The sequence below is a fragment of the Hylobates moloch genome, unplaced genomic scaffold (genome assembly GCF_009828535.3).
Source record: "Hylobates moloch isolate HMO894 unplaced genomic scaffold, HMol_V3 SCAFFOLD_17, whole genome shotgun sequence".
Classification (NCBI taxonomy): domain Eukaryota; kingdom Metazoa; phylum Chordata; class Mammalia; order Primates; family Hylobatidae; genus Hylobates; species Hylobates moloch.
This window is the reverse complement of record NW_026652292.1, coordinates 14992144-15136322: the sequence shown is the minus strand read 5'-3', so window position 1 is coordinate 15136322 and position 144179 is coordinate 14992144. Positions and strand designations below refer to the sequence as shown.

Below are 144179 nucleotides of genomic sequence, written 5' to 3'. Positions count from 1 at the left end.
CCTTTAGTGAAAAGGGAAGGATTCCTTGGGCAGCTATGGTATATGATGGTATCTCGTGGTACACAAAGAAAAGCTCACCTATGGGGTTTGTGATGTGCAGGGACTTTGGTGGCTGTTGGGGCCTTTGTAATGGAATTGGAAGGCCTCCCCTCTAGAGTGCTGCCATTTACTTGCCACTGTTACTGATAACTCCTAATTCTGTCATCTCAGTTCAAAGTTGAAACTCCAAAGGGGGAAAATCTGATTGGCCCATTTGTGTTCCTTGTTCAGGACCGAGGGCATCCATGGCAGAGATGATGCTGTTGGAGCCTCATCCTCATTTGACAGTTGCAGTTTCCAGAGAAGAAGGAATCACAGTGCTTTTGGAGCTCCTGTTAAATTAGGTATTAGGTATCTAATATGTTTTATTGCTTGGTTGTCCAGCCCCCATGCACCCTCTTCCAGTAGACACAATGTCAATGCATCCCCCCTATGTGAGACCAGGCATTCCAGGATCTCCCGTCTTAGGCTGAAATTGCAAATCTAACCATGACCAGTATTCCCTATATGCAACCACTGGGGAAGAGGGGAAAAGAGAAAGAGAACTTCTGTTTTCAAATGGAGAAGGAAATAAAAAGAGAGACTTACAATTACACATGTAGAATTGATTACATATGTACCATTCTGACCTTTCCCAAACCCCATTAAGATGACAACTGTAGAGATTTGAAAAGCCAAAATCCCATAGGAGAAAGAGCATAAGAGTGAAGAGGAGAACAGTAACACAATTAGCAATGAATTAGCAATGCAGAGGAAATGGAAATATAAGCTGAGGAGGGGAAGCCAAGCCAAGTTACATCACAGAAAGTCCTGAAATGGAAGTTTATTTTATTTTATTTTTATTTTTAATTTTTTTATTTCCATAGGTTATTGGGGAATAGATGGTGTTTGATTACGAATAAGTTCTTTAGTGGTGATTTGTGAGATTTCGGTGCACCCAACACCCCCGAAATAGAAGTTTCTGAAAATGGAAAGTATCATACACCTCTGAAAATGGGGTGTAGGGCTAGACACAGAAAGGTTGAAAGTTTTTATGAGAAGCAACTACCCCAGACACCTCCCTCATTCCATTTTAATCTGGATTACAGGCTGAATCCAGACTGGATTCTCTTTCTTTGGCAGAAGACTAGAGGCTTATGCTATGAAGAATCTGAAGCAGAAGAAATCCAGGCTTGAGAATTCCTGGCTGAGAAACTGGGTACCGAAAACAAGGGCATTAAATGAAACACTACGCAAACTTTATGGAAACAATGAGACCTCCTAACTCCCTTTCCATACCTAGCTCTAGAATTCCTACAGATAGGTTTATTCCCCTAAGAAAAAGAAAAGCAGTTCCTGGCAGCTGAGAGCTGGCCTGGCCACATCAGTGGGTTGTCAGTGTGGCCAAGAGCCAGGGCCAGCTGGGTGGTGTGTGACTAGGATGGTCACATAGGACCCCATGCACAGAAAGGCCCCTCGCTAGGGGTTTAGAGCTATGCAATTGCCATCTTGAAATTCTTTATTCTTAATTAATGTGAATTTGTGTTTTGCAAGTGGAGCCAATGGGACAATGCGGCATGCACTGTAGGCTTGGAGCCTCCACTCAGGTGTGGACGCAGGCTCAGTACAGGTTCTCTTAGCCTCTGTGCCCCATTCAGCCTCCCCACCGTGTCTATACCCCACACCTGCTGCTGCCCTCACTAGGGACTGAGTTGCATGGCGTCAGCTGGGATAGGCCACCCTCTAGCTGGAGCAGGGACCTGGGTGCAGGTGTTAGGGTCAGGCAGGGTAGGAGGCCTGTGCTGACAGTGCTGTGTCATGTTGAAGGGGGTGGCGACTCTGCAGAACCTGTCATCTAAACAATCCTTCAGGTACCAGTACAGAAATTGTCATCTCTCAGTCTCCTGTCTACTGTAGGTTGCGCCTTATTTCCTTATTTTATTAGATTATTATTTTTTTTCATTTGTATATATTTATGGGGTACAAGTGCAATTTTCTCATGTGCGTAGATTGTATAACGGTCAAGTCAGGGCTTCAGAGTATCCATCCCTCAATAATATAAATATTTATTATTCTTCACCCTCCTACCCCTTCACACTTCCTAGTCTCCACTGTCTAGGGACTCCATTCTCCACATCCATGTGTATGCATTTTTTAGCGCCCATGGATGAGTGAGAACATGTGACATTTGCTTTTCTGTGTCTGCTTCTTTCACTTAAGATAATGACTTCTAGTTCCATACATGTTGCTGCAAAATACATGATTCATTCTTTTTATGACCCAGTAGTATTCCATTGTGTACATACGCCACATCTTTTAATCTAATCATTTTTTAACCTAATCATTTGTTGATGGACATTTAGCTTAATTCTATATTTTGGCTATTGTGAATAGTGCTGTGATAAATATATGAGTCAATTATCTTTTTGGTATATTGATTTCTTTTTCTTTGGGTAGATACCCAGTAGTGGGATTGCTAGACGGAATGGTAGTTGTATTTTTAGTTATTTGAGAAAAAACTCCATATTGTTTATTTTTGACTATGATTTTCTTATTTTCCTTTGGGAATTGTAAAAATGTTTTAAATCCCAGATAAAGGTGGGTTTCTCTGGGCAAATTTAGTTGTGTTTTCTCATGGGCCTAGGAGTGCGGCCCATTTATGTCAAATAAGTGTTTCTCAAGCAGTATGATTTTAGCATTTTGGATGGGACATTTCTTTATTATGGAAGTTTCCCATCTCTGTTTGCCATCTGCAAAATGTTTGTAGTACACTCAGTAACTGTGAGAACCCCCAAACATCCCAAAATATTTCCAAACACCTCGTGTGTCAGGTGGTATCCTCATTGGATGAAAACCCTCTTCTAAATTAAATTTGTGGCTTGAGGCATTCTGGACCTTATGAGCAGTTTGAATTAGGGCTTTATATACAGGAACCAACTGGTGGGCTCCAAATTCTCCAGGGCATTTTTCCTATGCAATCTGCCCAGAGTCAAGGGTTGAGACAGTTGATCTTCCCTGCAGTAGCGTGAGTCTGAGGGTGGAGTATTTATTTATTGTTTTTCCCTATCCTGTATTAGGTTGTAACCTTTTGGGATCCCATCTTCATCTGAACCATCGCCTGTGACATCAAACCTGGGGCTGACCCTGGGGCGTTCTGTTTCCCATATCCCTTGAGGCTGTGAAAATTAAAACTCAAGTACACCTGGCTTAGCAACAGACCCCATTGCAAAGATGGATCTAGTGCTCTTCTGACCTCTGCTCCTGGCTTGAGAGTTGATGTCTTGTTTTTTGTATTTTATCCAAGATTTCTAGTAATTTTCAAAAGCTGGAGCAAGACAGCAATCTAACTCTATACAAATCTTTTAAAGGAATCAGTAGTCACAAATTTTCTAGCATGATTAGAAAAAAAATGGTTATAAAATATGTCATAGTAGCTTTATAATAAAGGGAAGGAGAAAACATAGAACTTGAGAATAATGCTAATAGCATAATATGTTAGTCTGTTCTTATGCTGGTGATAAAGACATAACTGAGACCGGGTATTTTATAAGGGAAAAGGTTTAATTGACTCACAGGTCCACATGGCTGAGGAGGCCTCACAATCATGGTAGAAGGTGAATGAGGAGCAAAGTCATGTCTTACATGGTGGCACCAGGCAAGAGAGCTTGCATAGGGGAATGCCCACTTATAAAACCACCAGATCTCATGAGACTTATTCACTACCACGAGAACAGTATAGGAAAATCCGCCCCCATAATTCAATTATCTCCACCTGGCCCCACCCTTGACACATGGGGGTTGTTATAATTCAAGGTGAGATTTGGGTGGGGAAAAGGCCGAACCATATCACATGGTATAGTGTAAATGTATTGGGCTATTCTTGCATTGCTATGATGAAATACCTTAGACTGAATAATTTATAAGAAAAGAGGTTTAATTGCCTCATGGTTCTGCAGGCTGTACAGGAAACAGCAGCATCTGCTTCCGGGGAGGCCTCAGGAAGCCTTTTTTTTTTTTTTTTAACTCATGGCAGAAGGTGAAGGGGGAATAGGCACATCACATGGCAAGCAAGCAGCAAGAGAGAGAGATCGAGAGACAGGGAATGAGGTGCCACACTTTTAAATGACCAGATCTCAGGAGAACTCACTCACTGTCATGAAGACAGCTCCAAGCTGACGGTACTACACCATTCATGAGAAATCCACCCCCATGATCCAATTGTCTCCTACCAGGCCATACCTCCAATACTGGGGATTGCAATTCAACATGAGATTTGGGCAGGGACACAGATCCAAACTATGTCAGTAAATATGAGAGTGTGGGAGCCAGACACATTTGTGTTTGAATCCCCACTGTACCACTTAACATCTCTGTGACCTTGGGGAAGTTACAGGATATCTTTAAACCTCAGTTTCTTTCTCTATAAAATGGAGCAAAAATAACACTTGTCAAGGTGGATAAGAGAATTAAAGAGACAGCATATGTTAGTTATCTCCCTTTCCTTTCTGCTTCGGTTTTCAGGGCTCCCAAAATCCATTTATCTGTTTTTTCTTTCTTTTATCTTTTTTTCATTAAAAAAAAATTGTCTTTCTTTTGTTTTTGCAGGGGGTCTGTCAATAAGAACTAGGCACACCTGGGTGCAGATGGAGTTTTAATTAAATTTAGAAGTTCAGAACTCCAGAACTCCAGAACCAAAATCAGACTTGTGGTGGTTAGAAATGGAGAACTGTTGTAATGGGATGAGTTGATAGAAATGCTCTCGGTTTCAGCTGTGTTTGTGATAAGCTATTGAGAACAATAAAGAAAAGTTCCAGTGTAGTCACAGAACATGCACATTTGACTCCTGTGAATTATCCAGTTTGGGGCAGCGAGTGGAGAGGAGAGAGAAAGAGAGGGGGAATACTGTGGTGACTCTACATGCTCTTCCACCAAAGACCATGTACTCCTAAGTGAGAATGAAATGGGAGGGGAATTTGTTGTCAACTCCAGTGATCCTGTGTGTCTTTGGTTGTGTGAACATCTCAGGCTACTGAAAATGTCTTGCTTTATAGATATATGCTATTCATATCAAGTAGCCCTTAAATGCAAGCCAGCAACTTCATTTGGCATCAGACTAACAAAACAGCAATCTGTGATAACATGAGAAGAAATTTGACTGTGTTGCACTTGGGAGAGAAGGAAGATCTGCTTTTGTTTGGGTGATTGTCAAGGATTATTTTTTTCACACATGGTTTTTGCCAAAAAGGCTGACTTTAGAACCCAATTGGGGTACAATACAACTTTATTGTGATTGAAATTTATAGTCTTCATACGAACTCAGTATCTCACTTTGATTAGTAAAAGCAAACATGTTTTCACATCTACTAGACCCTATAAAAGACTAGACATAAATTAGATGAAATTATCCAACAGCTGAAGCCATCTGCCCTCAAAATCATATGAAAACACTTTTTGTTTCCCAAATCTCAATCTAGGGCTTTCATCAAATATTGAGATGATGAAGTTATAGCTACTATGAAATAAATGTTAATGCATCTAATTGTAGCAGTTCATGGATAATGTCTTAAAAGATATGTGAAATCTCAGGAAAAATTCAGAATCAGAATTTTTCAGGGCTAAGTAAACAGTATCCAGGATGTACAGCAAGGAAATTTTTTACTTTCTATCACCCAACAGATAAATAATGCATAGGCTTACTGAGCAAACAACTGTAGCAAAGAGTTGAATCACTCTGTAAGCTGTTTTATACAAGTTGTGGTAGACTGGACACTCTGGCTATGAAAAATTATCCTCCTAGGAGGCCCTGATAGAAGATAGCAGGTAACTTGTACAAAATCCTAACAGAAAAAATGCAAACTATTAAGTATGGACTAGATGCCAAAAGGCTCTGCAGCAATTTGCTGTTTGAAAGGATGTATCCCATATAATTACAAAAGTCACAACTAACCATCTGTTTCAATATCATGGCATTATGTTGTTGGTCAGCATTGTAAAAATGAACATTTTGTTATTTTTGATGAACACCATTTAGGTTTATCTGAACATATGAAACACAAATGGTGATATAATTCAACATTTATTATATGTCTAGAATGTGAACAGCATGGTAGTAGACAGTGGGAGATAGATTTTTTAAAAAAGAATTCTTATTCTCAAAGTGTTTTCAGGCCAGCATAGGAGGCAAAGAATGCATGCAAATTGCTCTTATAGAAGGTTCAAGGGGATTATTTATTTAAGACATTTATTGAACAACTACTATATGCCTGGCACTATGCTACAATATAGCTGCAATTACAGACAGAAAAGGTGCAATCCCTGCTCTCAAGGAGTTTGTGCACAGGTGGGCCTACAGAGAGCAACAATACACTTTTCTAAGTTCTGCAATAGAGAAAAACCACAGGGAATGCCGAGTGATAAGGGGGAGGTGCCTTACTCTATCATCCGTTGGGAGTATCAGGGAAAGCTACGCCAAGACTTGATGATTGAGCTGAGGTTTTTTGTTTTTGTTTTTGAGATGGAGTCTCGGTCTGTTGCCCAGGCTGGAGTGCAGTGGCTTGATCTTGGCTCTCTGCAACCTCTGCCTCCCGAGTTTGAGTGATTCTCCTGACTCAGCCTCCTGAGTAGCTGGGACTACAGGTGTGCACCACCACGCCCAGCTAATTTTTTGTATTTTTAGTAGAGATGGGGTTTCACCATGTTAGCCAGGATGGTCTCGATCTCCTGAACTTGTGATCTGCCTGCCTTGGCCTCCCAAAGTGCTGGGATTACAGGCATGAGCCACCACGCCCTGCCTGAGCTGAGTGTTTTAAGATTGAGCACAATTAGCCAACTAAGAAAAGAATTGGAAGGAAGAAAGATATGCCAGAAAGAAGAAAAAGAAAATAATAGAGCAAAATATTTCATGGTCTAATTGTAGGTGTGAGAGAGTATAATGTGCTCAAGGATCTGCCAATGTATTTAGTGTGGCCATTGTGTAGGGGGTGATATAGCCAGAAATGGGACGAAAAATGTGGGCATGAGGCTCTGGCTGCCAACTCATGGAACTTGGACTTTGTTCTCCAGTGGGACTTAGTCTTGATCAAATGTGTATATTAGGAAGGTGAATTTGGCAGCAGAGTGGATAAAGCCCAGGAGGGAGGGCTGAATTGGAGATGGCAGTGGGTTAGAAGGCTGCTGCCAGGGACAGAGGAGAAATGCTGAGGGCCTGAGCTAAGGCAGAGCCAGTGTTGAAGGGCATGAACCAAATAACTGGAGGCTGAGTCCATAGACTTGCTGGCTCTTTTGGGATGGTTCCGTGGGGATGGTGCCTTCCTCCAAGATAGAGACCATAGGAGAGATTTACTTAAACATGCAGAGGATGAGTCCGGTCCTGCACCCAGAGCGTTTGCTGTGTCTGACCGCCAATACCCAGGCGGCAGTGGAATCTGTGGTTCAGAGCTCTCCAGAGTGGTTGGGACTGAGAAGCATTGAGTCGGGAGGTACCTGTGGTGACTGAAGCTGTGGGAGTTTTTGAGATCACTTTTCTCCCCAAGGAGAGAAACAGGAACTAGGGAGAAGAGAATCTTAATATTTATGTGCAGAGGGAGAGAAGAACCCCCAAAAGAGACCGAAGAGGAACTAGCTGCAGGGGAAAGGTATCTTGGGAAGCCACAGGAGTTGCAAGCAGGAGTACGCAAGCAACTGTGTCGATTGTAACAGAGGGAAGCGAAATGGAAACTGAAAATTGTCTGCTAGTTAGCAATTGTGATGTGTGTGGTCACCTTCACCAGCGATGCTTTAGTAGAATGCATGTAAGATGGGATGAGGCAGAGAGCTGTGTTTAGCGATGAGAAAGGAGGAGATTACAACATTATGTTAGAGAATAAATGAGGGAATCAAAAAGTGGGCCAGGCACAGTGATTCACACCTTTAATCCCAGCACTTTGGGAGGCTGAGGTGGGCGGATCACCTGAGGTCAGGAGTGTGAGACCAGCCTGGCCAACATGGTGAAACCTCATCTCTACAAAAAATACAAAAATTAGCTAGATGTGGTGGCACTTGCCTGTAATCCCAGCTACTTGGGAGGCTGAGGCAGGAGAATCACTTGAACTCAGGAGGCAGAGGTTGCAGTGAGCTGAGATCACGCCACTGCACCCCAGCCTGGGTGACAGAGTGAGACTTGATCTCAAAAAAAAAAAAAAAAAAAAAGTGGAGACAGTGTTTGGAGATAACCCTTTCAAGAAAGTGGACTCTGAAAACAAGGAGAGTGAGTAGAGCTAGTGAGAAAAAAACAAAACAGAACAGTTATTTTTTTCTTTACTCTCACACAGTCATTCAACATACAGAACACTTCTGTGTGCAGACGTTTAGGGGTTTTCTTTCACACGCCAAGCAATTCTCCAGCAGACATCAACTGAGTGTCCTATAATTTAAATCAATTCTGATACTGTCTACCTGGAGATAGCATCAGACGCACCATGGGTTGAGGATTCAGTCCCACGAGACTTCCTCCAACTTCAGATGCGAGTCCCAAGTAGTACGTCGTCACCTACACTTCTGCCCAATTGGCTATTATTTAGCTCTGGCCAGGCACAGTGGCTGATGCCTGTAATCCCAGCATTTTGGAAGGCCTGGGTGGGCAAATAGCTTGAGGCCAGGAGTTTGAGACCAGTCTGGACAACATGGTGAAACCCCAGCTCTACAAAAAAAACAAAAATTAGTTGGGTGTGGTAGCACGCACCTGTAGTCCCAGCTACTTGGGAGGCTGAGGTGGGATGCTTGCTTGAGCCTGGGAGGCAGAGGTTGAAGTGAGATTGTGCCACTACACTCCAGCCTGGGTGACAGAGAGTCCATCTTAAAAACAACAACAACAACAACAACAACAACAACAACAACAGCAACAAGGTTTCCCACAACCCCTTCCTTGAGTTGGATTAATTTGCTAAAGTGGCCCACATATCTCAGGGAAACACTTTGCTTATGTTTGCTGGCTTCTTAATAAAGAACACACTAAAGGATACAGATGAACAGTCATATGGAAGAGAAGCATAGGGCAAGGGATGTGGAAATGGGCACAGAACTCCCATGCCTTTTCCAGGCACCATGCCCCCCAGGAACTTAGTGCCATGTGTCCCAGCTGCTTCAGCCATGATTAAAAGGGGTCAAGGTACAGCTCAGGCTGTGCTTCAGAGGGTGCAAGCCCCACGCCTTGGCAGCTTCCATGTGGTGTTGAGCCTGTGGTTGCATAGAAGTCAAGAATTGAGGTTTGGGAATCTCTGCCTAGATTTCAGAAGATGTATGGAAATGCCTGGATACCCAGGCAGAAGTTTGCTGCTGGGGCAGGGCCCTCATGGAGAACCTCTCCTAGGGCAGTACAGAAGGGAAACGTGGGGTCAGAGCCGCCACAGAGTCCCTACTGGGGCACCACCTATGGACCTGTGAGAAGAGGGTCGCCATCCTCCAGACCCCAGAATGCTAATCCACCAATATCTTGCATTGTGCTCCTGGAAAAGCTGCAGACATTCAACACCAGCTGGTGAAAACAACCAGGAGAGAGGCTGTACAATGCAAAGCCACAGGGGTGGAGCTGCTCAAGACTATGGGAACCCACCTCTTGCATCAGCATAACCTGGATGTGAGACATGAAGTCAATGAAGATCATTTTGGAGCTTTAAGATTTGACTGCCTTGCTGGATTCTGGACTTTCATGGGGCCTGTAGACCCTATGTTTTGGCCAATTTCTCCCATTTGGAATGGCTGTATTTACCTAATGTCTGTGCACACATTGTATGTAGGAAGCAACTAACTTGCTTTTGATTTCACAGACTCATAGGCAGAAGGGACTTGCCTTGTCTCAGATGAGACTGGATTGTGGACTTTCGAGTTAATACTGAAATGAGTTAAGACTTTGAGGGGCTGTTGGAAGGCATGATTGCTTTTGAAATATGAGGTCATGAGATTTGGAAGGGGCCAGGGGCAGAATGATATGGTTTGGCTCTGTGTCCCCACCCAAATCTCATCTTGGAGCTCCCATAATTCTCACATGTTGTGGGAGGCACCTGGTGGGAGAGAACTGAATCATGTGGGCAGATCTTTCCCATGCTGTTCTTGTGATAGTAAGTCTCAAGAGATCTGATGGTTTTAAAAATGGGAGTTTCCCTGCACTAGCTCTCTCTTTGCCTATTGCCATCCATGTAAGATGTGACTTGCTCCTCCTTGACTTCCACCATGATTGTGAGGCACCCCCAGCCATATGGAACTGTAAGTCCAATAAGCCTCTTTTTTTTGTAAATTGCTGAGTCTTGCTCCTCCTTGACTTCCACCATGATTGTGAGGCACCCCCAGCCATATGGAACTGTAAGTCCAATAAACCTCTTTTTTTGTAAATTGCTGAGTCTCATATACATCTTTATCAGTAGCACGAAAATGGACTAATACAGAGTGGTTTTCAATTGAAGAAGGAACATCTTATTCAATGCAAATGGAGTTAAGAAAGTAAGGCAGGGTTGCTTGCATCATGGGTGTGGATGAATATATCTGTGAATTGGGTAGTCAATGCTCATGGGCTCTATTTTATCTATAAAGTAGGAGGAAACACCAGATTCTGAATAAGGATGATAACATGTCAAATTAGGAGTTGGGGAGAGGGGAGAAAAAAAGTGAAATGTCAAAGAAGGGATAAAAGTTATTTTGACTAATGCATCCAAGGTTTGTGGAGGAGGTGGTATTGGATTTAGTGCTAATGTAGGCAGAATTCAGAAAAATAAAGAGAAAAGAATAAGTTTCAGGAGGAAGATTATCATAAGCAGAAGCAAAAAACAGAAAAGCGAGATCATGTTAAGGTCAGTAACTCACAAAAATGAGAAATGTTGATTAGATCACAGAGTACATAAAGAAAACTTCAAAGATATAATGATTTTTAAAATGTCATATTTAGCTATGTGTATCTAGGATCCAACATGGTTCTTGGCACAAAGATGAGTCCTCAGCAAATATTGGTTAAATGAATGAGAAGATGAATGCATTTATAAAGTCATTTGCTCTATGGCAAGTTACAAAAATTAAAATAAGCATCAAAGGGTAAGCAAAAATACTATTTTTTGTAGAAAAAAATTATTAAAATATCATTAGTTCACTGTTCATCTGAATAGGTGCCCCAGTTCTTATTGTTATATAATGAATCATCCCAAAACTTAATGGGGTTAAACAGCCACCTTTTAAATATAAAATTCCACAGATTCTGTTGGTGAGGAATTTAGGCAGGGCTCAGCCGGGAAATTCTTCTGCTTTTGGTGGCATTGATTGATATTGCCCCATGATATTCAGCTGGCAAATGTGCTGGTCTGGAGGATCCAACGTGGCTCCACTCATGAATCTTGCACCTTGGAGACAGTGGCTGGAAGGCTGGGCTCCAGCTGGGACTTCTGATGGAGCACCTATGTGTGAATCTCCAGCATGGTAGTCTTGAGTACTCAGGATCCTTAAATGTTGGTTGGCTTCCTGTGGAGTGGTGGTTCTCAACAAGGAGTTATTTTGCCCACCCAGGAGACAACAACTGCAATACCTAAAGGTAGTTTTGGTTGTTACAACCCAGGGGGAGAGTACTACTCTCAATGAATGGGTGGAGGCCTGGGACGCTGCTAGACATCCTACGATGTGCAGGACAAGCCCAGTTTAACTGCCAACAAAAAATGTTAATGAGGAACTCTGCGGTAGATCAAGTGGTCCAAAAGAAACAAGCAGCAGCTGCAAGGCCTTCTCAAAGTCATGTGGAGTCACTTCCACCAAATTGTATTGGTTACAAGAGATTCATAATTGTATTGGTTACAAGGGATTCACAAAGCTGGTCTACAGTCACCAGGAAGGGAATTGTAATTCACCTCCTGATGGGTGACTGGCAAGGTCACATTGTACTAGAGGATATGGATGGCATATTTTTGGAAAACATCAGTTACCACAACAGGGATGGAAGCATAAAATAAATGTCTTGGAGAAAGAAGGGGAAAACATTTAATGGCAGAATGGCCAGAATCGTGAATATATGTAACATGCAGATGGGAAAAAGAGACGGGTCCAGTCCACATGCATCATAGAAAAATCCTCCTTCTTATAGGAAAACTGAGAGGGAAAACTGCCTCTCTCATATCTCTGGTCCAATTGACAAGCAACAGATCAGTGACGGGTGGACCCATTGGGAAAAGTTAGACTTCTCCTCTTGCTGGTCACTTGAGACACCAAGGCCTGTGGTCTTCAATGATGCTGAGAACACTGAGCTGAGGTCACTGGCATCTTCACCAGAGATACTCCCTGAGCTCAGGGTGCCCATGGAGAACAGTTCGTATTCAATCTTTTATTGTCTTCCTCCCAGGACCCGGACTCAGGTGTGAGAACTTGCCCACTGGGCTGAGAACAACCTGAGTGATGACCTCAGTGTTCAAAATCACCCCCTCCCTGCTCTTCCACCTGGTCCTGCCATCCTTTCATCAAACCTCTGAGCTCCACTCTGCCTTCCATTAGCAGGAATGTTTTCCCAAGAGAACCCTTGGTGCCTTATATTGCTTTTTAAAAAAGAGTTGGTATTGATAGGGAATCTTTAAAAAAATATTTAAACAGGTCATAATATCTAAAAATTAGGAAATTTTACATAAAATGAAAAAACTTTCTTTCATCTCTGAACACATTGGAAGTTCTGGAAACACTGGACCTACAGTTGTGATGGCAATAAGTGCTTGGAGTTGGGTTGTCTGCCTTGAGAGATACATTATATTCAACAACTTTTGAAATACTACATAGGAGATTCCCTTATAGGGATGCCTGTAATACATTGGCATACTAAACTCCCTAAGAACCCCTGAATAATAATAATAATAATAATAATAATAAAGAAAATGATAATAACAATGTTTAGATTTGTTTAACAAACCACTTTCCAATTAGCAAGCAAACGTTTCCTTTTAAAAAAAAAAAATGTACTTTGAGACACGTGGAAGCAAAATGTCAGCAGGCTCCACGGTAGTCAGAGTTCCCGACCTGCACACAAATGCTGGAATCTGAGATCCTTGGCACAGGACACATGGCATATTTTTGGCAAAAGTGGCTACAAAAAATACTCTCCTTGTGTCTGTTTTCTCAGTCATCTTCCACAGTGACTTTGACCTTGGCCTAATGATTTGCCTTGGCTAATAGGGCAATAACAACTAGGACACAAGCACAGAATTAAAATTCCTCAAGCCTCAGGGCTTGTCTTCAGTTGCTGCACTTAAAATTCTGAGACTGCCATCTGAGTAAGCCTGAGCTAGCTTGCTAGAAAGGCCACAGGGAGGAGAACAGAGGTGTCCTAGTCTACAACGCAAGCCAAGAGGTAGACAGGTGAATGGGGTTCTCTGAGACCAGCCAGCCTACACACAACTGTCCAACGGACTGTAAATGTAATCAAAAGAACATGTTGTATACCTCAAAGATATGTAATAAATTTTTTAATGGAGTGGAAAATTTTAAACTACACAAAAGTAGAGAGGTTAATTTCATAAATGCCTCTGAAAATTGATTTCTCACTTTAATAATTATAAATTCATGGTCAATATTGTTCCATCTATTCTGAGAGAAACTATTTCCAAAATATGTGAACATGGCCACTTTATTAGATCCACGGTATGTGTATCTGTTTTTAAAATGTAATTGATTCTTACTCTATGAGAGAGAGAAATGATTTAAAGCCTTCTTAATTTTTTCTGAGATACAATATTACAAATAAGGCAGCCACTCTCACTCATAAAATTCCAATCATTTTAAGATATTGGCATATTATTTTAAAGACTGCCATAGATTAACTGCATATTATTAACTCAGTCCAGTCTTAATGAAGATAAAACTCCCACTTGAATGAAAAAAATGCAATTACCTTTAACTGGTGTAAAAAAAAAAAGAGTGAAAGAAAATACATAATTAAAACCAAGATCATTTCCGTATGTGCCATCAACAACACAGGTGAAATTACTTTGGAACAAAGAGCAAAGGCCTGACATTTTGTGAGGAAGCCAAAGAAGGTACCAGATGTAGGTTGTGGCTCTCCATCCATACGTGTGGACATGTGAGCCTACATGGTCTTGACTGGACAGGTTTTTTTTTTGAGATGGAGTCTTGCTCTGTCACGCAGGCTGCACCAGAGTCGTGCCATCTCCACTCACTGAAACCTCTGCCTTCCAGGTTCAAACAGTTGTCTGCCTCAGCCTACTGAGTAGCTGGGATTACAGGCGCCCACGACCACACCTGGCTAATTTTTCTATTTTTAGTAGAGACGGGGTTTCACCATCTTGGCTAGGCTGATCTTGAACACCTGACCTCAAGTGAGCTGCCTGCCTTGGCTTCCCAAAGTGCTGGGATTACAGGTGTGAGCCACCATGCCCAGCCTGGAAAGGTTTTTTTTGTTTTTTAATGTAATCAAGTTCTGAATCAAGTTTAATTTTAAAAGCCCAACATTCCCTTGCTCTTCAAAACTATATTTTACTGTTTAATGAATGTACTATCAAGATGACTCTGCAGACAATTTTACTTCCATTATTTTTTTAAACAGCCTTCATTCAGTTTATAAAATTGCTTGGGAATCTTAAGATCAAAACCTGTGCAAAAGTCACATTATTTCTGCCTCAATTTTCACCATTAAAATGTATAAGCAAAACAGTTGAAACAACACCTGTATATAAAAAATGAGCAAATGTATTGATGTAACCTCATTGAAACTTGTACATATGGTCAAATATCAAATGCTACAAAAAGGTAGATAGTAAAAAATGGCTCCATATTCCACCCTTGCCCACCTGTCCTCCAGTACTTTTTTGAGAAGTCCACAATGTTAGTTGCTTCGTATATCCTTTTAGAGATACTCAATGCACACACAAGCATTTACACAGGTGCCTCCTTTTTATTTCTTTCACTCAGGTGATAGCATGATATAAACACTACCCAAAACTTGTGGTGGTCTTTTCCCTTTCCCTCCCTCCCTCCCTCCTTTCCTTCCTTCCTTCCCTCCTTCTTCCCTTTCTCTCTCTCTCTTTCTCTCTCTCTCCCCCTTCTTTCTTCCTCCCTCCCTCCCTTCTTCTCTCTCTCTTTCTCTTTTTCTCTCTTTCTTTTCTTTTTTTCCTTCCTTCCCTCCCTTCCTTCCTTCCTTCCTTCCTTCCTTCCTTCCTTCCTTCCTTCCTTCCCTTCCTTCTTTCTTTCTTTCTGAGTCTCTGTCGCCCAGGCTGGAGTGCAGTGGCACGATCTCAGCTTACTGAAACCTCCACCTCCTGGGTTCAAGTAATTCTCCTGCCTCACTCTCCCGAGTAGCTGGAATTACAGGCGTGTACCACCACGCCTGGCTACTTTTTATATTTTTAGTAGAGACGGGGTTTCACCACGTTGGCCAGGCTGGTTTTGAACTCCTGACCTCAAGTGATCTCCCCACCTTGGCCTCGCAAAGTGCTGAGATTACACGTGTGAGCGGCCACGCCTGGCCTCTTTTCCCATTCTTTCTAATATAACTTGGCAATCACTCTACATGAGAACAACTAGAGTTATCTCATCTTGAGTGTTGTGTAGTATGTTGTATGAGGTACTAATTTATTTTATCATTCCCCTACTGATAGATATTTAGGCTGTTTTTAATCTTTTGCTATTATAGAAAGTGCTAGAATTAATAGTCTGGTACATTGTCTTTAAGGGTACATGTAAGGATATTTATAGGATGAAAGTTCTCAACTGGAACTGCTGAGGCAAATGGTATATGCATTTTACATTTTAATAGATAGTGACAACCCTGATAGAGGTTGTGTAAAAACTGCACCGCCAATAGCAATGTGTGATGTCCCATTTCTCCAAACTCTTGTCCTCCCAGTGTGTTACACAATTTTGACAATAAGATAGGTAAAGATTAGTATCTTATTATAGTATCAGTTTGCAATTCTCTTATTTTGAGGTTAATTTTTTTCATAATAGATATACCTTATATATATCGATGTATAGATGTAGATATATTTTAAATATATTAATATATGTTATATGTTTATATATATAATATCTATCCATGTTTCTTTAGGCCTTTATTCCAAAGGTTCCCATGCCATGTAAAACTTATATTAAATACATTTGTGTGTTTTTCTCGTTAACCTGTCTTTTGTTATAGGGATCTTGGCCATAAACTTAGTTATGAGTGAGAAAGAAACCCTATTTTCCCCTACAAGACCCTGTATCAACTTGTCTATCTTCTAGAAAATTATTATTATTATTATTTGTAAATGTAGCTGGCACGTAAGGCAAAAAAATGCCTGCAGAGTTCTAGGTATGGATTGTGATGAACATATTCATGTTTCACTTCCCCTGAACACTAGGGCAGGGCTGGTGAGTTGTTTCCACCCTGGATGAAGACATGGACAGGCCTCACAGTTTCTCTGCTTGTTTTCAGGTAATTGCCCTACTGTCATTTTTATTTGCACAGTCTTAGTTCAGGAAAATTCAAATGAGTATATAGAATTTAAATGAATATATAGTATACAGAATTCAAATTCAAATGAGTATATACAAAATTCAAACCCATTTAACCCAAGCTGTACTCTACCCTCTTGAGTGGGTACACTGCCAGAAGGAAGTTTGCATGTGGAAGGGGAGGTGGGGTCCTCTGCATTCAGCTCTCTCCCTACTCCCCTCTTCACCCATGACCCAGCTCTCTCATGACCCAGACGGTTCCCTGGGTCAAAGTGGGAGAGAAGAGAGAAGAGGTGAGGATAGACAGCAGCTCCCACTTGCTGAATGGGTTTGTCCTTCTAGGCCTGATGTGTGCTTAGAGCTGGGGGTACCCCAGTGTGACTCATCTAAGCTGACTCCTTCCTACTTTTCTGAGTTCTCTGGAGGTTCTGTGCTTGGCTGATTGCTCCCTTGAATTTTAGGTTGGACAGTTCCTAATGATTCTCTTCTTAGCCTGTGGCCACTGGGCAGTCCATGTCCACATTTTTTTTATTTTTTTTTGAGACAGAGTCTCGCTCTGTCACCCAGGCTGGAGTGCAGTGGTATGATCTCAGCTCACTGCAACCTCCAACTCCTGGGTTCAAGTGATTCTCCTGCCTCAGCCTCCTGAGTAGCTGGGACTACAGGCGTGCGTCACGACGCCAGCTAATTTTTGTATTTTTTTTTTTTTTTTTAGTAGAGACAGGGTTTCACCATGTTGGCCAGGCTAGTCTTGAACGCCTGTCCTCAAGTGATCCACCCACCTCAGCCTCCCAAAGTGCTGGGATTACAGGCGTGAGCTACCACGCCCCGCCCATGTCTACATTCTTACTGTTGGAGTTTACTTGCTCCAACAAAGGACCCAGCTGGGCAGCAGCCAAGATGACACCCTGCTCACTCACTCACCTGCGTGGCTCATGTTTGAGTGATGATCAATAGTAAGGATCCTTTGATGTGCAAACCGAAAGGGGAGGCAGATACGAGACGGCAGCAGGCTCTTGCCTCTAGCACCAATGCCTGTGGCCCTCAGGATTTCCTGGGCAGGAGTAGACCCAGTTCACCCTCTACCTCACATCTGTCAAGTGTCAGTCAGTCACCAACTAGCCCTTTGTGTGTCCAAATTGCCAAGAGGCTCCCTGAATGGAGGGGGTCCCCACAAAGCTCCACTGGTAAGGTTTGGGGCGAGAAAAGCAGCTTTCCTCCAAAGCAGGGAGTAGAACAGACGCACATCCATGATTCCCTCCACACACATTTATTCAGCATCTGCTGTGTCTAGACGCTCCCGGTTGCAGGTGCTGGGAATACAAACCCCTGCCTCTCGATGGCTTCGTTTCTAGTGCCAACATCTCTGTATAAAGAAACCTTTCCTTCAATCCTGCCTTTCTAATATAGGAGAGTGAATTCCAGGGTTGCAGCATCAAGTCTAGGTGTGCTATTTGGTAAATTCTGCATATGGGAGTGGTCATTGGCTTCACACACACTCCAGAATCCAGGCGATCATATTGGCACTCAGGTGGAAAATGAGGGAGGGTGAGCCCCACTGTAACACTTTCAACCTAAAAAATGGCTTTAGTGCTGGAAACGTAGTTCTCATGGAAGGCAAACACAAAGGAGCTTCAGGAGGTGCCTAGGAACCTAGACTCTAGGTGCTTCTCATATGCCAGTCACTCACGCAGGGAGGGCCTGGATATAGCATTACAGAAATATACCCCAGGATTTAAAAAGAAACTTTTTTATTGTGGTAAAATATACATAACACGAAAATGACCATTGTAACTATTTTAAGTGTACAACTTAGTGGCATTACATACATTCACAACGTTGTGCAACCACTAAGATTTTTTTGTAAACCGGCGAAGCTACATTGACGTTCTCAACCCCTTTTAGCAGCAGTGAGTCGCATAAGTTTCTTTTTTTGGTCTTCTATGAATAATATAACACTGGAGGTATATGACAGAGTGGATAGGGCACGGGCTTGGGAGCCAGCCTGCCAGAGTGTGCAGGCAGCCTCTGTCATTTACCGGCTGCCTGCCTGGGCACAGCACATTGTCTGGGCCTCACCGTCCTCTTTGGTATAGGGAACATAATAGTGCCTGCTTCACAGCACTGTGGTGAGGATTAAATTCACATGTGTGAAATGCTTGGCACAGTGCCTGACCTAGTAAATGATCAATCAATTTTAGTTTTCATTGGTGAGTGCAAAGGAAGTGTTCGTGTAGTAGGAAGCTCATTCATTTTTAATATAAATCTTTAAAAGTGTTACAATCACTTCATTTTCCTTTGTCCATTATATAAACCCTTTTTGAATACCCATTATGTGCCAAGGCATTTGAACTAAGCGCTGGGGACAAACTATAAATGTTACATGAATATAAATGACTTGCCCTCAAGTGACTTACGGTCGGCTGGAGGAGGGTGGTGAGGGTGCATGCTCACAGGGGCACTGCAAGGCCTAACAGGTGCACCCACCAAAGCTTGGAGGTGGAAGGAGGGGAGTACGGTATGAGAAAACTTTTTAATCTGGTTATTTTACATGGTAAAAATCTGCAATTAACCATACTGAAAGGGAATCTTCTGAACAAGCCTCTCATCATCCTTTACTGTTTAATCAACAAGGTCTAAACTTTTCTTGGAGACACAAATGCATGATGAATATCAGGATACAAAGCAAAATAACATCTCCAGTGGCTACTCAGCTGTGTATAGAGCTGCTTGTTCTTAAATGAATGCTTCCTGTTGAGGTTTTAAAACTATTGGACTGCTTTCTTTGGGGCAAGGGCAGGAATATTAGCTGTTATTTCATAATGCTGCTACTCTGCTTAATTTCCAGATTTGTTATTTGCAATTTGCTGTGGACAGGAAAATTAAGTGAGCGTATTTATTAGGATTATATTTAAAGTCAGACATAGCATATCTAGTGGTCTCACTGGAGAGGAAAGTGGAAGCATTAGTAACTAGATTTTTATGTGATTGTGTGGGGTGGGCTGTGATGGTCTTTTAGAGGCCGATTTGCTTATTTCTTGATACTTCGGTGGCTCTAGGTTGCATTTGATGGAATAGTGACTTCTTGGTAATTATATGGACGAAATTCTTCCTGCAGTGATGCTTTTCCAGCAAAAGGTGCTTGTCGTCTATTATTTCAATATGTGGTAGGTTTCTCCTACTTATCACTTATACTTTTATGTCACTTCTTTTTTTTTTTTTTGAGACAGGGTCTCGCTCTGTCACTCAGGCTGGAGTGCAGTGGTGCAATCACAGCTCACTGAACACTCAACCTCCTGGACTCAAGTCATCCTCCCACCTCAGCATCCCTAAGTAGCTGGGACCACAGGGGTGTGTCACCACACGTGGATAATTTTTGTAGTTTTTGTAGAGATGGGGTCACTTTAACAACTACAGCAGTTTCTCTGTCTCTTTGATTTTGTTAGTTGCTGATATGAAGCACACCTGACATACTCCTATTTAGCCTTCAAATCCCAGCCCAAATGACCCACTCTGAGGAACTTTCTTATAATAAATCATCTTTCTTCTGCAGAACTCTTATATCTCTGTACTTGTATAACACTTTTAATCCTCCAACTAGAACTCAAGCTATGTGACATGTTTATGTCTATGTCTCTGTCTTCTTAGTTGTGCCATGAGTTTTCTGAGGTCAGGTACAACCATGTATCACTCCAAGTGTATTATTAAACATTTGTCACTTTCTAGTTGTTAATTGTACAAATGAATGGTAGTTTTGTTTTTGGATTGTCTTTCTTGATGACACCTATCATTAGTGGGATTTCCCCCATCCACCCGCCCACTCACACACATATACACCAGCACATTGGGCTCATGTCCAAAATATCAAATATTGTTTTTCTTTAATTGTATTAACTTGTGCCCACTTATTCAAAACTTCCTGTATTTAAGAAGTCTTGTCTGTGGCTTCAGTTTATAACTCTTGGTTTTGCATTTCAGTAAATATTCACTATCTTTTGGGGCGCAGTTTCATGTTGTTAGCTTAGCTAGGGGTGGGGTGGCACGTTTAGGAGTTCAGCTGGACAAGAAGAAGGTGATGACAAATATGGTCAATTGTGGAGGCTAGAGGTCAAATTCCAAGATGTGGGGATACTTGTGTCTCTTTTTATCTGTCAAGCAGTCATTCCCCTGGAAATAGAATTTCTCTTCCTTCAAGGAATTACTATTTACTCATATCAGCTATGTCATTTTTTTGAAGGGATTTTCAGTGACTGCTCAGCAGCTCATGGTCCAGGCTGGAGCAATCATGATCCTTTTCTGGGATGTTTTAAAGTCTGGAAAAAGGGTGCGTTGGGAGTGGTGTGTGAGGCTGGTGGTTTGCTGTAAACTCCTCTTCTTATCTGAAGGAAGATTCTTCTAAGGTCAGGGGCCCAAGAAAGAGGCAGGGACCCTATAGCAGCCACGATTCAGGCCAGCACCCCAACACTTTCCATAGAAAGATTTGTTTCAGTCTAACAAGTTCTCTGTCTAGAAAAGGAATCCTCTGCTCTCCACCCAAACTTCCTGGAAACATAGTGACCTTTAAGTTGTTATTTGTATAGAACTCATTGATAACTTTAAAAAGGTAAGTAATCGTTCTTTTGAATTTTCTCATTTAATCCACATTTACTGAGTTCTCGCTGATGTCAACCATCATGTTAACTAAATGCTTTAGAGAAAAGGGTCATTGAAACAGACAGACTCAAACCAAGTGACTTACTATCTAGCACAAGGGGATAAACCCAGATCTGTGCATGCCCTAACACCACAATGCAAGGCATAACGTAACAAATATCATAAAAATCATGTTTAATTTGTGAGTTTGGTAGTCGGATGATTTTCAGCTGAGGAAGATCAGGGCTGGCTGTATTTGAGATTCTTCTACAGTGTGGGTGGCTCCATCAGGTCAGGTTGATTCACCTGCATTCCAGATGTCAGGCAGGTGTAGGATATCCTGTGCACACAGCTATTCAACATGTTTTAATGCCTTCACATCGCTTATGTTGAAAGCACTTGTTTCCAAGGTTCAAGTCAGAGACGACCAAGGGAAGAAAACAATGCTTGGTCATTACTTTAAAAAAATGCAATATGATCCTCTACAAATCAAACATGTTCTTAATATACTATTTTATTATTTTGAAGGTCTTAAAACATTTTGGGGGAGGTTGAAATAAGTATTTTTGGTAGGACTTAGTGAGTGTTGAATGCTGTTTGTACCTAGAATTTAGGTATTAGTGAACTTTCAGAGAAGATACTAGGTTCTTAGAGAAAAGCCAGGTTAATATAAGTTGGTGAGGACCAAGGCACCCAGTAAGGGAAGTGAGAGACTGGCCGGCTGACTTAGATTTGGAAGCCCATATGAGTGGAAGAACCAGCAGGTACAGAAAACAATGAAAGAATCAGGAGGCAAAGCTAGAAAGATTGGCAGAAAGAATGGTACCAAACTTAAGGGTAGAAGTGACAAATGCTGGAATTTCTAACATGTCTTTGGTGAACGTGAAATCAAGGTGATCCAAGATGCTGACCTCACTTATACAGGGCAACAAATGACTAATTAACACCATTAGGCAAGCAAAATACACACAATATATCCATATATAATGTCGAGTAGTAAGGTGAGATGAAAAAGAGTAAAACTGGGAAAATGAGAGTGGAAAATTCTATATCAGATGGAAAATTTATGGAAGTTCTTTTTTTTTTTTTGAAATGGAGTCTTGCTCTTGTCACCCAGGCTGGAGAGCAATGGTGCAATCTGGGCTCACTGCAACCTCTATCTCCTGGATTCAAGTGATTCTCCCGCCTCAGCCTCCCTAGTAGCTGGGATTACAGGTGCCCACCACCACGCCCGGCTAATTTTTTGTATTTTTAGTAGAGATGGGGTTTCACAATGTTGGCCCATGTTGGCCAGGATGGTCTGGAACTCCTCAGGTGATCCACCCGCCTTGGCCTCCCAATGTGCTGGGATTACAGGCGTGAGCCACCGCACCTGGCTGGAAGGTGTTTTTTACGAAATGCAGACATCTGCGTGAAGTGACGGAGTCAGCCATAATAATTGAAGATGGGTAGAGGGGGTGTACTTGGGATATAGCAAGGATGCCAGTGTAGCAGAAATGAGTAGCAGGGAGGGTAGGGTAGGCTGGTGGGGAGGGTACGGAGGGGTCTTTAGAGAGGCAGCCAGACGCCACACTGGGGACTTGCAGGTGATGCTAAAATTTTTGGTATTGCACTAAGTGTGATGAGAAGCCACTGGCGGGTACTAAGTAGAGGGATGACATGACTAGACTTAACACCTGAATCGGATCATCCTGGCTGGTGTAGGGTGTAAGCTCAAGAATGAGAAGCAGGGAGACAGGAAGTTGGTTTTGACAGTTTCATGCATTATAATGGTGGTTTGAATTGGGATGGTGGGGACAAAGGTGAAAAGGTGTAGTGAAATTTGGTGAATATTTTGAAAGTACATTTGAAAGAAATTTTTGTATACTGAATGTATGATGTAAAGTCAAGGATGACACCTAGGATTTTGGCTTAAACAACTAAATGAATGAACAACTGGTTTACTGGCATCATGAAGATTTGATCATCCTTTCAATATTTGCTCAAATTTGATAAACCTGCATTTCCCCTCATTCATTTTCAGTTGGCAGATGCACCTTGTTACTGATGGCTGTCAGTGGCCACCGGCGCACTGCTCTATCTGATATCTGTGTCTCCATCTCTCTTCCACTTGGATGCCAGCAGCTGAGAGGAATTCATCCTTTCTGCGTTCCATTATTTTATAATTTTATGACAGAGGATGTAGCCAAAGTGAGAAAGAAGGTGTTTTTCCTGGACCCATTGAAAATGCATTGGGTTAACTGAAGATCATGAGCAAGTTTCCCTTCTTCAGGGACTGGTCAGCTTTGGAGGTCATTGAAACTGGGAAGGAATCTTATGTGGCTACCCAATTTAGCAAGCAAACTTATTTTTTTTTATTTTTCAGAAACAATTAACTGAGAGGACACATCTAGCCTTGTGGCCCTTTTCTCCTTTATCCATGCCGCTTTGCTGTCTGAATTATTCTACACCATTTATACAAAACCCATAGCTTTTATGCTGTCCTTCGAGTACCGATGCACTTTATCATACCTGGTAGAAATTTACTAGTTATAAATGGAATTATTTAAGGGATTCTGTACAAATCTAGACACCCTTTAACTCGAGAACTTATGAAGGTTTATGATGATCATAAGGCTTATGATTATCTTGACTGTGGCAATACACAAACTTGTGTTGTCATCCTGACAGGTGAAGACCACAAATGAAAGCATATCTACAACCACATTTCTTCAACGTGATAAGTTCCTGGAGATTATTGTTTTAAAAATGTGCTTGCTGCCTGCCACTCTGCTACCAAAAATAGCCAGTCTGAAGGGGCTAAGTGTTAGAGGACATTCCTGGAAACTAGTTCATCAGAGACCATTTGTGACAAAACATTCTTGAATTATTTTTCACTACCTTCTCTCTCTGACAAATGAAACTAATTCTGTCAAAAGAGGTAGGTCTTCTATAAGAATCAAATATACTTCTTACTGCCAAAACGTGAAATGGAAAAATGAACTTAAGCTAGTAGTTTATCTCAGCCATTACAGAGTATCTAACTATTAATGGGAGTCAATGGCGCCAAACACACAATGTACTACAATACTATTTTAGGAGGCAGAAGAAAGGATTGGAAGAAAAAATTATTGGCATTTGAACCAGAAAATCTGGAGTCAGGGAACACAGAAGTTCTTTGTTAATAGTTCTATAACCTTGAACAAGTTATTTTGTCTTTCTGATCCTGGGTCTTCAGCTATGAAACGCTGCCAAAAATGACTGCTCTGTGTCTTTGTGTCAAAGACTGAAAGCGTCACATCAGTGAAAATTCGGATAGACACACTGCCGCATATAAATCCGGTGCTTTATGATCTCACACTGCACGGATTTGGAAACTACTGCATGTGCACGATTCTCAGCCTAGTTCCCTGCAGGTGAGGGATTTTTTTTTTTTTTTTCCGGAAAGAAAACTGTAGCTCTGCCCTGAAGATGAGTCCCACAGAGGTTTTGCACGGTGGAGTTATCGAGAAATTGACTTCGGGGTGAGTAAAACTAAGATCCGGGGAAGGCTGCAGCCACTTTTCCAGGGTAAGGGGCGGCGTCATTTGCTTCCTCATACGGCGAGGACGAAAGTGATTATAAGCCACAGAACGTGGCGCCAGGGTTCACTAGTATAAACCATTTCAGGAGACGAAGCTCCGACCTCCCAGGCACCAAGATCTTTACCAACAACCCGGGATGCTCACTGCAGGAGGGAGCGGGTGAGGAGGACACAGGGATTCGAGGGCGGGACAGACCGGGAGAGGACACAGGTTCCAGAGACTTCTGTTTTAAGGCTCTCGGGGATCCCTGAGAGTGCCCTTGAGGGCTCCGAGCGCGGGGAGCGAGCGCCGGGAAGTGGCGGTTACAGTCCCGGGTCCAGCGCCCTTTCCTGCTCCACTGCTCAGCCGGTTCGGGCGCGCCCAGGGCACCCGCCTCGCGCGCCCCTAAGCCCACGCGGGTCTCGGCTCAGACTGTCGCGCCCCACCCGGCCCGCGCCACATCCCACCGGCCCATCCAGTAACGGTTACTGGACCCGCAGCCTCTCCCCTACCCCCTCCTTCCCCGCTCACGAGAGCCGCAGTGCTGCGCCGTTTGGAGAGGGGTCATCCGCCCCGGAACCGACGTGAGCGCGGGGCCGGCCCGTGGAGGCGGCTGAGGGATCCCCCACTTCCAGCCCGCCCGCTCGGAGCCGAACCCCGAGCTCCGTCCCGCTGATTCGCGCCCCCAACCCACCCCGCGCCCGGTCACCCCCGCCGCGCCGCTCCTCCCTCCCGCCCCCTCGCTTCCCCGGCCCCCCTTCCGCGGCGCGGCTCTCACGCGCAGCCGAATTCGGCGCCGCCTCCATCAGAGCCGAGCCGGCGGCTCCACCGAACGGCCGCGCCTGCCGCCGCCGCCGCCGCCGCCGCCGCCGCCGAACCTTCCGCATCCCCTCCCCGTCCCGCCCCCCAGCCCCAGGCGCCCAGGCCCCCTCCCTCCTTTTCCCCTCTCCCTCCCACCCGTTCCGCGCTTTCTCGCCCTGCAGCCAGAGCCTGGCCCGCCAGCCGGGCCGGCAGGAGGGCAGCGGCGGCACAACCATGAGCTTTGAGGGCGGCCACGGCGGCAGTCGGTGTCGCGGGGCGGAGAGCGGGGACGCCGAGCCTCCCCCGCAACCTCCTCCGCCGCCGCCGCCGCCGGGAGAGCCGGCCCCGGTCCCCGCGGCCCCGTGCTACCTGCCGCCGCTGCCCGCGTCCCCCGCGACCCCCGCGCGCGCCGCGGGGCCAAGCGAGCCGCTAGGGGAGGTGGCCCCGCGGCGCAGGGGCGCAGACGAGCTGCCGCCCCCGCCGCTGCCCCTGCAGCCAGCCGGCCAGGAAGTGGCGGCGGCCGGCGACTCCGGGGAAGGTCCGAGGCGCCTCCCGGAGGCGGCGGCAGCGAAAGGCGGCCCCGGGGAGTCTGAGGCCGGCGCGGGCGGCGAGGGCGAGCGGCGGGGCGCCGGAGACCAGTCCGAGACGCGCTCGGTGTGCAGCAGCCGCAGCAGCAGCAGTGGCGGCGGCGACCAGCGCGCTGGGCACCAGCACCAGCACCACCAGCCCATCTGCAAGATCTGCTTCCAGGGCGCGGAGCAGGTAAGGCCCGGCGGGACCCCGAGGCAGCCGGCGGCGGCTCCAGCTCGCGCCGGTTAAGCTTTCAGCACCACGGACAGCGCACGCTGGAGTTTGCCTCCAGTGAGGTTCGGCTTGTTCTGCCCTGTGAGCACTGGCTCCAATATGCCTTCCCCTTTCCTTCCTGTGAAGGCAAATAAAAATGTCCCAGTGGCGAATTCTGGGTTTCATTTCACCTACACTTTCTTTTTCCTTCCTGGCTTAGCAGCTACGTGTTCCTCAGGTGCTTTAGTGATAATGCCAAAAGTAGCTTTTGTGAATTATTCGATGGATTTTGGTTTATGCTCAGAAGCAAACCTGTCAGATATAAGGTGAAGTCCGTTTTCTACAGATGTATCTTGAGACGGATGTCATATCACAGCCAGAAAGGGCAGAGTCTTTCCTTATTGCAAATTTGGGTGACTTAATCTCACGGATGTGAAAAGCATGTGGTAGTTTTTACAAGAGAAATAGGAATGGACTTTGAAAGAAAGGCTATTATGCCAACAATGTACTTTATATTTTGTCAGCAACACAATTCTAAAATTATAAACACCGTTATAGGTGCATGCACACTTATATGAGAGTAATCATGCAGAGGAAAGGATAGCATATGTCCCTTACAAATGTGTGGTCTGAGAAAAGATTAGGTGTAATGTTTTTAAAAGTAAGGAAATTGCATAAGAATATACAGGCTTTCAGGAATATAGTGCCCTAAGTCAATATTTATGATGCTACATTTAGAAAAAAAAAGCATAATGCCGCTTTCTGGGATACCATGTGTTTTTTCTTTAGCAATGATTAAGAATAACTGCAGAGGAAATGCATCTGACCATCCACTTAAAAGTTATTAAAGAGATTTAATAGTACAGCTTCCCCCCACGGGTATTGGGAGCTATATCTTGCAGACATTTTGTATGTTGGTAGAACATTTATGTCATAATTCTAAGCAATATCTTTGAAATAGTTTTAAGACTTTAGTTTCATTCCCATCAGAGGTATAAAATTTTAATTTCATTTCCTAGGATAGAGCCTGATGGTGTGTATCCTGAGTAAATGGCTTTGAAAGAAAAGAAAGGAAGCGTTGGGTTTTCAAAATAGAGACACAGACACAAATATTCACACTGAGCTGTTTCCTTTTTAGGGTGAGCTGTTGAACCCCTGCCGATGTGATGGGTCAGTTCGGTATACACATCAGCTGTGCCTGCTAAAGTGGATCAGTGAGAGAGGTTCCTGGACCTGTGAACTCTGCTGTTATAGATACCATGTTATAGCCATTAAAATGAAACAACCTTGCCAGGTAAGCAGTTTCAACATTTATTTTTCCTGAAATAATTTTGTTAACGTGAATGCACTAAGCTTGGTTATTACTAAGGGTATTTACTTATGCTACTTAAAAACATTTTGTGAAAATTACAGTAAAATCAAGATTTAGAATTTGTAAACGTGTGTTTTGAGAAAGCCGTGACATTTTATCTGAGAAACTCAAGACATTTTAATCGAATGGTTTCCTTTATTAATTTTTTACTTATTGATAAAATGAGACCAGTCTTTTTTCTAAAAAGGCAAGTTGGTAAAATGACTTATACCACACTTAAATCAATTTTATTCATTAGAAATGTTACACAACTGATTTTATTAATATTTTGTTAACTTAAGCATTTAAGCTCTAATGGGCTCCATTTATGGAGAACAGATACAAGTAAAGCAAAACTTCACTGGTATGAAAACTTTGGTTGAACCTATTAGTTCTAATCTGAATGTTATTTCCACTTAACCAGGCTTTGTTTTTCATATGATGTTCTTTCGCAGTTAAATTTTGGCTGATTTTCTTCTTTGCTGTGTTCAACTACATAGTGGATGCAGAAGTATTCCCCCAACAGTTACTCTCAGTAATACTAATGAAATACTATTCTTACATATTCTTAAACTTTTTGTGTATAATCACATAGTAACACAATACACATAAATCCACAAATGCCCTGGAAAATAGGCCTAAAATTTATTGTGAAACAGATTCAGGTTCTTTGAACAGTCAGGTAGAATATAAAATATTAAGAATGACATCTTAAGGAAAAGCAGAATAATGTGTAATTAATGTTATCTGGTAGGCTGAAGTTAAGTAGACATAAAAGAATAGGGTTCAAAACAGAGACAAAGGAGTAATGGAAGGAAAAAGAATAGGGAATTGAAAAGTTGGGAGGGGAAAAAGTAATAAACTCTCGTGTTCCTTGTTGCTATCTAAATCACCCAATTTGGTTTTTGTTCAGCAATGTAATATAGGTGGAACTACCAGCGTTTGCAGAAGGAACCTGGAAGCTGAATTACTAGTGCATTAATAATTTAAATTTCATAGTTTAAAATTTTTGCATCCTTTATATAGTTTACAATTAATTTGCATCTCTGATAGTCTCCATTTAATGCATGATTAGCAAGCACAAAATGAAAATATGTATTTCTCAAGCTGACCTAGGGCTTATGAATAATTTGGAAAGAGAAAGCATAAATAATATGGATGAGTGATATTATCATGCTGAAGACAGGCACAAACCTGACACCTTTTCCCAGAACCTCTGATTGAACTACTTGGGTATCAGTTTATGAATCCATCATAGTTGTCTTGAAAAACAGATGAAACCATTTTCAAAGACTAGTATATAGGTAGTATAATTGGATCTACAACAGTTTTATCAATAGAAGTATGTGGGAAAATAAGAAATGAGAGAGTTTTGGGCTCTAGAGAAAAGTTCCATGAGAAGAGCTATGGTCAGACGCTCATTGGCTGAAACGGAAGACTATTTAAAGAGCTTGAACTTATGGCAACTATATGTTAATTCATTTGGGATGATTAATTTTGAAGTAAATAGAGATAAGTACTTGATGGACATTTTAAAATAGAGAAGAGATAAAGAGTTGGGGCAAAAAAAAATACTATTTACTAATTTTAATCCTATAGCAAAAAGAATTGGTTACTACTGTCTCTTGCTTCATTTAAAAAAGATTCAATCGTTATTTTTAAAAAGTAACTCCCAAACTGTGCATATGATTTTCCTTTTCCCCAAAAAGAACTAAAACCCAAAAACTAATCCGGTACTGCTAGCATATTTAGGATTAATTTTATTATGACATCTGTAAATACTACTATTATCTGTAACCTGATCTGATTGTTGTAGTGACCTGCAAAATCATATGTAGAAACAAAGTTGGTATGAATGTGACGATGATAGCTCAGAACATGCTGGAGATGAAATAACTTTTCAGGACTACATCAGACACACATGTATCTGTGTGAGGCCAATCCCTTGTGAGCAGGTGGTTTCTTGGATGTAGAACAGAACAGAGAACACATATTAATATTCACAAATACTTTGCCACGCACTGTTCTAAATGCTTTACGTATATGGATACTGATATTTAATCTTCACGACAAATCTATGAGGTGAGGAATATTTCTGTTTTACTCAAAGGGAAACTGAGGCACAGTACAGTTAAGTAACTTCTACTAGGTACCTATCTAGTAAAAGGCAAAGCCAAGATTCAGACTTACTCTGGCCCAGGGTCTACTGTCTTAGCTGCCCTGTTGGAAAGTGTGCTTCTCAATCCCATCCTAGCCACCTTCATGTTTCTGGATCTGTCAGGACTTGTCCTGGAAAAGGCTGTAGCAAACAAGAACTAGTTTCGACCTGGGTCTCTAAGATGGTTTGGGAAGGTTTTGACTGTCTACTGTTGCATAATAAACCACCGCAATACTTAGTGCTTTAAACAGCTGTCATTTATGATCTGTTAAGAGTCTATGGGTTGATGGAAGTCAGCTGAGATGTCTTTCTCTGCGTGCAACATCACCTGGAGCTATCGTCATCCGGAGGCTTAACCAGATTGGAACATCCAAGAAGGCTTGCTCATTTGACCTGGTTTTGGTGCTGGCTGTTGGCTGGAAGCTCAGCTGGGGCTGCCACCTGGTGTCTCAGTTCTCCCTCCATGTGGCTGCTGCTTTTCACTGTGATAGCTGGGTTCCAAGACCATGAAAGTGAAAATTACAAATCTCTTAAGGCATAGCCTTGGAAATGACGTGGTTCCCCATCTGCTTCATTCTTTTGTGTAAAGCTAGACAGAGGCCCAACTCAGATTCAAGAGAAGGGGAAATAGACTCCACTTCTGGAGTCTGGCCCTTCTTTTAAAGAGAGTGGCCATCTTTATCCACCATAGGAGTTAGCTTCTAAAATGGCCATGCCTTCCTGACCTGGTCTCAGCATTTGGTCCTCATGAAGTCCAGGTAGATCAGCACATATCACCATAACTTGCCTTCCAGGGCTCCGAACCAAAGGAGGTTAAAACAATGTATGCAAGAACTCACCAGTGGTGCTTGATGTATATCCTCAAGCACTTTCACAAGCAAGTATTACCATGTTGTATTTCCTTGTGCTGGGAGGAAGATGAGGACAGAGAAGGGCAAAGAGCAGTTATCAGGAAGCAGGTGTGTGTGAGGAGAACACGCTGCAGTGAGCCTAACACCTTAGTTTCACTTGTTTTTCTCATTGAGATTTGAATTCTTTGAGAATTGGAGTCTAACCTCCCAATTTCATTGGATTTCAGTGATGCTCGGCAGCATTACCCAATAGAAACCTAGCAGATGTATCCTGTACAACATAGTTAAACCTTAATTGCCATATCGTTAGCAGTAGGAGTTAATTAAGACATTTGAGGTAATTAAAATGCATTTACCTTCCTATTTACTGGCAGAATCTATTTTCTTTATTAACATATCCAAGATGATGTGTTAAGGACAATTTGAGAGTAAAGACTAGTTCTGTTTTGAATCTGGCCTAAAATTAGTGAAATGCGTGGACATATAAGAGCAATTTTATTTTGAGATGTTAGGAGCATTATACATTAATTAAGCCATATTCCAGTTTATGAATGGCCTCAATGTTTTTTCCAGAGGCATGATGGATCTTTGAAGAGATAACATTTATGGGATAAAGTACTGTATGTGAAATTTTAAACTTTCTATAAAAGACAGACTGTATTGCCTAAACAAAGAAAATGTAAATGGAGGGTAATATCTGTTATTTTAGACAAGCTACTTAAACTCTTTGCATCTCCATTGACTCATCTTCAAAAAGGAGATGACAGTGGTACCTATCTTATACCTTATTTTGAGAATTAGGCACATAAATATGTGTGAAATGCTTAGAATGACACCTGGTCCATAGCAGGTGCCATTTAAATGCTGGCTTTGGATATTATGATCTGTTCAGTGAGCTAAGGGATGGGGACCTTCACTTGCTCACTGCCACAGGTCCTTCTTGTTTACTTCTCATTGTGTCACCAAAGTGAAGTTCATGGCTCCTCTTTCCATATCCTTCTTTACCCTTGGATTTTTATTCCCTGCTTTTTCTGGGATCCCACCTCAGTTTCTGACCAAATCAGTTGACATCCGTGATGAATGAGTCAGCATTTTTAAAAGCAGGTGTAGTGAGATATAATGATCTCAGTGCAGTGAGCATATTTACTCTCCAGACGTCCCTCACCGTGGTCTTATTTATGTCCTTATTGGAGTCTACTCATAATTGGAGCAATGAGATTCTCTTAAATGTGGCCAAGTACAGGGCAGCACTATTCAAGGTCAGGCAGCCATACTTTGTTTATGCTTTAGAACAGCCCCTGTCAGGTGGGGTGCATGTAACCTGTGAGTAGGTAGGAGGTCAGAGAAGTCTGAGATTTCTGGGGGACAATCACAGAAGGGGTAATGGCTGAGTATCAGTCAAAGGGAGTCAAAGGGAATCGTGGTGTCCACCAACTTTCCTTCTTCCTCCTCCTGCATTGCTTGGAGCACCGAAGGCCTGCGTTGCCTACTTGGGAAGGGTTAGAGACTTGCATGTGATCCATAGACCTTTTCAGGGATTAGGCTTTGGCCATTGTTATTGGCCTATACTGTTTTTTATTAGCCTTTCCCTTACTCCTTTTCCTTTAAACTCTTCTAATGTGCTGTCAGCAGCAGATCTTCTTATAGCAGTAAGAATGACTGGGAAATCTCTTAGCAAGGAGAAGGACTTGAGATTATTTTTGATTTTTATCCATGTTCTTAAAACCCTGGGATTCATCATAATGGATTTGAATCGGAGGGGCAGCAGGTGGGTTTATTTGGCTATCCTTCTTAGGTACAGCTTCCAGACCTTCTTGTAAGACATACATAGAACTTTAATTAACTTTCTGAGGAACCCGTGGTCATTACTTTTCTAAATGGGGCTCCATCGTGAAAGGGGCATTTCCACCTTCAGAACTGATTGTTAGTAGGATGTAGCTGATGCGCTAGGAGGAGCTGACAAATTATCATTGAAAACTGACTTTGGTTTTGAAAATGTATCAAGAAAACATCAGAGCATGAACTGTATCAGGATTGCATTCTGTCATTTGAAATCATTCAAGACATTTGCATTTCATGGTTTAAAAATGTCTGCATATGTGCAACCTGTGACACGGTGAGACACCTCTTTGACTTGTTCTCTAAGTGCCTCTCTTACTTCCATTCTCTGCAGATTTAACAGCAAATGACAAGCTGAGGGGAGACTTTTTTATTACCATGGCTGAATAACTAAAAAACAATGCTGAGATGTAATATTTAAATATCCTGGCATATTTTGTAGATAACTAAAAATGTCAAAATGAGCAGCACATCACGAGGCAATTTTCTCACCTTGGGTTATTTTTGTTTCATTTGCTTACTAATTTTCAAAACATAAGAATCTGTATTTTACTCACTAGAAGAAATGAATGATTTTCTGCTGAATAAAATATGTAAATTTTACTTTGTATAGTACTATAGCCATCTTATTTACTGTACAGACTACATGTGCAGTGATTTTACAATTTCTCATAAGCCAGATGGTTCTGACACAGCGGTAAAAGGAGCCAAAGGTCATTTAGGGCATTGTGCCCTGGTATTTGCTTTTAAACTATTTAGAATGAGGCTTGGGGACAATGCGGACCCTATAGGTGATACCCTTCAGGACTTCCTTCTCTACACACCTTCTACTTTTCTACATTTTCCAGCCCTTTTAAGTGCATTTCCCTTTGGACACCTTCCTCTTCTGTGCTTTGTTTGCCCCTCCACCCAGCTTCCTGTAGAAGAAAGAACATCCTAGGCAGAAATGGGTTGACTTATGGGTTAAAGCAAGTCAGGATGGCAAGAAGATTTGGCAGTGGTTGGGTAGAGGAGCCTTGTCATGGCTCCAACGTGTCTTCACTTGATAACATTTGTATTACTATTTAAATTAGTTGTTAGAAGGCTTTTCCTCTGCAGGGTCAGACAGGAAATATTTTAGGCTAGGAGGGCCATTATAAGCTACTGTCCTAGTATGAAAGCTGCCATAGAGACTGTATAAATAAATAAGCATAGCTGTGTTCCAGTAAAAGTTTACTTATAGTGACTGAAATTTGAATTTCATATCATCTTAATGTGTCAAGAAATAGTATTCTTTTTTTTAAAAAAATGTTTCCCCTGCCATGTAAAAATGTAAAAACTCATGGGCCACACAAAAAGAGGTGGCGAGCTGGGTTCACCCAGCTGCATTTGGTAGTTATTTAAACATATGGAGTAGTGATTTGGACTTAGGTTTTTATAACCTCTTTGAAAATTCAATGGGTGGGATGTTTCTAAATTTCTATGTTTCTTTGTAATTTTGAATGAACTTCTTATAAACTTACATTATTTAGAAAACGGTGGCATTTTAGCTCCATACAGAAATGCTATTAACTTTCCAGTATTAAATATTAAAACCATTGCTTCTTTGAAACAGTTTCTTGGTCGTATCAGATTCAAATCCTAAATTCTGAGGAGTCACTTCGGTTAAGTCAGGAGTAGAAAGCAGGGGCATCTCAGAATAAGTGTCCTTGGAACAGGCCACTGTCCTCCTCTCCGTGAGTCCTGGAATACATTTTAAAGAATGTTCTTACCCCGCCCCAGGCTGTCTGCAGTGCAGTAAATATCCTTGGAATATTCCCTTCTGAATGTCTTGAAATGAGATTATTTTAATTTGCTTAGAGTTTCTGAGCCTGTATTCTGAGGGACAAGCATAGCAATGAGCGGGACAGGTGTTAGAGCACATTATATAACACAGCTCAATATTGCTGACGTTCATTTTCTTGGTCACTTTGTGGGCATTCAGTGAATATTTATGGTGTGAATGAATAGATGCATACCTGAGTGTTTTTGTAAGGTGGCAAGAACCATGGAGGTTATATTATTTCTGAGTGAGAATATGATTTAGGGAAAACAAATTGCATTCATTACTCATACATTAGCCATCTAATAGTTGTTAATTTTCAACTTGTATCTCAAGTTGATCTTCTAATAATGCTATTCTCAAGTTGCCTGGGCAAGTATGTTCAGTTCTTCAGACCATAGGAAAAAAGCCTTGAGAGTAACACAGGGATCTATTTTTTAAAACCTAGAATTTTTTTTTTTATAAAAGCTTCCAGTGAGACATATCTGCTCTTTTCAAAAAATAAAATGTCATGGAAAAAGTCTGTGAATGTGGAATTACCCATGTGTGACACCCTCACTTTCTTGAGACTGTCACTGGTTGAAGGGTTTCTTCTAGCATTTGTTCAGGGAATTTGAATAATTTGTTGGAAATTTTACCGTATGATCATGGATATAGATGAGCTGCTAAGAGCGTCTACTGGATATAAATTTTTGGTGTGAAATCTGCCACCTGGCTGAAAACAAGGTGACTTTTTTGATCAGCAGTTTGCACGGTTGTAACATAACTTCAAAAATGATTTTCCACCGGTGAATACAATACTCAAATCCAGGGAGATGTAGCCAGAGAACAGGCTATTTCCTCCTCACTAATTTCCTGCTTTGCCTTGGCGTGTAGCTGTGCTGTGCTGTGACTGATGTTTTGCTAAAGGGATTGGTATAAAGGAAACTCGGCTTCTTTCTATTTTGGGACCTTCTGAGAGTAGAATGGGATGACTCTGAGGGCAAAATGAGAGTACTTCCGACCCTTCAGAATAGCAGGGAATGGACCGATGAGTAGATAATCACCTACAATTACAAGTAAATGGATGGCAGACACAGAGGAGTTGGCCAAGAAAAACTGCACTGTGGTTTGTGCTTTCTGTATCCTTGGATATCTGACAACATCTTCCCTGTGAGCATAACTTATAATTCAAAAGCTGTTCCACATGATGTAGCCAAATGAAGTTGATGTAAGAAGAGGTGGACTGGAACCTGTTATATGATAAGACATGACAAGAACCCGGAAACATTTCTATATCAGCAAAGTCAATAAGGGAACTTATTAAGGACACATTTCTTATTCCATCCTTCCCTTAGGAGTGGAATGCTTTGAAAACTACCATCTAAAAAGATGCTTTCTCTTTAGTTTTTACCTCTTTGAGTTGGTTCATTTTGACTGATGACACTTGTACAATGGATGTCCCTTCCTTATAACAATAGAGTTCCATTGTTGCCTTAGTGTGCCTTTTAGCTTTTCTTCTCTTTTTGGTATACTGATTTGGCGCAAGTGGCCAAGTGCTTAATTTGGGCATGGGGTGTCGGGGGTGGGGAGGATGCCGCCCATAAGTATCCAGCTCTTATTCCAGGAGCCCTTCTGGCACTCCTTTGTTTGATATGGTCTTGTGATTGTGTAAGATTTCATCTCCTTACTCCATTTGTGTCATGACTCTGAGCTATAGAATCATTCAAATGAATAAAGAATTGTTTCAGAACACTTACACAGGCTTGCCTTGGTTTGTTCAACCTGTTAGAAAAGATTTTAAGAAGGAAGCATCTTTCACACACCATGAGGGGATTTTTCTTATATTCTTATTAACCAATCTTCCATAGCCCGCAGGAAATAATTTTGCCCTGTTCTGTTTCCCCTCTCTCCCTAGTATTAACTTGTTTCCTATGTTATATTTGTAGATTTTTTAAAAAACATAAATATGTATGCAAGTGCCTTATTTTTTTAAATAAAGGAAATAAAAATCTTAGAGTAGTCAAGAACACAGGATTTGCCAGGCCTGTATTGAGCATTCAGTAAATATCTGTCTTATACTTCTTCCATCTCTTTCTTCCTTTTCCTAACATCATCTGACTCTCATCTTTTGTGTGGGAATGAGTAGGTGGGAGGTTTCCAGTGAGACCTCCAGCCCCATGGAAAGAAGGAGAAGGGCACAGTGAATAGGGTGGAAGTCTTTGCCTGCATGGCATTCTCTGGACCAACCGTGCCACGCTTTCTTCCCCTGGAAGCAGAAAGAAATTTTGAATGCAAAACCACCTTTCCGTCTCCTCCTAAACAGTCTTTGCTTTCACAGTGGTCTCTCTCAGTCACACTACCATCGCTTCTACTAAATTCATTTTCAAATCTAGACTAGGTTTTCGGCAATTTGAGAAGTCACTGAAAGACATTAAAACATGCTAAGCCAACAAGATTACAACTAATTGTGCCAGAATTTTTTGGGTAGCTGTGGGTGACATGGTTCCTAGGCTATGGAGTGAAAGATGCTTTGATATTGGAAAAATTTTGAGTGATTTGGTGAAACATATAGGATGGGTGATGAATCTCCCTGCCTCCTGTCTGCCTACTGCCCTCAACCTGAATACTACTAAGACTGAAAGTCATATTTGTTACAGAAAAGAAAACTTGAAAGAGAAATATGCTTCTTTATTTTGGACATGATTAAGCTCTACTACAGTAAGCTTCAGGTAAAAACACCAACCATCCCTTGAATTGCCTGTGGGGAGAATTCCAGTATGAAGTGATGATGGATGCATGATTATTCATATAATGTGACACAGTGACAGATTGGTGTGTGTTTATTTTTTGGTCTGGAAGATGATTTTACTCATGTTCTAGAGGTAGCCTCAAAGTATTCTTTGTTGTTTTCTACTATGTTACTCATAGTAGAAATTGGTACTTTTTAATTGATAATTGGTACTTTTTCATTCTTTTTTCATTTATTCAACACGTTAACCACTACTACATAGCAGACACTGTTCTAGGCCGGAGAGTTACAGAGTTGGTTAAAACAAGCAGGGCCTCTGCTTCTAGAACTTAAATTATTGATAGTAAGGAACAGAAGAAAAGCACGTGAGCAAATAAATACAAAAAGTAGCTAATTATAGATTGTGTTAATGATGCTAATGGAAATAAACTGGGTGTGAGAGTTAATTTTATGTGTCATGGGGAGCCCAGGTATTTGGGCAGACAGTATTCTAGGTATGTCTGTGAGAGTGTTTCTGGGCAGATGAACACTGGAATTGGTAGACCGATAAAGCACACTCGAAAGCAGACGGCCTCCCTCATGTGGGAGAGCTGCAGCCAGTCAGTTCAAAGCCTGACTAGAACAAAAAGGCTGACCTTCCCTTGACTGAGAGAGAACTCAGCTTACCTGTTTTCAAGCTGGAACGTCATTATTTTCTTTGGACTTGAGCTGAAACACTGGATCTTCCTGGGTCTGGAATATATCAGCCTTTGGACTAGTAGGCTTTCAGATCTGTGCTTTCAGCTCTCTTGATTCTCATGCCTTTGGACTTGAACTGGAACCACAATCTTGGCTCTTTTGAGTGTCCAGCTTGCTGATTGCAGATCTTGGGACTTGTCAGCTTCCATAGTTGTGTGAGCCAATTCCTTATAATTACTCTCTTTACACACACACACACACACACACACACACACACACGTGTATATACAGACAGTTCCCAACTTACAGTGGTTTGACTTATAATTTTTCAATTTCATGATGGTGTGAAAGTGATATGCATTCAGTATGCTCCTCAGCTTACAGTGGGGTAATGTTGGGACATAAGTAAATGAACATTGTTGTATGTTCATAAGTAAATGAACATCGTTGTATGTTCCTCACACTCATATGTACACATACACACATATGTACACACACACACACACCCACATCCTATTGGTTTTGTTTCTCTGGTGAAACCTGAAAAATATACTGGATGATTAAAAAGAGTATGCTAAAATGGATCATGTGATACTTGATTAGAGTGGGGTACATTCTTATAAACTCATGCTTTGCTTAAGCATAAGTTTATATAAACTATACATTTGTAACTATTTCTATATTGATGATACATTTGTAATCATTTATTTCATAGATACGTAACCATTTCTATATAAATGATTACATATAGAAATATATGTAATCATATAGAAATATATGTGATCATATAGAAATGGTTACATATCTATGAAATACATATAAATGTTACATATAGAAATTTCTATATGTATTTGTAAATATTTCTATATGTAACCATTTCTATGTTGATAGAAATGGTTTATATAGTTTATATGAACTCAGGCTTAAGCAAAGCATGAGTTTATATTGATGTACTCCACTAATCAAGTATCACATGGTCCATTTTATCTCTATTGATAGACATGGTTAAATATAGAAATATTTACACATATGTGCTTATGCTTTGATTAGTTTACATATATATGTTTTCTAGCTCTTGTCTGTTGAGGGGGTTCAGTATTAGTGGCACCTGAGTGAGAATAAGCTCACCTGGCACCAGATCTCAGTTTTTAACATCATTCTCCCATTAAAAAAATAGTCACATGCAATATGAGACTGGAGCTCCTTGTAGTGCCAGACTGTAAAGAAGTGCTCAAAAAACAAAAGAATTGGGGATAAGTCATCAAAGGGACACAAGAGCCAACCTGGAAGGAACCACCAGTGACTAAAGCTGGAAATATTTAAGCAACAATTTAGCTTGGATTGTATCTTGAACTATAATATAAAAATCTGTAGGTGAACACCAATATAAATAAATCATCAAACAAATAAGTAAATGGGAGAGAAAAGACAAGTCTCCCTTACAGAATTCCGAGTAATTGCACTGGTGGTTCAGTGGTAGAATTCTCGCCTCCCAAATAATTTATGTATATAATCTCCCCTCCAGGAGGTAGAGCTCAATTCCCCCTATCCTTTGTACTTAGTGACTTGCTTCCAAAGAGTAGATTGGTAATAGAGTGGAAAGGATGAGGAAATACCTTTACAACTGAGAAGGCTAGCAAATTCTATGTAGCCAGGTGATCAAGTTTAATATTATCAGTGATAACTGATAGCATTATCACTGATAAGTCATGTTGATAGCATCTGCCCCTGGTATGATGTGATGAGATTATTTCACCTGTGGTCTTCCTCTCTAAAACCCATAACTATAGTCTTAACCATGAGAAAAACATCAGACAAAACCAAACTGGGGGCAATTTACAAAATAACTTGAGGAGTACTTCTCAAAGCTGAAGAATAAACAGGGTAAGTCTTAGAAACTGTCACAAACCAGAGACTAAGGAGATATGATGACTAAATGTAATGTGGTCTTCTGGATATAGGATCTTGGAAAGAAAAAGGTCATGAGACAGAACTAAGTATGGAGCTTAGTCAATAGTAATGTGCCAGCGTTGGTTTATTAGTTGTGACAAATAAGACTATAGCAATGTAAGATATTAACAATAGGGGAACTGGGTTCAGAGTGTATGGCAATTGTTTGTACAACCTTTGTAACTTTTATGTAAATAAAAAAACTACTCTAAAATGAAGTTTCTTCAAACAAACAAACAAAAATAATGTAGGGAAGGCCAAGAACAGATAGAAGGGATAGGGAAAGTCTGAGGAGGTGACATCTGAGATTAGACCTAAAGGTTGATGACGATCCTACCTTGGAAAACTTATTTGAAGAGCATTCTGGAAGGGGAAGAGTGACACCAAAGACCCTCAGCAGGGAAGGACTGGGTGTTTGAGGGAATAAAAGGACCATGTGGCTGGACGGCTTTGAGTAATGATGCATAGGAGATGTCATGAGGAATTGGTGTTTCATTCAAGAGCAGTGGGAAGTTATTGGAGAGTCTCAGGCAGAGAAATAACATAATAGTAATAATAATAGATGCCTTCAGTTGCTTTGTGGAGACTGGACTGGAGAGAGGCAGGGGTAGAAGCATGGATGCTGTTAAAATGTTCCTTTAAGGACAAAAGGGACAAAATGGTGACTGTGCTAGGATGATGCCAGGGATGAAGAAAATGGATACATTTGAAAGATGCCTTTAAAGTAGAAGCAGTAGGTTTCTAATTTTGTTTTACAATTTGTTTTTGGCAAACACATGTGGACTCTAACTTCAAGTTATTTATAGCCTTTATCTCATTTATTATCAATAGTTATTATATATTTTGCTGTAGAAATATTATGATTGGCTACAGGGTGCTGACCTAAATCCTGATGGTGGTGTGGATGTTTTATAATCTACTGAAAATGCACCATATTATATTTTTAAAATCCAGGCAACTTGGGATCCTGAAACACATATGAGCCAAAGAATTTTGGGTAGGAGACTTTGGCCTAACACACGGCCTGTCCTAGCGAGTGGAGTGCTCTATACATGTCTGTATGGTGTAGTTGATTTATAGTGTTAGGTGTGGTGGTTGATAGTGTTGTTCAAGATTTCTGTTTCCTTGTTGATCTTCTGTCTATTGCAAGTGGGGTACTGAAGTTTACAACTATTACTGTTGAGTTGTCTATTTCTCCATTCAATTATGTCCATTTTTTCTTCACATATTTTGGGACTTGGTTGTTAGGTGCAAATATGTTTATTAAGTGTTATATCTTCCTGAGGGATTGACCGTTGTATTATTGCAGAATGTCCTTTGTCTCTATATCATAGTTTGTTTGTGCTGTTATAACAAACTACACCAGACTGGATAATTTAATAAATAACAGACATTGATTTTCATAGTTCTGGAGGCTGGCAGGCCAGGATCAAGCCACTAGCAGATTTGGTGTCTGGTGAGGGCCCAGCCTTCACTTCCAAGTGGGACTTTGTTGCTGCATCCTCTGGAGGGGACAGACGCTGTGTCCTCACTTAATGGAAGGGACCCAAAGTCAAAAGGGGGATAAATGCCATGTTATCACATGGCAAAGAGCAGAAGAAAGCAAATGTACTCCCTCTAGCCCTTTTATAAAGGCCCTAATCCCATCTGTGAGAGCTTTGCCCTCATCACTAAATTACCTCTTAAAGCTCCACCTCTTAATATTATCACATTGATGATTAAGTTTTAACCTACAAATTTTAGAGGGGGCATCATCATTCAAATCATAGCACTCTAATAACAAGCTTTGTCTTCGTGTCTATTCTTTCTGATGTTAATATAGCTACTCAAGTTCTTTTATTTACTATTTGCATGGTTTATCTTTTCATCCTTTTACTTTCAGCCTATTTGGTTTTTGCATGTAAAGTGTGCCTCTTACAAAAAAGCATATAGTTGGATTATAGGGTAGTGGATTTTGGACTTGTATGACGTTATTCCTGGAATATAGCCTTATGAAAATCAGCAAATATTGTAGGAATTGCTTTCTGATTGTGATGTTATCAATTTAGCACAGTCTAAAATTCCCTAATCATGGTGAATATGTGCTGTCTGAGATTATGTTTTTTAATCCCTAAATGAAATTGCTGTGAATATTCTGTTAACCTATGAATTTATGCAATTGTCCTCTTCCATAACTTGTGAGGGAACTATTTTATTTTTCCCTATTTTCTCCTTCTGCCACGACCTGAGACCTGTTGTGAGCAACCGAGGAGTTGTGAAACCTGGTCTTTTCTGGTAAACGGGATTCTTATTGTCATTCATAGTCAGTTGCTTCTTCTGCACCTCCAGAGCATCTTGATTATGAAGTTATGTTGACACAATTAGCTTTTGTAACTTAAGCGCCCTACTGTTAAAAATTTGTTACACATCTTTTAGAAGAGTTGAGATAGTATGAGGATCAGTGTAATATCATAAAAAAAAGCATGGACTTTGGCAATATACAGACCAAATCCAGATTTCAGCTCAGCCACTTACTGAGCTGTATAAGCAACAATGCTACTGTATGTTTAATTTCTTAATGTTGTTGGAAGGATGAAATCAAGCAACATTTTCAAAATGCTTGGCATTTGACGGTCTCTTATTGATTCTTGATTCCTAGTCTTATTAGAACAAGGCTTGCAATACATAAAATTGTGTTATATTTTGGATTTGCTGTGTATTCATTTATTTATTCATCCATTTAATATTTCAACAAATATTTATTAATTACCTACTAGATACCAGTATTCTAGGCACTGGGGATGAATAAAAGTAAACAAAAAAGACAAAATCTCAGCCATTAGGCTCATACCTTGCAAACAGACATAATATATAAGTAGAAATTCCGAGTAAAAGAACTAATCATAAGAAAAAAAATTAGGCAATGAAGGGGGATATGAATTGTTGAGAGATATTGTTAAAATTTTAGATAGTATGGTCAGTGAAGGCTACCAATCCATGATCTTTGAATTGACTGACAGATTTAAAAAAATATATTGCCTTCTAGAAATAGGGTATGCTAGTGAATATTTACCATGGTTTGTTTTCCTACTGAAGTATATTTCACTCTGGGTTTTAGTTTTCCATGAGTTAACTGGAGAGGTCAATATTTACAGCTTATAGTTTTATAGCTTATATCAATATGTAAAAAGCTTTGATAAAGGCTCAGTTTTCTCAATCTGTTCTATATCTAGCATGTTATAGTGAGATGTTAGTTTTAGGGGCATGGAAAAAATGAGTACAATCAGATAGACATTAAGAGAAAAAGAATAGTGAAAATGGATTCTGGATTCTGAGAAACAGGTGGTCAATTTGCTCCTCCTGAGTTATTTAAAATATTTATTTATGTTGCCATTTTAAGCATTTAACTTATAGAATTATCAAAGTGTTAGGATCTCAAAAACCTCTGTGTATGATAAATTGGGTCTACCTGGGATTATAATTATTTTTAATATCGATTTTATAAATACAGTGATAATACAACAAGTGAAAAATAATTTTAGACCTGTGTTCTCCTTGGACAAGTACTGTTTTTCTGTTAAAAGTCCACAGTTGCTGAGATGGATTATTTTGAAGAGAAGCTTCATCATCTCATTGAATGCCCTCTAGGAACCTGGCTATTTGGAGAATGAATATTTGAGGCTGTAATTTTCAAGATAATATAATTGGGAGATATTGAAGTGGCTTGTACATGACTTGGCCACTGGGAAAGACACACAGTGGCTTAAAGAGGGGAAATAACTTTTTATGTTGCTCCTGGAGCTACACAAATTGATATTTGGGCTTCCAGACTCCATTTGAAATAAATGGCTTCCGTTTATCAGTGTGGTAAGATGCTGGGAAGTCTGTATCTTTTGAATCTTTGCCATTGACAGTAAATATGAATATAAAGGAGTTTTGAAGGGTGAAGATTCCTTCCTCTGCAAAACTCTTAACAATATGGAGACATTTTGTTTGAGTTTATGGTACTTAGTCAACCAAAATGGAATAATCTGTTTCCCAAATAAGATGGGAAATGTAATCCATAACTTAAAACCTTTAGCTCTCAGAGTCCGTAAGCATAAGTGGGTTATTAAGAATCTTTTATTCAGCAGAAAAGCTATGGTCATTTCATGAGGAATAAGATGTGCTATTTATGAACACATGCGGGAAGGAAGACAGATCATTTTTAGGATAAGTACTCTCCATGGAGCCCTTGTCTGGGTTTCCTGAATTTGGCTGATTGCTTTCATAGTGGACTAGTTTAGATCATCTGTTAAAAGTTTAAAACCTTTCAAAATAAGCCAGTGTGTTCTGAGGGTTTACAGGAGCAAGCATCCTAAGGGTTGGTATCCATTTCCTCAGTTAGATGTCAGAAGAGCTTCACTGTGCAACTCTGCCCTCTAGTGTTTCACATGAACTACAGTTGTGTTCTTGGAATTTGACCCAGAGTACACAGAGCTCCATTAGGTTAGAGACATTTCTATGCATTTTTTTCCACCTTTTTGGAAAATAAATTTGACCCAGGTTCCATTTACTTAAAAAGCTTTGCCATTTGTTATTGCTCACCTAATTGGTTTAAAACCAAGGTGTCTATTTCTCTATTTGATGAGATTTTGATTTAATCAATCATTTTCCATTTTCTTTATTCCACTTTGTAATCTGGGCATTTAAATCTTTACTCTGTTCAGATACTTTGAAACAACTACTTCTTAACTGTCTTAAGAATATAAATCATGTGATCTCAGATATAATATTAAATCCATTTAAAGTTATCATAGTGAGTACATTCAAATGTTGATTGTCCATTGTATAGCTGGGTGCAACAAGTTTAAGTAAAAGATAATTATAACATCTAGTGGTCTCTGGCAAAATATTTGTAATATATTGATGATCAAATATTTTAGATATTTTTCTCAACTAAGAGAAAATTCTTTAGAGAATATCACTTATTTGGATTAATGTATCTAAAAGCAATCACTGACCAGTTATAGGGGAAGTTTTGTTGTTTGAAAGAGAAACAGTCGTTCTATTTTGGCTTCTTTTGTTTGGCTTTAGATTTTCAAAGATGGCATTTTATTTTGCTTAGGGCAACATTTTTAAAGAGAATTAGATGAGAAACCATTTTCATGATGTAAAACTTATGAACTATATTTGAAAATGAGATTTTTAATTACTAAGGATTATTTTACTAATGGCAAGCCATCTTGCTAGAGGGAGAAATTTTTTTCCAAGCAGCTTAAGTTCTTAGTTAACAACCAGAGGAACATTAATTAAGCAGTAACTATTGAGGCACCGACCATCTCCTGAGGATCAGTCATTGATGGGAGGATGTACGGAGAATGAGCCTCTCTGGCAGGTTGTGAATCCCTGAAAATGTCTCTGTACCCTGGAAATAACTAAAAATAAAAAAGAAATAAAAGAAGAAAAAAGAAGAGATAGAAATAATTTTCTTTTTCTAAATGGGAAATATAATTTCATTTCAGAAGTATAAAGCAATTCGAGAACATTAATAATGGGTATTAGACGAACATTATTTGTCTGGAAGCACATGCATATCCTTTCAGATCAATGAGGCCAAAATTGTTCTTGGTTTGATGCACAGAGAATACAACCTATTAGTTACTGAAAATGAATGGTGTGCAAGTAGCTATAAAGAACTTGGTTTGTTGTACTGTCTCTGCCTTACTATCTAACTCATATACCAAGATCTATTTGAAAGTGTGGCAAAAGCTAGAAGGAATGCTATGCTCTATCAGGGAAAATCAATTTAACTGTGGGTTTCAAGGGTCTTTCAGGTGGAGCTGGGGCTTCTGGAACTGACTTTAGGAGCAGGAAGCTTCCGTTGTATGATGGTGTGTCCATAAAACTTATTAAACTTATTTTATTCATTTATATAATTTTTCAAGATAGATCATCAAATTTTAATGTTACTGGGTATGAGAAGTTTGTCAATATGGTTTTATTTTTTTAAATAGTTACTTTAAATTGATGAATAGAAGTTGTATTTATTTGCTATGTGCAACATGATATTTTGGAATATGCATACATTGTGGAATGGCTAAATTGAGCTAGTTGGCATATCCATTATCTTGCATACTTATCATTTGTTGGGGGTGAGAACACTTAAAATCTACTCTCAGCAGTTTTCAAGAATGCAATACATTGTTGAGAACACATGGACACAGGGAGGGGACACCACACACTGGGGCCTGTTGAGGGGTGCGGGGAGGGGGAGCATCAGGAAAAATAACGAATGCATGCTGGGCTTAATACCTAGGTGATGGGTTGATAAGTGCAGCAAACCACCATGGCGCACTTTTACCTATGTAACAAACCTGCACATCCTGCACATGTTGTACCCTGAAGCTTAAAATACAGTTTAAAAAAAGAATGCAATACATTGTTATTAACTATAGTCAACATGTTGTGCAATACATCTCCTGAGCTTATTTCTTCTATCCCTTATTTTGTGACAAAATATTTTGTAACCCTTATTATTCTGTGACAAACATCTTGTCACCTTCGGCCCTTGGTAACCACCATTCTACCCTCTGCTTCATGTGTTTGACTTATAGATTCCATATACAGGTGAGATCATGTGGTATTTGTCTTTTTCGTGCCTGGCTTATTTCACTTAACATAGTGTCCCTCAGATTCATACATGTTGTTGCAAATGAATAGTATTCCATTATATATAGATGCCACATTTTCTTTATTCATTCATCTGTTGATGAACACAGGTTGATTCTATATTTGGCTGTTGTGAATAATGCTGCAATGACTATGGGAGTGCAGCTATCTATGGATCATACAGTAGTTCTATTTTTAGTTTTTGAGGTAACCAATCATACTGCTTTCCATAATATCTGTACTAATTTACACCCCCACTAACAGTGTGTGAGTGCTCCCTTTTTTCCACATCCTTGCCAACACTTATCTTTCATCGCTTTGATAATAGCCATTTTAACAGGTGTGAGGTGATATGTCATTCTGGTTTTAATTTGCATTTTCCTAATGATTAGTAATGCTGGGCATTTTTTATATGCCTGTTTCATATGTCTTCCTTTGAGAAATGTCTCTTTAAGCTCTGTGCCCACTTTTTAATTGGATTATTTGTTTTCTTAGTATTGAGTTGTTTGAATGCCTTATATGTTTTGGATATTAACTCCTTATCAGATAGATGGTTTGGAAATATTTTCTCTCATTCCATAAGTTGTCTCTTCACTCTGTTGATTGTTTACTTTGCTGTGCAGAGGCTTTTTAGTTTGATGTAATTCCTGTCTATTTTTACTTTGTTGCTTGTGTTTTTGGTATCATCTCCAAAAAAATCATTGCCCAGATCAATCTCATGGAGCTTTTCCTCTGTATTTTCTTCTAGCAGGTTTATAGATTGAGTTCTTATGTTTAATTTGTAAACCATTTTGAGTTGATTTTTGTATGCAGTGTGAGCTAAGAGTCTGACATCATTTTTTGCATGCAGATATTCACTTTCTCCAAAACCATTTATTGAAGAGACCATCCTTTCCCCATTGTGTGTTCTTGCACCTTTGTCAAAAACCAGTTGATCATGAACATATTATTTCTGGGCTCTCTGTTGTGTCCCATTGATCTATATGTCTGTTTTTATGCTAGCACCATGCTGTTTTGATTACTGTAGCTTTGTATTATATTTTGACGTAAGGTAGTGTGATGTCTCTAGCTTTGTTCTTTTTTCTCAGGATTGCTTTAGCTATTCGGGGTCTTTCATGGTTCCATACAAATTTTAGGGTTTTTTTTCTATTTAAGTGAAGAATGACATTGGACTTTTGATAGGGTTTGCATTGAATTTGTAGATTACTTTGTCCAGTATGGACATTTTCACAATATTAATTTTTCCAATCCACAAACACAGGGTATCTTTTCATTTACTTGTGTCTTCTTCAACATCTTTTATCAATGTTTTGTAGTTTTCAGTGCACATTACCTCCCTGGTCAAATTTATTTCTAAGTATTTTTGTAACTATTGTAAATAGGATTGTTTTATTGATTTCTTTTCAAATAGTTCAGTGCACCAATAACATGGTCAATAACATTTTTAGCAGTTAAACATTTAGCAAAATGTAGAGCATATTAATTTTTATGACAATAAAATAATTACAGTATGCACTACCTAGCAAGGTTTCCATCAACGATGGACCACATAGACTATGATGGTGCCATAAGATCATAATTCTGTATTTTTACTGTAGCTTTTCTATTTTAGATACACACATACCATTTTGTTTCCGTTGCCTACAGTATTCAGTACAGTAATATATTGTATAGGCTTGTAGTTTAGGAACAATAGGCTATACCATATAACGTAGGTGTGTAGTAGGCTATACCATTTAAGTTTGTGTAAATACACTCTGATGTTCATACAAGGACAAAATCACTGAATGACACATTTTTCAGAAGATATCCTCATCATTAAGCAATTAATGACCATATTATTATTAAATATTGCAGCAAAGGATTGGTACAAAACTGGGACAATATCCAATGAAACAGCATAAAATGTCATTGAGAGTGAGGAAAGACATGCTCACATTAACATATCTGAATTGCATGTGTGTATTAAAATATATTCATTGAATCATTTCCTAGTAGTTCCTCACTGACAAAGGATTAGGATAGTTATAAAGAACTACATGAATATTGGCACTATTAAAGGTAGTTTTAGTTTATATTTTGGAGACAAAGTCCTAACTTAAAATAAGGTGCTAACTATGTATGGATGACAGTTCTATGATATGAAAAGTAGCACAGAATTTCTTATCAATTGTGAGTCAGAATTTGGCCAGTACTTTAGAAGTAAGAGAGCTCATTTCTCGTATCACGTCAGAGTATAATAGTGGAATTTCTCTCAGATGTCTGATCAAAACCAAACAGTGTCAACAAAGTGATCTCACAGAGATTAAATTATACAGTTTTTAAGTTTACAGTAAATACATTCAGAACTCAGTACAAAGAATTTATTTCTTTACAGACTTATAGATATTCATGGATTAAAACTAACTTGATAGCATAGCAAAATGCAGTGGAAGACGATGTAGATTAGACAAGCATTTACTTTAAGCTAATCTCAACATGTTATTTCCAGGACTGAAACATTTATTAGGTATGTCTGAGAGCCGTCTGGAGTAGGAAGTTACGAGTATTCTCGGGCGTTTCTCCCTCAAAGTGCAGTTTCACAGGCTGACTACGGCTGAACTTTTGGTGAGCTTAGAAAAGAAGCACATTTATTATCGTTTGTGTTACAATACAATGACGACTTCTAGACATACTTAATGACAATAATAGCTGCCATTTATTGAGCTCTCACACATCAGGCTCCTTGCAAAGTGCTTAGTAGGAATGCCTGACTTAATTCCCAAAAATTGGGCAAGAACAATCGGTTTAGGGAAATTGTATTTTACTTTTAGGTGCTTCGGTTGTACCAAGATTTACAAGATCAGTCAGATCTCTGAAATTCAGAAAAGTTTAAATCAATTTAGGAAAATGGAAAGAATTCTGTCCAATCAGTTAGGGAGCCTGAATCCTATTTCATGCACCACTGTGTAACACTAGGAGTTGGGGGTAAGTATAATAATTTACTCAACAGTTTTAACTGCATAAATAACTTAGGAAAAAACAATATTGTTAATATGTATTTTAAATTTTAAAGAATTCCGGTAATACAGATACCAATAGCATAAAAATGGAAAATCCCTTCTTTTACTTACCCCTCAGGCTCCACCCCAATCCATTTTGCCTCGTGGTGGTAATCGCCATGAAAAACAAAACAGTCTATGGCCTTCTAAGAGGTTTTAAAAATACATTTATATGTATATACATATGTTTCTGTGTTTATAGTATTTCTTTTCCACCAAATGAGAAGCTTCTACCTGCATTGTTCTACAGTGTCTTTCACTTAATAGTCTAGTAGTAAGTACGTATGGCTTTCTACTTTTTTTAACCAATGCATTATATTCTTTAGAATGAATTTAACAGTTTATCTAACAGTTTTCCTAGTTAGGAACATTAGATAGTTTCTCATTTTCCTCTGTAATAAAAATGATGTGCCAAACCCTACACACACATCAGGTGTATCACTGTAGGGTTGGGTCAGATGTGGTGGGAATGTTGGGTTTTGAATATGAGCCATTAAACTTTTGGTAGATAATTCCAAATTGTGCACCATCAGCAGTGTGCTGGTGTGAACCTCCATCAGCATTGTAGGATAGTGCCCATTCCCCATCCTCAGGAATACAGAAATTATGAATTTTTTATTAATAAGTTATGAATGTGGCATAAAAATATGTTGTTATTTTAAACTTGCGTTTCCCTGATTACTAGTGAGGTTGAACATTGTTTTCTGTTTGCTGACCGTTTGCAGATCTGTGTGTGTGTGAATTCTATGTTTATATTATTTGCCTAGTTTTGATTGAAATCAAACATTAATTTTTAAATGTATATTCACATCATTACAAAGCTCCCCCCTCCCCTTTTTGGGAGGTGGCAGCTTGGTCTGTCAGTTGCTGTTACGTAACTTACAATGTAATTGGGAGATAGACGTTAACAGATCATCACACAGTTACTATTTGAACATCTGAGGATTACCTTTGTGTTATTAATTTCTAGCTTAATTGCCTTGTGATTAGAAAATAGAAAATATATTTGGCATGAATTCAGTCTTTTCAGTGTTTACTGAGACTTGAATATTGGCCAAATAAATGGATAATTTATGTAAATGTGGCCTGTGTGCTTGGAAAGAATTTGTTCTCTTCAGTGGTTGGATGCAGTTTTTTGAGTTTAATTGGATTGTCCAGTATGGCTCACATGACTCCTTACAGAATTCTGTGAGTTCCCAAGGTGAACCTAACAGATTTGCTAGACATGCAGCTCCAGAAAACCCCTGGCATCACTTTCCCAAAAATACCGGATGGGATTTGGTTTAGATGCTAGTGGTGGGAATCCAAAATATCTGAAGCTCAGAAAAGGTCAGAATTTCTTTCTTTCATAACAGTATCAGGTAAGGTGCGCCTTGGCTGTGAAGTGCTCTGTGTTACCAAGTCCAGGCTCTCCTATCTCATTGTTCTGATATATGTGGCCTCCATTCCTAAGTTTATCTGTCTGCCCAAGATGGCTGCGTTAGCTCCAGACATCACATCCACATTCCCCATGGAGGGAGGAAAAAGAGGGGAAGGCACATCTCTTTAGAGATGTCTAGAAAAGTCTACAGGCCATTTCTCAGAAGTTGCACACAGCACTTTAGATTACATAGCGTGGACCACAACCTAGTCATGTGATCACATCAAACTGTAAGGCAAGCTAGAAAATGTCATATTTATTCTAGTTAGCCTGTGAACTGTTTACTTTTAGGATTTTATTGTTTGTTTTTACTAAGAAAAGGATAAATAGATGTTAAGCCACAATTAGCATTCTCTGCTGTAACCAATTTTATCAATATGTACATCCATCAATAAATAGTTTATTGAATACAAATGTCTTGCCGTGTAAAGAATACTGAGCTTAATTGCATGTGATCTTTGTTAAAATAATTAGAATTCCACCTTTTCTGCCTTCTAAAACACATTCTAAAAAACACTGAGCATGCTGTTTCTTTCTTAAGAGCTTCTTTGGCAGCTCCCAGTTGCCTACAGTGACAGTCATGCTTCCTAGCATGGTAGTCAGGGTCTTCATTGAGTTAGCCACATCTGAAGTTACTAGATATAAGCTCACTTCCCGTGCTTCCTGTAACCTGTGATCCTGCCAAATCAGTTGTCTTTGTTTTCACAGCACACACCGGACTCCCAGTTTAATTCCTGTGCTGGAAGCACTTTTTTCTCATCTAGGAGAGCCTTTTCTCTATTTTCTACATGGATAAATCTCCTCTTGCTTTTCATGTCTAATCCAAGCCACTTGTCCTCCAAGCCATTTCTGATCATGTCACATTACCTGTCTGTAATCTTCTCCCTCTTGGAACGTGCATGGCCCTTATCTTTTCTGTGCTTCTGCCATTATGGACAACTTTTTATCTCTCTGCCACATTGTGAAGCAGAGGGCAGGATCAGTGCCTGACATCTGTTTCCATCCTCTGCAGTGCCTTGCTATACGTGGAACATTGGACAATGCATCAATAAGGGAAGTTGAAGTGAATGATTTATTGCTCTTAAAATGCGTGTGTTTGGTGCCATAATATTTACTTTATACAATTTAAGCTATCATATTACATTAACATAATTTATACTCTATGTGGTCCAGATGACATTATTGATGCTTAATCATAGTAATAAGTAGAGAGATACATTTAGTTCAAAGACAGCATAACTAGCTGCAGGTGGTGAGAGAACACATGATGCCACTTACTGGCATATCTTAATATTTTAATGGATTTATTCTTAGCCAAATAGAGGAAGCAGAATTTAGAAACAATGCCAATTCCTGCAATTGGATTCATCAGGGGTACTTTATTTCATAAACTTTGGGGAGGGAGTGATGAAACGTCTTGGGCTCCATTTGTGTCTTTAAATCAGGGTAAGAAATGGATGTCTGATTTTGCTGTGAAAACCATTTGTAGATAATCTTATCCTGTGCTCTTACACCTATCCTTCTTGTCTTAGTCAGGCTTTCTTTGCATCAGACTGGATGCTGACAAAATTTGGCTTAGTTTCTTTAAGATGAATTAATTAGCAGGGTTTGATATGGTTTGTAACATGGATATTGATAACAGTTGTTACTTTCATATCATGGATATACTTAGGACATGTGTTGTAACTACATTGTTGAGTCTTGCTTGTCCCGGAAACTTGGAACAAATCTCAGCTTTAGCAATGGGAACAGTTCTTTAATAGACAGATGGGTAAGCAGGTAGAAACTGTCTGGTTTATATCATACCCGTCAGGAGTATACCAGTTACGTATTCGTCTTGAGAGATACAAAAAAAATGCATTTGGGAGAAGTCATTTGTTCATAACTGAGAGTAAAATAGAAATAAAATATAAAGCTCAACTGAAAAACCTTTTCATTCTTAATGAGTGAGATACTGGAAATATAGCTTTTAATATTAGGATCAAAACATGAGTTTCTGGTATCCTCACTGTGATTTGAAATTGTTCTGAAAGTGCTAGCTAACCAAATTAGGAAAGAGAACAAAAAAAATGGGTATAAGTTCTTTTTACACACAGTTGCATTGACAAAGAATATTACCTTTTGTCTTCATCCCCAAATGACAACAACAACAACAACAAAAAACTAAAAAACTCACTATTTTATTTGCATTCCTTTGCTTAATGGGAGCTTGGATTTATTTTCAAAGATTTTTTGACAATGTTAAGAGTGAGATATGAAATGTTTACTTGCAGCAATAACTGGAAATAGGGAAGGAAGAATTCTGATTGACATCAGCTTTCAATAGTTCCAGACACACACACATGCACACATGCACACACACATACTCATGCATGCACACACACAGACATGCTCCTGATGCCAAGATACACAACTATAAGCAGTCAGGTTTTTGTCCTGCTAGGAGACAAAAAAAAAAAAAGGATCAGCCTGAAAGCCTGGGATGTGGCAAAGGAATGGTTTCTGGGAAAAGGATTTGGGGCCTATGAGCTGATACTGTGTTTTTGGAGATGGTCTAGGAATGTTTGCATGAGTATAAAATGTGCAACTTTTTGACTTGACAATGACACCTCAGGGGGCTTATGCTAAGGATGTAATTATGTGAGTTTGAAATAATGTATGCGTGAGGATATTGATTTTAGTCTTGTTTGTGATAGAGAAATATTGGAAAAGACCTAAATGCTCATCCATAAAGGCTGGTGAATGACTATGAAAATTATGGCAGCCGAATACAATGGGTTACTATGAAGCCAATCAAACTTATTGACTTAGATTTTTCACATCCTATTGTTCAGGGACAAAAATCAGGTTATGGAACACATATATGCTCTAACCTGTCTTAGTAGATGAATAGATAGATAGCTGTTTATCTATCTCCATATATCTAAGCATTTCTGTGAATATAGAGCAGTAGCTAGAAAAAGACATTTACTAGAATATTGACATTTGCAATTAAAATTTAACGGGGAAGATCTAAGGAGGGTCTCATGCAGTGGGAAGCACTTGAGTTGATTCATTTATCATAGTTAGGATCTGAATAGGTGTAGAGGCAGGAACAGCATTTTAGGTACAGGGAACAGCATTTTTTTCCACAATGTTCTCTTGAATCTGGTCCTCAGAATTAATATAAGTTATGGACTCAAGAAGCTTATAGAATAAAAGCTCATAAATTATAATCCAGTGTGGAAAATGCACCATGAAAGATGTGCCCAGGGTACTGTGGGAGTCCTGAAAATAGGAACTTACCTAAGCCTTGGGTATAGGGAATAGAGGTGGAGGGCATGGGGCTGTGTGGAGAGAGGTGGGCATGAGAGGAAATTCAGAGGATGAGCTAGCTATAGGAGAGTAAATAATACCGGAAAAAAGACCATGAATGTACCGCAGACCTGACCATTACACTGATACAAAAGGCCACCTCCAACTCACTAACAGGTAATGAGTTAAACCTGTTTGTAGATCCCAATACTTTTCCCACTCAACAGAGACAATGCAGGGCTCTCAGGCTTGCCCATGGAGGCCATTTAGCCTGCCTATTCTGTGGAAACACATACTGTGTTTCTAAGGTGGATTGATTTTTGGATTTAGGTAGACAGGAGCACATTTATCCTCAGCTCTGCTCTTTCCAGCCTTGTGACTGGCTACCAGGGCCTGGAAAGGCAAGACTCTCACACTACTTACTAGTTTTGAGCAGCACAGACTGCAGCAGGAATTGGCTCTCATAACTCCCTGCTTTCCCTTCTAAATTCTAAGAATTATATAATCTATTTGTAGTGATCTACTTTTTCATTAAGGAATGATCCACAGAGGATAAAGTGCATAAATCTAAAGTGTATAACTTGATAAATCTTTTATACATGTACACCTGTGTCACCACCACCCAGACCAAGATAGAGGAAGTTTCAGTTCTCAACAGGCTTCCTTGTATTCCCTCTGAGTAGACAGCCCCTCAAAGGTAACTCCTATCAAAATGGATTAGTTTTATCTATTTATGGACTTTGTATAAATGGAATCTCATGGTGTTTATTGTCTTGTCTTGGGCTTCCTTGGCTTAACATTATGTTTGGGAGATTCATCTGCATGGTTGAATGCAGCAGTAGTTTGCTCTTTTTTATTGCTGTGTAGTATTCCATTGTATGGATGTACCACGGGTGCAGGTCTGCTGGTCAGCTATGCAGCTGTCTTTCTCCTGGGACCAGTGGACTTCTCAGGGTATGTTGTTCATAAGGAGATGGTTGAAGCACAAGAGAACATAACAAATCAACCAAGTACACATCTGCTAACATTTCACTGGTCAAAGCAAATTCCATGGCTGGGTCCAAAGTCAAGAGGCAGGGAAATACATTTCTTCAGTGGAGGTGGGAGAAACTGCAGGGTTTCATGGCCAAGGGCATGAATACAGGGTGAAGTGAAGAATTTGGGCCATCAAGCAGTCAATGACAATGCGTCTTAGGGTATATGTGTGTATGGCTTTAGTAGATATTACCAAAGAGTTTCCCAAGTGCTTCTACCAGTTCATATTCCCACCAGCAATGTAAGTGAGCTTTAGTAGCTCTGCATTCTCGCTAACACTAGGTATTGAATTCTTACGATTTTTCATTCTAACCATACCAGCCAAGAAACAGCCATAATGTAAAAGGATTCCCTTCTCATCTCAACTTTCCATTACCCTTCCTCTTCGTTTAATTCAGGCCCTAGCTCTTTAAAACAAGATGCAGTGGTGATTTTCTGAGAAGACCTCACATTTCAAAGGAAGGCCTTGGAAGTTGAAGTTAGGGCTTCAGTGGGGAGTAGTGCCACATCGGGTAAGGAGGTCACTGGGCAAGGAAATGAGAAGGGATTTAGCAGTGATTTTTAAATAAAGGGCTGTATAGTTTGAGCATAAAGAGAGACTAAGTACTGATTCTCAAAGTGTTCTTGGAACTCTACAGATTGACCAGTCAAAACCTGTTCTGTTGTGGCTGTGTCCACCTCTAAATCCAGTCACCTCAAAGAAGCCATCTAGTGTAATATCAAATGAAAGATAGTTTTTCAAAATGTTCCTTTCTTTTGAGAAAATTTATCTGAGAACTATTGAGATACTTTCAGTATTTCCATCCTGGTAAACTTAAATGCCATTAGCTGAGCATGCCTGTCTGTCCCTCTCTCTCTCTTTGTCTTTCTCTTTCTGTTAGTCTCCATCTCAGTTTCTTTAAGATTTTCTAGCACAAAATAGCTAAGCTAGGATTTCTGGTTATGCCTCTCGCTAGCTAGTCTCCTACAAAGCATTATAATGGAGGGCAAGAGTTGTTCTTGCTTAAGAAGTGTGGCTGCTACAGCCTGTATGTCTGCTTTTGCACTAGCTGGCTTGCCTGCAAACTGCTAACAGGTGGCTAACAGTTGGCTGGAGAAAGATCCATAGGTCACCTGGGGACAGGCAATGAAAAGGTCGGATGCTTATTCCCTCTTCCTCTGTCTTCATCACCAAACCTGCCATTCTGCACTTGCTTTTGGACAAGGATCAATACTGATTAGGTTTGGAAGTTGGTACCAGGGAGAGATTGCCAGATGTTAGTGGGTCTCTAGGCCAGTGAGGAAAGAAGGAAAGAGACGAGGAAAATCCCATGTAGCCACTGCATTTGGTTAATTTCTAAGGGGTATCTAAAAGTAGGATTATAAAATATGTTCCATTTATGATGTCTATATGGTTTTACCCATTATAGGTACTTTTTTTCATAAATTTAATCCTACCAGCTAGTTTCCTTTTAACATAAAGTAAATTCATGCCCTCTGTTTCCTAGCAGTTTGTACACTTAACTCCTCCTCTGATCATTTATTAAATGGATATGCTGTTGAAAGTTATAGATTGCACTCTCCTTAAATTTTTATTTAATTTCCCGAAGTGCGTAATATAAAAAATGAGGCAGAAGATGAAGAAAAACATGCATTATGGAAATTCCCCCATGATGTGTTGGTGTCATGTAGCCTACTTGGTGACATAGATATTCTCTGGAATATACAATTGTATGAACCAAGAACCAGCAGTCTCCCCTTCATTCATCTCATTGAAAATACACTCGCTGAATGCATAGAATAGGTAAGGCAGTGGCTAGCCAGTGTGGAGGAGTACAATGATGAATTATGTTTTCTGTCTTGAAGAATTTTTAGTAGTACTTAGGCAATGGACCCAAGTAACTGCAAACCAGTGTGCAGTGTATTAGGATTGCTATGTATGCCATACAGTATTTAGTTGCGTAAACAGGTCCTGTAGATCCCACTGTGCAGGAATGACTCGTGGAATAACTGAGGACAGATTCATGGTCATTCAACATATCTGAGAAATCCCAATTTGGTATTTCTATCGCACATTCAAGATCATCTAGACCAAGCCTCTTTACTCAAAGAGGAGATGAGGTAGCCAAGCTCCCAGAGATAGTGCCCAGTTTGTGTCTAGAACTAGGACCTACTATATCTTACAAGTTATTTCATAGTTGAGGGCATGATTTAATAAGCCCACAGATGAGGTTTCAAGTCTCTTTGCATTTACTTGCTTGGTAACCTTGGGCCAGTATTTTAACCTCTCAGTGTCCCAGTTTTTTTCGGTTATTAAATGGAGATAATAATAGTAGTAACTGCGTCATAGGGTTTTGGGGAGATTAAATGAAATGATGCACATAATGCATTTAGCAGAGTGACACATGGAAAAAGCACTGAGTAAATGTCAGCTTGCTTTAGCAGTGATTTTTAAATAAAGGGCTGTATAGTTTGAGCATAGAGACTAAGCACTGATTCTCAAGGTGTTCTTGGAACTCTCTACAGATTCACCAGTCAAAACTTGTTCTATTGTGGCTGTGCCTGCCTCTAAATGCAGTCACCTCAAAGATGGCATCTACTGTAATATCAAATAAAATATAGTCTTTTGAAATATTCCTTTCTTTTGATGAATTTATCTGACAAAATGCTTCCAGTATTTTCACCCCGGTAAACTGAAATGCAGTTAGTTGAGCATGTTTCTCTGTCTCTCTCTCAGTCTCTATCTCAGTCTCTTTAAGATTTTTAGCATAGGATAGCTAATCTAAGACCTCTGGTTATGCCTCTTGCTATCTCATCTCCCACAAAGTACCATAATAGAAGAAAAGAGTTGTTCTTTCTTAAGACATGTGGCTGCTACATCCTGTATGTCTGCTTCTGCACTAGCTGGCCTGCCTTCAAAGTGTGTTATTGTTGAAAGCTAAATTGAGATTGTTGATTGTCCTCCCAGTTTAACTACTGTGCCACAGACTTAAAAATTCGGAAACAACCTACTCCAAACAGATTATCTGGCTTCTCACAGCCTTTCAAATCAGAACTTTGAATTATTTTCAGGTCTTCAGTCCTTGGAGCTGCAAGTACCTTAGACATCATATACTGCAAACTCCCAAGGTCATAGAATTGGAGGAGTAAATGAGCTGTAGAGTCCTGGTCCCTGAGTCCCAGGGTCTTTCTACTGTTCTCCAAGTGGTGATGAATCAGAGAGAACTCTACACTTTTAAGTTGAGATCATCCTCAACATGAATACTCTTTTCAAAACCATCCGTGGAAAGAGAAGAAATAGAATGCTTTCAGCAAAGGAGAAAGGCTTTGCTTAACTGCACCTTGTTTTGCTAATTTTTGGTTTTAGTGGGAGCTAACTGATGAGTAACAGGTGTCGACTTCCATGTGTTTGAATGATTTGGTGTAATATAAAGAAGGCCACTGCGAGAGGTCATAGGGACACTGCCTGCTCCTTTATTTTAATAGAATAGAAACAAAAAGATTCCTGACATTTGGACAGGGAGATTCACAAGATTATCACCCACTTGTGATTGAAGAGGTTGACATTATGTCTCAAGTATTTAGATTATTTACAAAATCAAGAAATTTTCTTCTGTTCTTGAAAATTATTATGAACTTTGGTTTAAGGTGTTCCCTAAATCAATGACACTGAATGGTACACTCCATTTATGGAATTTGTGAGTGTTGGGGGCAGTGTTTACATTGGCCATAAGGGGTTTGAAATGCTTTCACATAAAACCCTCTCAGAGGTTCAGTTCATAAAAAAGGTGAAGTTGTATCTAATTCTTCACTTCGGACAAAAGTAGATAAATCTTACCTAGAAACATAAGAAAGTTTACTACCAGGACACCCATTTGAGGGCCGTGTGTCATATCTATGTTGAAATATGGAGATGGTGATTCTGTGAAAAGCAGCACATCTTTTTGTATTTTTTTTCATAAAATCTTGTACTGGAATGAGAAAAAAGGGATATTGTTTATATTTTTCCAGAATCCACTTCTATCGTTATTGAGACTGGTCTTTTCAACACATGTGTCCTATTATATAGCATACATATGTTTTGTCCCTAATTCTAAAAGGACTTTGTCTTCCATAAAGAACTGTTATTAGTCTGCTTGGATTGCTATAATAAAATACCATAAACTGGAGGCTTAAACAATAGAAATGTATTTCTCACAGTTCTAGAGGCTGGGAAGTCCAAGATCAAGGCACTGTCAGGTTAGAGCCCAGTTTCTCTGATTCTAAAATGGTGACTTGGTTGCTGTGTCCTCCAGAGGGAAGAAAGGTCCTCACATGGTGGAAGAGTAAATGAGAGAGCAACTCCCCTCCTGAATGCCCATTCTGTAGCAGTATTAACCAGTTCATGAGCACTCTGCCTTTCACCCGGCCCCACCTACCAACCCTGCTGTGTTGGGAATTCAGTTTCTAACACATGAATTTTGGGGGACACATTCAAACCATAGCATCTTGGCCAAGGTAGTGTTTGGCAGATTTCTCCACTGTAAAATTATTCCTTCCCTCCCACCTCTTTCCATAATCTGCTTTTTGAAATTATACAGTAAGTGCAGCCCACACCCAAAGGGTGGAGGATCTTTGACTTTAAGAATGAATGTATTCAGCTCTGTTCTACTAACCTGTAATGTCTATGTGAATCCCAATTCTATCCATTATCCTAATCCTAATGAGAAGATTTTGTTTAATGATTTTCCCACAAACTCCACCTACAGCCTCTTTTTCTCATTTCCATCATCTGTCACTTTTCATTTTGCTGGTGTTCTGTGGCATGCACATGGCATTTAAAACCCAGATTAAGACCAAAAAATTGAGTTAGCTATCCCCATGTTCCTACTTAATTTAAATGTTTGCTTAACAGCCTAAAAATTCAAATAATGAACTGAAAATTATTTTCTAATCACAGTATTTGCACTGTGAAGTGATATACTTACTTTGGCACTATGACTTCCTCACTTGGCTAATACATTTTGGTATAATTTGACTGGGTGCGGAGCCATGTGACTCATATCTGTACATTCCTCTGTGTGTTTTATACACAGATCTCATTCCTTAAGAATCAGAATGCACGCCTTAACGAAAAGTTAAAACCCCCAAATCCATCAAACCAGCTGATGAAGAGGGAGGATGATGGGATAGGAGACAGCATCAATGAGCACATGTTGAATGGTTAGTCCTGGAGATTAAAAAAAAGGGAGAATAGAAGTTCTGCAGAGTGATGCTGTTAGAAAGAGAGGAGGGCAGGGAGGACCTGCTGATGGCTGAACATTGCGATGAGTAACACGCCGGGAGAGTGTGCATGGTCTGGGCATCAAGGAGCAATTTGTTAAAATCCAGTTTCAAGGGTATTAACAGTTATCTTAATTAATATTTAGAGGCTATTCAAGGACATATTCTCGACTTTTATGTTTTCTAATGCTTCACAGCATTCATTCTGAGTTTCTCTGAGAAATAATCATAAAGATTTGCTTACTGTGTTTCTGTGTATAAAGTGCTTTCATATGTGTTAGCTCAATAACTTCTTATTTCAAAAATCTGTGCTGTTAGTTGTATTATTAGTCCTATTTCAAAGATGGGTCCATTAAGGCTTAGGGAGGGTAAGCAGTTTATTCTGGATTACTTGGTAAGAGATAAACAACTAAGAAATTCAGCTGGCTTCAATGAAATTCAGTTGATTTTAACACAGATGGAGTGAGCATCGTCACTGCAGGGACTGCTGGACCTGTGGGATCTACTGACTACAGGCTTTAGACTCTTAAGCATAATCCACTTAAATCAAACTACTTCTGAAGTCCTGCCAGTATTTGGAAAAGGCTTTGCTACAGGGCTGTCTAAGCAGAGTCTCTCTCTGGGGGTGTCACCCAAACGCAGGCCAGGATTCTGGCTGTACCTCTGCTCCATGCCACACTCCCCAGGACCCAGACAAAAATTTCTCAAATATCTGCCTTTTGCTCTTTGACCTTGCAAAATTTTTCAATTAGTCTCTCTGGTTTAGGCAGAAAGACAGACTCAGAGTTGAGGGAAAAATGCCTTTGTTCGTTGGAATGCAGGCCAGGGCCTAGCCCTTGCTTAGGACAGGTCTCCTCCAAGGGCGCATTCCGGCTGAACAGTGTATCAGATTAGCTGTTACACTAATGCAACTCGAAAGAAATAGGTCGAAAGGAGTTCCTGTTGGATGGGGAGAATATCGACATCCAGTGGCCTGGTGAACCAGCTCCTGGGACACAGTGAGGAGAAACAGGCCAGCCAGAGTGGGCCGGGGCAGCTGAATTGCCTTGGCCCAATGGGCCAGACCTAACATTGTTAGAGGGACCAAGAATGACTGGCAAATAGGAAATGAGGCCAGGTCAAGACTTGTCTCCCTGTCAACTGTCCTTTCCCACACGACTCTGCCTCCCTGACTCCAGCATATCCGTGGGGGTCTCTGACTCTATACGAGGCTATTTTAGGAGTCAGAATAGAGACAGCAGAGATGTCACATACAAGGGCTTCAAACAGAATGAAGAGCCAAGGGCCAGTAAGGAAATGAAGGAACAGAAAAAGGAGAGGGCAGGAGAAATGGACCTAGGGTATTCTGCCCCGTTTAAGGTCTGATACTATTTGCTTTTATCCATTAAAAAGTAAAATATGGCGGGGCACGGTGGCTCACACCTGTAATCCCAACACTTTGGGAGGCTGAGGTGGGCGGATCACCTGAGGTCGGAAGTTCGAGACCAGCCTGAGCAACATTGAGAAACCCCATCTCTACTAAAAATACAAAAAAAAAATTAGCCAGGTGTAGTGGTGGTGCGCATGCCTGTAATCTCAGCTACTTGGGAGATGTCTGCAATCTCAGCTACTCGGGAGGCTGAGGCAGGAGAATTGCTTGAACCTGGGAGGCGGAGGTTGCGGTGAGCCGAGATCACACCATTGCACTCCAGCCTGGGCAACAAGAACGAAACTCCGTCTCAAAAAAAAAAAAAAAAGGTAAAATATAAAAAGTGTACACAGGGCTTTCCCTTTAAGTGGAGCTAACAAAAAAGAGGGAGGCCGGGGTAGTGGAAGCCAGAAATGTGGGCGTTCTGTAGTTCACCAGACTGCACAGCTCACCATACTCCCTCAAAACCTGCATCCAGAACTTGCAGGTAGTTTGATTCCATAGGGCAAAACCAGCCTGCATGGTAGTGCTCTAGAATGTATTTTGCTATGTGTTTACCCTACGAGCTGTCTACTTGGCTTAAGACACTATTGGGCTCAGAAGAAGGATTTTTGAAATTCGCCCCAATGCTCCTAGAGTGCCATTACTTCCAGGGTGGCTATTTTTACACTAAAGGTGAACATGAGTGGAGGAAGTGAGGACATAGGTCCTAGGTGGAAGAGAAAACCATATCATGATTATGAGTTCTTGGATGTTTGTGCCTCTTAAAATCTTAACTTGGAAATGGCTTGCCTCTAAAACATGATACCGTGCAATCTTCCCCCGATTTTAACCACTTGTTGATAACTATTTTGGTTTTGGAAATAGTGAAGCCAACCCTTCAAGTGTTTTGTCATTTTGGCCTGAGTTGATAACTCTGTGTGACTAAGATAGAATCTGTTAGTTTTCCTCTTAAAAATGATCACAAGTCTGTCTTCTAAATTTTTGGCAATGACTCATGTAGAAACCATGGGTTGGCTCTGTTCTGCCCTTTAAAATCTTTCTTTGAAAAGTGATTTTCCAGAAAAATGGGAAGGAGATCCCCCCACGAATCCAGCAGTGTCTTGATGGTTAAAGGCCTTGAGGGGGTCCTCATGCTGTGAGGCAATGAATGTGAAGTACTTGGATACTGGAAAGTGCTTTGCACAAAATAGATGTTTTGGAGACTCAGGGTCAGCATATAGTGTTCTCATGTGTTTTTATTATTTTTTTATTTTTGGCTCTTGAGTTTCAATTCACATTTTCAAGGTGAATGGAAAGTAGATTTTATTGGATTTTAAAAACATCAATTTACTTCAAAATATTACAGTGATCGTGCTGTGTAGACAAGGGTGTCCCAAGCTGTTTAGCTTCTAATGGCTGTGTTTCTCTCACATTTTTATTTGATGTCTTTCCAAGGACATCATTCTTCCAAGGACATCATTCTTTTATTTTGCCAACAGAAGATGGCTGAGCTTTTTGCAGTTTATCAGTTTCCAGATGGCTTTCACATCCTTGTGGACACTGTGTGCTTCTTGGGAAAGGGCCACAGTTTTGTTTTTATTTTCTTCAGTGCCTGAAACTTTGGGAGTGTTGACTGCTGAAGAGGATTTGTGCTGCTAAATGCCTCTTGGCTTTAGATTTAAGACCAGAAAGTAAGACAGATGAGGACAGCTTCTCTTTACGGGTGTATGTCCAGCGCCTAGAGTAGCGTATGGCCCCACGGAGGCACTCAGTAAATATTCGTACCCTGAGTAAGTGTGCCTGCACCTTATGCGTCAGATGTCAGTCATTAGATAAACCTTCTCCAATGCCTCCTGTTGAGAGGGTGGGAAGAAGCAGGGAGATGCTGTCAGAGGTTTGCTCCTCTGTTGGTCTGATGACTAGACAATTCTGCAACTCAAAAAATAATTCCGGAGTCCCACAGCTTTGGCCCAGCCCCCACATCCTCTACAGTTCCACTGCCATTGCTTGACCTCAGCATTACTTTAGGAAAAAAGAAATAACAATTTTTGAATAGGCATACATTTGCTTAGGATGCCAGGAACATAATAAGCACTATATAAATGTTAGTATTATGATATTAGTGATGTCTCCAAGTTTTTCTATTTTATTAAGAATTCTGAAAAATCAAGAATGTATAAACTTTACGTTTTAATAAATTTTGTAAAATTCCTTCCCAGCATTAATGGAGAAAATATTTCTCTCCTTGTACTTACTAATATGAATAATTATATGGACATATTTTAAAATGTTGAACAGTGTTGCACAATTTTGTTTGCATAGATTTAGTTTAAGATTTTTTATGTTGAGAACGTAAGGGAAGTTTGTGGTTTCCTTGTGTGCATGTGCTGTCTTTGTAGGGGGTTGGTGTAGAGGTTATGTCGATTTCAAAGAAAGGTTCAAAACCATTCCTTCCTTTTCCGTATGTATTGTAAATAGCATTGGAATGAGCTGTTTCTTTAAGAATTCATAGAATTCACTTGTATGAAGTTGATTTTGTCTGGTGCATTTCGGGAGGGGTATTCTTTGACAATTTATTGCAGTTTCATTTGTGGCAATTAGCTATATATACAATTACCCATCATTCAGGTTTTTGCATTTATTATAACATTTTTAAGCCAAGGAGCTTTTATGATTTATATAGTCTGTGAATAATCTGTGGTTATTTCTATATTCTGACTTTTATATTTTTTCTTTATTTTGGTTATTTAAGGGTTTATCTCATTTATTAGCCTTACATTTCTTGAATTGAATGTTTATTTTCTAAAAAAATTATGCATTTTTTTCTTATTTACTAGTATAAGTAGTTTAGGCTGTGAATTTTCCTCTCAGCCCATTATGGCTGTATACAGAGATTCCAATAGAGGACATTCTATTTTCACTATTTTCTGCAAATACTGTATTCTTGGTTTTGATTTCATTTTTGACACAAAGTTTATTTTGGGGAACTAAAATTTTACAGATGGCAGGGTGTTTTGTTTTTTTCTGATTTGTTATAGATTTTTGTTACATTGTCAACAGAAATTATTGTCTATTTAATTTCTACTTTTGTAATTTATTGAGGCTTTGTTATTCTATTGATAGTGAAAAGATTCCATAAAAATTTGTAGAGAAGTTGCATTCTCTATTTTAAGACATATAATTCCATTTATATATCAGTTAGAATGGCTTGGTAATTTTATTCTTATTTCTTACTCACTTGATCATTCTTTGTCAGGAAAGAGATTAATTTCAACATTACTAAATTTTTTATACTTTTGTAGTTCGGATAGGTTTTGCTATGTAAATATTGATACCATATTTATAGTTGTTAGATATTCATTGTGAATTATACTCTCTACAGTTTTAAAGTAGCTTTCTTTGTTAGATGGTATTTGCTTTGAATTTAATGTGTCTGATAATAAGATTAAGATTCTTGATTTTTTTGTTGGTACTGGTCTGGTATGCTTTTGCCCAAGCTCTTATTTTCAACTTTTCTGAGTCACATTATTTTAGATGTTCCTTACATATAGCATATGTATTAGTCCATTTTAATAGTGCTACAGAGACATACCTGAGACTGGGTAATTTATAAAGAAAAAGAGGTTTAATGGACTTACAGTTTCACATGACTGAGGAGGCCTCACAATCATGGCTGAAGGCAAATGAGGAGCAAAGTCACATCTTACATGGTGGCCGACAAGAAAGAGCTTCAGCAGGGGAACTCCCATTTATAAAACCATCAGATCTCATGAGACTTACTCACTGTCATGAGAACAGCATGGGAAACCCCCCCCCCCCCCATGATTCAATTACCTTCCACCAGGTCCCTCCCACAACGTGGGGGTATTATGGAAGCTACAATTCAAGACAAGATTTGGGTGGGGGCATAGCCAAGCCATATCATTCTGCCTCTGGCCCTTCCCAAATCTCATGTCCTCATGTTTCAAAACCATTCATTCCTTCCCAACAGCCCCCCCAAAGTCTTAACTCATTTCAGCATTAACTCAGAAGTCTACAGTTCAAAGTCTCATCTGTGACAAGGCAAGTCCATTCTGCCTATGAGCCTGTAAAATCAAAAGCAAGTTAGTTACTTCCTAGATACAATGGGGGTACAGGCATTGGGCAAATACACCTGTTCCAAATGGGAGAAACTGGCCAAAACAAAGAGGTTGCAGGCCCCATGGAAGCCCAAAATCCAGCAGGGCAGTCAAATCTTAAAGCTCCAAAATGATCTCATTTGACTCCATGTCTCATATCCAGGTTATGCTGATGCAAGAGGTTGGCTCCCATGGCCTTGGGCAGCTCCACCCCTGTGGCTTTGCAGGGTACAGCCCCTATCCTGGCTGTTTTCACAAGTTGGCATTGTCTGCAGCTTTTCTAGGCATGTGATGCAAACTGTCAATGGATCTACCATCCAGGGTTCTGGAGGATGGTGACCCTCTTCTCACAGCTCCACCAGGTGGTGCCACAGTGGGGAGTCTGTGTAGGGGCTCTGACCCCATATTTCCCTTCTGCATTTCCCTAGCAGAGGTTCTCCATGAGGGCTCCTCCACCCCTGCAACAAACTTTGCTTGGACATCTGGGCATTTCCATACATACTCTGAAATCTAGGGAGAAGTTCGCAAACCTCAATTCTTTACTTGTGTGCACTTGCAGGCCCAACACCACATGTAAGCTGCCAAGGCTGGGGGCTTGCACCATTTGAAGCAATGGACTGAGGTGTTTGTTGGCCCCTTTTAGCCACAGCTGGGCACCAAGTCCCAAAACTGCACTTGATGCAGGGCACCAAGTCCCAGAACTGCACACAGTAGGGGGCCCTGAGCCCTGCTGATGTAACCATTTTTCCATCCTAGGCCTCCTGGCTTGTGATGGGAAGGGCTGCCATGGAGACCTTTGACATGCTCTGGAGACATTTTCCCCATTGTCTTGGTGATTAACATGTGGTTCTTTGTTATTTATGCAAATTTCTGCATCTGGCTTGAATTGCTCCTCAGAAATGGATTTTTCTTTTCTATTGCGTCATCACGCTGCAAATTTCCTGAACTTTTATGCTCTGCTTCCCTCTTAAACATAAGTGCCAATTCCAAACATATCTTCGTGAAAGAAGAAAACTGAATGCTTTTAAGAGCACCCAAGTCACATCATGAATGCTTTGCTGCTTAGAAATTTCTTCTGCCCGATACCCTAAATCATCTCTCTCAAGTTCAAAGTTCCACAGATCTCTAGGGCAGGGGCAAAATGCCACCAGTCTCTTTGCTAAAGCATAGCAAGAATCACCGTTGCTCCAGTTCCCAATAAGTTCCTCATCTCCCTCTGAGACCACCTCAGACTGGACTTTTTGGTCAAAACAATTCAATAAGTCTCTAGAAGGCGCCAAACTTTCTCACATCATCCTGTCTTCTTCTGAGCCCTCCAAACCATTCCAACCTCTGCCTGTTACCCAGTTCCAAAGTCACTTCCACATTTTTGGGTATCTTAATAGCAATATCCCACTTTACCGGTACCAATATCTGTATTAGTCGATTTTAATACTGCTATGAAGAAAACTTGACTGAGTAATTTATAAAGAAAAAGAGGTTTAATGGACTCACAGTTCCACATGGCAGGGGAGGCTGCATAATCATGACAGAAGGCACAGCAGGAGCAAAGGCATATCATACTTGGCAGCAGGCAAGAGAGCATGTGCAGGTGAACTGCCCTTTATAAAACCATCAGATGTCATGAGACTTATTCACTACCATGGGAACAGCATGGCAAAAGCCTGCCCTTATGATTCAGTTACCTCCCACTGGGTCCCTGCCATGACACATGGGGATGATGGGAGCTACAATTCAAGATGATATTTGGTTGGGGACACAGCCAAACCATATCAGTATACCGATTTTTCGCCCTTGGGGAGCCAATCTACGGGCTTTTTTCTGCTGAGTTTTGAACATAATGGGGGCTTAGTTACATAATAGATGTGTTAGTTTTAATACAGTAACCATATTTTATGTTATTTGTTTTATTACTTAATTTTTATTACATGGTCTAGATTTGATTTTATATTTTTTATTGTTATTTAGAAAGGTCATGTAATGTTGTAACTCTTTTAGATTAGATAACTTTTGTAATTAGAGCTTCACAGATCTATTTAGTTCATTGTTTCTTTAGATGCTACTTATATCCCTTTAGACCCATGAAGAAATAAGCATTTTTGAGCATATTTCCACCTTCCATCCTTTCTTTCTGATTTTATTTAATTGTAATATATATATTGTTAGCTATCCTGCTATTTACTTTTATATTTTTAATAAACTTAAATTGCTTTTCCTTTACCAGATTTAAATTTTATGTTTTACATTGGCTATAAAAGATGAGTCAATTAATGTACTTCATTCTCCACTTCTCTTCCTGCGTACCCCCAAGTTTTGTTAGTTACCCCATTTCTACATGTGTCATAGCATAGCCCATTTCTATTCTATAACCATAGTTCTCACAGTTGCATTACTTTTCATTTTTTGTTTGAATGCATTCTGTAATCACTACTAGCCATTTTACTATTGTTTCTCATTTGTCTCCTGACTTTCTTTGCCTGTGGACCTGGGATGCCTTCTGTCATGTCCTGATACTGAATGTTGCTGCAGAGAAGCCCACAGTTGCTTATGTGTTTCCCTTCAAGATAGATTTGTCTTTCTATCCTGTCTGGATGCCAGAAAGATCTTTCTTTATCACTGAAGTCCACTTACTTCATGTTTATTGTTACATATCAGTTTTTTTTTTCTGGTACCCAATGTACCCTTGAATACTTTATTACTCAAACATTTTCTTGAATTACACTTTGTTTATTTATTTAGTCCTATTCTGTTTTCTTTTTCTGGGACACCATTTATGCATATGTAGAATCTCCTTCTCTAACTACTATCATTTTCTTCCTGAATTTTTAAGAGCATATTTAATTTATTATCTTCCTTAATTTGTAGATGAGAAACTGAGGCATAGTAGTAGAAGGAATGGCTAGGAATCAAGCCTTGGTCTGCCTTCCCTCTTTTCAGAATGCCTTTATTCCTGTTGAAGATCTTCTCAGATCATTTTGCTCTTTCTTGCCCTCTGTGCTTCCTTCTCCTTTTTTTATTTCTTTCTCTTTCCCTCCCTTCCTTCTTTTTTTTTTTTTTTTAAATCTCTTTCACTTCCTCCCTTCCCTCCTTCCTTTCTTTCCTGTGGTCTTTGATGTATTTTTCCACATCTTTGCATTGAGGAGAGTGTTCCAAATAAAAGTGTGGCTGTTCCAAATAAGTGTTCCAAATAAAGCTATGTATGTATTACGTAGTATGATTTACTCATACTTTTTGGTATTTTCTCAGTAGGCCTGGAGACCATCTGGCATTGCCATCTATGTAATGATTGCTTTTCATCTATACCAACGCTTGAAAATTTTTGCAACAGTGTTTTCTTCTTGAGCTACATGATCTCATTTCTTAAAAGATACTATTATTTGTAATGTTTTTCTTTGAGCCTTTCTTTTTAAATTGTAGACCCCAAAACCCTAGGCAATATTCAGAAGAGACTGTAGATGGCCAGTAGGGTGGAGGGAATTAATCTCATGTTTAATTATTCGATTTTGGTTTTTTGATTTTTTAAATTCTTTAGTTCTTTAATTTTGGTTTCAAAAATGTACTTAATTTTATGTACCAGCTTTCCAATTCATGTCCAGTTTTGGCCCACTAACTCCTAGATCTGTGTCAGACACATCTGCAACTCATTCTCTACATTGTCTTGTGTAATTGGTTTATCCTCTGTAAATGACCCAGCAGGGGCCCCTTCTGAATCTCATCCTGTTTATTTCTGTTCACCTCAGCACTTAACAATGTCAGTCTGAATTCATACAGCCTCCTGGTTTAGTAACTGGCCCAAAGCTGTTAAGTTTATATGTTCTGCCATTATGCAGTCATTGATGAAAAATATTCTAAAATGGCTGGCCAGGAACTGACCTCTAAGTTCACTCAAAACTATGTTTGTGTGCGTGTTTGTGTGTGTGTGTGTGTGTGTGTGTGTATGTGTGTGAGAGACAGAGAGAGAGAGAGAGAGAGAGAGAGAGAGAGAGAGAAATCACTCATAATCCTGCAGGTATAGAGACTAGTTGGCATGATTTTTTGTTTCCTTCTAGATTTAAATATACATGCACACATAATTTTATTGAATTATACTCATGTTTTATATACCTAAAATTTTTTATCGAGTTTTCTCTTTGTATTATGCTTTCTTATGTTGGTAAATATTCTTTACATATGGATTTTGTAATGGCTGCATAACTTTTAAATATAAGGATATGCCAGAACTTATTTAGTCACTTTCTTATTGTTGAAATTCTTATATTATCAAATTCTGTCCTTATTTATAACTATTTCATTAAGATAGGGTTTGAGAAGTATGGCTAATAGGTGAAAGAACATGAGAATTTTTTTGTGATAATTTCTTCTGTCTTTTTATTTCAGAATACTGCATGTATAGCTATATAATACAAGCATTAACATTTTGTGCCTCTATAACAGAGTACTAAAGACTAGGTAGTTTATTTAGATCAGAAAGTTATTGGCTCATGGTTCTGGAGGCTGGGAATTTCAAGATTGAGGAGCTGATTTGGCAGGGCCTTTTTTGCTGTGTCATCGCATGGCAGCATGCAAAGAGAAGGCAACAAGAGATCAGACTTGCAGCCTCAAGCCCTTTATAATTGGCAATAATCCATTCATGAGGGTGGAACCCTCATGACCTAAACCTTCCCCATTAGGTCCCACGTCCCACACGATTGTATTACGTTTCCAGCACATGCTTTTTGAGGGACACAGTCAACCACAGCGATATATAATGGGAGATGGCTTATGAGAGCGCCTGTGCCATTTTACATTCCCACCAGTATTATGGGTGACTGCCTTTCCATGCCAGTCTCAACATTGAGCTGCATGAGTTTTTAAATTTGTTTTGATTTAATATAGGAACAATGACACTCCATTGCTTTAATGATTGTTTCTTTTTATCAATAGAGTTGACTAGTTTATGATGTTAACAAGTTATTCATATTTCTTCTGAAAATTTTCTGAACAGGTCCTTTGGCCAATTTTCTGTGCGGGTATTAGTGTTTTGATTATTTCCCTTAAGGACGTTTTAAACCAACCTTGTACAACCCATGGCCCGCGGGCCACAAGCAGCCCAGCACAGCTTTGAATGCAGCCCAAAACAAATATATAAACTTTCTTAAAACCTTATGTGATTTTTTTTTAAGCTCATCAGCTGTCATTAGTGTTAGTGTATTTAACATGTGGTCCAAGACAATTCTTCCATTGTCGCTCAGGGAAGCCAAAAGATTGGACACTCTGTTTTAAATATTTCAGCTTTTTACATATTTTTGCAAATATGTGTGTGTGTGTGCATGTGTATGTGTGTTTATGCATGAGCATGTGCATGTAACATTTTTTGTTTCTATTTAGGTAAATTAGTTAGCTAGTGCTGTGTAAGAAAAGATCCCAAACTCAGTGGATTACAACAATAATTCTTTGTTATTATTTGTCAGTTTTTATGTATCTATGTGGTCTTTTGGTCTTGTTGGATTCTCTCATGCCTCTGTGGTCAGATGTGGGGTGAAGAGATATTTCTGCTGATCTTAGCTGAGATCTCTTGCATTTTGGGCATTGGCAGGCTGGCTGATCTCTGATGGCCTAGGCTAGGGCAACTGGGCTCTCTCTCCTTAAGCAAGTAAGCTTAGCTTGTTCAAATGATGGGGTTCCAAGAAAGGTTTAGAACTTGTGCATAGCTACTCCTGACACATTCTGTTGGGAAAAACAAATCAGAGATGAAGACCAAATCCCAGGGATGGGGAAATAGACTCTACTTCTTAGTGGGAGGAACTGCAAATTTTATATGTTACAAAGGGCATAGATCAAGGAAGAGTGAATAATTTGGGCCACTTTTTTTTCAATCTTCCACAGTAGGCAACTTAAAAAAAATCATTTTAGGATATCTCTTCATCCTTTTGATTATTTTTTTCTAAGATATGTCAAATAAACTTTTTTAAAATTAATTTTACTCTGATTAAGTACATGAAGATTTCCTTCACTGCATCTTTACTTTTTGCATCCATTCCTGTTGTTCATGTTTATGTCAGTTGCTTACTACAGTGTGAATTTTGATTTGCCTATTATGTTTTATTATTTTCTTGCAATTATTTATCTTTATTTCTATTGCAGCCAATTGTGTTTTCCTCTGTTCCTACTAACTTTTCATTTGAAGAGTTTTCTCTCCATGTTATTTTCTGTTCCTGTTTCTTATAAAGCATAGCTTCCTTCATACTTTCTTAGATTTCCAAGAAGTTTTCCAAAATGTCCTTGCATTTTCTTTAATAAAACATTAGCTCTCTTATTCTTGGTGTCCAGGCCAACACTTCACCCTATTTGGTTCACCCAGCACTTTGTATGTAAATCATCCATATCCAAATACAACCCTTTGTTTGCTTGTCAGTCAAATGTTTTTGCATTATCCTAGTAGTTTGCTTTTTAAAAAACATTCCTTCAACAACTAGAGTTCCATGTACAAACTGTCCATCATTGACTGTGCCGTGTCAGGCACTGTAGAAGGGTCATGAGGTCCATGTTGAGGAAGAAGCTAAAGACAAAAGAAGTGAAAACTTCTAGACCAAAAAGAGTGGAACCCTGGCACAGGTACTAAGTTGGACTGTTGGGATCCACCTGGATGGCCTGAAGGTTGATGAGATCAGACGAAAAGGAACATAGCCAGCTGGCCACTCATCACACCGTGTCCCTTCTCCTTCTCAGCTGTATACTTATTTCCTCTTATTGTTGCTCTTAGGCCATTTAAACACCTGGAGAATATCTAATTTGGTACTTGGCTCTGAACGTGGCAGTAAACCTGTTTATAGGCTTGTACACATCCTGCATCCCCCTGCACCATCTGGGCAGTCTCCACAGTCACGGTCGGTAGATGCCCTGAGCCCTTGCCATGGGGCTCTAGATCAGGGATGAAATGAATCCCCTGTAGCCAGTCTCTGAACGACACTCGTGGATTGCAGTCAGTGGCTTCTTCACTGATTTCCTTTTTTGTTCTTTCTACATTGGTGAACTTTACTTTACCACAGAGCACCTGCTACTTAGTTACTGTGTCTCCCTTTAAATGATGCCACATCACCACTACTTAATATCTGACACCAGAAACCAGCAAAAGTTAGAACCGAGTAGGTATTTAGAAAAACAAAAGGACATATGGTCCAGTTCTTAAGCACAAAGTAGTGATCTTTCCATTTAAGCTGTCTATCATGAAATGGCAATGTTCCCAGAATGTTTGAGCTGAAATGGATTTGGGAGACCACCTAGTTCAACTTCGTCATTGTATCAGAGGAAACCGAATCCTAGAGGGGTTGAGCGACTCATTTATGATTCCAGAGTTGGTCATTGAAAGACAGGTCTCCTAAATCCTCTGCCTATTTCTTCACCACCCCCACCCCTGACCAGTTCTTCTCATTGCTTTGCTGATAACATTACATTTTGTTTTAGTTGCATTTTTTCTTTGCTTTCTAGTACCAGGGTCCACATGTTTTTCACCCTTCTTTTAGTATAATTACACATTTGTATATTTATTCTAGTTCAAAATGGATTGAATATATTTCAATAATTGATTTCTTGTTGTCTAGAAAATTACAGATAACAAACTAGTTTATTAGGTAATTGTTTTCTACTCCCATTTCTCCATAGAAGGTAATTCAAAGGGGATTATGTGACTGCTTACCGAACCAAACTGCATTGCTGCATGTTACTTCTTCATGATGGTTATTTGCTTTCTTCCTTAAACATTAATTAGGAGTCATTTCCATCAGAATCAGAGTTTTGAACTTGTTTAAGGAATTACTTTGAACTGTTTTAGCACTTTCCTTAATATTACATGTTGATTTGTGTTAATTTACCTTTCCCTTCTATCTATTATTCAGGCTATCCTCTGCTGATTGAAATAGTCAAGGTACTGCTGGCTTTCACATATATATTTAAAGGCACGTGTAAATATTCAACATTATCTTATCAACTTAAAATGAAGACGATATCAGATCATATTTGCCTGGTAAATTAACAGGAGCCTTCAGGCATATGCATTAAAATAATTTGTGTCAGATAGAAAAAGAGTTAGAAGGTGAACTAATTTCAATGAGAATGGAAAATGTGATGTCTAGTAAAAATGACATAAACATATCTGGGGTTAGACCGTCAGTTCATGGTTTGATCCCTGGCAGTAGTGCTAAGATTAACCTGTGATGGCATTTGTCTTCTACCCCAAAAACGACAATACAAATTAGAAGTGTACCTTGAGCATTCCCGACTCCATTCAATGACACTTCTGGGTTGTTTACACTGATAAAATTGCTATTTTTGTTTGTCCTTTTATGTCTGCTCCTTTCATGTATGCCATCACCAAGAGAATTTTTACCAGAACCAAGAAATTTTCTTTTTCAAGAACAGTTTATCCTCTCTATTTAGTAGCACCCTGCAGTAATTATATTCTGTAACTGCCCAGCTAGAATCTTTACAGAAGTGTACAAAACAACAAAACTATATTCATAATGCCCACATATCACCAGCACATTTTATTTTTATTTATTTATTTATTTTTTTGAGACGGAGTCTCGCTCTGTCGCCCAGGCTGGAGTGCAGTGGCGCGACCTCGGCTCACTGCAAGCTCCAGCTCCCGGGTTCACGCCATTCTCCTGCCTCAGCCTCCCAAGTAGCTGGGACCACAGGTGCCCGCCACCACGCCCGGCCAATTTTTTGTATTTTTAGTAGAGACGGGGTTTCACCAGCACATTTTAAATCACAATTTCCTAATTATTTAGCATAGCAAATGTGTTCAAGTTAAGGATCTGAATCTTATTGAAGTGCTTATGACCTTTATTGGCTAGTAAGACAGAGTAAAGGTTAACAAAAAAGATGAACACATCTTTTGTGTGTGTGTGTGTGTGTGTGTGTGTGTGTGTATGTGTGTATGTACCTGGAATTTATGGTCTTTTAATCAGCACAAGAATTACTATGAATTGTTAGCTGAGAAGTGGACCAAATTTCCAAAATGAATCGGTATATAATTATTAAATTTGTTAAAATGAGATTTTACCTGTATTTACCCGTGAAGTTAGACAGAAGGTTAGTGGGCAATAAATAATTATCTCTCATTTCTCTGTAATTGTTAAAATAATTTGCCTCTATTGATTTTCTTGAAAATGTTATCTTGAAGTATTAAAAATGGAAGAGATGGTGACTTTATCAATTTCAGATTTCATAGCATAAATTTGACTCCTTCCTCATTTTAAAATTTTTATTTATGTTTTTTGACCCTGATCTGATTGATAGGCTTTCTTCGCTCTGATAACATATCTTTAGTGCCACTTAAGATAAAAGTAAGTTTGTCCAGATGTCATAAAATGGTTTCAAACAAAAGAATTTTGTAACTTACTGGAATAAATGTCAATTGGAAATCACTATGTCTTATTGAAATACCTGAAAACAAACTCAAGAAGGGTGTATTGCAAATATCTTATTCCATTCTACAGTTAATTTTTACAAAGCCTTTTTAGAGTTGCTAAAACTCAATGTAGAAATAAAATATTGCTGAGCCAACAGGTTGTTTGAAATATAATTTACTTAAGGCATAATGGGAATATAAAATAACTCTAAAATAAATATGTGAACATCTTTAAGTTCAATTAAATTTGGCATAGCTAATACAATATAAAACAATTGACAACAATAAAGAATTTGTTCCCATTGTAATGATGATTTAAAAAATGGTTTGTTTTAATATACCGCTTGATAGAAAGAAATGAAAGACATGCTTTATTCTGGAAAAAGCTTTCCTGAGCAATGCCCATATAACCAAACAAACACTGCTAATCAAGAGAAGATGACAGAAAACATTTCCAGCCATTCTACAATCTTACATACCTGTAAATATCTTTGGACAGTCCCAACTTACACTGTTAAATTTGTAAGACACCCGACTCCAGAGATGAAAGCAATATTGTGCCAAGATATACAGCAGAGTGCCAGCTTATGTCAGTTTCATGCCAATGGCATGAACTACGGTGAATGATGTGTAAGTTCTGATTGCCATGTAGAAGGACTGAACGATGCAGTTAAAATTAGAGCCACTCAAGCAGTAAGCTTGTCTTCTGACCAACCCTCACTAATCAAGGGTTAGTGGGACTTCTTTGCATAAAAATATAAATGTTGAAAAGGGTGTGGCCATATGTGCAAAATAAAAGACAGTTTTGAACATGGAAATAAGTACAACAGGGCAGAATAAGTAAATGTCTAAGGCTTAAATATCCATCTACAATTGATGGTTTATGAATTACTGGCATGAACAGATGGCCAAGCTTGCTCACATTTTTCTTCTAAATTTTTGAATATTGAATACATTTTATTATGGACTTTGAATGACACATTTGAAATGGTGTTTTCACACACACATGCGTACACACACACAAACAGTCAAGTGTGGCATATAAACAGTGAACTAAAATCCACTCCAAAGACATTATTTCTTTTGTTAAGATACCTTCTGTGTTCAATGATTTTTCCCATAGTAGCTTCTTCTAAAAAGGATTATTTCTCAGGTCACACCAGCTTAGAATCAACGGAAGTGGTAATGAAGAACGTTAAATTCTATTTCCCTGGTTCTTTCCCCTCCTTCTTTTAGTGGGACCCTGATCAACTTCAAACCCCTTCCCATCTATTTCTGGGTATCCCTAGGGGTTATCTCAGTGGCTTTGGGCATGCCTTGGCAGTTGATAGCTCCTCAGCAATTTGCAAAGCTGTGCAGAAGTACCCAGCCACATTTTTGTGCCTGCATTTGAACTGCTTGCAGACAAACGTGATCCCTGCTGGATCCTTTTACCTCCAGAGATATGAATGTTATTCAGTCGCTCACAAGTGCCAGAATGTGTCTGGGAGCCTTCAAATAGCCAAGCTGCACTGAGCCTTGAGTCAGAGTAGGGAGGACATCAGCCTTTTTTTGTTTGGTGGTGCTTCACCTGATAACTGGTGCTACCTTGTGTTGTGAAATTTCAATAAAAATACAGGTAGCCTGCATCAGCCCCGATAGGAAGCAGATGGAGCACTCAGCAGGTTTTGTGGGTGGTATGAGTAGGGTTAGAAGCAGCAGCAAGAGATAGCAGGCACCCAGGGACTGCACTAGCCCCTGGGAGGGGCAGGCACAGAGTTACTGGAGGCTGTAGCTGTGAAAGAGGGGATGAGCGGCACATAGGAGAATGTAGCCACTGCCAAGTTCATGGCCAGAAAGGGAAAAAGCAAGTGGAGCAGCTACCCTGACTTCACTCTGCTTCCTCTGTGTGATAGTCTAAAATCTTCTCCATTGACCCCGTTCAACCAGAAGCCAGAGGGGTGGGCAGCTCCTGTGATTGAGAACAAAGTGGAGAAAGACAGACATGAGGTCTGGAGGCCAAATCAAGAGTATTTGGCACATCTCTTCTCCCCTCTTCTCTCCTACAACACAGTAGGCGTGTGCCTTAGGAGCTGGGTTGGAGTCGAAATCTGCAAAGCAGATGCCTCACTACAGTCAGGACGGTCCCTCCCTGCTGGGGAACAATGGCAGATTGTAATTGTGGTCATTGATTCCTTATCCAGAAGTTATTTGAAGCTACAAATAAACTTCTACTGTGTTGACCCAGGCGGTTCACCAGATCTGTTCAGATATGCCTTGTTAGGTGTTGATTTGGGGGCAAATCTCAAAGTCTCCTTGGCTTAATCCAATAAAAAGTTCCATTTGCTCACATTCAAGCACCACATGAGTCAAGGTCTTCCTCTGTCTTGTAGATGTCCCCCCTGGAACTTGGGGCCTCCAAGGTCACCACGAGGGAGAGGATCACATAAGATGTTTTTTGTGGCCTGCCCTTGTGTGACGACATCTGGTCACTTACATCTGTCTGACCACTTAGTCGCGTTGCACCAACCTGACTGCAGGAAAAGGCAGGATGTTTGATGAGCATTGGCAGTCTCTGTTCTGTGCCTGAAACTCAGCAATCACTATAACGTCTAGTGAGCCTGGCCTCCTTAACACATGCTAGTTGAGTATTCAACCTCTGTGACTGCACATACCCATTAAGTCCTGTTGCTCACCTAACCCTGTGAAACTTGAATATTTTATATTACTCTAGATACGCCACTTTAATTATCACCATAACTCATTATTTGGACGAGCCACTGGGGAGATGCCTTTTTTCCGACTGAGCTAAGGTGATGTAAGCAGGTAGATTTATGTTGTTATTAAAAATTTATGACCTCTTAAGAATATTCCCCCAATTTTTAATGCCTGAAGCAAGTTGACTTCTTCTAAAATGTTAACACCAGTAAAGGTAGATGCTAACAAAAGCAGAGCTTTTGAAAATACCATTCCTTAAGGTTGGAACATACAATGAATTTTATTATGGTGAGTAGTTCATAGGGTGAACTGATTTCATGTCAGCACTCATTAGAATCTTAACCCTGTGTGTCCTGTTGCATGAGACACTTTGAAATATTTGAAATGCAGTACACAGGACCAAAGACTGGAGAAAGAATATAGTATCTTTTAGCTTTTTTGCCCTAGGGAATTTAGAACCACCATATACTCATAATTTTTCCCTACTATTATGAGCAGTCAGTTCTTCTTTATAAAATGTCTATGCAGTGCATAAAGAAGTAGCTGTTATAACAACGAGAAGTATTAAATAGGGGCTTTGCAGTTAAGAACTTAAGCTTAATTCCAGACGCAAACTATTATAACTTGGAATAAAGTACAAAATAATTCATGTGTTAAAAATTAAAAATTAGTTTATCTGCCAACATTTTCTAGTAAATTATTTTGTTTTTAATTAGTGGCATTTATATGATACATTCTTGGCATGTTGCTTCATGGAATTGGCGAGCACCATGCTAATCAGAAAATGATTTATCTTAATTCTCAATTCTCTTTCCTTTCTTTCTATGTGAGATGATCCCTGCCCCTTTCACTCACTACCCCAGCTTAAAACCATTTGTAGTTTATATTGCAGTGATGGATTCTTTATCCCTTCGTTAACAATGACTCAATGACTGCTTAACTGTACTAGGTTACAATACTTAATTGTGGGCAGTAACTGTTGGCCAGAGTGATGTTATTTAAGAAAGCAACACTAACAACTCTAACAGTTTAAGGGATTCATCTGAATCCCTTACAGTGAACACTTATTCGAATTAGTCTCTTAAAGCTTGCAAGCAAGAAGTTATGTTCACAAATCAAAATGAGGAAATTCTCATTACATTGACTTAGTATCTACAGATTTCAGGCAAAACACTTCTTTGCTGTGCCTTTCTTATGGATAAAAGTAAAAGTGCAGCTTACTTTGCACACCTACTGGTGTGTGTCAAGTTAACCCATAAGGGATTTGTATTACATTTCCTCTGCCTTTCTTATGTAGCTTTTCTTTCCTTCATAGAACAAATGTAGTTGGATTTCCTCATAATTGGGCCACTTATTCTTGGCTTCTTGACATGGGCCCCTTTGATATTGTAATAAAGCAGTGGTCAATATGAACACACACACACATATATACACACACACACACACACACACACACACACACACACACACATATATATATATATACACAGAGAGAGAGAGAGCGCCAGGGTGCACCAGCTGAAAGGTGACCATGAAGGAGCTAGTCCTAAGGTCTTGGCTGCCTTTAAAAGCTCCAAGTCCATTCCTGGGGACTAGGCTTGAGACTGGATTCCTCATGGCAGCCCCAAACATTACTGGGAAGTTGATTCGATGCTTTCAAACCCACGTTGCAGGTGGCCATTTTGGGGACTCTTTATAGCACAGAGAGCTCCAGGATAATGATGATAATAGAATGTGTTGAACATGAACTGTGAGATGTCCCGGTTCTGGATAGTGAGTGTATTATCCTCAATTCATACCACAGCAGCTTTACCAATGTTTACTGTACAGATTGGCTTTGGGGCCCAGTATTCGGTTCAAGCATCAGGTGGCCATCAATAAGCTATCAGCAGTGTCACCCTCATGTGTTACATTTCAACCTAGCATGACATATCACAGTTATCGGGGAGCTATTGAGTTGGAATTGCAAATTACAATATATGGCTTACACACCACTTTGCTGTCACACAACTGCCAAGAGTCCGAAAAATATTCTTGCTAAGAAACCTCAGATTGAAGGCAATTATAATAATGCAAACCTAATCAAACAATAAGAACTTGGCCAAGCCAACATTCCTGACACTAGAGCAGCCATGTTTCTGGAGAAAATAATGACAGTCTAATCGGATCGACAGAATGTCAGCCAAAAACTTAGAAATGATTAACAGGTTGTTAGAAGTATAGATTTACACATTCTATTGTTAATTATGAATCTTGCCCCTAAGTGTGTTGTGTTCAAGATATAAACTAATGATACAAACTCAGATTTTATCTTGAGATTTTAATTGTCCTGAATTGGTGACTGAATGTCTAAGAATTCTCTCTGTAGGTATCACTGACATGAATGGAAGTAAAATTCCTTGAGATAGCATCTTTTACCCTTCTCTGTGGGAAATAGAACATGCCTCCAGTTTTGACTCCATTTCTGGAAAACATACTGTTGTATTCTCTGCAAGTCTATTAAGTAATCCCTTTCCCAGACCCATGTAGAAACTTCATTGGCGGCTGTCTGCATCCTGACTGATGGTTTTGTCTTCTCCTGGGGTAACGAAGAAAGGCCAATTTTACCTGGATTCCTGTGTCTTACTTTTGAGTTCAGGATGAACTAACTCCCTGAAATCCTGTCCCCACTACATTCTAACAAGTGATACCCTTGAACTGTTGTCTGGAGCTGTGTGTGAACTTTTCTTCCTTTTCCGTAACAGAAATCAATTCCAAAAGTTTATCCAACAATCCCGGTCATCCAGTCCTGCCTTGTCCTTCTTACTAATAGTCCCTCCTGTGAGTCACTTTACAGAGGTACTTCTTGGTGTTCAGAACCCTCAGGTTCTAGGTAGCAGTTCCTCATTTTCTTCTTCCATCTTTTTTTCCTTATAACTTCTCATAAATTCTCTCCATTGTTCCCAGGCCACGCTGCTTCCCATCCTGGTCATTCCATGCTGAGAAGCTCTTAAAATGAACTTCCCAGGCCCACAACGTCACTCTCGTTGTCTCCTGAATTCAAACATTAGCCTGTTTTAAAAATTTCAGCCTGATAATTTTGTAAACTTAGAAAACCTGGTATGTTGCAATTCCTGTTTTTTGTTTTTTTTTTTTTTTTTTTTTCTGGAGGAAGGTACTGTGCTGGACTTTCCCCACACAGTCCTGATTTAAATGTTCTATCCCATTGACCCATATATATCTGTGCATTTTGCATGCCACATATTGACTTGTAAAAGGTGGGTCTCTATACCTATTAATTAAAGAAGGCTGTGACTTATATTTAATATAGCAAGGCACCACGTGTTAAAAATAGTCTCTTGCAAATCCATCTTTAATTCTGCAAATTCTGCTGAACACTGACATTATGATGATGATCGGAGATGCTGCAGCAGGTATCTATGAGGCAGTACATGAATAAGTGGCTTCTGTCCTTATAGCTTGTCATAGAAATGAGCCCACACAGTTTAAATAATAATACAATTCACTGCAACACCACCATGCAACCAAATCAAGCTGTAAAATAAAACTCTTAGAGTTCAGTGACAAGGCCACACAGGACTATCTCAAAACTATGTATGGTGTATTAGTTTGTGTGGGCTACTGTAACAAAGTAAACTGAGCAGCTTAAACAACAGAAATTTATTGTTTCACACTTGTAGAGGCTAGAAATCAGAGATCAAGGTGTCGGCAAGATTGTTTCCTTCTGAGGGCTGTGAAGGTCTGTTCAGGGAGTCTTTCCTTGGCTTGCAGATGGCTGTCCTCCTGGGTTTTCACCAGGTCTTCCCTCTGTACCCATATCCTAATCTCCTCTTCTTATAAGAGGCCAGTCATTTGAGATTAGGACCCACCTGAATGACCTCATTTCACCTGAATCAATTTTGCAAACACCGTATCTCCAAATGCAGCCACATTCTAAAGTACTAGGGCTTAGGATTTCAACATATAAGTATCTGAGAGGTCACAGTTCAGCCCATAACGTACTGTATGCGGGAAATAAATCAAACAGCTAAGAAGCAAAGGGTGCGGAAGAGGGAACGGGCTTGCGCTGGAGGAAATCCCACTGCATTTATAGCCTCACAGCATCAACACTGAAAGAAAGACTTGCCCAAGCAATACATGCAAAACTAACATGGTATCATCCAGCCTTTCTGGCTTAGCAAAGTGTGGCTCCTGGGGAGGTATCTTTTAAGGGAACATGGGCACAAGTATAGGGTCTGATGGTTTTTAAATATTTCTGTGGCCCTCTCCTTTGATGATGTGCTTTCCACTCTGAAATGAGGCCAGCAAACCTTCATCTCACCCGACTCCTCACTTTACTACCACGGGGGTTTAATCTGTAATAAGGAAGGAGTGGGTGGCGAGGCTGAGCTTTTGTTCCTCACGTTGTTTCTTCTCTTCCTTGACTTTTTTTTTTCTTTTTAATTGAGGTGGAGTCTCACTCTGTTGCCCAGGCTGGAGTACAGTGGTATGATCTTGGCTCACTGTAACCTCTGCCTCCTGGGTTCAAGTGACTCTCTTGCCTCAGCCTCCCGAGCAGCTGCGATTACAGGCGTGAGCCACCACACCTGGCTGATTTTTGTATTTTTATTGGAGATGGGTTTTCACCATGTTGGCCGGGCTGGTCTCAAACTCCTGACCTCAAGTGATCCACCCACGTTGGCCTCCCAAAGTGCTGGGATTACAGGCATTAGCCACTGAGTCACTCTTCCTTGACTCATAAGTGTCTGTCACTATTGGATTATTTCCAAGACTCATTATATAGAGTTATGTAGCCTCTCACCCCCTCACTCTAAGAAATAGAGCAGAAAAAGCAAGAACCTAACAGACAAACCTTTCCTTGACCCAGCCACTGCTGTAGTCTCCTTTCCCAGCCACTCTCCTTAAAAGTGTTATATACACTTCACTCCTTCTACCTCTTCACTGCCCTGTCCTTCCTCAGTCTACTCCAAGCTGATGTATTACTCCAGTGCTTTCTCAAAACTGCTCTTGCCAAAGCCATTTATGACCTGGGAGAGGGATCCTAAGAGGCCTCTGAACATGGTACGTGGCATCCTCCTTTGTCCACTTGCTTTCCTGATTCCTCTCTCTTGGGTTTCCTTTATCTCGCTGATGGCTTAGTGTAGTTTAGATTTCTTAAATCCTGATCCCTCCTCTATCAAATGTGGCAATTATTTCATGCACATGAATCTCACTCCCTAGTTGACATTGTCTCTTGCTTGTTTAATGAGAATTTCAAGCTGAATAAGTCTATTAACAGAATTCTTGGTCTTTTTCTTGAAACCTTCTTGTTCTCCGATCTCCTTGTCTCAGTGCATAGCACCCCTGTTCACTTGCCTTTGCAAGCCACCATCTGGTTCAAGTCATTCACCCCCCACCTCTTATTGGAACCAGTTGAATGACCTTCTAAATGGATTCTCTACTTCCCCCTTGCTCACATCCAGTCTGCATTCAGCAGTGAAGGAGACATCACTTCTCGCCTTAAAACCCATTCGTGATTGGTTCCCCGATTAGCTTGGAAGAAAACTTCAAATCCCTTTGGAAGGACTCACAGGCTCTGCCTGACTCGGCCATGCTTACTGCTTCGAGCTCCTTTCATATAGCTCATCCTTTCCCCCAGCGTGTCCCATCTATGGTTCTGTGTGCTCCTCAGGATTGCCACAGGTGTTTGGCACTCTTCTGTCTGCCAGGCACACCTGTCCCCTGTTCTTCTTCAGGTGAATTCTTACCCATCTTTTAGCTGTCATGATAAAATGCCTTTTGATCAAAGAAGCCTCTCTCAACTCCCAAACGTAGTTCCTCTTTTTTCCCTCTTTTAAAGCAGCCTGTGCTTTCTCATAAAACTTGTCACAATGTAGAGTAGCATGCGTACTCCCTTTTTGCCATTTGTGGTTTAACATCTGCATCTTCCAAGTACCACATGAGCAGGAACTTGCCTGTCTTTTCAGCAGTGTCTGAGCAGCATCAAGAAAAAATTGAACACTAAGTTACTATAAGATGAGCGAGTAAATTTTATGTCGTAGGTTATTTTGGAAGACAGTTGAATTGTTTTTGCCTTTTTTTGAGATTGGGTCTTGCTATGTTGCCCAGGCTGGTCTCAATCTCCTGGGCTCAAGCTGTACTCCCACCTTGGCCTCCTGGGTAGCTGGGATTACAGGTGTGTGCCACCACAACCAGCTGACAGGTGAGTTTAAATAAAGCAGTCATCAACTTCTGTTGGGCCTGTTGCCTTCCTGTGAGGCCTTCCTGTAGGCTCAAGACCAAATGTTGCTTTGCAAATCATTACCTACATGTATGCTGTTTTCTCCAGAGGTGTAAATGAAAGTTAGTTCAGGAGTGCAAAGAAGGAAGCTGGTCCTTAAACAAGTCTACCGAAATGAATCAATTTAAGAAAAGTTTTCACCATTTTATCAGATGGCTGTAAAAGGTTAGTGAAAACATGCCGAATGGATAGATAGGAATAATTCATAGCATCCCAAATGAACCCTATTATAGCACAGCCAATTCAGTCATATTTTATTTATCTCTGTATCGAAGAAAATCAATTTGAAAAATTTCCAGAGCAATCGTGGTGCTTAGCTAGACCCCCTCCTCTGTGTGTGGAGTTAGGTTGTTCTTCTCAGATAGAGCTACTGCAAAACTCATCTATTCTCTTGCTCTTCTTACTAATTGGTAAAATTCCTGCTGCAGTTACTACTGCAGTTACTACTGCAGTAACTACTGCAGTATTGGTGTGTTTGTCCTTCTCAGTGTGTTTCTAACTTGTCACTTAAGTAATAGCTCTAAAATTAAAATCTCCAGCATGATTTATATTAGTGTTAAATTCCCTCCCATTATCTCTGTCCTTTTGAAATGTCTCATCTGGGCAGCATTCACTCTTCTCTTTGAGTTTTTATTCCCTGTACTTGAAATAAGTCTTAGCACCTCCCACTCTCTGACCATACATGGGATGGAGGGACTGTTTCAGAGAAAGCAACTTCTATTATAAAGATGCTGTTCATGCATTTTCCCCAAATCCCATTTCTTAAACATTCATTTGTAGGTTTAGATATTTTTATGCAGCTGTTCATCATTGCATGATATATCTTTGCATTCTTTCCAAATATTCCAAAATGTAGTGCCATCATGCTTGGTAGGCAGATAGCAGCTTTTACTTTTTTTTTTTTAATCCCAGTAGCCTAAGATTAATTTTTCTAAAGTCACTATGGCATCTTTTTACTCTGTCAAAGTAGACAGAGTGAAACCAATAGCACAGCATTTCTTTTTTTAGAAGTTCATATAGTAGCAGAAATGATTTTCTAAATCACTTGTAATAATAATTCTCTGCAATTGGGGGGTGGGGGTAACACTGAACTAAGCTATTTGAAATATTCAGAGTTGTTTGATGAAATTGTAGGCATGGAAAACTGTGCAATCTCAACTCCTTGTTAGATAGAGCATGGGATTGGAGGTAGTGTAGTGGATGCTGTCTATTTCCTGGGGAGAGAGAATCCCTCCGGCCCTGGCACTGAAGTGTGGTCAGTTTGATTTCACAGAAATTGATTCAATTTTGTGGCTATACAGAGTTAGACAGACAGACGGAAAGCCTTGTGTGATTTAAATGCTTCATTTGAGGATACTATAAGTAAGTTCAAGAATACTATTCATTGACTTGGTGATTTGGTAAACAAGAAGAGCATGATTTTCTTTGTTACCTGCAGTGTATCTTCTGGTGGTCATAAGTAAGTACATTCATGTTCCAAAGGCTAGAATCATGCCACTAAACGTTTGCCATCTCACTGCTAATGATTCTCTATCTCACAAAATGCATACCAACCCAAAAGTCACTTTCATTGAAACTTTCCTAGAGAAAGATATGAATTTAAAAAAGTAAACAAGCACCCGGGCGCGGTGGCTCACTCCTGTAATCCTAGCACTTTGGGAGGCCGAGGCAGGTGGATCACCTGAGGTCAGGACTTTGAGACCAGCCTGGCCAACATGGTGAAACCCCATCTCTACTAAAAATACAAAATTAGCCAGGCATGGTGGCGTGTACCTGTAATCCCAGCTACTTGGGAGGCTGAGGCAGGAGAATCTCTTGAACCCGGGAAGTGGAGGTTGCAGTGAGCCAAGATTGCGCCACTGCACTCCAGCCTGGGCAACAAGAGCAAAACTCCATCTCAAAAAAAAAAAAAAAAAAAAAAAAGCAAACAAGCTCCAAGTTTCAATTAAACTGGTGCAAAATTTGTGTACATCTTTTTATTCCTTCCCTCTTACTCAATGTATTAAAAGTACTAGATGCTTGCTACCATGGAAGCTTTCTGAATATGCTATGCTAAAATAAAAATTATCTTTGTGCACTGTTGCCTCTATCCTTTCTTCCACCTTCTAGGACTCTTGATTCAAATTTATTGATGAGTTCATTCTTTTCTCATAAACTGATGAGGCTGTGATATCAGGCTCACTTGACAGTCGTCCTCAGCTGAGAAGGAAGCCAGCACCCAAAATATGAGATTCACGGACGCACAGAAGTGGTGCTAAGTGCATATCTAGGGCAAGGGTTATGAAGGAAATTGATGAATTAAGGACTGAGAAGGCACTTATTGCAAAATAATGGTTTAAATTAGACTCACAAATTTTATCTTACATAAATTGGCTTGATACTTCATTTTAAGTTATTCTTCTTGCAAAATGCCCTTTACAAAGTCCCTCAGCTTCCGTTACAAATGATACTGCAGTCAAGATTCATGATTTAATTCCTGAACCTCACTGAAGGCAAGACATTTTTTTTACCGCAAAAAGATGAAATAATCGTAGCAGCCTGACACACGATGTGCAGTTAAATGCTGTAAGTAAATACCATCAAGTAGAAGAACTTAGGTAAATGGTTTTTGATTCCGCGTCACAAGTTCTTAATTCTTAAACAACCATCCAAATAATCAAAGTAAATTTAATCAGTGGAAAAATACAAGAAACTATATTTCATTTTATATTAATAATTATGGTAGCCATTTCTTCTTGATTATAAAAGTAAAACTGCTGGCCAGGCATGATGGCTGATGCCTGTAATTTCAGCACTTTGGGAGGCCAGGGTGGAAGGATCATTTGAGTTCAGGTGTTCGAGACCTGCCTGGGCAAGATAGTGAGACCTCATCTCTTTAAAAAAAAAAAAGTGAAGTTTCTAAGAATATCAACCCTTGTTACACACAGGCAGTGGATCCTCTGATCCTACTGGTTGGGCTATAGAGTGATTCTAGACAAAAAGGGAAGATTACCACTGTACCAAGGGTAATGCTGCTTTCTGGGAGATAGACAAGCTGGAAGTAAGAAAAAAATAAAACAAAAACATTTAGGACGTGTTGGCAATTTACCTGCAGCAATCTCTGCAAAAGTGAAACTCAAAAATTTCAGATTTTAGACTTCTGTACTTTTTCTTTAGTTTTGTAATCTCAGTTTTCATCTTAAAGCCAAGGTTTCTGTTACTTTAAATTGTTACATTATAAACTAGCTCTGTGAAAAGTAAGACCATTGACTTCTTTTGAAAATAAAATACTCTCAATATAAAATATTAGAATTAAGAAGGAGGATTGTATTAACAGTTTCCCAAAGATATCCTGGTGTTGACAGTAGCCAAGATATGTAATCAACCTAAGTGTCTGTAAACAGATGAATAAAGAAAATGTAGAATATTATTCAGCCACAAAAAAATGAAATCTTGTCATTTGCAGCAACATGGAAGGAACTGAAGGTTATTATTTTAACTGAAATAAGCCAGGCACAGAAAGACAAATATCACATTTTCGCACTCATATGTGGGAGCTAGAAAAAGTTCATCTCATAGAGGTAGAGAGTGGAATGGTAGATACCAGAGGCTTAGAAAGGTGGGGAGGGAGTTGAAAAGAGGTGAGTTTCCTCCCAAAGAGATAGGTTTGGGTACAAACATACAGATAGATAGAAGAAATAAGATCTAGTGTTCAATAGCACAGTAGGGAGACTGTACTTAACAGCAATATATTGTATATTTCAAAATAGAAGATTTGAAAAGTTCCCAAAACAAAGAAGTGATAAATATTGGAGGTAATGGATATCCTAAATACCATGATTTCTTCATTGCACATTGTATGCATGTATCAAAATACATGCCCCTTATACATCTATAAATATTATCTTTCAATAAAAATAGTGTGTTACATTTTTTTAAAAGGCACTATAGTGTTGAAATTCTAAGAAGTGTCATTCTTCAATTATGCTCCTTTAATAGCCTTATTCAAATATAAGCTTGGTGCAAAAGTCATTGTGGTTTTTGCCATGTATGCATGTTTCATTTAGGGAAGGTAGCCTTTGATCTAATAAGACTATGTAAAATCCTAGTTTTTAAAGTCAAACAATAATAACATTGAGTCTTTTCAGTATGTTCAGGAGTATTCTGCCAAATTTTGGTCATACTTTTCATGTGATCACTAGTCAATATTAATTATGGTTGTTATTGAACACTATTGAAATAGTGAACAAATCTGAGATATAGATTGCATCCTTTAGAATGGAAATATCCCCTACTCTCCAATGCTGAAAAAAGATTATAAGTTACAATGAATATTGTCAATCCAGTGTATACAGAGCTTTTCATAGATCATGGCGTCTACTAATGATTTTGAGGAAAAATAGTAGGTCTGCTGGAGCCAAGTTTATTTTGAATATATCATGCATTTCTTGGTCTTCAGTTTACTAGTAGTATTGGCAATGAATTAGCAATTTCCTCTCATGAGTACCATAAAATTCATGCTTTCTGGTTATGTGTTAGTCCGTTTTCACACTCCTGATAAAGACATACCTGAGACTGGGTAATTTATAAAGAAAAAGAGGTTTAATGGACTCACAGTTCCATGTGGCTGGGGAGGCAAGAGACAGAATGAGAACCAAGAAAAAGGGTTTCCCCTTATAAAACCATCAGATCCCGTGAGACTTAGTCACTATCACAAGAACAGTATGGGGGAAACCACATCCATGATTCAGTTATCTCCCACCAAGTCCTTCCCACAACACATGAGGATTATGGGAGCTATAATTCAAGATGAGATTTAGGTGGGGACACAGCTAAATCAGATCATTCCGCCTCTGGCCACTCCCAAATCTCATGTCCTCACATTTCAAAACCAATCATGCCTTCCCAACAGTCCCCCAAAGTCTTAACTGATTTCAGCATTAAATCAAAAGTCCACGGTTCAAAATCTCATCTGAGACAAGGCAAGTCCATTTCACCTATGAGCCTTGAAATCAAAAGCTAGTTAGTTACTTCCTAGATACAGTGTGGGTACAGGCATTGGGTAAATACAGCCATTCCAAATGGGAGAAAAAAGCCGAAACAAAGGGGCTACAGGCCACATGCAAGTCCGGAATCCAGTGGGGCAGTCAAATCTTGAAGCTCCAAAATGATCTCCTTTGACTCCATGTCTCACATCCAGGTCACGCTGATGCAAGAAGTGAGTTCCCATGGCCTTGGCTGGCTCTGCCCCTGTGGCTTTGCAGGGTATAGCCCCACTCTTGACTGCTGTCATGGGCTGGTATTGAGTGTCTGCGGCTTTTTCAGGTACACAGTGCAAGCTGTCAGTGGATTTACCATTCTGGGGTCTGGAGGATATTGGCCCTCTTCACATAGCTCCACTAGACAGTGCCCCAGTGGGGACTCCATGTGGGGGCTCACACCGCACATTTCCCTTCTGCACAGCCCTAGCAGAGGTTTTCCATGCGGGCCCCGCTCCTGTAGCAAATTTCTGCCTGAACATCCAGGCATTTCCGTACATCTTCTGAAGTCTACATGGAGGTTCCCAAACCTCAATTCTTGATTTCTGTGCACCTGCAGGCTCAATGCCATGTGGAAGCTTCCAAAGCTTGGGGCTTGCACCTTCTGAAGCCACGGCCCAAGCTGTACCTTGGCTTCTTTTAGCCATGGCTAGAGTAGCTGGGACACAGGGCACCAAGTCCCTAGACTGCACACATCATGGGGGCCTTAGGCCTGGCCCAGGAAACCGTTTTTTCCTCCTAGGCTTCTAGGCCTATGATGGGAGGGGCTGCCCCAAAGGTCTCTGACATGCCCTGGAGGCATTTTCCCTATTGTCTTGCTGATTAATATTTGGCTCCTCGTTACTGATGCAACTTTCTGTAGCTGGCTTGAATTTCTCCTCAGAAAATGGGTTTTTCTTTTCTGTTGCATCGTCAGGCTGCAAATTTTCTGAACTTTTACACTCTTGTTTCCTTTTTAAAACTGAATGCTTTTAACAGCACCCAAGTCACTCTTGAATGCTTTGCTGCTTAGAAATTTCTTCCTCCAGGTACCCTAAATCATCTCCCTCAAGTTCAAAGTTCCATAAATCTCTAGGGCAGCAGCAAAATGCTGCCAGTCTCTTTGCTAAAACATAGCAAGAGTCATGTTTACCCCAGTTCCCAACAAGTACCTCATCTCCATCTGAGATCGCCTCAGCCTGGATTTCATTGTCTATATCATTGTGGGCATTTTAGTCAAAGCCATTCAACAAGTCTCTAGGAAGTTCCAAACTTTCCCACCTTTTCCTGTCTGCTTCTGAGCCCTCCAAACTGTTTCAACCTCTGCGTGTTACCCAGTTCCAAAGTCGCTTCCACATTTTCAGGTTTCTTTACAGCAGCACCCCACTCTACCAGTACCAATTTACTGTATTAGTCTGTTTTCGTGCTGCTGATAAAGACAAATCCAAGACTGGGTAATTTATGAAGAAAAAGATGTTTGTTGAACTCATGGTTCCAATCATGGCAGAAGGTGAAAGGCAGGTCTTACATTGGCAGCAGGCAAGAGACAGAATGAGAACCAAGTGAAAGGAATTTCCCCTTATAAAACCATTAGATCTCATGAGACCTATTTACTACCACAAGAACAGTATGGGGGAAACCACCCCCATGATTCAGTTCTCTCTCACCAGGTCCCTCCCACAACATGGGATTATGGGAGCTACAATTCAAGATGCAATTTCGTTGAGGACACAGCCAAACCATGTCAGGTAGTATCATTTTATAATTTGGTACTTGTTGATATGATTCAGATTACCTTGTTAGACTTGGAGGCTGGATATTAGAAATACTTCACAGGCTGGATATTAGAAATATAAATCCACACTATTGTCTGAATCTGCTGTTGATAATGATAATGTAAAGACCTATAATTTTTATTATGTTGGCCATTAGGTGTATGACCTTGCGTAAATCATCTTACCTTTGTCCTCAGTTTCTTTAAAATAGGAGTTTGGACCAGATCATTTCTAAAAAACATATGTAAAAGAAACCTGTAACATCCTCTAATTCAAATAAATATCCATCTTTTTATGTTTTTGTTGTGTTATATTGTGATCATGCCCTTCAAATATGAAGATGCTGCTCTTTCCTTGTGACTAGCAGCCTGTAAGTCAGCAGTGCAAAAATGCAAAATTAGGTGTACTGGTCAGTCTCCAGCATTGTATCCAGTCTCCTTTTAATGATTTATTTGTGCAAAACAATTTTATGAATATAGACACTGCATGATGTCTCACTATCCTAACCCAAAACTCTTTTCATTACAATTTTTGTGATTTAAATGGGGCCTTTAAAATTGTATATATTATAAAATTTTCTAAATTAATTTTTAAAAATCTGAATATAACTTGTCTAGTTTTTCTAGAGAACCAAGAGAAAAACATATTCCTTAAATGAGACTTCACTTGTATGTTACGCTAATGGGCCTGGAGAAAAATGTGACAGTTACAATAGTTGCCCATTTGATAAAACATCACTGGGATTGTTTTCTATCAGAGCACAGTGGAGGAATTTCTGGGAACTTGGCCCTCTTAACAATTAATAACTAGAAGCCATTCTTTGAGCACATATGTTCCAGAGATGGTGCTGCTTGTGTTATGAAAATTACCTCCTGTGATGCTGAATTACAAAAGCTAGTGCTGTTTCTTCTCTATACTTACGACACTTCACTTCTGGCACTAGGCATGTGGGGGATTTTCCACAAGCAATTCTTCAATTCTGTGTGCACAATTCAATTCTGACACAGTTGATCTGGAGTCAGCATCAGATTCTACAGGTTGAGGGCTCAGTCCAACAAGACTGCCCCCACTTCAGACACCAGTCCCGAGTCCAGATTGTCACCTCAGCTTCTAATGATGGGCTATAAGTTGTGGGTTTCCATGCCTCCCCCCAGCTGCCTTAGGTCCAGTCGTTTGCTAGAATGGTTCACAGAACTCAGAGAAACACTTTACTTATGTTTTCCCATTTGCTATAGAGGATACGACTCAGAACAGCCAAATGGAAGACAGCCATAAAGCAAGGAATGTGAGGAGCACACAGAGCTTGCACGCCCTCTCTGGGCACCATCCTCCAGGCAGCTCCATGTGTTCACCCACCCAGAAGTTCTATGAACTCTGTCCTTTTAGGACTTTATGGAGATTTCATTACATAGGCATGATTGATAACGTCATTGGTCATTGGTGACGGACTGAATCTTCAGCTCCTCTTTTCTCCCTGGAGTTCAGGAAGCAGGGCTAAAAACGTTAGCCCTCTAATCATGAGGTTGGTTCCCCAGGCAGCCCATCCCCATCCTGAGTCCATCCAGGAGTCACCAGTCATCTTATTAGTGTACAGAAGACATTGAGCACTTTGAAGATTCCAAGGGTCCTGGAGCTGTGTTCCAGGACATAGGGCAAAGACCAAACGTGTGTGTGTGTGTGTGTGTGTGTGTGTGTGTGTATTTCTTATGTCACCGATGCTCCAAGCAATTCATAATCCCTGAAGTAGGTATTATTATCCCTATTTTGCAGATAAGGAAACTGAGGATCTGAAAGTCAAGTGAATATCCAAGGTTATATAGGAAATGGCAGTTAGGACCCTCATCGAGGTTTTCCCTTCTCAAGGTTATGACCTTGACCGTCATCACCAGCAGGTGGAGAACGTAGGCAGAGTCATGTGTGCATGCACTTTACAAATGTTGTCTCCATAAAGCACTCCAAGCAGAGCCCTGCTTCTGTGGCTGCAGGAGAAAAACACCCTGGAGCACAACATTCTCAGGTAACTCAGCTACTTGGAGATAAACTGGTCTTGTTCTGCCTTGTCCACTCTCCCATCCTCCTGGTCTTGTAATCTAAGGCCAGAGCAGCTTCCAAAGATCCTGGTGAGTGGCTTTGCAACTTCCTCTTTACTCTCTCTCTCCCCTGCCCCAGGCCAGCTGGGGCATCTGGAAGCAAACATGTCTGGTCCTCTGGGCCTCATCTTTTCTCTATATGAGCCTGGGAACAGTTCTGCCTCCCACAATCCCTTCCTTTCCCTGGCAGACGTCAAGACATGACCTTCCAAGTTCTGTACCCACCACTGCAACCCATACCTGCCCTCCCTTTCCTCTTTCTTAGCTTAAAAATGTCCAGATATAAGCTTATTTCTTTTAATAAAGGGCACCTTTGAAACGTGGTCCCCCCTTGCAGGACATGTGACAGGGGTATGGCTCTCTGTTTGGCTGCCTTGAGCTCAAACCCCTTACGGGAGGGGGAGCATGCAGACAGGCAGGTGTTGGAGCCTGGGTGAGTGCTTTGGACTCCAGCCCTGCCCAGCTCTAGTGGGCGAGCACTTTGGGCCCCAGCCCCACTCCAGCTATGATTATGTCTAGGGGTGGGTGCCTGTGACTCCCAAAGCCCAAGGAGGCATGTTACAGTGTGCTCTTTCAGCTTTGCCGTCCACTGATGGCTTGAGTGTTTAACCAGCTCAATGGACCCTCTGCCTTTTCGCAAGGGCAGAAGGCCAGTGTGACAGCTTTCTGTATCCTGAGCTCTTGTCCAGTGTCATGGAAGATTCAGGTCACACATGGACTTGAAGGATGAATGTAGGGGTTTTACTGAGTGGTAGAGGTGGCTATCAACAGGATAGATGGGGAGCTAGAAGGGGAATGGAGTGGGAAGATGATCTTCCCCTGGAGTTTGGCCATCCAGCGGCCGAACTCCTCTCTGACCACCCCCAGCCAAACTCCTCTAGGCGCTCAGACACTCTTTCCCTTCTCTCTTTCTCTGCCACGCCATTCTGCCATTTGTCTGCTTGTCTCCTCATCTCCTCATCTGCTCCTGGAGCCTGGGGTTCGGTATTTATGTGGGTACAGGATAGGGGGGTGTGATGGGCCAAAAGGCAACTTTTTGGGCACAGAAACAGGAATGCCTGTTGTCATTTAGGGCTGAGGGTATCCAGGCTTGAGGCTGGGGCCTTTGCTGGGGAACCGCCCTCTTCTACCCAGTATTTCCCTGTCTCCTGTCTGTATCACATTTAATATTGTTGTAGCTCTTTAATAATTAATTAATTACTTGGGAGATATAAGCCACCTTAATTTACTATTTGCAAAACATGTTTAACTCCAGTACTCCCAATCACAAAACTTTTGTGAAAGACATTTTTTGAAGAATAAAATATTCTTTAGTAGGGACATAACTGCCTAAAATCAATAATATGGTAATCTGATTTTCAAAAAAAAAAAATCAATAGTGCTTCCATCAAGCCCTCCTCTCTTTTCCAAACTACTTAGTTTATTTTTTCACTCTAAGCAACCCTTGGGAGAGGAAAAACTCTAGAAAATTTGCCTGCACATCTTAGATAAGCCCTGGTCCTAAGTAAAGTTGCTTATAAGGTGGTTCAGCTGTTATGTGGATACTGTCGTCTTCATTTCTTCTGTAATGTTTGTTATTTTGGAATATGTATAGGGACAGTTGGAAATGTTGTAAGAAGTACAGGTAGTACAGGTGCAGCTTCGTAACACACCTCACCTGCAGCCAGGGCCCAGCCACATCTGACGTTCATGGGGCAAGTGGTTTCTTCCATTTCCATGAGTAATGGGCCACCTCCCTTGAATTGATAAGGAAGATTAAGAATGAGTAGGAGTGAGAATATATGACCCCAGAGAGAACCAGAACACCCACAGTCCAAACACAGCACCTGTTTTAGTCTTTGTGTGTGATAGACTGGAACAGGGTTTCTTAACCTCAGCACTATTGACAGTTTGGGTCAGAAGGGTTTTTGTTGCGAGGTCTGTCCTTGTTTATCAGCATCCCTAACCTTTACCCCCTAGATGTCAATGGCACCATCTCCAGTAATGACAACACAAAATATCCTCAGATATTGTCAAACATCTCCTGGTGATAGGGTAGGGTAGGGTAGGGCAAAATTACCCTTGGTTGAGAATGACTGGACTAGAATTAGAAGCTAAAGTGGCTTTTGGGATCCTTTCATGCTGTCACAACAAGTCACTCATGTAAAGAAAGAAAACAAAACTACACTTCATGCATAGGCCCAATGTGTCTTGTGTTCTGATGCTACCATGGCATTGGGCCAAGTCACAGAACTCAGACATCCTGCCTGTAGAGATCTCACAGTGTGGTCAGGGAAGCAGATATGTCAAAGAACAATCATATTTTAACAGAGTTTACAGGGAGAAAATTGGTCATATTGTTGGATGTTATGTAGATAGAGCTATCAGATTGCCAACCACACTTTCTACTTTTCAAATGACCCCTCTGGGGTTGGTAGACATAGGCTTATTTTGAATGGGGTGCCACAGAGGCACCCCTTGCTCATTCCCCCTTCTTGGATCCTCATTCAGGTTGCTTCTGCCTGGAAGGTCTCATCTCAGAATTTTATATCTCCCAGTATGCCCTGCCGTTTACAGGGAGGTCTGCCTCCTACAGGAAGCCATTCTAAATTGCTTCAGCTTGCATTGATGTCTATCCACCCAGCTCCCATTATGAAACTCATAGTCTCTTCTACACAGTTTATGGCTCGACATGCAGTGGTATTTGGTCCCCTCAGTTTCCCATGCCGTGATCTTATCAAGTAGATTGTGAGCCCTTTGAAGGTAAAAATCAGATGTTATACTGGATTATTCACATAAAAGGGCTAAGCAAGTCACTGTTTGATTATTTGTCATTGGCTTGCAAAACCAGACATGGGAGGGGAACTCAAAAGTATGGAGAAGGCAAGTGAAAGATAAAATGAAATTGAAAAAAAAAAACAACAAAAACTGGAAGCCAGAGATCGAGAGGTGTTTGGTCTTCTGATGGGCACATTCCTTTCTGCCTAATGAACTTCTACAGATGCTTCAAAACCCCAGAGCCCATGTTACCTTCTCTGTGCTTTCTGTGGCTTGAGGTGACTGGGGGATCCCCTGCAGCCATTGGCCAAGTGTCTCCTCTCTTCCTGGACTGTCAGGTGTTCTGTCCAGAGGCTGGGGTATCTCAGTACATTTCTGCCTGGCTTGGCAAATAGTGAGTTCTCAATCAAAATATGAATGACTGCCCTAAAGTTTAAGCAAGGGGAAGATCTCTTTAGTGAGGAAAAGCTTGTTCTTTATTAATACCATAAAACCCTTATTGATGGGAAAACTAAAGGACTGCGAGGAATTCTAGGAACTCATAGAAAGGCATTTGTTTGTTATGTTAAAATATTATTCGAAGTAAAGGATAAAATATGAGAAGGCATCATAGCTATCCCTCCCTTTCCCCATGCCTTACTGAGGATTAATGAGCTGCCAAACCTCACGTAAGAGATTGACAGTTCTTTATGTCAGTGGAAAGAATTTCTTTGTACTTCAAGCAATGTGATATGCAAGCCACAGCAGGATGTCAGGAAAGGAGACATGATTTGGAGTTTAACTGGGAAATGGGCCGGGCAGCAGTGCCCAGACACACTGGTGATTATTCTTCCATCAGACTTCATCTAGAAGCCTCCAGAAGTGAAGGGCTAGGGGATTTGCCTTAATCAGAGAAGTTATCAGTTAGCGCTCTGTTACCTTTGAAGAAAAATTACAGCTATGTGAAAACCCATTATGTGCCCAGGACTGTGGGATGTGGGATGTGTGTGTGTGTGTGTGTGTGTGTGAGTGTGTGTGTGTTTGTGTTTCCTTTAGTCCTTACCATAACCTTATGTAATAATTACTATTATACAATTTTAAAGATGAGGAAAATAGGTTCTTTTTGCTCAAAGCCATATAGCAAAGAGATGGAGTAACAGACCCTCGATTCATATCTGACCTCAGAGTCCAAACTCATTAGCCAGCCTACAACCTTCCAGGAAGCAAAAAAACAAAACAAAACAAAACAAAAACAAGAAAAAAACTGAGCTTTTTTTTTTTTTTTTTGAGGTAAATGGCCTTCCTTGGGGTTCCCTCTCTGTTGGGTTGTGCCAGGAGCTAGATTTACTTTTAAAAATTAAGTGTATTTCAAGTATTTTACAATTGAAGATAACACACACCAACCGGACAAATAATTCACAAAAAGATTTTATTCATTTTGCTATTTTAAGGATTTTTTTCCCAGGGCCTTAAAAATAGTTTTATTGAGATGTAATTTATATGCTATAAAATTCCCCCATTTTAAGTGTACAATTCAGTAATTTTTAGTAAATTTATAGACTTGTTCAGCCTTTATCACCATACAGTTTTAGAATATTTTATCACCCCCAAAACATTTCTCATCCTTTTAAGGGCTTTTTGTTATAGAATTTCTAAGGTAGTTGTGGGGAAAAGGAGATGGAGGAGGAAGGGTAAGGGGAAAAGGTGGGAAGGAAAGAAAGATTGAATAATAAAGTGAAGTGAGTACTCTAGGGAATTATAGAGCAGAAAGGGGCCTTAAAGATGACTTAATCAAAATCTTCATTTTAAAGATGAGGAAGAGAAAGGATCGAGAAGTTGGGCAGCTCAGCTGAGTTGGTGGTACACGAAGAGTCTGGTTTTCTGAATTTTAGCCTGTTTCTCCTGCAGTTACCATGACGCAAAGATATTTAGTGGTCTCAAACAACTGTTTTCCTTTTGCTCACAATTTTATGGTCCGAAAGGGTTCTGCTGGGTGATTTGTCTATGGTCAATGTGGCATCTGCCTAGGGTTCTTGGGCAGGAGGATGCACTTCCATGAGAACTTCGCTTACATGTCTAGTTTCTCATTGCCCCTTGGTCTTCCTCTCCACATGGCGTCTCATCTGCCAGGGCCTCTCTCATGTGTCTTGAGCTTCTCATGGCATGGTGGTTTCAGTAATTCTTATGTGGCATGACTTTTAAAAGAGGGGAAACAGAAACTGCCAGGTCAGTTAAAATCTGTGTTTGGAATTGACACAGAGCCACTTCTCCATGTGCTATTGGTCAAAGCATCCCCTATATTCTAGGGGGTGGAGAAATGGGCACAGCTTCTTGATGGGGAATGGCAAGAGCCACATGGCAAAAGAGCACATGGACAGGATGTATTATTTTAACCATCTTTGGAAAATACAGGAAGCAAGAACAGGACTACGCAGGTGAACATCTCTGCAACATCCTTCCACATTTAAACCTGGTTCTTTCTTGTGATTTTGTAATTGTCATTGCCTTGTAGGATAAAATTGAAACTCCATAGTTAATCCTAGAAACCCCCTTCAAGCTTGCTCACGTGGATTCTACTCTCTAGCAACAATAAAACCCCACTATTTCCCAAACACACCAGCTCCTGTGCACATACTTCTCCTTGTCTGTCCTTCGTCTCCCCAGGTCCTCTGCTGTCTCTCCACCTAGCCAATTCTTCTGACCCATCTTGTCAAACTCAGTTCAAGTGCTGATGACTTGATGACCACGGCAGATGCAGTTTCTCCATTCGTCAAGCACCATATTCACTTTTCTCTATGAGTGCACACCAAGCTGTATTGTGATTTTAAAACTTTTGTGGAGTTTTTTTTTTTTTTTTTCTGCTTGGGCAGTGATCTCATGGTGACTTCTGTAGGGTCTGGCATGTACCAGACATCTGATAAGTTGCATGTTGAATGAATACATTTATACGTATTAGACGCTTAAAGGGGTCAGAATTCCATATGTATTTTTAGATCGGTGGTGTCAAGACAAGATAGTTCCCTTGACCCCTTCGTGGGACTTGTGAAAGGGTGGCTCCCTTACTCAGCCAACAATGCTCAAACGCCTTGCAAGACGGGGAACATGCAGGTGAGTGGGTACAGGAGCCAGGGCAAGTGCCTTTGGGTCCTGGCAGGAACAAACCCCGAACTGGCCCACAGCAACCATTAAACAGCTCAGTGGAAAGTCAGTGTGACAGCCTCTTGACCTGCACCTGGGTCCCTGTCCAATGCCCAAGAGGAATGAGGTCACACAGACTTGAAACATGGTGAATGTGGGGATTTTAGTGAGCCGTGGAAGTGGCTCTCAGCGGGATGGAGAGCTGGAAATGGGTTGGAGTGGGAAGGCAGTCTTCCCCTGGAGTTTGGCTGTCCGTGGCTGAACTCCTCTCCGGCCATAGTCTCCGACGTCCAGTTGCTGCTTCTCTAGGCATTCAGACACTTCTCTCTTCTCTGTGTGTGTGTGTTGGGTCTCGGGTCTGGGGTTCTTATGGGCACAGGACAGAGGGCATGGTAGACCAGAAGGCAACATTCAGGCAGGAAAACAGGGATGCGATGTTCTCATTTAGGATCACAGGTCCAGGCTTGAGGGTGAAGCCCTCTCCAGGGACCCTACCCTCTTCTACCCAGTATTTCCCTGCCTCCTGTATGTATCAGTGTCATCTTACAGTGTGGCTTTAACCAAGAACTGAGGCAAAGCCCAGTTCCATGTAGTAGCAGACACTGCACATTCAGATCAGCTTAATGGTCTGTGTTTTTTCTGTTACTGACTCAGCCACCTTATGATCTTATAGCCATTGTTTCATTCCTTAGAACCCCAATTAAGGAAGCAGACCAATGCATGGAGGCATCAACATACAATTATTCTAAGATATACCAAATGTCATTTTATAAAGAACATTGAGGTCCTTATGAGAAGAATTACCTGCTTGGTAGCAGTGCCAATTCACAGCTCTCTGCTCGTCCCAACATAGTATGCTGCCTCCCTGTAGCCAGGAGAAGCCACTTTGTAAAAGATTCTGCATAAATTTCATGCAAGGGCTAATCTGCCTCATTCTATGGTCCCTAATTACTAACAGTGTTGTTCTGACTACCAGGAGAAATTGCACTGGCCTACATGAACTGAAATATTTCAAGTGGGAAGGTCATTGCTTTCATGTGTGTCCGTGTGAAAAGACCACCAAACAGGCTTTGTGTGAGCAATAAAGCTTTTAATCACCTGGGTGCAGGCGGGCTGAGTCTGAAAAGAGAGTCAGCGAAGGGAGATGGGGGTGGGGCCGTTTTATAGGATTTGGGTAGGAAAAGGAAAAAGGGAGTTGTCCTCTTGGGAGGGAAAAAGGGAGTTGTCCTCTGGCAGGCAAAGTAGGGGGTCACAAGGTAGTGGTGGGGGAGCTTTTGAGCCAGGATGAGCCAGGAGAAGAAATTTCACAAGACAATGTCATCAGTTAAGGCAGGAACAGGCCATTTTCACTTCTTTTGTGGTGGAATGTCATCAGTTAAGGCAGGAACCCGAGATCTGGATGTGTAAGGGCAGGTCACAGGGGATATGATGGTTTAGCTTGTCAGGCTCAGAGGCCTGACAGTTGCTTTCAATGAAAATTCTGCTCCAAAAGCAAGGTTGAAAACAGCAATGGCCTGTTGAGAGTTTAAATAAGCTCCTTTAGCAAAGGTAGCTTTCAACTCCTGGTGGAGAGAACAAGTAAATCTAGTTATGACCGCCTACTAATTAGGTAGATAGGGCTCCCCTGGGGAGTCTGTATTTAAACATAATTAATACTGAATATTGAGAGGAGTAATGAAATAAAAACGCATCACATGCAGACACACACTTTTAATTCATATGGGGCAAAATCTAGTTACTAAGCCTAATCATATTAGACAGCTGACACTTGGGGAAGATTTCCCTGATTTGAAATAATAGCTAGCACCTGCTTTTGTTATGAGACGCAATTAAAACTGAGAAGGAGAAGGCAGCATAAATTGAAAACTGAAAAGCTAAAATGCATTTTTTTTTTTTTTTTTTTGAGATGGAGTCTCGCTCTGTCGCCCAGGCTGGAGTGCAGTGGCCCGATCTCAGCTTACTGCAACTCTGCCTCCCGGGTTCACGCCACTCTCCTGCCTCAGTCTCCTGAGTAGCTGGGACTACAGGAACCTAAAATGCATTTTTATTTCAACTTTTAGACTGTTAAATCTGGACTAATAAGCCACTGACAAATATGAAAATCTACAACAATCAAATAGGAGATAACATGGAGAGATGAGATGTGGATGGTTCTGGAAGAATTAGAGAATGCAAATAAAGGAATAAATATGCTTTTTTTTTTTTTTCCCCTGTGAGATCCAGAATCTTTGGTATTTCTTCTGTGGCCTCTGTACCCTGTAGTCGGCAAAGTAATGCTTGCAAGTCAGTCCAAATAGTTGTTGCTCCTGTTAATACTCAGTTATTCAGGGATTTTTCACAGTTAGACATAACCTTCTTTGTAAGATGCTTACCCTGTAGTTGCTAAATTACTCTGTACCCTATAGTTGCTAAATTAATGCTTGCTAGTCAGTCCAAATAGTTGTTGCTCTTATTAACTTCTCAGTTAGACATAACTTCCCACTAAACATCTTTATTCCTTCTAAGAAAACTTTTTACACCTTCTGCTGCTCTGATATATCTCCCTCCTGTGATTGGAGACAGACGGATAGGAGATTCTGGAAACAGGATTCAACTTCTGTTTCCAAAGACTTGGCACCTGGGTAAAGGGCAGCCTCTGATGGAAGGGTTTTCTTGGGTAGACACTTCTTTGTAAGGCCCATCTCACTCATGTTGTTCATGTCCTGTTCCCTGGCCACCTACAGCTGCCTCTGCCATTTAGAGTCACTCTCCACTCCACATCACTGGGCTCTACTGGTCCTGATTCTCACTTGATAACGAAACCTTCACATTATATTAATTTTCCTCCTCCTGGAATTGAATTTTGGAACTTCCGGGCTCATCTGGTCACTCTGGCCCTGGTCTGGTATTCCTTTTGCTGCTGCCTCCATGGCCTTGGGCCAGTTTTACCTTTGTTCTGATTCATCTAGGACTTTATTCTTCTAGTCCTGGAGTTAAAGGGCAGCCTCTCCTACTCCCGTGTCCACTTCACTTGAGTCCAGTACCCCGAGGAAGGTGGGGAAGAATCTCCTTAGTAGAGCGAAGTCTTCCTGAGGCTGTCTCCTCCCAGGGCTTCTTTTCTGGGGAAAGAAAATTTCTCTCCTTCTTTGCAATTCTGGGACCCAGGCACATGGTCTTGGACATTTATTCCAGGAACCCCCTGTGTAACCCATCCCTCGGGGGGCTTAATTTCTTCCTCCTGAGCAGCAAATCATTCTGAGCACATTGCCATAGTCCTGGGCCGTGACCCTTCAAACCCCCTGGGTTTTCCAGGTTTCTGGAAGAAAATTTGTATTGACATTCTAAATTCTGTACAGTAACATGAAATCCTGACAGCATTCCCGAGTACACATCGGGAGCTTCCCGCCCACTTCTCTGCTTTTCTGTTGGTGGCATGACTGAGTTCAAGGTATTTTAATGAACAAAATGATGATCTATGGTCAAGACACCATCCCTCAAAGGATGTGCGTTACCAATAGCTGAAGAAGTGGAGGAAAGATCTTTTCACACAAGAAAGTGAGTCTGGATCATTTTCTCCTGCCTAATTCTTTTGGAAATAGCAACCAACAATTTTCTTTTTTGATTTCTATGAGTTAAAATTATACTGATTAACTTCAAATGAGTGGTCTCTTTTAAAAAACTTTTTAAAAAACCAAACAAAACAAGAAGCTTTTGTTTTTCTGTTACTATTTTTCTCCTATTTTAACTTCTGAAGTTAAAATGGAGGAGAATGACAATTTGAACAATGGTGAGTCTTTTTAGCCACAACTGTAATTTATATGAGTCTTATTTATTTTTGGCATTTAAATATGTTTTTAATGAAATTACATCAGTGAAAAATCAACAAAGTGATAGTTTGTATTATAATATGTAAGCAGTTGAGGAACCCTTTTTTTCCCTCTCTTTTGTGGGTTATAATGATTCTATAAAACTTTGAAACATTAAATATATCTCCATACAGTATCAAATTTCCACCATGTGGCTGATGTGACAGGAGCTGACTCATAGTTGTCATAGCCCAAATTCATATTTCTTATAAATTAGGTATAAGTGGGTCATATTTCTTGAAAATTTGATCATCTTTCTTGAAAAATCTCTATTAGTAAACCCATTTCTAATAGGTGTGCATTCCTTGTTTAATGCTCACATCTATATTTTTCTTCTCTTTTCCTCTTTTTACAAAGAAAATGGCTTTTATTAAGCTAAGAAGTGTGTACATCAAAAGTGTAGAAACAAGGAAGAAGAGGTTTGGAGGATCATTTAACAAGAACACTCCAACTTTTAAAAAAATAAATCTTATATAGTTCTTTTTGAATTTTATCTAACAACAATTTGTAGGTTATCTTTTAAAAAAATTAGTCAAGTCATTTATGATTTTTGTTGTTTATATAGTATTGTTTTTGTAATTTCACTTTTCAACTTTTTGCTGCTATTTAAATATAACTGATCATTGTTATCTTGTATTTTTTTTTCTTGAGATGGAGTCTCACTCTGCCTCTCAGGCTGGAGTGTTGTGGCATGATCTCAATTCACTGCAACCTCTGCCTCCTGGGTTCAAGCAATTCTCCTGCCTCAGCCTCCTGAGTAGCTGGGATTACAGGAGACTGCCACCACACCCAGCTAATTTTTGTATTTTTAGTAGAGACAGGGTTTCACCATGTTGGCCAGGTTGGTCTTGAACTCTTGACCTCAGGTGATCCGCCTGCCTCCGCCTCCCCAAAGTGCTGGGATTACAGGTGTGAGCCACCACACCCTGCCTGTTATCTTGTATTTTGAGGCTTTGCTAAATTAATTTACTAATTCTAATAGGTTTTCTTGTAAATTCCCTAGGATTTCTACACAGATAATCATGCTATCTAAAAAGAGAGACAATTTTATAGTTTTTCCTTCATAATCTTTATACTTTTCTCTTTTTGTTATTTGGTTCATTGCATTGAATAGGACACCCAGTGCAAAGTCAAATAGAAGTAAAACGGGTGAAAATCTTTGCCTAGTTCCTGATCAGAGAAAATATAGCGTTTCCCCTCCACACAGGTACGATCCTATCTCTAAGTGTTTTTTGGATGCCTTTTTCAGGTTAGGAAGTTTTCTTTCTCTTCCTAGTTTTCATCATGGATGAGGGTATACCAAATGATTTTACCACATCTATTGAAAGGATATTTTTATTTCTAATATGGTCTGTTGCATTGATTGCTATTTGGATGTTATATTGACCTTGCATTTCTAGGGTGAACCTCACTCACTCATGCTGCATTGTTATTTTTCTGTATTGCTGGGTTCAATTTGCTAATATCTAGTAGAGGATTTCTTCTCATCCATGCTCATAAAGAATATTGGCCTGAAATTTGTCTTTTCTTATATAATGTTTTTGTCAGGTTTTGGTATCAGTGTTGTGTGGCCTTGTAAAATGAGTTGGAAAATGTTCTGTCCTCCTCTGTTTTCTGAGAGAGAATATGTCAGATTGATAAAATGTTGTCTTTAAATGCTTTATAACATCTGGTGAAACTGGTCCTGGAGGTGTTTGTTATCTTGTTTTTTTTTTTTTTTTTTGAGATGGAGTCTCGCTCTGTCACTCAGGCTGGAGTGCAGTGGCGTGATCTCGGCTCAGTGCAAGCTCCGCCTCCTGGGTTGACACCATTCTCCTGCCTCAGCCTCTCCAAGTAGCTGGGACTACAGGTGCCCGCCATCACGCCTGGCTTATTTTTTGTATTTTTAGTAGAGACGGGGTTTCACCGTGGTCTTGATCTCCTGACCTCGTGATCTGCCCGCCTCGGCCTCCCAAAGTGCTGGGATTACAAGCGTGAGCCACCGTGCCCGGCCTTGTTATCTTGTTTGTAGAAGGCTTTTGATGACAACTTCTGTTTCTATGTAGAATTATTCATACATTCCATTTCTTCTTGAGTCAGTTTTGGTAATTAAGTTTTCCAAGGAAGTTACGTATTTCCTTTATGCTCTGGGATTAATGGGCATACAGTTATTTATAGTATCTCCTTATTGCTCTTTCCATCTTTAGGATCAGTTATTATATTCCTCTTTCATTTAAGTAATTGTTAACAGTTTTTCCAGAGAAATGGTTCTATGTTTTCTAATGATTTTCTCTAGGTTGTTTAGATTTCCTCTTTCTTAGGCAAAGCAAATTGCTTTTGTCTAATCTTTAGCTCAGCTCTGATAAGTTTGTGAAAATGCTTTTCTAGCAGAAAAGACTCATACCAAATCATGAAAATCACTTTTAATATGCAGCCTATAAATACAGCTCTACAAAGAATGGGCATATAATTAACTGAATTTTGTATCTACATGTCAACTTGATTACACATTGAGATGTTTTCTGCCAGCATTTCAAATCCCAACTTTAGTGTTGCAATTTGCACACCATCTAAAGATGACTGAATGTAAGTTTTAGCTAAATTCATTTTCTGAAGAGGACACCTCTTAAGAGCAGGTGTTCTCTCCTGTGACACTGTTGAGTAATCCCACCTGTCATAGCACACAGTATAAATCATCATACTACAAATCTATTAACTTATGATTCATTCTGGCCTGCCTTGTAAAAACAAAGATGAAACGGTACCCGAGACTGAATGATTTAAGGCACCCTGAACAGGTCTTCTCTTCCTCGGAGTTCAGCCTAGTGCCCTCTGAGCATGTGCTATTTTCAGAGAGGAAATTGGTTCCTAAATTGAGAAGGTTCCTTAATTCTTTCAGACAGCAGAAAGACAGGTCCACCTTTTTCTAAATAGCTTCTTAGAGACCTGATGGAGTGTATGTCTTTCTCAAGTGCTTAACTTACTGGTTGGAAGGGATTTGTACAGGAAGAGACTTGGAGTATCCTGTCATGTCCTTAAAGAAAATTCATAGCTTTTTCTTCCCTCCTTTATTCTCTGAAGGCAGTAATAAACCTCCATTAATTAGTCATACTTCATTGATAAGAACACAGTATTTGCCTGGTTTTGCAGCAATCTGTGGAAATTATTGGAGTGCTTTTCTAATTTCTCATGGAGAATACTCCACTAACACGGAATCTCCCACACAAAGATACCCAATTCTGGGCCATGTACATTTTCAGAATCTTTGTAGGACTGGTGGACCCTATTGGTACATCTCTGGGAAGTTACATGTAAAGAGAATATTACATAATATCCAATGTGAGTTATTTAATTTCTCCCAAAATTTCATTAAAATTAAAGAGATATAACTCCTTGAGCTTATCTTCTTCGTGTTAAAATTAACAAACTGCAGCTTTCAGATTCAAGAAATATTTGGAGATACCATTTAGAAAGGTATGAGTCAGATTTTGGAACTTTGTTGGACTGCTTTTGCAGGTGGTAAATTTTTTCCATTCCCACAGCCACCTTTTAAATAGGTGTGACTGAGCCCGTGTTGTTTTTCCTTTCAGATACAGGATGTGTCAGTTTAAGTAGGGAATTAAGGAGTGAGAGAAAAGAGAGTAGGCAGAGAGAAGGGCATTTTAGAAAGAACTGAGGCTTTGGAGACAGATCTGAGTTCTCACTTCTTGACTAACTGGTGGCTTGGCCGGAGTGGGTCTTTATCCCATAGACACTGATGGGATGGATGCAGAGAGAATGAAAATCTGGCAGTTGGATGAGTAGTGGAAACTAAAGTCAGGATTCCGTGTATTTCCAGTATTTCCTGGGTGTGCTCAGCTCTGTGGTGCACAGGAGGGGGCATGAGACTCAGCTTCTGCCACCGGGAAACCTGCAGTCCGGGGACAACGGGGACGTACATAGCTATCTGGGATTCGAGTGTGAAGGAAGGAAGCCAGCTTTACCCAGAAGTATAAATAGTGGACAGTAGGGGCCCAGATAAAAGGATCCTGTTTAGGAGAGGAAGTGCATGAGAGGATGGCTCTTTAGAAGAGGTGGCATTAGTGCCTGGTATGGACAGATGGATCAGTTGAATAAAGAGGAGACAGACGTTGCGTGCCGAGGAAAGACCACGCTCAAAGACACAGAGGGACCAAAGTAAACAGTGCATTTGGGAGAATAAAAAGAAGTCATATGAAGCTGAATTGAGGGGTCTGTCTGCCTGCCTGCCTCCCTCCCTCCCTCCCTCCCTCCCTCCCTTCCTTCCTTCCTTCCTTCCTTCCTTCCTTCCTTCCTTCCTTCCTTCCTTCCTTCCTTCCTTCCCTGCTCCTTTCCTCTCTTCCTCTTAATCGCCCTCCATCCCTTTTTGATCCTTCTACCAGACACTGAGGATACGTGCTGAACCATTTAGCCCTCCTCGCTGAAGCTTAGAGGGACATCTCCCCTTGCATTAGGAATGAACCCCGGGGAATTACTCTGAGGAGCAGGGAATGACTCACAGCTTCAAGGTCAGCTAGAAAGCTCTTTCAGTAGCCTAGAGAAGACAGACTGGGAAGCTTCATCAGGAGAACTGTCATGGCACTGCAGAGGCGGGGTGTATGCCATTAATTGTTATCAAAGCTCTTGGTGGAATTATTACATAGTCTAGTGTAAGTGGTAAAAGCATGAACCTGGAAGCCAGACTACCTGGGTTTGTACCTCAACTCCAGTCCTCACTGGATGTGTAACCTTGGGCACGTTGTTTAACTTCTCTCTGTCTCAGTTTACTTACCTGTAAAATGGGGATAACAATAGTAATTCCCTCATAGAGGAGTTGTGGGAATTAAATGACTTAATACAAATAAATAACCTCTTAGAAAAGTGCCTGGCATGTATCAGTCCTGTACAAATAGAAGCTATAATTATTAAATTATTAAATTTAGTAAATTACTAAATTACTTCTTCTAGTGCACTAAATGAGGGTGAGCTTCCAAAAGAGGTGCCAGTTGGTCCCACTTTTGCTGGAAACAGTACATGAACTTGTTTGTTTTGTAGAAGTAAACAGCTTTTCAGGAATATGAAAGGATCACACATTTTCAACTATTACGGAAAGAAAGAAAGCAGTAGCAACTATTTAGAGCCAATCTGGCTATTGTTATATTACTTTTCTTTCCAAATGTGGGAAGAAAGTTAAATGCAACACACACACACATGTGCACACACACACACGTACACACAGACACACACACTCCTATGTATCTCTTTAGAGGAGACAGTGAAATATTTTGCTGAAAAGTTTTGGAAATAATCTCACAAGCTGGCCTTTGGATTATTTCCAAAACTTATGGATATAACATTGGGGTAGAGAGAGAAGTCCCACGAGACTTATTTTCTCCTTTTATCATCGAAGCAAATGGCCCATTAACACAGCTCCTTCAGGCTGAGCCCATTAGATGATGCACGCCCTCCAAGGACAAGGACACTGGGTGAGTGTTTTCTACTGGTCGAAGGCAGAATTATTTCTTCTAGCGGAAGAATGAGAACAACCCTCCTTTTTGCACATAATGGTAGATATAAGAAAGCACCGTATATAGTGGGCAGAGAAATTACCAAGATGATAGCTGTCTTTAAAGGGAAATTCCTGTGTTTATAATTGAGTTTAGTAATTTTGGTTTCAGTAATGATGTGTCCTCATTAACTATTCAAAAATGATGTTAATTTTAAGGTTCATCAATATATGAGGAACGTCTGTTTACTTGTAAACACATTTGCATATTTGCATTATTAGCAGAGTGATATAAAACCAAAAAAAATTTCAGGGAGCTCACTATAGATTTTGTACAATTTAACCTTCTTTAAAAAATAATCTTCAAAAATCCTAAATTACTTCTTATATTTACAACAAAAATAATTTCTATGATGATAGTGAATAGTTAAGCTTCCCAGTGTACTGTAATCAAGGGTTGTTCTTTTTTCTTTGCCTCCGGACATAATCTTAAACATGTTCATTCCAAACTGCCGAGCATTTGAATTGTACACAAATTTAAATTTGCTGTCACTAAAACAAGTGTGAAGCGTCCCTGTTTCTTGCTTCTGGTGAGCCTCTCCCTTCATTTATTCACCTAGGATCAGCCACACCTCACCTAGGATCAGCCACACCTCGTGTGTCAGAAGCATGCCATACAGAAAATGGAAGAGGCTGGCACCTCAGGGTCAGCGCGTGGCCACTCGATTTGCTGGGTCCCAGGAAACACTGTAGCCAATGCATCAGCGCGTGGCCACTCGATTTGCTGGGTCCCAGGAAACACTGTAGCCAATGCATCCAACCATCACTTCCATCCTGCCAAATCCAAGCATGCGGTAGGGCCTAGCCACACTATGTCTACAGACACCATGGTGAATTATCATGCAAGGAGGCTTGGATCAATTAATTAGTAGGCCTAATTGAAGCCAAATATAATTCATTATGCAGTTTTGAGCTATTCAAATTTACTCCCCTAAGATTACATCATAGACTTATTGGCAAACAGAAAATAGATATCAGTAAAGTCTCTTCTTGGTGAATCCTTGTTACCCCCCTTTGATTACCTAGGATTCCTCCAGTTCCGGCATACACAGTTTGAACATGCGGCCCACCATATGAAAGTCAAACACACACACACACACGCCTCATGGACTTAAAGGATGCTTTGTTTTTCATCTATCTGATGTGACTAATAAATTGCTAAAGGGTAAAGTAACGTGTATAGACATGGTAGCGCCCATTTAGGATGGTTGATAGCAATTTTCTTCGTTGCTCACCATATTGCATTCAAAACAAATTTTAATGAGCATCAAAACTGAACAAGAACAAGAGATACTGACACTTCATATCTGTTTGGTGACACCAGATTTAAAATGGTTAAAGATATGAAGGCCTGGCAGTTTGGAATAAATGTACTTAAAATTATGTCAGTAAACTAGGAATAAAACAACTTCAGACACATCTTGGAATACAGCCTTGATTCATTTGTAATGACAAAATAATATCAACTAGTTTAATTATTTTTTATTTTATTTTATTTTACTTTAAGTTCTGGGATACAGATGCACAACGTGCAGGATTGTTACATAGGTATACATGGTGGTTTGCTACACCCATCAACCCGTTACCCAGGTTTTAAGCCCCTCAGGCATTAGGTATTTGTCCTGGTGCTCTCCCTCCCCTTTTTCCCCGCCCCCCCAACAGGCCCCGGTGTGATGTTCCCCTCCCTGTGTCCATGTGTTCTCATTGTTCAACTCCCACTTATGAAATAGTTTAATTATTATTCATTCGGAATTGTAAAAGCACAAACCATTTCTCACTAAATTAATCTTTACATTAAAATGAATGGAAATCTCTTTCTCACAGTATTTCACCAAACTTTGTTGTTTGGTTCTGTTTTTTAAAAGAAAAATAAGGTAATTGACTTTAGAAAATGAAATATTTCAAATGTACACTGGTATTTAATCTTTAACAAATGTAGAATTTAATAGTATCATGAATATGCAAGGTCACATACATACTTAAAAATGTTACATGTAAATTATTTATTTATGGTATGTGTATGAGAGAGAGAGTGTGTGACAGAGAGACAGACAATGAGGGAGAAAGGATCAGTGTCATAAACTTGCCATTTGGGGATACATAAGTTCAGATTGAAGGTAAGTAAAGAGTTTGACAAAATTTCAGATTCATCTGATGGATGCTGATTGCTTAAGCTCATTTTTTTAAAGATTTAAAAAACTGTTTAAGAATTCTTCTGAGAAGCCATATGTTGCCATAGCCATAGCTCTTCCACACGGGATGAGTAAATTATGCAGGTTGTTTTGAGTTTCATGGTTTACTGGCAAACCTTAATAACAATTCTGGTTTCATTTCTGCTTCAATTATGCAAAAGTGAGAACATGATTAATTAATCCTCTCCAGTCAATAGCAGTCTTGAAGGATTTTTGATCATTTGTACTGTAAATTCTTTTGAATATTGATACTTAGGGCACCAAATTATTTGCCCCACTGAAGAGTACATGCTGAAAATGGTTGTGAGTTTCAGAGATACGTCATGTAGGTACAAATTCTAAATCTTGACAAAAATACTTCATGGCTTACCCGTTAGATAATAAAAAGTCAGTAATATCTGACTATATGGAAGGTACCAATAACAGATAATGTACAATTTTATACTTCCCTTATGATTATTCTAGTGTGTTATCTTAAATGACTTTTTCAGTGATGTTCTGATATAACTTATTTGCTTTTTACATTTTTTTCTACAAAAACAAGAGACAGTTCCCTCTTTTTGCAGTAGCCAAATGTATTAAGAGCAAACTAAATTACCAGATAGAGAAGTTCTAACCATGTATGGTCAGAGTGTATTAATTTCATGCATGCATGAAAGATAATAATGTGATTTCCAGGTACTAAATATTCCTTAGCCATTCACACTCAGTACTATTATCTGGAATCAAACTAGATTAAACTTACAGAATGGTGAATTACTGAAAATAATGAAGTTAAGGCAAGTCATTAATCTTTATCTGCTTCTCTATTTTTTATAGCCTGGATGAAATGAAAAAATTCATTTGGGGGCTCATCAGATTTCAAAGGGTCTAACATTATGAAAAGAAGCACAGGACTGAAAATGTTTTTTTTTTTTCTTTTTTAATTATACACAGCACCTTTCTTACATGCCTCTGTTTTTCTTTTAGTGGCAGAGCATTTCTATAACACTGGTTGAGAAAGTTCAGATGATTGCTGTAATCCTAGGATCCCTGTTCTTAATAGCCAGTGTGACTTGGCTCCTCTGGTCAGCCTTCAGCCCCTATGCAGTGTGGCAGAGGAAGGACATCCTTTTTCAGATCTGCTATGGAATGTATGGTTTTATGGATCTAGTGTGCATAGGTAAGACCATGACCTTCAACGTTAACACACTGTCAGTAATCCATTTCTTTCAGCGATTACGTTTTCACCATTCGGATCTAATAGAGAATGTTGTGGATTGACTTATCTCAGTTCTCCAGTTAATGAATTAGCTGTGGGTCACAACTGGGCTGCTTTTCTAAGAAAGCATAGCATCTATATTCCCGTGTAGTTTGAAAAAAAATTAACAGGATAATGCCCATTTAAAGTGAGATGTTGTGCAACTGAAAGAAAGGAGGAAGGGTTGAAGAAATTCTTTGGAGTGAGTGATATAAGGATAGTCATTTATTTCTAAGGAATAAGAGCAAACCAGTTTCCCTTTACAAAGCTGGGGAAGTCCTGGCTGATGCAAATGGCGGTACTGTATTGTGTGTTTGGGGAGAGGACAGACATCTCGATGTCTTACATCATGATGACTGTGCAGATTCTCTGAGGGCAGAAAGGGGCCCCTTGGAAGTTTAGGGACTTGGGGACAGTTTTCCTTGCTGGCCTGTGTCTCTTTGTTTTACTTAATAAACTCAGTGACTTAGAAGAGAAAAAGTATCGAACATTTTAGCTAAAATAAACCCTGCAAAAAGGTTACTTCTGTGTTTCATTTGACCCATCTGTTGCTCCCTAGTACTGTGAGAAAACGGAAGCCAATCATGCAGCATTTATGTGGCATGTGTGAGGTGCACAGGCATGGCAATGGTTACCAGTGGGTGAGGGGTAGAGTGGTGTGGGTGGCTTTAGGGAGGTACCACGGCATTGGGAGCATTTTCCTGCTCTGATGTGGCAGAAATGCACAGGCTCTACCCAGATCTACTGAATTAGGAACTGCAGGGGTGGGGCCTAGCCATCTGGGTTTTACAGCCCCTCCGAGGTTCTGATGCATGCTGAAGCTTGAGGACTACCAGCTTCAGCGGATGGATGCTAAGCTTGGGATCAAGAGACTTGGTTTCTAATCCGGGCCTCTGCTAGGGCAGGTCACCTTCATCCCTCCATACTTCTGTTTTCTCACCTATAAAAATGCAAAGGATAATTCCAACCATGCAAGTCTAAATAAAGGAAATAATGATTATAAAACAATTATGTTATTAATTAGAAGTTGTAGATTAAGTATATTTGATTAAGTTGAAAACATTGAATAACTTTGAGATCACTTCAACTTAATGCCTCTACTTACTGGAGCTTTAATTTGACTAGCAATTTTAATATATTCAGCCATTTTTTTCTAAAAGAATTCTATAAATGTTTAAAATATGATCAGCATGATTTTTTTTTTACTGTTTTCTTTCCTTCTTTCTCACTAGTACAGGTCTAATAGGAAAGAAACCGATCAAATTTCAGGCCAGAAAGAAAAAAATAAAAGAGCGAAATGTTTTGAATAATATATAAACTGAAGAGATGTTGCCTGAATAATTGAGCTAATCATGTATATGAACAGTTTGCATGAAATGTGATAATGCATATGAAAGCATTTGGAAGTTCTAACTCTTTATTCAAATATAATCTCTAGGGCATTGCTCTAATAAAGAATCACAAAATTGATGCGCAAATTGAATCCCTTAACACATTCAAAGACAGTGTTTATTCTGTCTTTCAGCATGAATGATATAAAATGAGGTGTTCTATTGATATTAAAAGGGGAGATGCAAAATAAAAGAGCCAGTTAGCTCCCAATCCAACCTGGAAAGAAAAAACGTCCAGTTGACTTTCTTGCCCTCAGTATAAACACTCAAAAAGACCATGCATTTCATGGTCAGGAAATGATTTTTTTTTTTTAATTTCACAACTTGCATTTAGTGCTGAGTTATTATATCTTAAATTTTGATGACTAATGTTAATATTTTGGTCAAGATTATTACAGTTCTGGTTTCAAGAGCACAGACATATGAACAAATAATCTTTCAGTAATACATGACAATTTCAAGCTTCTCTTTTGAAATTTGAGCATTTGCCCATTTTATAAAGTCAAATTTCTTAGAAACAAAAACAGTTGCCATTTTTCTGGAGATACTTTGGAGAATGAGTATTTTTTTTTTTTTTTTTTTTTTTTTTTTTTTGAGACGGAGTCTCGCTCTGTCGCCCAGGCTGGAGTGCAGTGGCGCAGTCTCGGCTCACTGCAAGCTCCGCCTCCGGGGTTCACGCCATTCTCCTGCCTCAGCCTCTCCGAGTAGCTGGGACTACAGGCGCCCGCCACCACGCCCGGCTAATTTTTTGTATTTTTAGTAGAGACGGGGTTTCACCGTGGTCTCGATCTCCTGACCTCGTGATCCGCCCGCCTCGGCCTCCCAAAGTGCTGGGATTACAAGCGTGAGCCACCGCGCCCGGCCTGGAGAATGAGTATTTTATCTGAATCTTAAATATCAATGACAGTTTTCATTGTGTTTTGACTCATCAAATCTTACTTTTATCATTCCATGATCTATTTGTATATTTTGAAAAAAATTAAAGAATTCTGATTGAACATTGTTTATTTTACTTGGCAGTTTCACTGATTAGTCTGTTGTGGCTTGGAGAATATCTTAATTTTTTTCCCCAATAAATTAAGAAACTATTATAGTAAAGAAAACAAAATACTCCTAGTCTACCAATGGCCAATTGGATTGCAGCCAGGAAGATCTCCTGCTAATATTTCAAATTAATTCAAATGTCTGCAAATTAAATGCAGACAGTAACAAAGATTATATTGATTGTACCTTAAATACTCCTGACTGGAAGATTTAGAGGCAGTTAGTGTGAAAAGCAGGTTTACAACTTTGTGTCCCATTTCCTCAGCTCAGTTTAATAAATATTTCCTAGGAACTTTCTGTGTGTTGAACAGTGCTAGGTTCTGTGAATAAAAATAACAGTCACCCACTTTCTTCCCCAAGGAGCTCATGAGGAGGACAGGCAGGTAAGTAAGTGATTAGAATACAGTGGGATGTGCACAGTTGTGGAAGTATGCACGGGAAGGGGTAGTTGAACACCAGGAGGGATGAACTCTGTGGTGCTGTGTGTAGGGACGGGAAGGTTTCAGGCCGATTTCATGGGGAAGCGATAGCCAAGTAGATGAACAGATACTTGGCAAGTAGAGAGCTGGCCTCCTTCTTGCCATGGGAAGATGTGAGATTGGCTCCCCATTCAAAGGATTTTAATATAATTGGAGACATCCCTCTTTCCTATCTGTCCAAGCTTTCCAAACTTGATTCTACCTAAGTAGAAGAAACAGGTTGGCAGCTTCATAAATATTATTTGAAAAAATAATTCTGAAAATCCATAGAAGATTATTCCAGAATCCAAAAATGTTATCATCCAGCCAGTCTATGTAATGCTTAGGAGAGTTGGATTGTTAAATAGAAGTTAAGATTTGGAGAATATTTGTTTACTTGGGGAAATTTATTTACTTATTCCTAGTCACAGTGAATTTGTTTGTTGCTTTCATTCATAATTAATACATTTTCTTCTTTCCCAATATTTGGTTTTTTTTTCTTGCTATTAACGTTTTGAGTTCGCTCAAGGGTCTAGCCGCTATTATAGTTGAAACATCTAGATCAGGGCTGCTCAAAATAACTTTCTGCAAGGATGAAATTCTGTATCTGTGGCATCCAATTCTGTTGACAGTAGCTAAATTTGGCTATTGAGTACTTGAAATATGGCTAGTGAGATTGAGAAGTTAATTTTCAATTTAATTTAAATAGCCACATGTGGCTAGTGACTATTATATTAGACACAGATTCTACATAGTGGAATGGTAAGTGCGTAAGAGCTTGGATAACAGGTTTCCCTTTGTCTGTATGGGTTGCATTTCCTAAGTGATAAAGGAATTCTTTTCCAAGAGAGGTGAATAAAGTGAAAATGAGTTTGAGAATTAAAAGAAGGGTGTTAAATTATGTGTGATTGCCAAGAGTTAGACAGTGATAAAGGAGAGACATGTTTGACAAATGACTCTTTTTGTTACTGGACTTTTTAAGAATACTTCTATGGATCAAGTGTGAATTTAATTTTCAATCTGTACTTATTATAAAATTCACATCTGTTTTAAGGAAATTAGAATGTAAAGAGATTATATTTGGGGAGTGCTTCCACATGTTTAAATAGATGGCATGATTGTAAACCAGGAAAACTAATAGAAAGGATTTAAGTCACTTTAGGATTTAAGCTAGTGGCAGTAATTTAGGGAGAAGTAACAGCCAAGGAAGCGCATGTTGGCTCCCCACTAAAAAAGATTTGCACAGTGAACAAAGGAAGATGAGCAAACTCAGAAATGAAGCACACCTGCCTGGCAGAAGGCCTTGGGCAGAGGATTTGCTTCTTCACTCCACCCTGGACACTTTGAGAAAAAATAGAAGACCATCATTTCTGTTGACCCTTTGATTCAAGGGAAGCTAGTGCCACAAGAAGAATATGTTTATTAATGACTAAATGTTTGAAGGACCAGAAGAGGGCCATGTGATGACAGGAGTTATTCGATTAACTTGCATCTAAAGAGTGAAGGCAGTCACCAAGTCATTTTAGCATCTGATAGAACCAGATGAGGTGAGTTCAAGTTCTGGTTAATAGAAGCAGCAAACCAAAACTCTGTTATCATCAGTGGTATTTGCAAAATAGAGATAGTTGTGCTTGTACCAGCTCTAATCAACAGCGCAAGTTAATGGCAAATCCAAGTTTGGAAATGTTTTGATCTTCCCTCAAATACTATGGGAAGATACTGATTATGTTTATAACACTTAAAAACATGGATTGCTTTGGTCTCTTAAAATTTTTCCTAATTGTCCACATAATATACAAACACATGTGAAATTTGTGTTTATAATTGTGAAATCTATAAAGTTAACAAAAGACCACTTAACTCACACCCCCAATTCTGCTATGCTACTCCCTTTGCAGAAAAGTCCCCTTTCTGCATTTTGATGTTTATCTTCCAGATTTTTTCATTAGGTTTACATGGGTTTAGGTACATGGATACTTCTGCGTTTTATTTATAAGTGAGATCATACTGTACATGGTGTTGAGAAAATAGTCTTTTTCACTCAACGATATAATCTAGAGATCGTTCCCTGTTATAACAGATGTACGACAATGTATTTAAACTTTTTTCTACTGACGAATTTGTATGTTGTTACCAGTTTTTGCCTTTAGGGACCATACTGTAAAGGACATCGTTTTACACGAATATTTCTTTTAGCACAATTCTGAGAAGTGGAAAGTCTGGGTTGAGTAATAAGCCTATGTAAATTTTGATAAGTCCTTTTACATTGCCACCTAAAAAGGCTTTATCAATTGATCCCCCCACACACACACACCGATACGTATGAGGTCCTGTTTTCTCATACCATGCCAACTATGGATATCATCACTTGTTTGACATTTTAATCAGTGGATTTAACTACATGTAACATCATTCGAGTAGTTTTCTTAAAATTATTCCATAGCTATTTAAGTTTGTGGGACAATTTTATCTAAAAAATAAAAATAAAAATGGCTCACATAGGTCATGCCAATGTGCAGCACATCCTGCGTGATGTTTTTTGGGATCGCAGGGATGCCACAGGCAGGGACATAGATGAGTTCTAATCTGTAAACACTAAGAACTGATCAAGAGCAGAGACCTTTGCCTCTCAAAAACCCTGCATTCTCCAGCACACTTTAGGAGTTTTTGGGTCACTTTAAAAAAAAAATCTATTATACTTTTAACACTGAGGGGATTTTGTTTCTCAGTCTGTCTCTTTTTAGTGTAGAAAGTGCTCCCTGAAATTGCTTCAAGAAAAGTAGCTCTCTCTGTGGCTAAAGTATTGATCCTGTTATTGCCTGTTCTTCATATTATTTTATTTCTCAAAGCACAAGCATGGACAATGGAGGAAATATAGACACACATACACACACACACACACACACACACAGACACACACACACACACACTCTGATCCATGATTGATCCCTGATATATACCCACGAGGAACCAAAAATATCTCTCTTGAGGCTCTTTTGAAATAATGAATTAAAGTATAATGTAATTGTTTATGTTGTCTTTCTTTTGAAAGCTACAGAGATTAGGGAATTTTAAAAAATAACCTGAGATATACCAGAATGAGGATCAGATCAAAATATCTTATTATACCAGTTATATTTAATACTAAAAAAAGAAGATGCTCTTTCTACAGAAAGTTCATGCTCTCCAACAAACTTTGAAATGAAATAATTTTTCTTTAAATACATGTAAATTCTTTTTTTTTTTTTTTTTTTTTGACACAGAGTCTTGCTCTATCACCCAGGCTGGAGTGCAGTGGTGTGATCTTGGCCCACTGCAACCTCCATCTCCCAGGTTCAAGCGATTTTCCTTCCTCAGCCTCCTGAGTAGCTGGGATTACAGGCACACACCATCACACCTGGCTAATTTTTGTATTTTTAGTAGAGATGGGGTTTCACCATGTTGGCCAGGCTGGCCTTGAACTCCTGACCTCGACCCGCCTGCCTCGGCCTCCCAAAGTGCTGGGATTACAGGTGTGAGCCATGGCGCCTGGCCTATGTAAATTCTTACAGTTATTATTATAGCCTTTTAAAAAATCTGTTTGTCCTATTTGATAATATATCTAGCTGGAGCTACTTCGGCACACATAAGAAAACTACTTTGAATTACCAGTTGGTAATACATTCACATTTCATTACAGAATTTCAGAATAATAAATACCATGTATTACTATGGTCGTAGATGGATTATATTGGACATATATTTACATTTTTTAAAGTGAGGGTAATATTTTTCTCCTGCTTAACTTTGCTACCTTTTTTTTCCAGATAGAGTAGCTAAAAGTTTCACATAATCTAACATTTTATTGACACGAAACTTAAAATATACATTTACTAACTCTGTGTTGTATGAATAAAGGTGAAGAATTTTGAAAACGAAATTCAGGATAATCAAACTCTGTGATCACAAATAAGTTTCCCACATGGAAGATGACGACTTGTCTATTTAAAACTAGTGTTGTTTCCCCCTAAAATGACGCCTTTAGGTCATCGTTATCCTCCTTGTAGTTTGCTTTCTATGAATATAAACCAACTAGAATAAGGAAGGCATAATTAAGAAAATAAATCTACTGCTAAAGAAAAAACTTCTAATCCATTTCAAACAAAATATACATGACTTTTAGACTATCTCCTTTAAAAAATTCTTCATACCCTCTGGTATCTCTCAGCATGATTCAGGAGTTGACAATGATTTCTTAAATTATTTTAGGTTAAAAACTTACTGAAAGGAAAGAGAAAGAAATTAGCATTGGAAGTTGAAATATGCTGTAATTTACAGCAGAAAAAAATGAGTTTGCCCAAGACCGCAGGAGAGCCTTAAGTTCATTGCCACACAGGTTCATCAACCATAGATGAGTGTGCTTGAAAGTGTAACTGTTGGTGAGGCCTTTGGATCATTGTTGATAGGTAGCAATTTCTTAAGCTGTAAAATATTTACGAGTAAATATGAAATTTATCAAGTAGTTTCAAGGGAAGAATGTAAAGCTACCAAGAGAACAATCAAAATGTCCATGAAGACTTTAGGGCCTGCGTGGTTTGGGGATGTCTGAGTAGACTAAGCTCTTTCCTGGTCTCCCTGTGGAGAGCCAAGACCACCAGAATCCAGTGTGGTCTGATTCGGGGCCACTTGCACAGTGAAGATACTTTCTGTACAGGAAGTGGAGACCACAGCTGCCGACCACCAACACCCCCGTGCATCTCAGAGCTGTACAAGCAGAGCAGCTGCACACCATTCCAAAGTGTCATCAATTTTGATCAAAAGACTTTCGTCACAAGACTTTTGGAGCCCAAATCCAACCATTCGATTACCACCCAATCACCGCCACCACTACCAAGCCTGGAATCTGAGCTCCTGGGGTCACTGAGGATAGCCGAGCTTTGAAAGTTGACAGGTCAGCATTCACCCATGGAGTCGGGGTGCAGAGGGCTGCTTACGTGCTGAGGCTGACACTTCGGGTTACATGGCAGGCGAGTTGTAGGAGGTCGTGTTGCTGTGTCTATCTCATTTCGAGTTTCATGGGAAGTATTAACGTGGATGTGTCTGCATAAATCACAGGGCACGTGAAGAATGAAACTCACTTTAAACACTATTTAGCTTAATAACCAGGAGAGTTGATTAGCCTAGTATTTCCTTTTGGAGACTTCATATCACTGCAACTTTCCCTCCAGACAGAAGTATATCACCCACCTCTGCTGCAGGAAATGCTTCCATTTCCTGATTTATAATTTGATCTGGGAACTACATCTTCCCGAGCATCACAATTTGACTACTAAGGAGACCTTTGCACAACTGCTTCTGCAGGAAGGACAGGAACATTCTTCTCCTCTTGCCCAAACCCCTGTGGGTTTTCCTTCAAATTTCATCCCAAGTGGAGGAGCCCTGGGCTGTGAGGTTGGCCGTGCCGGGCGTCTGTTACTTGCGCAGACATGACTGTTGCAGGTTGGCATGTTCTGGTAGCTCATTAGGAATCGTTTCTTAAGTTGAGTAGAATTCCTTTACAAGCACAGATCATTATTTCCTGGCTTCAGACTATTTTAGCATGCTTTGCGCCCCAGGAAATGCCTCAGCTTCATTTAGAGAGAGTCTGATTCAACATGATGAGCCTGAAACACAAGCAGCAGCTTATCCTCCAACAGGAGTCCCTGCCTCGGATCCTTCATGCTCTGAGCACATACTGGGAAAGCCTCTGGAAAGCGGAGGCAGAGCAGCCCTTTGTGATGTGAAATTGTCAGAGGAGAAACAACGCTTTATCCTTTATATGCTTTGAGAAGTAGGCCATTATTTTTTCTCTTCTCTGGAGGTACAAATTATGGGCTTTTCTATGCCTTAATCATACTGATGTTCACTGATGTCTTTAAAGATTATTATCATAGTTGGTTATGAGTGACACCATTGCCTTTAAAATCCTGGGAAATAACATAGAAGGGAACTTGTTTTTGCTACTTGCCCCTTAGTGCTGCACATGGAATGGTCTCTTAAGGCTAGTTAACCCTTTAAGTCCCCCTCAAGGGGGGAAGACACCCCAACCTAACACTTTGCTCTTATTTGACTCTGTAAAATTCAAGTTCTTACAGAGAAATATTAATATAATTAGCAGAACAGCAGACCAAATATGTTATTGTTGAGTTTCGTCTCCTCCATAGGAGATAGTGTGACACTGTCAGCTGTCTCTTTCATTGGGGGCAGTCTAGCCAAAGCAGCATTAGTAATCTGTCGAGCCAATATTCGTTGCATATTTACTGTACGCTGAGCCTGGAGTGCAGGATAGAGGTATAAATAGAACAAGGCTTGGCAAATTGCAGCCCGAGGGCCAAATCCAGCCCACTGCCTGTGTTTGTACAGCCCGGGATCTAAGAATGGCTTTTACATTTTTAAATGGTTGAATACATTTTTAAAAATATTATTTCATGACATGTGGAAATTGTGGCGAATTTGAACTTTGGTGCCTTTGGATAAAGTTGTACCGGGATGCAGCCATATCCATGTATTTATGTGCTGTTGATGAGAAGTTGTGACAGTGAATGAAAGGTTAGCACAGCCTGAAGATTTACTATCTGGTCCTTTACAGAAAAGGTTTGTGGAGCCCTGGAATATAACAATTCCCTACTTTCCACCTGAGGAAGAGGAGACAGCCAGGGAAATAAGCAATTATAGCCTGAAAGTGCCAGGAGAGAAATGTATGTGAGAGCTAATGGAGGAGGTTAATTACACTTAGGACCAGCTAAGTCTATAGGAGAGAAGAATTTTAAGGAAGAGCAGGAATTAGGATGGGGCCAGGAGAGAGGCAAACGCCTAGACCTAGTAACATATGAAGTCCTGTCATTTTTAAAGAAATCATATGAAATCTGGTATGGCAAGAACAAAAGATGTCTGTTGAGGCGTAGCACTAAGGAAAAGGAGCCTGTGGGTTGAGCTCGGGAGGGAGACCAAACTGAATGCTCAGGGAGCCCCAGAAGGATCTCTGAATGTGGCTGATCAAGCTTAATATTAAAGAGAGGTGTTTGGTAGCATGGAAGCATAAAGGAGAGTGGGGATGAAAAAGTGAGAAATATTATAATAACCCAGGCAAGTGATTAGGCCTGCATTAAGACTGCTGGGAAGCTGCTAGAATTAAAAGGGATTAATCACAAGATATGGTGATCAGCCGGATGGAGGTAAGATGGAAGGGGTTGGGGGAGCTAAGAGCAAGAGGCCCTCAAGTATCATTCACAGAGGCTGATTGGGAGATAGGCCATCAGTTGCTAAAACACTGGCTATCAGAAGAGGGCTAAGGGAGAGAAAGGTCACAGGGTTATTCTGAATGTTTTCTTTTTGCAGAGTTTCTGGGGAATCCAAGTGGATGTGGCCAGTGTGCACCCAGATTTAAGAGTCTGGAACTCAGGCTAGAGGTTGGAACTGGAGATTTGTATCTGGTAGTTGAAACCAGTGTCTGCAGGGAAATGCCTTGGTGAGAGGAGCAGCAGTTTGGGGAACACAGTGGAGAAACAGGAAGGGGAGGGAGAGGATCGTGGATGGAAAAGGAGTGGGGTCAGTCACGCGAGGAGGAGGGAACTTCTAGGAGGAGGAGCAAGTGGCCAACAGTGCCAGATGTTCTGTCAAGGGTTAGGTGAAGTCCAGCCAACAATCACTCACTGGACTTGGCAATGTGGGGGTAACATGGATGGATGCGAGACCGCAGTGAATTGAGAATAGCTGGGATGGGCAGAAGGGGTTTCAGAGGTGAGTTCACAAATCTTAGCTGACAAAGGACACAGTTAAATGAAGGTAGAAGCCAGAAGGAGGTGTGGAATTGAGAAAGATTTTTGTTTGTTTGCTTTAATAGTAGTGTTAGGCGCGGGTGGATGCTGAAAAGACCCAGAAGAAATCAGAAGAAAGAGTGAAAATCCAGAGATGGGAAGGGGCAGCTTGAGGTCCCTGGGACTGAAGAGACGAGAGCCCCGCACCCAGGAAGGGCTTTGCCTTGCACAGGAGGGACCCTGTGTCCTGAGGGGAGGTGCGCAGAGCTGGAGGCAGCTGTATATTCTGCTCTGAGAGAATGAGACATTGAGAGGCCTCCTTTCAGAAGACACCTCGTTTCTTAGTAAGTAGATAGTGTGGCCATCTGCTTAGACAACAGAAGCACAATGTGGGAAAAGACTCGGAGGAGAGCAATGAATGTGGTGCTCAGCTGCTGAGGGCCCTGAGGAGAGGAGGCTGAGCCCCCTGCAGAATCACTGGGCATGTCTGAACGCCTCCTTGAGGCCGGAGCAAGGCCACCAGATCCACAAGGCCATGTGGCTATGGTCTGTTGCCCAATAGGGATGAAGAGTAAATGCAGAGAGGTGAAGTGGTGAGACTGGGTTAAGATCGGGTCTTGTTCTCCAGAGTTTCTGGAAGGCAGAGCAGCAAGATCAACCTTGCCTTTCCCCTCAAGTGAGGAGAGAATGGCTCCAGGATGGGCTGAGCTTTCTAGGCTGCTAGGGAAGGAGCCAAAGCCAGAAAGAAGCTGGTGCATTCGGAAAAGATCATGCAGTCGAGGGCCTCAAAGTCTTTAGGAGGTGGAAGGGGGTGCATTGAGATTAAGAAGGTGGGTGAGTGGGAGGCATTGGAGGTTGTTGTCAGCAATGGGATGGGAGAGCTTCAGAGCTTGGAATTGGAATGGTTTCTGGAAGAGCAAGGCCGAGGCTGGGGCAAAGGATGAATAGTAGAGGGCAATGGGTTGTGTATGTTAGGCCAAGCCATCCACATGGACCCTGAATCATGTGGGTCTAGGGGGATGGAGGAGGTCCAGGAGCCAGGGGTCAAACCATCCATGACCATGGAGGGTAGCTGAGAGGCCAGGAGGGCACATCTCCCATGGCTTTATTCCATATATGAGTGTGTGTGTGTGTGTGTGTTTTGTGTGGCTTTACCCTGTCACTCCATGGCTTTCCAGAAGAGAGGCTGTGGGAATTCCAAACACATGAGGCTCATGAGCAACTGCATAGCCTCAGAGAGATCTGAGTGTATCCCCAGGAAGTCTAAAGTGAGCTTATGTAAGAGGCCAAATCAGCATGGGAATGGGAGGCTTTCCTTGGAAGAGAAAGCAGAAAATAGACTGTGCAGCAGTGAGGTCACACCATTACAAGAAGAGCCACCTGTCCCCATCCTCACTGGGGAAGGCCCAGAGGAGGCCACTCCCTTTACCTGAAAACCTGAAGATTGTTCTTCAGAACGAACCCTGCCTCTTTGGGGAACTGCTGGATTTGTACTATTTTGCACCAAAGAACTTTCAAAGAAATGTGAACATGACCATTCTTCTAGATGATGCTTCTATGCAGAACACTGAGGATGTGGAACCGTGGACACTGGCAGGGCAGGGGAGACAAACTCTGGGCCGTCGGGAACCACACGGCTGAGCATAGAAATGAAGCCCATAGATATTTTCAGCCACTTCCAAGTAAAGAATTTGACATAGGGTTTTTAAAAATGCATCTCCAGTGATACCTAAGATTGTATTTACTGTGATCTGGGCAACATTCTAAGCATTTTACCTCGATTTTCCCACTTAATTTTCACAACCACCTTAGGAGGCATAAATACTGTTGTTCTCATCTGAGAGATGAGAAAACAAAGGCACAGATGAAGCAATTTCCCCAAGATCAAACAGATGGTGAGCAGGACCCAAAATAAGAACCCAGACCCTGTCACTTCACAGCCTGTGTAATGAGTAAGATGACCCACATACTTCTACTTATTGTTTGGTAAAAACCCCTCTTTATATGCTGAGCTTGAATAACTTGAAGAACTTACAGAATGTTTTCTATATAAACAATAAAGTGAAGCTACTTAAATTACTGTCTCAAACACCTAAGACATGGTATAGGGAGTAAATACCTTTTTAAATAACAGATGAGCTGAGTTTAGATCAGAAATGGAGAAAAAATTTTCCTTGAAAGCCCAAAGTATTCATTCATTTATTCTAAATTAATAGAGTGCAAAAGAGTCTAAAACAAATGGAAACATTAGTAAGGGGAATGGAAAACACGGAATACACCATACCAAAAGTCATTTCTCTCTTCCCACAGTTCTGAGTGACACAATTTCTTAATAAGAATTATCTATGTAAAGAATCACATCCCAATCTTGAATTTTCTTACTAGGACATAGAATAGAATATTAAGAAAACTACTGTCTGAGCATTTTTATGTTCAGGTTAAAAATTTCATTAATAGTTTTAATTATAAGCATCTTAATGATGTCATGCAATGAAACAGAAGAGTTACAAATTTTAATTATACTTAGATGGTAGTTTCTGTTTGGAATTTTTGCCTTCTTCCTGTAGGATTTAAGAGAAGTGAAAAATGAAGCCAACAAAAATGAAATAGCCTATTACTAGTCACAAAGATACACAGGTTTTAATTAGACATTTCAATTTAGATCTTTAAAAATATTATTTTCACTCCCCCAAAACAGAACAACAAATACATGTATGGTTTACTGTGAAAATTATTAAAATCATTTTTTTTGTGAGTTTGCAGTAGAAAGTTTATCTGTTGGAGAAAAATAGACAATTAGTTGTATTTATTTTCACTTGCCACTAGGAAAAGCCTTCCAAGTCTCTTAGAAAAAGTTCTTAGAAAGTCTCTTTCTAAGAACTGGCTTTAGTCCGTATACTAGAGTGTGGGAAACAAATGGAAATCTACCAAAGCAATTCCCCATGCTAAAACCTTAAATTAACACAGAAGATAGACACTGATAGGCTTTTTATACCAAATACAGTTTTCATTGAATCAGAGGTTGCAGAGTTATTTATATTCACAAATTGTGAACGTTGCCGTAATCCTTCTATGCCCTATCCAAATGCTGCAATGTACCCTTTAGGATAAAGACCAGAGAAAAATCTACCCATCTCAGCCTTTGCTGTTCCAGAAAAGAGATTGTAATTTAATTCTGTCATCTCCTTCATAGTCAGTGTAATATCCCTTCTGGCCACTGGCCATTTCACAGGCTGAGGAGACACCGGTGATGACTGGCTTTGGCCGAGGATGGCTCCCGAGGTCTGAGTCATTGCAGAGCAAGCACACAGGCATCCTGTGTCTGACTCTGATTCTGGGCTCAGACACTTCCTAGGTACAGGCCCCTGAGCAAGCCACATTACATCACTTCTCTGGGTCTCAGAGTCCTTATTCCCCAAAGTGAGAGGGTTGGATTGAATTATATCCACTACTTTTTAATTTTGAAATTCGGTGACTGTGCTTGTCCGCCAGGCTCTTGATGTTCTTACCCCTGTGATATATGATGCTCCCCCTTTGCTGCAAGGTGTTTTGTCTGTCCAAGAATTGAGAGACAGAATTGAAACTTCATTCCACTAAAATTTAACTGATTCCAATCCATTCTACCAATTATAGGAGAACTCTGGGATATCTTTATGATATTTATTATCTATAAAAGTATTAGACATGTTCTTTTATTTCTTTTATTAAAAAATATATCCATGGTTTTTTTCTAGAGCACTGTAGGGAAGAAACTTAGATAATATAACAATTTTTCTCTCCTGTGAATTCTGTTAATCCATTTAAAAAAATTGATAAAAAAGATATACCATATTTTTAATAATATATAACCTTCACAGCTTTTGAGAAATATTCTTTGAATGTGCCGGTAGTGGGTTTGTGCTTCAGGGTTACTAATTAAAAGATCAGGAGATACTGCCATCTACAAGGAATTTTAAAAATCAATTAAATGAATGATTGATTCATTGGCTTCTTAGAAAAGCAGGAGGTCAGAGGAATGGACAGTTCCCTTTTTGCCCTCTCTATTTTGCCTGAAATGGCAGGGAGGAATCCATATCTGTCTCCTAGGCTTTAGGCCTGGGCATAGCCCAGTATCTCAGTTTGTGATTGATACAGGCAAACATTTGAAGACCTGGCCAGCAAGACAGTTGGGGAGGCAGCTACAGTTTGCTGGGGCTGAACACAGATATTTTTAAGAATTTTAGTTCTTTTGCCCTGGCCATGTCCTCTGCTTATATTTTCCCTTCACCACCATTACCCCCAAAGACCAAAACCCACTCATGAACTATGGGCCCCAATCCCTAAACTCTTTTCCAATCTCATCTTGAACTGCCTGTCTCAGTTTCTTTGGCATCTGCAAATATTACTTTAACCTTTCAAAGAACAATGCTCAAGATTCTTTCTATTTTCTTAGAGCAGTCACAACTAGATTAAGTCATTCCTTGTGACCCCTTAGATCTCAGTGATAGCTACTCTCCTCTCTCTCTCTCTCTCTCCCTCTCTTTCAGCAAAGACTGAGTTTTGACCTGGATGCTGAGACAGGAACAGATTCCCAAAGGCAAATAAGACATGGTTCTGTTGTCAGGGAGCACACAGCTGATTAGGGATTACAGGCATAGAAGCAAATTGTTATAGTACAGGTAGTAAGGAAATCGGTGCACATATTTCTTGTGTGGAGTGGTGGGCAGTAGAAGGAGGGAAAGATTGCTTTTATTTGAGTACATCGGAGAAGAAATTACGAGAGAATCTGGATCTTGAAGCAAATTAATACTTCATTGTGCAAATGTAAGAGTGGGCATTCCAGGAAGTTATCCGTCTTATGCTTTCAGCTCAGGTTGGCCAAGAAGACAGAATTAGCAGACGTTTGTGCAAGAGGAGAGAGGAGTCGTAGTGTCTCCTAGGTTTCTGGTTTAATTGACATGAGGGATGGTCATTAACTAAAACAGGGATGGCAAGACAAGGACAAATTTAACCCATGTCAGAACCTTTCAGAAAAGGGTGTGCTTCATTCACTGCCAATTAGTACAAGATGAGACTCCATCTGACAATTGGGCTTTGCCATCTTGTTCTTCCAGGCAGTGGTGTTATCAGCACTGGAGATCCAGCACAGATGTGCTTTTTGTGTCCAGGCCGATAGCTGCAGACTTCATGAAGCAGACAGGGGGACATAGTGTCAGTGTCATAGAATGAACACTGATTTTCTTGTGTGTGCTCCTGGAGAAACTCTGACATCATTTTGGATCTTCGTTATTACACTAATCATTTCTTCACGTGTGCTTTTATCTACTTGGGGGTGGGTTGGATCATCAATATTTAGAAATTAGCCAGCCCCTTCGTGTCAAGGGTTTTATTGTCATGGTAAGGTTGACAATAATTCATTGTCCTTATGTTTCTTGCACAGAGGATTTTATTTTATCAATGGTAATGATGCATCTGTGTTTGAGCCCTTGAGCTGTGATGATCAACATGCCATTCTCAACCCAGTTCTGTGAATTTTACATGGTTCTAGATCATTCTGAGAAGAGCAAAGCTCTATACCATTTATAGTCAACAAAGGAAAAACCAACATATCTTGGTTAATCTCGCTAATGGTCTATCAATGTTATTTATCTTTTCAAAGAACCAGCTTTTTGTTTCATTTATCTTTTGTATTTTTCTTTCAGTTTCATTTAGTTCTGCTCTGATCTTGGTTATTTCTTTTCTTCTGCTGTGTTTGGGTTTGGTTTGTTCTTGTTTCTCTAGCTCGTTGAGGTGTGACCTTAGATTGTCTATTTATTCTCTTTCAGACTTTTTGATGTAGGCATTTAATGCTATGAACTTTCCTCTTAGCACCACTTTGGCTGTGTCCCAGAGGTTTTGATAGGTTGTGTCAGTAGTATCCTTCAATTCAAAGAATTTTTAAATTTTGATCTGTATTTCATTGTTGACTCAATGATCACTCAGGAGCAGGTTATTTAATCTCTATGTATTTGCATGGTTTTGAGTATTCCTTTTGGAGTTGACTTCCAGTTTTATTCCACTGTGGTCTAAGACACTACTTGATATGATTTCATTTTCTTTCTTAAATTTATTGAGACTTTTTCTGTGGCCTATCATATGGTCTGTCTTGGAGAATGTTTCATGTGCTGATGAATGGAATGTATGTTCTGCAGTTGTTGGGTAGAATGTTCTGGAAATATCTATTAAGTCCATCTGTTCTAGGTTACAGTTTATAGGTGCATTTTACGTGGGCTACTTTTTTACATTATTTGTTTTTATATGGACAACAGTGGAGATGCATATTCACAAAATACTCATATATAATTAAGACATTGTAGTTCCCAGTTATCTGGGTTTTAGGATATCAGTTTATGACAGCTATGTTTTGTGAGCTTAGTGACTTTTGTGATGACATATGTATATCTTTCAGTCTTTATGTCTTTACATTTTATCTTTTGCATATTTTGCAAGTATATTTGGATATAGTTCTATATATATTATTATATATTATATACTACTTTACATTCTATTTATATATAGTTCATATACAATTATATGTCTATAGCTTCATATGTAGTTCAGTCCAACAAAAAACATTCAGTACATGCGGAAGTAACCATGACTTACAGTTATTGCTTTGATGCATAGTAACAAGACCCAACAATAGATTAGTGACTTTTAAAGTGATTACCTCTACACTCACATCTAAGTTTCCACAGCTCCTGGACATTTAAGTTTGGGGTAGGTTAAGAAACAGCATCAGGAGGATTCATGCATTGTATTATATTCTAGCAAAGATCATCACAACAAAGGGTGCCTTGGGCCACAGTCTCATTTGATTAATCCTCTTTGAAACAACCATGCTCTGGCCTTCACCAAGTAGCAGCAGAAATTAAGGAGTCAAAAGTTGCACCAGTTTATTAGATGGGCTCTAAAATGCTCTTCTAGCACATGGGATTAAACAGAGCCCAAAGTCCTCATTTGCTTCCTGTGCACACTGACTTCTCAGAATGGCATGGGATTATATCTATGTATTATAGATTTTGGGTGTATAAATATATGAGATGTATTGGGACTGTAGGTAAACTGCATCACCCTCATTTAAAACATGAGTAAATTAAGTTCTGGAGTTTGTGATTTAAGCAAAGTTTATACAGTTAGTTTCTATCTTTACCATCCTTGTGTGTCACTGACATTATTATACCTCTAGGAGTGCAAGTGAAGCATCCACTCCCTCCTCTCCCTTCCTATCCACGAGGAGAAAAGGGTTGGCAAGGCTTATTTGAAAGCAACACTGCAGATGATGAGAGCTTTGCCTGGGAAGCCACACTCACCTCCAGCCCTCCCAGGAAATGCAAGCCCCTGATGAAACCACAAAGGAGTGCAGGGCAAAACTCTGTGTGCTGTTCAATCAAAATAACCCTTGGGAAAGCTAAATAACACAACTTGTGGCAGATATTTGGCCAGCAGCATATCTGGTGTCTGCTGAAGACTCTCTTTCTGATTTGCAGACCACCATTTCCCTGTTGTGCCCTCACATAGCCTTTCCTTGGTGTATGTACACACACACACACACACACACACACACACACACACACACAGAGTGAGAGAGAGAGCGCTGATGTCTCTTCTTTTTGTTGTAAGGGCATTAATCCCATCATGCAGGCCCCATGTTCACAATCTCATCTAACCCTGATTACCTCCCACAGGCCTCACTTCCAAATACCATCACACTGGGAATTAGGGCTTCAACATATGAGTTCATTGGGGACACAAATGTTTAGTCCATAGTAACCTCTTTTATTTGATTATTCTGTGATTAGAAGAGACTTCTATACTTTGAAGATTTAGGATGGATGGGACTGTAGTACTCAAGGTTTACATTTTAGACAAATTTGTGTTCCAATCTCGGCTCTGATTCTTCTGTCTTCGTGATGTTGGACAGCTCTCTAGGTCTGAATTTTCTCAACTGTAACGTTGTTTAAAACTGGTACCTGTTTGTATTTGTTAGTCCCAGCTACTCAGGAGGCTGAGGCAGGAGAATGGTGTGAACCTGGGAGGCGGAGCTTGTAGTGAGCTGAGATCACGTCACTGCACTCCAGCCTGGGTGACAGAGCGAGACTCTGTCTCAGAAAAACAAACAAACAAAAAAACAAAAACTAGTACCTGTTTGTAGAGTTGCAGTCAAGATTAAATGAAAATTGTGCATGTAAAGCTCCTTGCACAGTATTTGGCACAGAATAGGTTCTTGATACAAATTTATCTCATGAATTAGAAAAACAACCAAAACCAAACAAAAGCTGAGACTGGTAACACAATATGGAATTTTTTGACCAGTGGTTTGGTAATTAATATCAGATAAAATTTGTTTGTATTTGATCATACATTTTGTAAGTCTCTATTAATTGTAACACTTCACATGTTAAAGTAAACATAGACAAATGGTGTGTGTGTATGTGTGCACAAGCATGTGAGCATGTGACCATATGTACCTTGATAGCCTTCCCCATCACTTATTTGGGTAAATAGCCTAATACCAGAAAGAATTTCAAGTAACACATCACTTCAAAATTTTGATTTTATTTTGCTTAAATTAAAAACTGTGTATTCAGTGAAACCAGAAATTCTTTAAGCCTGCTTTGTCAAGATTAATCTCTAACAAAAATGTTTCTTTGCACTTCAGTAAGGCGATGCTGCAGTTAAACATTACTAGTAAGAAAATGACAACCAACCAACCAACCACACACACATACTCCGCAACTCTTAAAACCTAAAGTCTCATGAATCACATTTTTTTATATCCATGCTGTTAATAATGTAGTGAGTATCCTAAAATATTTAGTATTTACATTTTATAGAAGTGGTCATTGCTTTTCGCTTCATGTAGGCTTAGTGACTCAGGTGAAAAAGTACGTCAGTCTGTTCGCGTATGACCTGAAATGTCAAGGTGACAATTCATTTGATCATCAGTAAGAAAGCATACTAATAGAGTTTTGAAAAGCTGGATTTTCAACAGAATGAGCCAGAGTTGAATGAATCCTTACCCTGGCTTTAATGATCATAGTAGTCACACCTGATAACCACTAGCACAAAAGGCGTTTGCCGTAATGCCACAGCATTTAAAGAAAAAGGGGGAAAATGGACATTACAGAGAACAGCCTTGGGGATGGGAATGGAATTCATTGCATTTCAGTAAAATCTGAGCTTGCAGAGGCCAAGGAGTAATTCTGAATGCTCGTGGGGAACAAAACAAAACCTAAGCATCGTTCATAACCTACGCGCAATTAAAAAGCAGCCTAGGGAGCTGGAAATTCAAAAGGACTGTGTCTTCATGAAAACTTCAAGTAGTTCTCTCTCTTTAAATTTGGTTCAAAATGTACTATAAAGACCTGTGGGATTTGTTTCTGCATATTGGTTAGATTTATGTATTTAGAAAAGAGCTACCAGGAATATATTCCCAGAAAGTGACTTTAAGCTCTAGTAAGTGATCTGATTTCTGGCCTTGCAAAGGAAATCAATAAAAAAAGAACAGGATCTTGCTAAGTCATTGGTTTCCTCTGGCGAAGCTGTGCCCCTGCACCCTGCATCGCTGCTCTTACCCAGAATGAACCTGTCTCGGGCTGTAATTATTTTGTGATTAGTGTGAATGTGTGTTCCCCACCACATAGATTCACTATTGATTTTTAATTAATAATAATGTCTTGTATTCATAGAGTTACCATCCCAGAAGAAATGTGAGGGCTTTATAGTTGATGAATTCCAATTTATTTTTATACTGCCTGGCTGAATGTAGAGATTAGGTTATTACGATTTCATTTTAAGGAGGAAAAATTGAACGCGAAATGTTAAATTATTGACCATGGGGAATTCAGCAAGCTAATAATAGAACCATCAATTAAAATCTGGTAGTGTTGACTTTTCATTCTGGCTGTTTCCTGAAAATATCCGATCAGTTAGGTCAACTTTGATTATTCCTTTGAAAAAAGAAGTTGATAAAAACAATTATTTGAAATTGTTATGATGAACAGAAGTTTACATTTCTCCTTATTATTTTGGTCATATATAGTAACTGGGCTTAAGATATGTTTGCTTGTTAGACCACATGCATTTTTTGTAGCCTATATTAATATATTTGGAATGCTTGTAAGTCACATGTATCTTTACCTCCTAGTAAAGGACCAATACAAAACTTAAGTTTTGACATTAGGTAGGTGTCATTTTTCAAGGACTGGGTATCTCTATAACCACCTGGCATTGTTTTATCTGACAGAAAAAGGTAATAGTCTCTCCAAGAAAAACGTGCTCAAAACACTTACCTCATTGTACCTATGGGAAGGTTACTAGCAATCTTTCGATCACGCATTCCTCCAGCCTTAAAAACATGGGACTTTGATTTTCTCCCCTTTCTTCTATTACAGTTTCTGTCCATTTTCCCTGGGAATTTATTACTTTATTTCTCTGTCCTATCCTTACTGCTATCACTCTGCTCTTCATGTAAACGCAGTGACCTCCTTACTGTCTCCTCAACTCCCCAAATCCACTTTAGATTAACTTTGCTAATAAATTCTCTGTTATTTTTGAAATTTTGAATTATTCAGGCACCAAAAATACACAGAATAATATGTTGAGCATCAATATCTCCACCACACAGTTTAAAAAATGCAACATTTGGGACACCCAAATGTTGAAACCCTCTTTAAAGCCACTTCCCAATTTTTTTTCATTCTTTCCTTCCTCACTACCATGAATTTAGTGGTTATTATTCTCATCGATGCTTTTATATGTCTACCATATATATATATGTGTGTGTGTCTTCATTAAAATGTATAGTATTTATTCATTCTGGTTGTTTCTTTCTGAAACTTTAATTTTTTCATTGTGACTTTGGGATTGTCGTCATGGTTTTAGAGGTATCCACATTAATGCATATGACTATATTTCCTTTTATCTCATTACTCTTATCCATTGGTTCTACATACAATTTATCCATTCTTCTGAGGACAGACATTGAGATGCCTTGCAATTTTTTCCTGCAAATACAGGCAATTAGGTAGTAAACATTTTTTAACTTGCTTCCTTGTTCACATTTGTGAGAGTTTCTCTAGGGCATATACCCAAAGGTCTAACTGCTAAAAGGTGGGATCTGCTCATTTTTAAATTTATCATTAAAACATGGTTGTGCCAGCTGACATGCTCTGCTCACATGCCGTACTTCATCTACCAAAGGATATTCATTGATCTCTCCACCAACTTCAGTGGACTTGCAGCCTCCTCAAAGAGAAGAGCTCTTCCTCACTTCACCTCACCTGAGAGACCTTCTCCAGGGACTACTTTTTTGTGAGGGATCACAAATTCAAAAGCCCTTGGACTACATGCTGAAATGTAGATGTGTGAAATGCAGGGTGCGTGACAGATCTGGAGTGGATAGTGGAGATGGCACATGTGCTAGTGCATCCTGTCTGGCTTAACGGTTTCCAAGTTTGCTGTATTACTTTATTTTGCTGAGAGTCTGTCTCAGAAATGTGGAAAGAGCTGATTCACTTTATAGCAGCAAAGAGCAAGGACCCTGGAGCCAGCCTGCCTGTTTTTGAATCCCTGCTCTCCATCGCTACTAGTTGTATGTTTTTGAGCAAGTTTCGGAACATCCCCAAGGCTTGGTTTCCTTGTTTGTCAAACGGGGGAAGTGCTAGTACTTACTTTATATGACTACGATGAGTACTACATGGGATAATATTCATAAAGCTCTAAAGTAACTGTTCAATACATTTTTGTTGAATTGTTCAGGAGAGTACAAATAACAAAATTTATATGGTTTTGACTGTGCGTCAGGCATTGTTTTAGGAACTGGGGAAACAGTAACCTTAGTATCTGTAATGACATTAACATCTGTCTCTTTCTCAAACTAAACTGCCAGCTGGGTTCAAGCCCCTAACAAATTGCTTGGCCACACAATAGGCACTCAAGAATATGTGTTAAATGCATAAATGAACCTATTAATTCTCCTAAGGCAATATAAATGCCCAAGGCGAAATCTGAGCCATGATGGAGCAAGGAAATTATATCCACAATAGCTTGATTCTCTACATATTAATGTGTATTCTTATTCTTCAAAAATGGATTATTTCTGTCATATGGGTAGTAACTTGCCATTAGCCATAATAGTTGAGTAAACAGAATACCGTATTTTTGCTGATGATGACTAACAACTATTTTTGGATCCCTTACTTGTATACAAAATAACACTCCCAACCTTGGATTATCACCAGTCTTTCCGGTTTTTTATTTCCTCAAATTTTAGGTCTCATTGTTCATGAAGGAGCTGCAGTTTACAGAGTGTTTAAGCGCTGGCGAGCTGTGAATTTGCACTGGGATGTGTTAAATTATGACAAAGCCACAGACATCGAAGAAAGCAGCCGGGGAGAGTCTTCCACAAGTAGGACTTTGTGGTTGCCATTGACAGCTCTGCGGAACAGAAACTTGGTCCACCCAACTCAGTTAACCTCGCCAAGATTTCAGTGTGGCTACGTGTTACTGCACCTATTCAATCGGATGAGGCCCCATGAAGACTTATCAGAAGATAACAGCTCGGGGGAGGTTGTGATGAGAGTGACTTCAGTGTGACAAAAGCATAAGATGATGCAGTGTGGACCACCCTGCACATTTTGGAATGTAATTGCAATGAATGGCAAAACCATAGCACTTCTAAAAACACATCTATGAACTTTTTAAAATTTATGCTTTTTATATGAACATTTGAATTGCAAATACATTTTTTCTGAGAAAAAGAGTCCTCTTGTTCTTCGTTGTCTGGTTTGTCACATCTTTTATAAGTTGGTACTTGAAATCATTATACATATAATTTAACTATACTTGGTTAAGAGAATAATGAAAGTTATCCTTAAGGCCAAAACTATTTTTTCTTGCTTGTTTTAAATATATTTTTATGAAAGCTTTCACCCTGTGTGTAATTTTTCAGACCTGTTACAAATGGTTAAGAGTTTGGGATGCTGTGGGCAGATTCCAAAGTGCCTGTCAGTTCTGCGACATGAAGAGCTCTGAGGTGATGCTCTTGTGCCTCGTGCTGGTTGGCAAACTGAAGCATGACTTTTTGCTGTGTTAAAGTAGCCAGTCACCAGGAATGCATGGTCTAGGACTTATGTCTTGTTATCTAATTTCTGAAACAGAGAGCTTGTAGAAAGATAAAAATGAGTGAAATAAAAATAGTTTTACTGCAGTACATACTACATAAGCAGAGTATCTTGCATACTTATAACCCCAAAAGCTCACCAAAATGTCGTGTCCTAGTACGTGCAATAATGATAATGACTAACATTTGCATAGCCCTCTGACAGACCTATGACAATTAATTTAGTTAATTATTAGTGTCTTGAATTCCTTGAGCACCATCTTAATTAGATTTTCTTTTTGTAAAACCTTACATACCTTCTTAAATCATTTAAACACAAATCCTATTACTTGGTTTAATGAAGTTCTATGAAATGTGTTTGCCAGCAGTGAGAAGTGAGAAGTCTTTTTCTTTCACTAAATGAGTATTTTTTTTTCCTGGTCGATATATCATGCTTTTTCTTTTTTTTATTTTTATTTTTATTTTATTTTTATTATACTTTAAGTTTTAGGGTACACGTGCACAATGTGCAGGTTTGTTACATATGTATACATGTGCCATGTTGGTGTGCTGCACCCATTAACTTGTCATTTAGCATTAGGTGTATCTCCTAATGCTATCCTTCCCCCCGCCCCCCGCCACCCCACAACAGTCCGCGGAGTGTGATGTTCCCCTTCCTGTGTCCGTGTGTTCTCACTGTTCAGTTCCCACCTATGAGTGAGAACATGCGGTGTTTGGTTTTCTGTCCCTGCGATAGTTTACTGAGAATGATGATTTCCAGTTTCATCCATGTCCCTACAAAGGACGTGAACTCATTTTTTATGGCTGCATAGTATTCCATGGTGTATATGTGCCACATTTTCTTAATCCAGTCTATCGTTGTTGGACATTTGGGTTGGTTCCAAGTCTTTGCTATTGTGAATAGTGCCGCAATAAACATATGTGTGCATGTGTCTTTATAGCAGCATGATTTATAATCCTTTGGGTGTATACCCAGTAATGGGATGGCTGGGTCAAATGGTATTTCTAGTTCTAGATCCCTGAGGAATTGCCACACTGACTTCCACAATGGTTGAACCAGTTTACAGTCCCACCAACAGTGTAAAAGTGTTCCTATTTCTCCACATCTTCTCCAGCACCTGTTGTTTCCTGACTTTTTAATGATCGCCATTCTTTTTTTTTTTTTTTTTTTTTGAGACAGAGTCTCGCTCTGTCACCCAGGCTGGAGTGCAGTGGCGCAACCTCGGCTCATTGCAAGCTCCGCCTCCCGGGTTCACGCCATTCTCCTGCCTCAGCCTCCCGAGTAGCTGGGACTACAGGTGCCTGCCACCGCGCCCGGCTAATTTTTTGTATTTTTAGTAGAGACGGGGTTTCACTGTGTTAGCCAGGATGGTCTCGATCTCCTGACCTCGTGATCCACCCGTCTTGGCCTCCCAAAGTGCTGGGATTACAGGCGTGAGCCACCGTGCCCGGCCTAATGATCGCCATTCTAACTGGTGTGAGATGATATCTCATTGTGGTTTTGATTTGCATTTCTCTGATGGCCAGTGATGATGAGCATTTTTTCATATGTTTTTTGGCTGCATAAATGTCTTCTTTTGAGAAGTGTCTGTTCATGTCCTTTGCCCACTTATTGATGGGGTTGTTTGTTTTTTTCTTGTAAATTTGTTTGAGTTCATTGTAGATTCTGGATATTAGCCCTTTGTCAGATGAGTAGGTTGTGAAAATTTTCTCCCATTCTGTAGGTTACCTGTTCACTCTGATGGTAGTTTCTTTTGCTGTGCAGAAGCTCTTTAGTTTAATTAGATCCCATTTGTCAATTTTGGCTTTTGTTGCCATTGCTTTTGGTGTTTTAGACTTGAAGTCCTTGCCTATGCCTATGTCCTGAATGGTAATGCCTAGGTTTTCTTCTAGGGGTTTTATGGTTTTAGGTCTAACATGTAAGTCTTTAATCCATCTTGAATTAATTTTTGTATAAGGTGTAAGGAAGGGATCCAGTTTCAGCTTTCTACATATGGCTAGCCAGTTTTCCCAGCACCATTTATTAAATAGGGAATCCTTTCCCCATTGCTTGTTTTTCTCAGGTTTGTCAAAGATCAGATGGTTGTAGATATGTGGCATTATTTCTGAGGGCTCTGTTCTGTTCCATTGATCTATATCTCTGTTTTGGTACCAGTACCATGCTGTTTTGGTTACTGTAGCCTTGTAGTATAGTTTGAAGTCAGGTAGCGTGATGCCTCCAGCTTTGTTCTTTTGACTTAGGATTGACTTGGCGATGCAGGCTCTTTTTTGGTTCCATCTGAACTTTAAAGTAGTTTTTCCCAATTCTGTGAAGAAAGTCATTGGTAGCTTGATGGGGATGGCATTGAATCAATAAATGACCTTGGGCAGTATGGCCATTTTCACGCTGTTGATTCTTCCAACCCATGAGCATGGAATGTTCTTCCATTTGTTTGTATCCTCTTTTATTTCATTGAGCAGTGGTTTGTAGTTCTCCTTGAAGAGGTCCTTCACGTCCCTTGTAAGTTGGATTCCTAGGTATTTTATTCTCTTTGAAGCAGTTGTGAATGGGAGTTGACTCATGATTTGGCTCTCTGTTTGTCTGTTATTGGTGTATAAGAATGCTTGTGATTTTTTTTTTTTTGTCGCCCAGGTTGGAGTGCAGTGGTGCAGTCTCGGCCTACTGCAAGCTCCGCCTCCTGGGTTCACACCCTTCTCCTGCCTCAGCCTCTCCGAGTAGTGGGAGTAGAGACGGGATTTCACCGTGGTCTCGAACTCCTGACCTCGTGATCCGCCCGCCTCGGCCGCCCAAAGTGCTGGGATTACAAGCGTGAGCCACCGCGCCCGGCCAATTTTTGTACATTGATTTTGTATCCTGAGACTTTGTTGAAGTTGCCTATCAGTTTAAGGAGATTTTGGGCTGAGATGATGGGGTTTTCTAGATACACATGTCATCTGCAAACAGGGACAATTTGACTTCCTCTTTTCCTAATTGAATACCCTTTATTTCCTTCTCCTGCCTAATTGCCCTGGCCAGAACTTCCAACACTCTGTTGAATAGGAGTGGTGAGAGAGGGCATCCCTGTCTTGTGCCAGTTTTCAAAGGGAATGCTTCCAGTTTTTGTCCATTCAGTATGATATTGGCTGTGGGTTTGTCATAGATAGCTCTTATTATTTTGGGATACGTCCCATCAATACCTAATTTATTGAGAGTTTTTAGCATGAAGCGTTGTTGAATTTTGTCAAAGGCCTTTTCTGCATCTATTGAGATGATCGTGGTTTTTGTCTTTCGTTCTCTTTGTATGCTGGATTATATTTATTGATTTGCGTATGTTGAACCAGCCTTGCATCCCAGGGATGAAGCCCACTTGATCATGGTGGATAAGCTTTTTGATATGCTGCTGGATTCGGTTTGCCAGTATTTTATTGAGGATTTTTGCATCAATGTTCATCAAGGATATTGGTCTAAAATTCTCTTTTTTGGTTGTGTCTCTGCCCGGCTTTGGTATCAGGATGATGCTGGCCTCATAAAATGAGTTAGGGAGGATTCCCTCTTTTTCTGTTGTTTGGAATAGTTTCAGAAGGAATGGTACCAGTTCCTCCTTGTACCTCTGGTAGAATTCGGCTGTGAATCCATCAGGTCCTGGACTCTTTTTGGTTGGTAAGGTATTGATTATTGCCACAATTTCAGAACCTGTTATTGGTCTGTTCAGAGATTCAACTTCTTCCTGGTTTAGTCTTGGGAGGGTGTATGTGTCAGGGAATTTATCCATTTCTTCTAGATTTTCTAGTTTATTTGCATAGAGGTGTTTATAGTATTCTCTGATGGTAGTTTGTATTTCTGTGGGATTGGTGGTGATATCCCCTTTTTCATTTTTTATTGCATCTATTTGATTCTTCTCTCTTCTTTATTAGTCTTGCTAGCGGTCTATCAATTTTGTTGATCTTTTCAAAAAACCAGCTCCTGGATTCATTAATTTTTTGAAGGATTTTTTGTGTCTCTATTTCCTTCAGTTCTGCTCTGATCTTAGTTATTTCTTGCCTTCTGCTAGCTTTTGAATGTGTTTGCTCTTGCTTTTCTAGTTCTTTTAATTGTGATGTTAGGGTGTCAATTTTGGATCTTTCCTGCCTTTCTCTTGTGGGCATTTAGTGCTATAAATTTCCCTCTACACACTGCTTTGAATGTGTCTCAGAGATTCTGGTATGTTGTGTCTTTGTTCTCGTTGGTTTCAAAGAACATCTTTATTTCTGCCTTCATTTCGTTATGTACCCAGTAGTCATTCAGGAGCAGGTTGTTCAGTTTCCATGTAGTTGAGCAGTTTTGAATGAGTTTCTTAATCCTGAGTTCTAGTTTGATTGCACTGTGGTCTAAAGACGAAGCGAAAAATGAGGCTATTGACTCCCCAGGAACAGGTTGCTAATTAGTGGTACCTGGGGATTTTCTACCTTCTTATCTACCTAATGGAGTTAATTGGCACATTTTAATGAACAACTGCAGAGTAGATGAGAAGACAGGAAGGATGTTTTCCCTAGAAACATGAATTGAACATGCTGGTTGTTTGAAGTAATTAATGACTAGATTTTAAATCATATAACGTAAAATGCTTTACGTTCTATTTTCTAAAAATAACTTTTGGGTGATTAATAATAGAATAGTTCATGTGTACATAATGGAATACCTCACAGAATAGAATTGTGATTCCTCCATAGAAAATTCTCCCAAAACTTGAAATAATATTTTTCCAGTCAAAAGCTGTGTCACAATGATAAGGATGTGACAATTTACAGAAATGTGAAAATGTGAAATGTGAAAAATGAATCATAAAAGAAGGAAAATTCAGCCACTATTTCAGGGCAGATTTAGACGGTGAGAATGTTAAACAGTGTTTCAAACTTTGTTTAATTGCTTGTTTTAATCTGATGTTCCATGAGCACAATCCTGGGTGCAATTCCTGAACAATTTCATCACTAAGGCAGAACATCAACAGCATAACTAAGGCAGAACATCAGCAGCATAACGTTTAATAGAGTATAATAATTGTGGTTATTACTATTGACATTACAATTTAGAGCATTGTGTTAAAAATACTGCACTAAGAGACTTTAGACACAAATTATCACTGCTCCACTGCCCTTCGAAGTAGTGCGCACCTTTGTATTCACATCAACTCACTCGAAAACAAAAAGGGACAGAGGATGAGAACCCCACTTTCTCTAATGACTGTATGGGGTGCATGAAGTGGAGATGGCTGGAGACAAGACTGCATGATGGAAAGGAGAGTGGATGATGGAAATATCCATCAGAAAAAAAAAATAAAAAACACACACCCTAGTCTCCTTGTTTCCCAAGACCTTGCTCTTTGAGTGTACCTTTTGTCTACATCGTGTCTTCACAGCTCCCACCTTCACACACACACTGAATCAATGTTGAAATAAGAAATTGGCAGAATTTCCACTCACCAAAATGTACCATTCATGAAAATGATTGCATAGAAACTCAAAAGAGGTGGAGCGTGGTGGCTCATCCTTGTAATCCCAGCACTTTAGGAGGCTGAGGCAGGTGTATAATTTGAGGTCAGGAGTTCGAGAGCAGCCTGGTCAATTGACATGGGCAAACCTGTCTCTACTAAAAATACAAAAATTAGCTGGGCGTGGTGGTGCCCGTCTGTAATCCTAGCTACTCAGGAGGCTGAGGCACGAGAATCGCTTGAGCCTGGGAGGCAGAGTTGGCAGTGAGCTAAGATTGCACTACACTCCAGTCTAGGCGACAGAGTGAGACCCTATCTCACAAAAAAAAAAAAAAAAAAAAAACCAGAAACCCAGAAGAAACACTCCAAGGGTGGGGAGTGCATTTCAAGAATTGAAATAATAGAGCTTTAAAATAATTAAAATGCTTAATATCATGCTATATGAGTTAATGCCGTAATTCAAACTCAGGCTGCCATACATGTCAAAAACACTTATGGTAAGGAAATGAGTTGGAAATATTTTAAATTATTATCTTCAGAATCTTTTTCAATATGATACAGATTTAGAAGCTGTATGCAGCCTGTCTCTTTTCAATTATTTGTGGCAGAAACATGGAGCGCTTTCTGTGCTGGGCACTGTTAGTGGCAGGGCATGGATAAGCCAGGTTGTCAGGAAGACTCCGTGCGTGGGGATAGGATGCACTGCATCATATGTGTCAACATACAGGTGAGCTAAGAGAGGTACCAGGCTAGAGGGGTTGTCAGTTTCCCTGGGGCAGCTGGGGAAGGTGTCTCTGATGCGCTGACAGGACATGGGTCTGGAAGCATGAATGAATACTTGCCAATCAGATAAGGAGAGAACACTCTGGAACAGCTGTGGAGTAAAAGACAGGCATGTTCCAGCAATGGAGAGGCTTCCTGTAGGGGACCATGGGACACAGGTGAAGACATGACCCCACCTTAGGTATCTACATCTGAATCTCATATAGAAGCTGGTGTTCAAGCAGTGGGTGGTAAGATTTAGCAGGATCATTTGTGGGAGATGGATGTTTTGTCTTCACCAGTTGCTGCAAATTCAGTGAGGCCATAGAAATACTAAGGCATCAAATGGGCTATGCTCCTTTCTTTTGCTCTACCAGGAGATGGCAACGTGCATCATTCTGAAGAGGAAAGCATGTCTACTCTTGTGGAGTAGAGGACAGTTTCTCCGTTATTAAATAAGCCCCAAACACTTTCCAGAGTAAATACATGTTATCATCTGATTTTTCCTCTCTCTCTCTCTCTCTCTCTTTTTTTTTCTTGAGACAGGGTCTTACTGTGTCACCTAGGCTAGAGTGGAGTGGTGTGATAGCTCACTGCACCCTCCGCCTCCCAGGTTCAAGCGATTCCATGCCTCAGCTTCCTGAGTAGCTGGGATTACAGGTGGCCGCCACCACATCTGTCTAATTTTTGTATTTTTTAGTAGAGACGAGGTTTCACCATGTTGGCCAGGCTGGTCTTGAACTCCTGACCTCAGGTCAGCCCCCTGTCTCGGCCTCCCAAAGTGTTGAGATTACAGACATGAGCCACCACACCCACCCAATTTTTTTTTTGTTTTTTTATTCTATACATCCCAATAACTAAAACCAAAATAAAGCAAGCTCTCTCTGTTGTTTCTGTTTCAGCCTGGGACTGCTTCTCTTTTCTGCTTTTTCCCGATAAGTTAACAATGTTAGCCTGGCCTGTTATTTTTGATTATGGACAAATGCTCCCTCCTCTGTTGCCTATGTATGGGAGGAGGATTTGCCATCTAGCAATTAATGTGTCCCTTTTAAAAATTTATTTATTTATTCATTCGTCGTCATTCATTATTTTTTTGAGACAGAGCCTCATTCTGTTGCCCAGGCTGGAGTGCACTGTCGTGATCTCAACTCACTGTAACCTCCACCTCCCGGGTTCAAGCGATTCTTGTGCCTCAGCCTCCTGAGTAGCTGGAATTACAGGCATGTGCTACCTTGCCCAGCTAGTTTGTGTGTGTGCGTGTGTGTGTGTGTGTGTGTGTGTTTTGTATTTTTTGTATAGATGGGGTTTCAACATGTTGGCCAGACTGGTCTTGAACTCCTGGCCTCAAGTGATATGCCCACTGGGCCTCCCAAAGTGCTGGGATTGCAGGTGTGAGCACCACGCCTGGCCTGATATGTCACTTTTAAACAGAGGAATTGCTTTGCCTATACGTCTCTGTATAGCTTAGTTTTTAACTTACATCTTTTAATAGCAGTAAGTTACAAATATCTGATATTTTAAACTGCTCTTTCCAAATTCAACCTTTTACAAACTAAGATGTGGCAAAGTTTGTTTTAAACTATGTATGAGATAAATATTATATAATACATAATAAAATGTTATATATAATGTAATATATAATTATTTCATTGTGTACTATTATATATTATTTATATAAATGACATAATTTATACAAAAATCATTTGGTGTTCTACATATTAAAAAATAATAGGTTAAAGGCCTTAAAAAGGTACTTTGGCAGTTAGCTTAGTGCCAGTTTATCAGTTCAGAAAAAAATGTTTCCATCATGTGTGGGTGATACAGAATTGCAGCAGATGCTATAATTTATAGCAAAGCTCAAAGTTCTGGTCCCCAGTGGTACCTAGAGATTAATTCATTTCCTTCATAAAGGTGCCATTTTATATACCATGGGTTTATGTGGTTAATTTGTTAAGGAGTTTAAAGTTGTTTTGGCTGGGTACAGTGGCTCACACCTGTAATCCCAGCACTTTGGGAGGCCAAGGTGGGCGGATCACGACATCAGGAGTTCAAGACCAGCCTGGCAAACATGGTGAAACTCCATCTCTACTGAAAATACAAAAATTAGCCGGGCATGGTGGCGGGCACCTGTAATCCCAGCTACTTGGGAGGCTGAGGCAGGACAATCGCTTGAACCCAGGAGGCAGAGGTTGCAGTGAGCCAAGATCACTCTATGGCACTCCAGCCTGGGTGACAGAGCCAGGCTCCATCTAGAAAAAAAAAAAAAAAAAAAGTTGTTTTAAGATATTTTCTCCCTAGGAAATATAGGACACTAGGAGCCAATAGGAGAATGAAAATAATGCACAATTTCCTATAAAGTTTTGGTGGTGTGTTTTTTAATCATGTTTGTTTGTTTGTTTGTTTTTTGAGACAGAGTTTCACTGTTGTCGCCCAGGCTGAAATGCAATGGCGCAATCTTGGCTCATTGCAACCACCATCTCCCAGATTCAAGCCA

The 144179-nt window shown here is 40.0% G+C and overlaps 1 protein-coding gene across 2 annotated transcripts; it reads left to right on the top strand.

The window, feature by feature from the left end:
- The first annotated feature begins 24453 nt into the window (after nt 1–24453).
- Nucleotides 24454–135283, top strand: MARCHF11 (membrane associated ring-CH-type finger 11). 2 transcript variants are annotated; one of them, XM_058430149.1, is made up of 5 exons: nt 24454–24590; nt 24736–26192; nt 27352–27507; nt 111394–111586; nt 134628–135283. In XM_058430149.1, the coding sequence occupies exons 2-5, from the start codon at nt 25665–25667 to the stop codon at nt 134948–134950; spliced, it is 1200 nt and encodes a 399-aa protein (XP_058286132.1). In that variant the 5' UTR covers nt 24454–24590; nt 24736–25664; the 3' UTR covers nt 134951–135283. The 2 variants fall into 2 exon arrangements, with proteins under 2 accessions (XP_058286132.1, XP_031991349.1); XM_032135458.2 differs by having other exon boundaries at nt 24496–24594; nt 24745–26192.
- Nucleotides 135284–144179: the final 8896 nt, after the last annotated feature.

Excerpts from the sequence above, each read along its gene's own strand:
- MARCHF11 (XM_058430149.1), top strand. The coding sequence starts at position 25,665 with ATGAGCTTTGAGGGCGGCCACGGCGGCAGTCGGTGTCGCGGGGCGGAG. Across the intron at positions 26,193-27,351 it reads GCTTCCAGGGCGCGGAGCAG|GGTGAGCTGTTGAACCCCTG; the intron begins GTAAGGCCCGGC and ends TTTCCTTTTTAG. Across the intron at positions 27,508-111,393 it reads AAATGAAACAACCTTGCCAG|TGGCAGAGCATTTCTATAAC; the intron begins GTAAGCAGTTTC and ends TTTTTCTTTTAG.